General features: G+C 44.7%; 1 protein-coding gene across 1 annotated transcript; it reads left to right on the top strand.

Annotated features, from left to right (window-relative positions):
- The first annotated feature begins 4,166 nt into the window (after window positions 1-4,166).
- LOC144598634 (uncharacterized) lies at window positions 4,167-100,544 on the top strand. Its single transcript, XM_078408844.1, has 4 exons — window positions 4,167-4,221; window positions 6,547-6,724; window positions 7,296-7,367; window positions 100,222-100,544. The coding sequence occupies exons 2-4, from the start codon at window positions 6,709-6,711 to the stop codon at window positions 100,542-100,544; spliced, it is 411 nt and encodes a 136-aa protein (XP_078264970.1). The 5' UTR covers window positions 4,167-4,221; window positions 6,547-6,708.
- The last annotated feature ends 43,635 nt before the right edge of the window (window positions 100,545-144,179 follow it).

Here is a 144,179-nt window from a genome sequence, read left to right on the forward strand (position 1 = left end):
GTCAACACGTTAACACACACCTTGCCCTCTTGTACTAATTGTTGAGCTGTATCGTTTAAATATTAAACTGAGTGTTTATACCACACGTGAACCTATCCACGATCCCGACTCCTGATTTTCATCTCACCCACCATCACATCTCCATCTCTGCTTTGTCTGCTCATTTCACTACCATCCCCTGATCAGGTCACACATGTCCACCACATCCCAGATCCCCCAATCCATCCACACCCCCTCACCCTGTCCCTAACCAACAACCCCAGCTCTGTCCACACCCCCTCACCCTGTCTCTAACCAACAACCCCAGGCTCTGTCCACAGCCCCTGTCCCTAACCAACAACCCCAGTTCAGTCCACACCCCCTCACCCTGTCCCTAACCAACAACCCCAGCTCTGTCCACAGCCCCTCACCCTGTCCCTAACCAACAACCCCAGCTCTGTCTAGTCCACACCACCTCACCCTGTCTCTAACCAACAATCCCCTGCACTGGCCGCACATCTCACTGTTACGCCACACCCGATCACCAACGCTGGCGCCGATTTGACCGTTCCCAATGCCGGCCTCTGTCTGCACCCCACACCACATCCATGCCCCCTGCCCTTCCCTCTCTCTACACACCTTACCATGCCAGTGACTCCTGATCACTGGCCACACACATCACCTTTCAATTTAACCAGCGACCATTTCCAAGATGCACTCAGTCCATTATAGAGGGATCAATATCACTTGCCTTTCCATACCCAGTCTTCTATAACAGGCACTATTCTGAGCAGCAACATACAACGTGATTACTCAAACTGGATAAGGAGCATTCAGAACAGCAGCGTCAACAATGTGGAGGTCTTGGGTATAAAGTGGAAGATGTGGACCAACTCCAAAACTACCCACCCACCCACCATCCCATTGGCCTCCATGGGTTCCTTCTGTGGAGGATATTGTCAGTCCAAAACTGGGTTCTCTCATCACCTCACAGCCCACAAAATCAGAGTGGAAGCAAGTTATCCTTGATCCTGAGAGACTTCCTAGCTGAAGTAATTCTGCATGACCAATGTGCATTGGCATGGCCAATCCACAAGTGTATGGTCCAAGACCTCCATCAACTAATTAACTTGCAGCATGACGCAGTCCCAAAGTCACAGTGTTCTCCCACTCTCCAACTCTGTCAGTCTACAGCAAGCAACAGGATCAATTGTATAGATTAATAATTTTCCACTCTTCCTGATTACACTGCTTGCCATCTACGAAAACTAAGGAGACTCTCGCCGAAATGCTATTGAGCTTTCAGTCTCACAGCCGTGTGCAAGTGATACTCCAGGCTGACAAAAAGCTCTCCCAAGCTTAATCAGGTGAACTGTTATCTGATCATTGCCAAGGTTGTGGTGGGTAACAGTTTCATTTGCCCCTGGAGACACTGGCTGAGGATCATGTTTCTGCTGAAACAGAGTCATGTTTCTGGCAGTTTCAAACACCAGCAGTCAGTTATCACCTGAAAAGCAAGCATCTGGGAGGTTGAAAATTATGAGGGGTGATTGCAATTTGTCATGCATCAAATGTGCATTAATTCAGCTTTCAGGCAGACTTGTAAACAGACATGCAGGACACCTGCCTGATCGGGCTTAAGGCTGCTTAATATTCTGATCGTATCGGCATTTGACTCATCTAACTACCCGACAATGAGACTGCTGGGGGGCATTTAAGATAATTGTCCAGTGATAAAAGCTTTTCCTAAATCGCAGGATGAATTTCATAAAATTGCGGCGTACATGAGCACAAGGTAGGGAGGAAAAGTAATACATTCTTCCCATTAATATTCATGATTTGCAACAGTCAAAAGAGAAGGGAAGCAGGAGCTGTGGGAAGAGCTATGCGAGAGACTGGCAGGTCGGGCACAACAAATGCTTTCTCTTCAAGGTGCTCTGGAGGAACAAGCTTCTACTCGAGCTCCTCCAAAATTTTACTGATGGTGCAAACTGGCTTCCAAAACCCAGATTCATTCTGCTAATTCGCCCTGTGTGAGGACTGGCCCGTTTTATGCCCTTCCACAACTGCTAAGCTGAAAGATGTATCCACCAGGCAGCCATGGCATATAGGCATGGCCGGAAACAGGCATCATCTGATATCTGTGCCTTGGTGCCTAGAGGCAGATTCAGCCCAAAAGATTTTCCCACAGACACTTCAGGTTTGGGGGAAGATGTTGTGTCACTCGGTCAAATTTGGTCCCGCTTTGTGTAAGAATATGGCTTCCCTTTCTGGGTGCCTGGATGGTGAGATACCAATCAAGGCTTGGGCACTGTAAGCCACACCAACAACCGTCTGACAGCGCAACTGCTTACAGACCAGAAACCATCCTTGGGTAGGTTATTAGAGGACAGCTGGTGCTTGCGCAATCGGTTCCTTCCAGAGCCGGCAAAGAAAACCTAATTAGTCCTTGCAAATGATTCAAATTTTGACGTGCCAACACAATGAACTGTGAACACAGTGACAACACAGTACATAATTGGAGAGAGCGTTGCAAGTAAATTACTGCTCGAGTTTTGGCAAGTCACCTGCACAAGGAATGCCCCATGACAAAATAACATTTGTTATGCATCTGGATCGTCAAAGTTTGTAACCTCAATCAGAACAGGTGAACGTCTGCAGCGACAATCCTGATGCACCTCAAAACACTGAACCTCAACTTTAAGAGTGGGCCAGGAATTCTGATGACGCATTACAGAACCAAGAACAGGTTTTCCAGTATTCAGCACATTGGGAACACGATGGCACAGCTGTCAGTGTTGTTATCTCACAGCTTCAGCCTCAATCCAGAATCCCATGAATTCTGCCTGTGTGGAGCAACCCCTGAAACATTAAGAGTTTTCTCCAGATGTCTGGTGTCCTCACACAACCCAAGGAGGTTGACAGGTTAATCTGCAATTATAAACTGCTCCTCCTGTCACGGGATAGTGGAATTGATGGTATTTTGGGGAGAGTGGGTTCCAGGGAAAAATATTGCAGGGGGGAAGGGGGTTTGACTATGGATTGCTCTATGAACCGACATTGACTCATGGGCCAAACTCTTTTACATGAGGAGTTACATACTTCCTCGGAAGAAGCCAACTTTCTTCTGAGGAAATATGAAACATTAAAACAGATTATATCCTCCAATGATCGAGCAAGAGAGAACATTGCTTTGATGGGCCAAAGAGCCTTCTGAGGAAATATGAAACATTAAAACAGATTATATCCCTGGATGTTAAGGCAAGAGTGAACATTGCCTTGATGGCCCAAAGAGCCTTCTTCCTCTGAGGGGAAAATGAAACGTTGAAACAGATTGTATCCCTCGTGAAAGAAAGTCTGCTCCGTTTCAAACTTCTTGCCCACTGAGCCAGACCTCACACCGAGAGGGAGGGATGGATGGAGGGAGGGAGGGAGGGGGTGCTGTGTGAGTGCGTGGGCAGCCGTGCTGAGCGCCAGCATCCAGAGGAGGCCGCAACCCTGGCTGGGCTGGGCTAAGCTGGTCTGGGCTGGGGTTGGGCTGGACTGGGTTGGACTAGGCTGAGCTGGGGCTGGGTTGGGCTAAGCTGGTCTGGGCTGGGGTTGGGCTGGGGCTGGGTGGGGGTTGGGGTTGGACTGGGCTGGGTTGGACTGGGCTAAGCTGGGCTGGTCTGGGGCTGGGGCTGGGCTGGACTGAACTGGGGTTGGGCTGGGTTGGGTTGGGTTGGGGCTGGGCTAAGCCGGGCTGGTCTGGTCTGGGCTGGGGTTGGGTTGGGTTGGGGCTGGGGTTGGGCTAAGCTGGGCTGGGTTGGGGCTGGGCAGGTCTGGGCTGAGTGGGGCTGGGCTGGACTGGGGTTTGGCTGGGCTGGGTTGGGCTGAGGTTGGACTGGGTTGGGGCTAAGCCGGGCTGGGCTGGGGCTGGGGCTGGGCAGGTCTGGACTGGGCTGGGTTGAGCTGGGCTAAGCCGGGCAGGACGCCCCGCACCTCCAATGCTACACCACCACACAGGGGACCGCGGCGCGATATTTACCAACACCCCTGGAGCCTCCACTCACACCCCAGCCGTCCCGCGGGCAGCCGCTCCCCGCCTCCGACACAACATCGTCCCCGCCAACAGTTCACTGCCGGAGCACGGCTGCTCCAACAGCAGAGTGAGCATGTGCAGCAAGAGGAGAGTTTGTGCCGGGCTACAGGTGAATACATCCATCCATCCACACTGCAGACAGAAACATGCTCCTCGCATCGGTATGTATGTAATGTCCCAATAATATACACGTAACAATAATAAGGATAGATGCTTATTCCCCTTTCTGTCTCTCTGTCTGTGATCGTGGGAATTGTATCGGGACAGTAACAAAACGTCACTGCTTCTGCATCAGTGATTGATATAAAACGGGGGGCACTTACTTACAAGGGGCTTGGAGATTGTCGCGTTGTGAGCCCAGTTTGCAGGGTCCCGTTAAACAGTCCACCCAGACCCACCTGGAGCTCAGTAGGTGGAGCTAGACACACACCACCCTCACCCCAGCAAACCACACTTGCACGTTCTGCCCCTCTCTCAAAGCCCACTGTGTGGTAAAGTAAAAGTGATGGTGCACAATACTACCCTATCTATCAGGTTAAGATCATTGTGGTATGATATTGAGTTGAAGCCTGATGCAGATGAAGATAGTTTGAATAGAGACAACAAGGAACTGCAGATGCTGGAAGTGAAATATAAGAAAATAACTGCAGATGCTGGTACAAATCGAAGGTATTTATTCACAAAATGCTGGAGTAACTCAGCGGGTCAGGCAGCATCTCAGGAGAGAAGGAATGGGTGACGTTTTGGGTCGAGACCCTTCTTCAGACTGATGGACTGCTGGAAGTGATGTAGGTGGGAAGGAACTGGACAAATGGGATTGGGACGGAGGGCACAAGATAAAATTTACACAGTTTCGGTTAGGGATACAGCACGGAAACAGGCCCTTCAGCCCACCGAGTCTATGCCAACCATCAATCACTAGTTCACACTAGTTCTATGTTATCCTACTTTCTCATCCACTCCCTTCAAATTCTTTGGGATGTGGGAGGAAACAGGAGCACCCAGAGGAAACCCACGCAATCACAGGGAGAACATGCAAACTCCACACAGACAGCACCCATGCTAAGGATCGAACTCGGGTCTCTGGCCTCATGAGACAGCAGCTCCACCAGCTGTGCCACTGTGCATTTGGAGATGGGTTCAATGGAGCAGGAACAGGCTCAAACAATGTGTCTGCCTGGGCAGTACTGTTTGTTGATTTTGGGAAGGAGGTACAAACTGGCAGTACGGGATTGGAGAACTGAACTGTGTTAGGGGCTGTGGAGGGGAGATGAACATAAGATGGTGGCCTGGTGTTTGTCCATGGGGTCATGACCAAGGGGCAAGTAAAAGGAGAAGTCTGACATTAGCAAATAGAGGTCATCCTTCCCCGGGCTGGCACCTGAAGACAATTTGAATGCCAGACGGATTCCCATACACTGCTGGAATAATTCTCGGCACGTTTATTTCAAATGATGCAAAGCATTGCATGATAACAAAAAAAGCAAAGCTATTAATTTCTAATTAATGCAATGTGGCCCTGCTGTTTGTGCTTCATCTCCTGTTTAAAGTCAAGTCAGTGAGCATTAATCAGGAGCGAAGGCTCATCATTATTTTTCATTATTGTTTCATTGGAGTTTATGCTCAATTAGAAGGGTTGCTGTGTTCAATAATACACAGGTCAGATTGTTTGAGAGCAGAGGTCAGAATTGTTATATGATATCTTTGCTCTGTCAACATTGAAATGTTATTGGCTATGAGGTAGTTATTTTAGGGTACAACTATCACAAAAAGGAAGAAAACTGCATGCAAGTTAAACTCCAGTCCAATAACAATAAAAAATGCTAATTTGTAATTGTGTTACAAACTGCCAATTGAGATCTTTAAAATCAGTGGTTATAATGTGATCCATTTACACATATATTAAGTATAATGCAGGTCCTCTCAGCATGTTATCACATTCCTGTGAGATAATTTGGCAGTTGACTTTTAAAAATAAACAATATATTTTGCATGACGTGTACACATTTATTGCTGTGTAACACTAAGAATGAGTAAACCTTGACATTTCAAACAATGTGCTGCACAATACACCACTATAGGGATGGCACATTGGCTCAGCTGGTGGAGCTGCTGCTGCCTCATAGAGTAGAAACCCGGGTTCGAACCTGACTACGGGTGCTCTCTCTGTGGAGTTTGCACATTCTTCCTGTGACCACATGGGTTTCCTTCACCTGCTCCGGTTTCTTCCAAGATCCCAAAGACGTGTGGGTTTGTAGGTTAATTGGCTTCTGTAAACTTGCCCCTAGTGCATACGGAATGGATGAGAAAGTGAGATAACATAGAACTAGTGTCAATAGGTGCTTGATAGTCAGCATGGACCCAGTGGGCCAAAGGGCCTGTATCCATATTGTATCTCTAAACTAAACTATATCCATTTGGTACAAGAGGAATCCCCAGTGTTCTCAAACATATGGTGCATGTTGTTTGTTTGTTTGTCTTCTCAGAAGAGGAATTCCACGTATATTACAGTCCTCGCTGAAAACAATTGAAAACCATTATGACCCACTCAGCCATTGATCAGGAACGAAGGAGGCTGCACAAAGTGGAGGACATTGCCTGGTCCATCATGCGTACTGACTTCCCACCAACAAAGGGATCAACGGGAGATGCAGCCTCAGAAAGGTAACTAATATCATCAAAGACTCTGGCCACGCTCTCATCTTGTTACTACCATCGGGAAGAAAGTGAAAGAGCCTGAGAACAATGTTGTCCAGATTTAAGAACAGTTACTTCCAAGCAACTATGGGCCTCTTCAACACTGCATAACACTAACCACAACTCAACAACCTCAGCAACTATAATATACTGTGGATTTTGTTTTTGGTTGCACTATGCACTTTAGTTTTGCACTGTTAGGATCCAGTGACCTAATATGACTGGTTAATTTATTGTTTTGCTGATTACTGGATATTTATTTGTGTGTTAGTGGGCTAATGGATGTGTAAAGCAGCAGCAAGCAAGAATTTCATTGATCCGTTGTCGGCACATCCGACCATTAGACAATCTCCCGATTCTTGATAGTATGTACTGTAAGAAATAATGACAATTTCTGACACCGATAATTACTGAGGATCCAGCATCACAAAAGCTCAAAGATATTGTCATATCACAGTTAATAAAACCCTGTAAATTTCATATCATGTTATTTTTTGCTTCTGTATAGGTTTGGAAAATAATGTTTTTGTCCTTACAGTTGAAAAAAAAAGCATGAAGAGCAATCATGAAGATAAAGTGTCCATTGTTACTTGTAGCTGTGTAGGACCAGGTAGGTCTTTTGGAGGTGGAAGGGCTATGTTTTATATGTTGTATGAGGGATAAAAACACATCTACTTTCCAGTGCCATTGCATCAGGAAAAGTCAATGTTCCAACCACGATCAACAGACAACCCATCTCCTTTCTCTTTTAGTCTAAGCCTTTGGGATGAATAAAAATAGAAAGCAGATCGTTAAGTGAATAGGAAAGAAGAAAGTTAGGTGCAACTGTCAATATTCCTTAACTGTACTCATACGTCATTGCATGAAAGAGGTTCCTAATTACATCGTTGGGCATATAATTTGAATTCTTGAGACACATCTGGAAGGATTACTTTTATTTTTAGGTACCATGCAGGTTTTTGACGTGGTGCGGTTGAAGTTCAGGACAGTAATCCTGAATCTCAGCTTTAAATCAAAAAAGGACACAGCATAAATCTTCTAAAGTGATCAACTCGTCTTCGAGGGAGAATAAAGAAATTCAATAATACTGATGGTGAAAAAGTTCAAAGCAGAGAACAAAATGATTCAGAAATACCCTGTATGTCAAAAACAAAACAACGAAAATGAAGTTGAACAATTTTTCAAATAATTAAAGAGTCAAAATGAGGTGTGATGCTATTCGGTAAAATCAGCTGCAAATTTGGTAAGGGTAAATTGGCTATGATCTGTTGCAAAATTTTAAGCATTAACTTTGTTCTGTTGCTAATTTCAGCATTGTTTCTAAACAGCTTATTTCTCTTCAGTTTCATTTCTATTTTTTCTTTGTTTATTGTATTTAAAGCCTCTAATAACGATCAATGACAGCGACCATTAATGTAGCTTCTCAATTGGCAGGAATCAATCAATACATCGTAGTGCCTATAATTTGAATTCATGAGACAAGATTTCAAGTCGGGCACATTTTACGTCTTGGACAAGATCTTGATGCAGCAGGCGAGACAACAGTTTGTGTCTTTTGTAATGGTTGGGGTTCATTAATGTTGATGTGGTGAGTTGCCCGCTTGACGTGAGTATCTGGAGACAACAGTGAGGTTCCGGCTGCAGAGTATCACATTCAGGGCAGTACAATGGAAACTTCTGTAAATTGTCCCTCGTGTGTAGGATAGAACTAGTGATTGCCGGTTGGCGTGGACTCGGTGGGCTGAAGGGCCTGTTTCCATGCTGTATCTCTGAACACTAAAGACCCATTGATGAGAACAGTGTTGTGTTGATTCGCCTGCTTCCTCAGATCAACAACTGACTCTTTTGTCTTGTTGACATTAAGGTCTAGGTTGTTGTCCTGACATAATGACACATGGTTCGCATTTTCTTTCCTGCACCCTATCTCATCCAGCCGACAACCAGTGGTATCATTGGCAAATACCTCATACCTTGATACACGTGACACGAAACTAAACTCAAGCTCAAACTCATTGTACAGAGTCATAGATGTACAGGGAACAGAGAAAAGGACTGACACACAATCCTGAAGAGTTGAAGGTCAGGGTGGAGGAAATATAACGAGCAATTCTAACTCAGTGAAGTCTGCTGGTCAGAATGTCTCGAAACTACTTGCAGATGGAAGCCAAGATCCAGAGTTTTTGGGGTGACCTAACAGGATAAAGACAGCAGATGTGTGAGAACCTCACCAACTGCAGGTTCCTCTCCAGCGTTTTGACAAATCCTAATCTAAAAATTATATACGTTGTTTTCATCACTGACTGAAGAAGGGTCTCGACCCGAAATGTCACCCATTCCTTCTCTCCTGAGATGCTACCTGACCTGCTGAGTTACTCCAGCATTTTGTGAATAAATGTGGATGGATAGATGATGTACTTAATCAACAACAACGTATTTATTCGTTTAATCAGAGTTCAAATTAGCAAGTAACAAGATCCACTGTAAAGAACCCATTGTTAATTATCTGTTGTACTAATCAGTCTATAAAATCTAACAGTTTTAGGACCATTTTATAATTTTCTTCTTTACGTAGAAATAGATGACTTAAGCAGATGAAACAGAGTGTCAGACAACACACAACGCAACAGTGACTGGAACTGAATTGAAGTGATCCTTTCCTCAATTGAACACCACTCGCTTGGGTTTTAATGGAAATAATTGGGGGAATCTTGATGTTTTATTCCGGTCCAAGTCCCAAAGTCAGCATGCACAAAAAATATTAAGTATAAGAAAATAACTGCAGATGCTGGTACAAATCGAAGGTATTTATTCACAAAATGCTAGAGTAACTCAGCAGGTCAGGCAGCATCTCAGGAGAAAAGGAATGGGTGACGTTTCGGGTCGGGACCCTTCTTCAGTCTGATGTCAGGGGGGTGGGTCAGGGGCAGCCCAGTGGTTTGAACATTGACTTCTCCAACTTTAGATAGTTCCTCTGTCCCTCTCTTCCCTTCCCCCTTCCCAGATCTCCCTCTATCTTCCTGTCTCCACCTATATCCTTCCTTTGTCCCGCCCCACTGACATCAGTCTGAAGAAGGGTCTCGACCCGAAACGTCGCCCATTCCTTCTCTCCTGAGATGCTGCCTGACCTGCTGAGTTACTCCAGCATTTTGTGAACAAAAAATATTAATATTTTCTTCAATTAGCCAGCTATTTGGTGTGCTTGTTATATAATAATAGATCAATGTGCTGAAGAATATAAATTGTGCGACCTTTTATAAATGTCCAACACCTCACTAATTAAACATGGTAATGAATAGTAATGAGCTTGCAAGGCAGTCTTTTACCCCTCTCATCTCTTTCTGTGCTGTGTGATTGTTCTTCTGTCACAAATACTCTTATTCAATTCAACTCATCTAAACATTCACCAGACTAAACCTTAATGCAGGCTTCTCCCAAAGGATTTCTGCACAGTAAGATTTCCAGTGACCGGGTGTCTATCATGACAGCACGTTATTAGAATTTAATGTGCCGATACCAGATTGCTTAATATATCACCGGATTGACATTGTAAGGTGTTCAGCTCCAAAGTGTCGTGTAAATTGAGGAGATCCTCTTTTTCAGGCTGCACATCTAATTCTCACAATCGGTGGTAATGTGCAGTAAATAAGCAAGGTGCACGAGGAAAACAAATAATTCAGAGCGAAAACACAGCAACTCTCCGAGAGAATGAGGTTCACAGGTACAGGTCACATCAAGATTGATGCAGAAATCTGGCCTTTGTTTCTTTTCTCCCCTGTGGAATACGAGCCTTTTGATCTTCAGATAAGTGCCATAAACATCAGTGTTGCTGAGGGGCAGGAGAGAGACTGGAATGTTTTTTTGAAAGAAAAACAGCTCTGAAATTCAATACCACAGAGTTTTCCAGTGAAGACCAAAAACAGTTTTTTTTCTACAGTTATGTAGTCAGCTCTGTCCAGGGGACTAAATCACGGTGACATCATTTATTGTATAAGCTGTACAAAGCCTGTAACAAATTAAAATGAGGCTTGAACAGATAAATGAGACTTGCAGATCAAGTGAGCTTATTAAAAATAAACAGCAAATGCTACTTGTAGTGCGATATTAAACAGGTATGGTCGTCGGGCAAACAGGCTACCTTTGCAATGTACAGTGTACATGTGGTGTACCTTCCAATAATCACACCACTGGGCCCTGCTGTCCTTCCCCCTATTCTAACCATGCCACCTCTCCTACCACATCCCCCCCCCCCCCCCTCACCCTTGCATCACCCTCACACCCGCCTCCCCTCCAGCCCCTCCATCATCTCCCCACGGTACCTCCCCCAGGATTGTCTCCACCCCTCTGCCCCCAGCCATTCCCCTTGTAAGGTTATCACCCTTCCCCCTGACCTCTCTCTGGTGCAGAATGGTCAGTCCTCAACAGATGCTTTATCTTTGCACACCCACACATCAACGTGTTCCGAGCTCACCATGAGGTTGAGCTCTTCTTCCACGGCCTCCACCTTCAGGCATTTTCCTCGGGTAAGGAGTCCTCACCACCAGTGATAACCCTTCTGCCATCTCCAACATCCCCCCTCATGGATGCTCGCTGCCAGCTTTCTACCCTCTCTGGACCTTTTTATTTGCAACTGCTGGCAGAACATCAATGACGTCGTCTCGACATCTCCACTTGCCTTACCCACTCCAACCTCGCCCCAACTGACCACACATCCCTCTGCTCAGTCAGCAATACTCCCAACACTGTTATTAAAGGGAGGTACCATTGTCGTCTGGCAGGCTGACCTCCACCGTGCTGAGGCCTGGTTCCAACTCTCAGATACCTCTTCCCTTAACCATGACGCCACAATCAAACACCACTCTATCATCTCCCAGACTGTTTCGGATCTCATCACCTCTGGTGATCTCCCCTCCACAGCCTCCAACCTTAACATAAAATCATAAGACAGGAGCAGAATTAGGCCATTCAGCCCATCGCATTATGGCTGATCTATTTTTCCTTCTCAATCCCATTCTCCTGCCTTTTCCCCATAACCTTTGATGCCCTTACTAATCAACAACCTACCAATCTCGGCTTTAAAAATACCCAATGACTTGGTCTCCACAGCTGTCTAAAGCAATGAATTCCACAGATTCACCGCCCTCTGGTTAAAGAAAGTCCTTCTCATCCCCATTCTCAAGGTGCATCCTTTTGTTCTGAGGCTGTGCTCACTGGTCCTAGTCTCTCCCGCCAGTGGAAACATCCTCTCCACATCCACTCTATCCAGGCCTTTCACTATACGGTAGGTTTCAATGAGATTCCCTCCTCATTCTTCTAAACTCCAGCAAGTACAGGCCCAGAGCCATAAAATGCTCCTCATTTGTTAACCCAATCATTCCAGGATCTTTCTCCCAAACCTCCTCTCAACCCTCTCCAATGCCAGAGCATTCTTCCTCAGATATGAGGCCCAAAACTGTTCACAATATTCCAAATGTGGTCGGCCCAGCACTTTGTAAAGCCTCGGCATTACATCCTTGCTTTTATATTCTAGTCCTCTCAAAATGAACGCGAACATTGTATTTGTCTTCAGTACTACCGACTCAACCTGCAAATTTCCCGCTTGGGAATCTTGCACCAGCGCTCCCAAGTCCCTTTGCACCTCTGATTTCTGAATCCAATCCCCGTTTAGAAAATAGTCTATGCCTCGATTCCATCTACCAAAGTGCATGAACGTACACTTTGCTACACTGTATTCCATCTGCCATTTCTTTGCTCACTCTCACAAACTATCCAAATTCTTCTGCAGAATCCCTGGTTCCTCAACACTACCTGAACCTCCACCTATCCTCGTATCATTGTCATACAATGTGAAAAGTGGCAGACCCAACACTGACCCTCTGTGGAACACCACTAGTCACTGGTGGCCAACCAGAAAAGGCCCCCTTTACTCCCACCCTTTGCCTTCTGCCGGTCAGCGAATCTATCCATGCTAGTACCTTGCCTCTACTACCACTTGCTCCTATCTGTTCTCAATTTTAGCCTGTATAAGGCCAACAATTGAGTGTAAGAAAATAACTGCAGATGCTGGTACAAATCGAAGGTATTTATTCACAAAATGCTGGAGTAACTCAGCAGGTCAGGCAGCATCTCAGGAGAGAAGGAATGGGTGACGTTTCGGGTTGAGACCCTTCTTCAGACTGATGTCAGGTGGGCGGGACAAAGGAAGGATATAGGTGGAGACAGGAAGACAGTTCCTCTGTCCCTCTCTTCCCATCCTCCTTCCCAGTTCTCCCTCTATCTTCCCGTCTCCACCTATATCCTTCCTTTGTCCCGCCCCCCTGACATCAGTCTGAAGAAGGGTCTCGACCCGAAACGTCACCCATTCCTTCTCTCCCGAGATGCTGCCTGACCTGCTGAGTTACTCCAGCATTTTGTGAATAAAGGCCAACAATTGACAACACTGCCTCCGGTTAAGTACTTCTTTCTGAATGATCTCCAGTCTACTTTGATGCTTTCCGCTGCTCAGCTGTTTAACCCTTCAGAGATCATGTCATTGCTGAAAAACATTTCTCATGTATTTAATGATTTATTTATTTTTTATAGCTGAACAGTTCAGTTGCATTTTCTTTTCAGTGATATGTTGTTTAAATCATGGTGGATAATGGATCTAGTTGGTCCACATAGTTGGGAAGGTGGGTAATGAACCATCATAACCCATGAAGTTCATGTGATCAGTGTGCTGCCTTAACACTGCTGTCAGGTTGGGAGCTAAAGATCTTTGATTCTCCCACAATGGAGGAATGGGATGATATGTCCATGCTGAAGTTGGAGAGGTGTGTGATTCGGAATAATAATGTTTTGCATTTGGCATTGTTGCAATATAATCTTTGCCACTTGTTGCTGTGAATCCTGAAGTAAGTATTCCAGCCATTTATCCCCCAGAAAAGAATCCAATCTGCAGGCAATTGTTCTGGACCGGAGCTGGAGTGAGCCAGATAGAGCTCATAAGGATAGCGGAGTCAGGGGGTATGGGGAGAAGGCAGGAACGGGGTACTAATTGAGAATGATCAGCCATGATCACATTGAACGGCGGTGCCATGATCACATGATCACATTGATCGTCTGAAGAAGGGTCTCGACCTGAAACGTCACCCATTCCTTCTCTCCTGAGATGCTGCCTGACCTGCTGAGTTACTCCAGCATTTTGTGAATAAATACCTTTGATTTGTACCAGCATCTGCAGTTATTTTCTTATACTTTATGTCTCCTTTTTCTGATCTCAGTAATTGACCATAGAAACATAGAAAATAGGTGCAGGTATAGGCCATTCAATATGATCATGACCAAAACTGAAACTGGTGGCACAGTGGCGCAGTAGTAGAGTTGCTGCCTTACAGCGCCAGAGACCCAGGTTCCATCCTGACTACGGGTAGGAAAAAAAAACTGCACATGCTGGTTTAAATTGACACAAAATGCTGGAGTAACTCAGCGGGTCAGGCAGCATTTCGGAGAAAAGGAATGGGTGACGTTTCAGGTCGAGACCCTTCTTCAGACTGGGTGCTACGGGTGACTACGGGTGCTGTCTGTATAGAGTTTCTACATTTTCCGTGTGACCGCGTGGGATTTCTCCGAGTGCTCTGGTTTTCTCCCACATTTCAAAGATGTGCTAGTTTGTAGGTTAGAACTAGAACTAATATACAGGTGGTTGGGTCGGCACGGGTTCAGTGACCAAAGGCCTTGTTTCCACGCTGGATCTCTAAATCTTTATCCATAAACTTAAAATTCCCATCAAATGTTTTCTTAATGTCTCTTCAATAGTTGGGCATAAAGTTAACATAGTATTCTCATTGTAGGCAAGCCAAGATTTAACCATATCAAGTTAACCATTAAGCCTTTAGTTTTGAGTTCCATTCATAACATTGATGTGTTTTTTTGCTGCTTTTCCAGCTTTACTATATTACACATTTACTCTGTTTACTCCAAAAGTTCTGTTTTCCTATTCAATTTATGTTCTTAGTTTCTATCTTTTACAAAAGAACAATCCAAAAGAATGCATTCCAAAAATCCACCATCCTACAGCTCTTCACATGAAATAGTTATGTCATATAATTTTAAAGTGTGCCAGTATACCTGAAATATCTGAGTACAGGTATCCTCTTTCCGAAGATATACACAAAAAGCTGAAGTAACTCAGCGGGTCAGACAGCATCTCTGGAGAAAAGGAATAGCTGACGTTTCAGGTGGAGACTTTTTGTGTCTATCTTCAGTTTAAATCAGTTTCTTTCCACACATATCCTCTTTCTGGATATCAGGATAAAAAATGATGTCGCTTTGAATCTCTGTTTCACTACTTTTAACCGTTCTCCAATATGAGCTGTACCCATTTATTCTAACGTACTATTTTCCCATTCATTAATATAACTTCCACTCATGCCATTGGATTACCTCTGCATCATTAACCTGACAATTTCTAACAAACCCTTCTGAAGTATTGTATCTCTTTATCTGTCTGAATTAATCATCTTAAGTAAAATCATTTGTTCAAAAGCCGCAGCTGTTGGAAATGCATTGATGGAGAGACATCTGGAGAGGAATTGAGTTAATATTTCAGTTAGCTGACATTTGATTAGACCTTAACAAAGTTAGAATATCAAAATTGTTTGAGAAAGGAGGTGGCATGTTTGTGAGTTAGCTGAGCCTGAGACAAATATAAACAATGATGGCACAAGTATTGGTGGATCCAGCAAACAATAGAGGATGGTGAAAGCATGATGGTGAAAGGAGATGAATGAAAGTGGAGAGAAAACACTGCCAGTTATTACGAACAAAGGAGACACTGATTACCTTGACATCAATCAGAACCATCAAACGAGGACTCGCGGAAGAAACTGCACAAATGAACAGTGAGGAATCCATGGGCTATAATGCATTTGTGTTTTATAAAAAATCTATGTACAGGATGTGGCCAGGGACAGTATTTATTGTGGAGGAAGGAACTGCAGATGCTGATTTACACCAAAGATAGATGCAAACTGCTGGAATAACTCAGCAGGACAGGTAGCATTTCTGGAGAACATGGGTAGGTGACCTTTCGGGTCGAGACCCTTCTTCAGAGTCGGAAGAAGAGTCTCATTCTGAACCGTCACCCATTCCTTCTCTCCAGAGATGCTGCCTGTCTCGCTGAATTACTCCAGCATTTTGTGTCTACCTGCAGTATTTATTGCCCATCCTCATCTTCCTCTGAGAAGCATCTTTGTGATCCTCTGCAGTCCTTCTGGTGAAGGTAGTGCAAGAGCACTGGTAGGCAAGGTATAGCCAGCAGCATGTTTTCAGATCAGTACTGTGCATGCTGTTCCTGTGCCCACGTTGCCCTGGTCTCTCAGGGTGTTGCGGGAAGGTGCTGTCAAAGAAATGATGTTGCATTGCTGCAGACTCTTTTGTGAATGATACAAAATACACTGCAGAAGACACCAAGTCTTCAAGTAATAATATCATGCTTGGATGCGTTTACTTAGCATTCAGTCACCACGATGGGTTGTAAACAGCATGAGGGTGCACATTTATTTCGGTGGGAGCAGTAATTGAGAAAGAGTTGACAATTTGAATGTTAATCAGATGAAATTTCCCCGATTAAATCTCTTGTTTTTTTTAACACAGAAAGAAACACATGAAGAAACACCCCTTGAATTTCAATGAACAAATCTCATTTATGGGACTATGCAGCTAAACAAATAAACTGTACTTGCGCATCAAAACGTTTTCACAGTAGAAATACACAGTGCAACTTTGCACAGTCAATAACTGTTCTCACCAGCAGCTCATTTGCACAACACGTCTTGTTACTGGGATATTATTTTGAGCTGGGGAACTTCAAGTCGCTCTTTAACATACTGAAATCTGATAACCTTTCGTTGACCTCACTTGGCCCTTATTGTGGCCCAACTATAAAATTACTTCTCTGCCAGTCTAAAATAAAACACGTCAACTATACCAATATTGAAGGAATCTCACAGCTTTGTGGGTGTAATTTGGCATAAGGGGGTTAAATCCCACGTTGTTGAGCTTGATTTACGCGCATAAAACAAGTCCAATGGTCACCAATTTACCATTGGCTTAGTCTGTGCTGAATCCATCAAGAGATCCATCAGCTTTTACAGCAAGCCTTTATCACAGTAAAGTAACACAGGCACAACGCTCCGAGAATGCCTATGGATTTAGTACGACTTCCTGGATAATATTCACTGATCCACTATTGACCATTCCGCATGTCTTTTAAAGTTTTCTCCATTTGTCCTGCCATCTTCAAATATTTTTCCTTGATCCTTGCTTCTGCTAGCCTTTTAATATTGAAACATATTTTCTCACATTTCCTCTCCTCAATTTCCTTATCAAAATATTTCCTTGGGCTTAAATTTTGTTAACAAGTCCCTGGTGCACTTACTGTACCAACCACGCTGCTCTCAGTAGCCATCTCTGAGACTTGGAAGTGTATGACTAAAACATGATTTGCTCTTAATAAGTCCGTACTCCCTTTTTCTTTATTAGTCCACACTTTTCTATATGCTAAATAACTTAGCCTCAATATTGAAAAAAAAAAAATCCCCTTTTGACAATAAGTGGGTGTGCAGAGGTGCAAACCTTATCCCTTAACTTTTTGGTTAATTGGGGTATAATATTAGCAATTCTTGGATTCTTTGCCACTTCCCCTATCCAAGGAGAATTGGAAGACTGTACTCACGGCCTCAATAGGTCAGAATATATCCTTTCTGATGGATATTTTCAGACCCCAGTCTGAAGAAGGGTCCTGACCTGGAACATCGCCTGCCCATTTCCTCCACAGATGCAGCCTGACCTGCTGAGTTCCTCCAGCACTTTGTATTTTGCTTAAGATTCCAGCATTGCCAGTTCCTTGCGTCTGCTTTCTGAAGGTAGACACAAAATGCTGGAGTGAAGCAGCATCTCTGGAGAGAAGGAATGGGTGAAGAAGGGTCTCGACCCGAAATGTCACCCATTCCTTCTCTCCAGAGATGCTGCCTGACCCACTGAGTTACTCCTGCATTTTGTGCCTACCTTCGATTTAAACCAGTACCTGCAGTTGTTTTTTCCCACATGTCTCCTTTCTGAACTGGCTGACTCTCGTTTATGTTGATGAATGTTCATCTTTTTATAGTCCCAAGCCTATTTTTCCCTCTTCAGTACTGCTTTCTCCTGTACTTACGTGTGGGCAGCATTATTAGTGAAGACATGTAATGAGTACTCAATACCTCTTCCTGCACAATGTTGTTTTAAATGTCTCATGATACTACTCTTTGTATCCTCTTATTTAGGAATGACTTTTGGATTCCAGTCCATATTGATTAATTCCCAGGATGTCATATGTTGAACGAATGGAGCGACTAGGCTTGTATACACTGGAATTTAGAAGGATGTGAGGGGATCTTATTGAAACGTATAAGATTATTAAGGGATTGGATATGCTAGAGGCAGGAAACACGTTCCCGATGTTGGGGGAGTCCAGAACCAGGGGCCACTCTCTGGGTGAAAACGTTTTTCCTCATCTCAGTCCTAAATGGCCTTCCCCTTATTCTTAAACTGTGACCCCTTGTTCTGGACTCCCCCAACATCAGGATTTTTTTTCCTGCACCCAGCCTGTCCAATCCCTTAAGAATTTTATATTTTTCTATAAGATCCCCTCTCATCCTTCTAAATTCCAGTGAATACATGCCCAGTCTACCCATTCTTTCATCATATGTCAGTCCCGCCATCCCGGGAATTAACCTGGTGAACCTACTCTGCACTCCCTCAATAGCAAGAATGTCCTTCCTCAAATTAGGAGACCAAAATTGCACACAATATTCCAGGTGTGGTCTCACGAAGATCCTTGAACCTTGATATCCTTGATATCATATCCTTGAACCTTTTCCTTTCTCTGGCTGGTTATATCTCCCTGATATAATCAGGGTCATGATAGACTGCCTGTTTTGGAAATCTGATATTGAGCATGTGATTGCAAATGCATGACACAACCAATTTCTACTCCAATTTCCCTTGATGGAATGCTCACTCAAATTTATTGCTGCGATCTGATTGTAAATTCAATAAAGACGGGGAAATCTCTGGGAAATCTGCCTGATTTATGTATACATTACCCTGGAGTTCAACTGTTTAAGACCACTGATCCAGCAAAGAGGAACGGGGCTTTCCTCAAGATGCATTTAAGCTTTAGCCAGTCACCACATTAACTTCACACTGCAATAATTGAACAGCAGACGTTGTTTTTTTCTTGTTATTTTCAGCATATTGTCTTTTCACCTTTAATTATCTGAAAACTCCTCTTCTTGAACATTCTCCAAATATTTCAAACCCTCAGCTATTTACTTCAAGCACACACTTGTGTTGATTCAAAATATTTAAAGTGGAACACAGCAGTTGAGGTGGAGGAATATAATCAGCTTGCTAATGAGTGATATTTCCAGATAAAATGGGTGAGTTGATTCCATCAGCTGGGGTTCACAGATTTGCCTGCGGAGAACTGGGTTACCGAGATCTGGTGACACAGGGTAGCAGCAAGACGGTGGTTCTCCCCACCATCACACCAAGGATTCAGGGTTCTGGGCTCGGCAGCTGGAAAGTGGGAGGGCATTGAGGCAGGGGAGAGGGCCGGCAAACCAAAAGGGAAAGAAAGACTTCAGTAAGGCATTTGACAAGGTTCCACATGGAAGGTTGATTAAGAAGGTTAAATCGTTGGGTATTAATAGGGAGGTTGCAAGATGGATTCAACAATGGCTGAATGGGAGATACCAGAGGGTAACGGTTGACAATTGTATGTCAGGTTGGAGGCCAGTGTCTAGTGGAGTACCCCAAGGATCTGTGTTGGGTCCACTGTTGTTTGTCATTTACATTAATGATCTGAATGATGGTGTGGCAAATTGGATTAGTAAATATGCAGATGATACTAAGATAGGTGGAGTAGTTGATAGTGAGGTAGATTTTCAAAGTCTACAGAGAGACATGGGCCTTTTGGAAGGGTGGGCTGAAAGATGGCAGATGGAGTTTAATGCTGATAAGTGTGAGGTGCTGCATTTTGGTAGGACAAATCAAAATAGGACGTACAGGGTAAATGGTAGGGAATTGAGTAATGCAGTGGAACAGAGGGATCTGGGAATAACTGTGCATTGTTCCCTGAAGGTGGAATCTCATGTGGATAGGGTGGTGAAGAAGGCGTTTGGTACGCTTGCCTTTATAAATCAGAGCATCGAGTATAGAAGTTGGGATGTAATGTTGAAATTGTACAGGGCATTGGTGAGGCCAAATCTGGAGTATGGTGTGCAGTTCTGGTCGCCAAATTATAGGAAGGATGTCGACAAAATGGAGAGGGTACAGAGGAGATTTACTAGAATGTTGCCTGGGTTTCAGCACTTAGGTTACAGAGAGAGGTTGAACAGGTTGGGTCTTTATTCTTTGGAGCGTAGAAGGTTGAGGGGGGACTTGATAGAGGTTTTTAAAATTTTGAGAGGGACGGATAGAGTTGACGTGGGTAGGCTTTTCCCTTTGAGAGTGGGGAAGATTCCAACAAGGGGACATAGCTTCAGAATTGAGGGACACAGGTTTAGGGGTAACATGAGGGAGAACTTCTTTACTCAGAGGGTGGTGGCTGTATGGAATGGGCTTCCGGTGGAAGTGGTGGAGGCTGGCTCGATTTTATTATTTAAGAGTAAATTGGATAGGTATATGGATAGGAGGGGATTAGAGGGTTATGGTCTGAGTGCAGGTAGATGAGACTAGGTCAGGGAGAATGGTCGGCGTGGACTGGTAGGGCCGGACAGGCCTGTTTCCATGCTGTAGTTGTTATATGTTATATGTTATATGAAACACATGCCTGGAAGGGAAAGCGGTGAGTGAAGGGAAAGAGAACTGAAAGAGAGGAGGAGGTATTAGCCTGTGTAGGAAAATTCGCAACCAAACGCAGGCTCGGCGATCGCTTCGCTCAACACCTTCGCTCAGTCTGCCTCAACCAACCTGATCTCCCGGTGGCTGAGCACTTCAACTCCCCCTCCCATTCCCAGTCTGACCTTTCTGTCATGGGCCTCCTCCAGTGCCATAGTGAGGCCCACCGGAAATTGGAGGAACAGCACCTCATATTTCGCCTGGGCAGCTTGCAGCCCAGCGGGACATTGACTTCTCCAACTTTAGATAATTCCTCTGTCCCTCTCTTCCCCTCCCCCTTCCCAGTTCTCCCTCTATCTTCCTGTCTCCACCTATATCCTTTCTTTGTCCCGCCCCCCTGACATCAGTCTGAAGAACGGTCTCGACCCGAAACGTCACCCATTCCCTCTCTCCTATATGCTGCCTGACCTGCTGAGTCACTCCAGCATTTTGTGATACCTTCGAGGATGTATTAGGCTGGTCATCCTTCTGTGAACGAACTCCCTCCAGCCTCCCATCAACAGAAGCACCCCGAGGGCCAACCCACTGAATCAACACCACTGCCTGGTGTCAGTCCACCCTTCATCCCACCTCTGCCCACTATTGGGGAAATGCTCAGTGTTTGTTCAGGGCTGGAAATTGAGGGAAGGCACAGGGAGGCAGGTGATGAGATGGAGGAAATGAGGGTGTGGGCCATGTGGAACTGAGGGTCAGAGGAAAATCTGGGAGCGAGATGACTGGTGCAGGAAAAGAAGGAGGAGACCAAGAAACAAGATGTGAGCAAGCAGGATGCGGGTGTAAGGGATGGAGGGAGGTATGTGAGGGGGGGGGGGGGGGGTGGGAGGACACTCGGCAGTAGGATAGACTGAAGGAGAAGAGATTCAGGAATAGGGAGGATTGGGCATGAAAAGCATAAAGGGGAGGGTGCGTTAGAAAGGTGGGAAGGAACGACAGGCCATGGATGGAAACAAGATGGAAGGTACATGAGCAAACGGCAAGAACATCACGTACTCAAGAATAAGGTGTTGTTCAACATCCCCTGTGGAAGGTGGCAGATTCATCTCCCTCTGACTCAGTCTAATGTGGAACCGGCGAGCGACAGATGTCACATTGGAAGCAATGGATAAGGTGAAGGAAATACACTTTGACCTTGTAAAAATACTGACCTCTGCACCAGAGGGACACAAATTGTATCCTCTTGGACAACTTTAAGATAGGATGGAAAAAGAAAACACAACCCTCTGGAAAGGTGGGGTCAACAATGAGGCTGTAGGAATATTTAACTCCAAAGGACACCTCCTCCAGACAAAATACTTGGAGCACAGTCTTAGAAACATAGAAAAATAGGTGCAGGAGGAGGCCATTCGGCCCTTCGAGCCAGCACTGCCATTCATTGTGATCATGGTTGATCATCCACAATCAGTAACCTGAGCCTACCTTCTCCCCATATCCCTTGATTCCACTAGCCCCAGAGCTCTCTTTTAAATTCATCCAGTGAATTGGCCTCCACTGCCTTCTGTGGCAGAGAATTCCACAAATTCACAATTCTCTGGGTGAAAAAGTTTCTTCTCACCTCAGTTTTAAATGGCCTCCCCTTTTGGCCCCTGGTTCTGGACTCGCCCAGCATTGGGAACATTTTTCCTGCATATACCTTGTCCAGTCCTTTTATAATTTTATACGTCTCTATAAGATCCCCTCTCATCCTTCTAAACTTGGTTTGGGGAACAGCTCCATCCAAGACTGCAAGAAATTGCAGCGAATTGTGGACGCAGCCCAGACCATCACACAAACCAACCTCCCTTCCATTGACTCCATCGATACCTCAGGCCGCCTCGGCAAGGCCAGCAGCATAATCAAGGACAAGTCGCACCCTGGCCACTCCCTCTTCTCCCCTCTCCCATCAGGCAAAAGGTACAGAAGTGTGAAAACTCACACCTCCAGAATCAGGGACAGTTTCTTCCCAGCTGTTATCAGGTAACTGAACCATCCTACCACAACCAGAGAGCAGTGCTGAACTACTATCTACCTGTTTGGTGGCCCTCATATCTTTGGCAATAAACTAAACTGAAACTGAAACAAAGAAACCATATGCAGAAGACAATTATTTATTCACAAAATGCTGGAGTAACTCAGCAGGTCAGGCAGCATCTCAGGAGAGAAGGAATGGGTGATGTTTCGGGTCGAGACCCTTCAGACTGCTCTCTCGTTGCTCCCCCTCTGTGATTGCTCCTGCCCTCCTGCTCTACGACCACATTTTGACACAGACTCGCTACCACAGCCACGTCTGCTTTCTTGGAACTTGCCTAAGATCAGTCTGAAGAAGGGTCTCGACCCGAAACATCACCCATTCCTTCTCACCTGAGATGCTGCCTGACCCGCTGAGTTACTCCAGCATTTTGTGAATAAATACCTTTCGATTTGTACCAGCATCTGCAGTTATTTTCTTACACTGCCATATGCAGAAGACAATATTGGATTGAAAATTCCAGCACTCTGCAAGGGAAAAGTAATGGCTCCACAGGCTGAGGCCCTGCTGAACACCTGTGACTTAAAATACTGGTCTAAAGAGAAGAAGTGCAGACACTTAATGGTGGCCATAACAGGCGTGGATGGCCTGTATGTTGACTAGCCCACACACTCATTTGTCCTTCCCAATGTGAACCAAGGCATACAGTGCCCACTGGAAGAATTCCTCCTCTATGAATCTGTCCTTTATTCAAGTATCCTCAACTCCATTCCACAACAGGATATACTGTTTAACTTTACTGCCAAGGAGATTAAAAATAAAACTGGTCTACCTGGCCTTGATCTCAAAAGAGGCCTTGCCAATGAAAAGGGCCTGTTTAACTTCTCATATTTGGCTGCCCACATATATTTGTCTCTATCCAATTCTGATGGCATGCAAGCTGTGATCTTCACCAGTAGGTCCACAACTGACCCAATCTCAAAGTCACTCTGCTGCATCTCGACTCCAAAAAGCCACCTGTTGGAAAGGTGCTATTCGATGGGACCAAGGGGAAATTGTTCAATCTATGTCACGTCCAAATCATAACCAGGCTCAACCCAACCTCTGCAGGAGATGGACATTACTTCAGTATGTGAACGCTCAGAGCCCAAACACCAAGTCAATGCCAACCTGTTCATTGAGCACATGGGAGAATAGGCCTTGCACTAAACAACTGCAGGAGCTATCCACAAATCTGCTGATGCAATTTACCATCACTTTCCAGGCATCAGCACAGTTTTTTTGCCTTCTGAGTTAAGAATGTTTGAATATCATCTGCAAACCATGTGGTTAACCAGGCATTAGCGATACCAGCTCTCACAAGCCTCAGCAGGCTTTCCAAAGCCACTCAAATGACCAATGGCGTCAGGATCACGAACTACATCAAATAAGGTGGTTTACAACGGGTTATTTCAATGTACTTTTTAGTTAATGCTGTTGAATGAAACTGAAGACATGCTACCAAAACTGTATGTATAACATTCTCCATGCTGAGTGATTCAATGTCAACAACTTCCATTAGATCAACGTCTCAGCTCCGATTGAACTTATTAGACAAGCCACATCCTTTAGAAGGCCAATACCAGATACCCAGAACTGGCATTTTATTCTGAATTCTATCATGGCAAGAAATTACTTGATGGGCAGAGGAACAATCCAAAGATGGCTCGGTGGCGCAGCGGTAGAGTTGCTGCCTTACAGCGCCAGAGACTCGGGTTCCATCCTGACTACTGGTGCTGTCTGCACAGAGTTTATACGTTCTCGCTGTGACCGTGTGGGTTTTCTTTGGGTGCTCAGGTTTCTTCCCACACCCCAAAGACATATAGGTTTGTAGGTTAATTGGCTTCAGTAAAATTGTAAATTTTAGATTTAGATTTAGAGACACAGCGCGGAAACAGGCCCTTCGGCCCACCGGGTCTGCGCCACCCAGCGATCCCCGCACATTAACACTATCCTACACACACTAGGGACAATTTTTACATTTACCCAGTCAATTAACCTACATACCTGTACGTCTTTGGAGTGTGGGAGGAAACCGAAGATCTCGGAGAAAACCCACGCAGATCACGGGGAGAACGTACAAACTCCGTACAGACGGCGCCCGTAGTCAGGATCGATCCTGAGTCTCCAGCGCCGCATTCGCTGTAAGGCAGCAACTCTACCGCTGCGCCACCGTGACACACAAGTGTGTAGCATTGTGCTAATGTACGGGTTGATCGCTGGCTGGCGACGACTCGGTGGGCGTTTCCACGCTTTATCTCTAAAGTCTAAAGACCTGTTTGAGACAGCATAACACCCCCACTGATTCATGGGTCTTCCAAGCCAAGGGCAGCTCAGAATGGAGCATTTGGGAAGGCATTGAGAATGGAATCCATACATTGGGAGCACACAGGAGGCTAGCGGAGACAGGAGAGGCAGCACACCACCCACACTGACAAGCACCCACTAACAACTGAGACTGTGGCCTTTTTAGCCATCTCAGATGGTGTGATAGTAAATCATCCTCAGCCATGAGGACCTACCTGATAAGACAAAGGGTGAGATGTGATTAACATCACAGCTACAAAAATGACTGCAACAAGTTACATGACCAGACTGAACATCCTAATATCATTTATAATCATCGTATACACCGATCAGCCAAAACATTCCCAGAAGAAATGAAAGAAGATAGGAGCATCATCAATTATAAATATACATACATGAGCCAAAGTATTATGGCCACTGGCAGGTAAAGTGAATAACATTGGTTATCTTGTTCCAATGGCACCTGTCAAGGGGTGGGATATATTAGGCAGCAAGTGAACAGTCAGTTCTTGAAGTTGATGTGTTGGATGCAGGAGAAATGGGCAGGAGTAAAGACCTGAGCGACTTTGACAAGGGCCAAATTGTTATGGCCAGACGACTGGGTCAGAGCATCTCTGAAATGGCAAGGCTTGTGGGGTGCTCCCGGTCAGCAGTGGTGAGTACTGACCGACAGTGGTCCGAGGAGGGACAAACCACAAACCAGCGACAGGGTGTTGGGCGCCCAAGGCTCATCGATGCGCGAGGGCAACGAAGGCTATCCCGTCAGATGGTCTACTGTGGCACAAGTCACAGAAAATGTTAATGGTGGTCACGGGAGGAATGTGTCACAATACACAGTGCATCGCACCCTGCTGCGTATGGGGCTGCACACGGAGAACCAACAGCATATTAGGCAGGTGGTCATAATGTTTTGGCTCATCATGTCATAATTTTTTGCTTGATCAGTGTAATTTCTCCCTAATGACCATCTAGATTTAATCTTAAGAGTTTGAAGGAGGGTCCCAACCCAAAACCTTGCCTATGCATTTCCTCCCCAGAGTTCTTAATTTCCTCCCGCACTTTGTGTTATTGTTCAAGATTCAAGCAACTGCAGTCTGATGTGTCTCTATATTTAACCTTTCCCCTCTTCTACGCTATTTATTATGCCATTTTTACAGGTCTGTATAAATTTGTGAAAGCATAACAATTCATTTGCAACCACAGTCAATTAACTTAACACAAATGTTGAGCTGCAAAAAATAAATCAGAAAACAAATGTAGGAAACATTATAACGAACTGCAGAAAAAGAATAGGTTTCTTCATTTAGAGTCATCCCCGAACAACTACAATTCAAAGAATGAAGTGTTTCATAGCAAAATAGCAATTGCAATCTAAATAACTTCAGATCTCGGGCAACAGAATATAAAGAGAGATTACGTTTCCAAACCTTTTATTACCATCATTCTGTAATCAAACCGTGAGGTTCTTCAGTATGTCTTTCATAATTGCTTACAACCTATACAGCCTTGTCTCAGTTTGACATCTGGCCTTCCTGGTCCCACTTACAGCAGGAGGTGAGTGGATGGATTAGAACTGTTCTGGCCAGGGAAGAGACCCCCATCATCCTGGCAACATTTCATTTCATTGCTGGTCTGTTTGGATTCAATTAAACTTTGATTATGCTTTTCAGCATTTCCAAGTTTACAGCTTAACATTAAAAAGAGACTAATTTACAATGAATAATGCTATTCACAGGTCCAAGTAACCCAAGATAAACGATCGCTTTTCGAGAGTAGGTAAATTCCAAGCATTAACGGTGAACAGAAAGCTTCCGGCACCTTGTGCTCGTTACTGAATAACAAAGTAGGATATCTGCGAAATGCAGTGTCGCCCAAATTTAAAGAAAAAATAGGTTACTGCAAACCAGGACAGGGAATTGCAGTGTGAACTGCCCATCTGTCAATGCTTCAACAAAGCAAAGATAGTTTTATTTCATCTGGAAATCAATATAATGATTCTGAAGAATGATCTTCTTTCTTATGCATGGTATCTGGGCTTTAAGTGAATTAATAGGATTATGGGTACAGATTCCAGACTCACAAAAGTCATACTCTGAGCCAGCGTTACAAAATAAATTTAAAAAAAACTCAACAGAATCTATAAATATAACCACAGAATATTTAAAGAAGCTGGAAGGCTGTGCTTGCTGATTGGTGACACAGATATATTTGACAGGCCCAAATTATGATTGGTTTTGTTTATTCCAAAGCAGAAATGACACGAATTAGGTTATTTCTGGTTAACTAACAATATTTTATCCTAATTCCCCCCCACCCTGCTCCCTTTCTGAGTACATTGAGCCAAGTTCAGTTTAGGTTGGTGCTAGGTAAGAGGTCAAGGAATTAGCAGTGAAGGTAAAGTCCCCTAGCTAGAAGTAAAACCAGCACAGATTATTGTAAACAGATTTGCAGTCTGCACAACACTAGTTGTTGGTGGGGCAAGGTTGGTTCTGCCTGGGTAAGAAGTTAAGGAATGAGCAGTGAAGGTAAGGTCCCATTGCTACAAAAATACAGCCTGCACAGATTATTGTAAACAGATTTGAAGAATGTACAACAATTGGAAGTGGTGGGGCAAGTGGTGTGGGAGATGGGGTTTCGGTGATTTGCAATGTTACCAAATCCAGCTGTAGGTATTGTTGACTGTTTCCTAAAATAAATATCCAGTAAGTGGCCTGTCATCAATTTGTTAAAATGTTTCAGTTCATGCCTCTGTTTCCAGTCCTGGGTTGCTTCTGGGTGACCGTGTTATGTTGGATGAGAAACTGGCAGAAGTGGAATTAACATGGGGTGGGAATGGATTATGGAGAATATCTTTTGAAAGAGAATTGTTAGGGAAATGAATGGCAATCTGGTCATGAATAAGGTTCGGGGAATGGAATAGAGTGCTACATAGGTGACAGAGAGGAGCTGACGATGTGTGAGGCTTGAGTCTCGTTTATGGTTATTTGATGCTCCAGTTGGCTCCATGTTTCATCATGCTTACAGTATGAATTTTGTGAAAGTTTGAGTGCAGAGGGGTAGCTCAGAAATTCTAACCAACATGTAATTGTTCTTTAATTATATAGCTGTATTGCCCTCTACTCCACCCCACCCCACACTACAGTCTACACCCCACACTACAGTCTACTCCCCACACTACAGTCTACACCCCACACTACAGTCTACACCCCACACCCCACACTACAGTCTACACCCCACACTACACCCCACACCCCACACTACAGTCTACACCCCACACTACAGTCTACACCCCACACTACAGTCTCCACCCCACACCCCACACTACAGTCTACACCCCACACTGCAGTCTACACCCCACACTACAGTCTACACCCCACACTACAGTCTACACCCCACACTACAGTCTACACCCCACACCCCACACTACAGTCTACACCCCACACCCCACACTACAGTCTACACCCCACACCCCACACTACAGTCTACACCCCACACTACAGTCTACACCCCACACTACAGTCTATACCCCACACCCCACACTACAGTCTACACCCCACACCCCACACTACAGTCTACACCCCACACTACAGTCTACACCCCACACTACAGTCTACACCCCACACTACAGTCTACACCCCACACCCCACACTACAGTCTACACCCCACACTACACCCCACACTACAGTCTACACCCCACACTACAGTCTACACCCCACACTACAGTCTACACCCCACACTAGTCTACACCCCACACCCCACACTACAGTCTACACCCCACACCCCACACTACAGTCTACACCCCACACCCCACACTACAGTCTACATCCCACACTACAGTCTACACCACCCCACACTACAGTCTACACCCCACACTACAGTCTACACCCCACACTACAGACATATTCCCTAAAAGCTGCTAATTTCTCTGCACTCAAATAAAGATTTAGAAGATCAAGGAGTCCAAACAGAATTAATTAGGCCACATGCTGTCACATTAACATAAAGGTCATTTGTTCTGACTTTTTTTAGTAGACACACATTATTGGTAGGAAGGAGCTGCAGATGCTGGTTTACACTGTAGACCTGTTGGCTCTGAATATTCCATAGTGGGTGTGCTATGTTTATCTTGGTCATTTGGGACAAAGAGGTTGCTAATGGAGGTGTGTGGGGAATGCAGGGTTTGAACAAATCTTGCACTTTGTCTCCCATCTGACAGTGAATCAGATGTTTTTCTTTCCTTCAGCAGTTGAATTGCACTAGAACTTACCTTGAATAAAATAGTCTGCCATTGGGGGAATGCTGGAGTGCGGAAGGCAAGATAACATAACACTGTGTGTGGAGATTCAGTGCAACTGTACACCAGATGACATAACACTGTGTGTGGAGATTCAGTGTGACCATACACCAGATGAGACCCGTTAACTCCATAGATATCATCAGTCTGAAGAAGGGTCTCGACCCGAAACGTCACCCATTCCTTCTCTCCTGAGACGCTGCCTGACCAGCTGAGTTACTCCAGCATTTTGTGTCTAGACAATAGACAATAGACAATAGGTGCAGGAGGAGGCCATTCGGCCCTTTGAGCCAGCACCGCCATTCAATGTGATCATGGCTGATCATTCTCAATCAGTACCCCGTTCCTGCCTTCTCCCCATACCCCCTGACTCCGCTATCCTTAAGAGCTCTATCTAGCTCTCTCTTGAATGTATTCAGAGAATTGGCCTCCACTGCCTTCTGAGGCAGAGAATTCCACAGACTCACAACTCTCTGACTGAAAAAGTTTTTCCTCATCTCAGTTCTAAATGGCCTGCCCCTTATTCTTAAACTGTGGCCCCTTGTTCTGGACTCCCCCAACATTGGAAACATGTTTCCTGCCTCTAACGTGTCCAACCCCTTAATAATCTTATACGTTTCGATAAGATCTCCTCTCATCCTTCTAAATTCCAGTGTATACAAGCCTAGTCGCTCCAGTCTTTCAACATATGATAGTCCCGCCATTCTGGGAATTAACCTAGTAAACCTACGCTGCACGCCCTCAATAGCAAGAATATCCTTCCTCAAATTTGAAGACCAAAACTGCACACAGTACTCCAGGTGCGGTCTCACTAGGGCCCTGTACAACTGCAGAAGGACCTCTTTGCTCCTATACTCAACTCCTCTTGTTATGAAGGCCAACATTCCATTGGCTTTCTTCACTGCCTGCTGTACCTGCATGCTTCCTTTCAGTGACTGATGCACTAGGACACCCAGATCTCGTTGTACGTCCCCTGTTCCTAACTCACACTTATCCACATTAAACTGCATCTGCCATGCATCCGCCCACTCACACAACCTGTCCAAGTCACCCTGCAACCTCATAGCGTCTTCCTCACAGTTCACACTACCACCCAGCTTTGTATTATCTGCAAATTTGCTAATGGTACTTTTAATCCCTTCATCCAAGTCATTAATGTATATTGTCAATAGCTGCGGTCCCAGCACCGAGCCTTGCGGTACCCCACTAGTTACTGCCTGCCATTCTGAAAGGGACCCATTTATCCCCACTCTTTGCTTTCTGTCTGTCAACCAATTTTCTATCCATGTCAGTACCCTACCTCCAATACCATGTACTCTAATTTTGCCCACTAATCTCCTATGTGGAACCTATGTCTACCTTCACTTTGAACCAGCATCTGCAGTTATTTTCGTACACATCCATAGATACATATACTTATGGCTTCCAGAGTTCAACATATTCTAACCACCTATCCAGATTTAATTACTGTAATCAGAAATCAATGATCAACAGAAGTCTTACGCTAATCACACAGATTATCAAAAACCAATATTTCAGATAGACACAGAATGCTGGAGTAACTCAGAGGGACAGGCAGCATCTCTGGTGAGAAGGAATGGGTGACGTTTTGGGTCTGAAGACAGCACTTCAGTCCACTGCTTTTCTTTCACTGACACCAATCTCATCACCATCTTTCTGCAAAATGAATAGGGACCTCTGCAGGCTCACCATACCACATCACATCCGACACACTGAGTAACCACAAATCAGTGCACTTCAGAAAATAATGGGTGCAATAATGTAAAAATTGTCCCTAGTGTGTGTAGGTTAGTGTTAATGTGCGGGGATCGCTGGGCGGCGCGGACTTGGTGGGCCGAAAAGGCCTGTTTCCGCGCTGTATCTGAAATATGAAATAATAATTACCTCCGTGAAAAAAAAAGCGAGTATTTCCATCGTCTTCTGTTTTTATTTTATAATTTTATAATTAACCCAGAAATATCTGCATGGACCTGTGAAATATGAAACATGTCAACTTCGGCGAAGTTTATTCAGGGCTGGGTGAAGAGTTGTGGATCGTTGAGCTTGATTAGCCAAAAGAGTTTGTTTCCCTCATTGTGTAACCTGCTGGCAATTCCTTCCAATAAAACTAGCAGAAGTGGTTCAGGTGCTTCAAAGGGAGCAATACTAACTCGTAAAACTCAAGGATACTTGATAACAGATCCATGACATTCACAAAAGATGAAATTTAAACTCAGCAAATTAAGAGGTAAAAGTTCACCTGCCTGGTACACCCATTTCCATCTTCTAATATTTCCTTTATTGTATAACAGGCAGGAGATCAGTTTCCTCCATATTTGCAATTGCATTTAATTTCTTCATTTGAATTTCACTTGGGAGATACACTGGAAGGAACATTAGACACAGAACTCTTCATCACTTAAGTTGCACATCCACACAACCTTACTTCACAATGAGGAAAGATTGGAAAGACTGGGCTTGTATTCACTGGAGATTAGAAGGATGAAAGGGGATCTTATAGAGATGTATAACATTTTAAAAGGACTGGACAAGCTAGATGCAGGAAAAATGTTCCCAGTGTTGGGGGAGTCCAGAACCAGGGGCCACAGTCTAAGAATAAAGGGGAGGCCATTTGAAACTGAGGTGAGAAGAAACTTTTTCACCCAGAGAGTTGTGAATTTGTGGAATTCTCTGCCACATAAGGCAGTGGAGGCCAATTCACTGGATGGATTTAAAAGATACTCTAGGGGCTAGTGGAATCAAGGGATATGGGGAGAGGGCAGGCACAGGTTACTTATTGTGGATGATCATCCATGATCACAATGAATGGTGGTGATGGCTCGAAGGGCCTAATGGCCTCCTCCTGCACCTATTTTCAGTTTTTATGTTTCTATGGTTCAAGGGACTATTAATACCTTTAAATTTGGCTGTAGACAGGTATTGATGCTGTCATTACTAACTTGCTTTAATACTGTCCGTGTGCTTGTGACAGTGGCACGAACATACTTGTGTGCCGCTTCTATAACTTCAACAGTTCTACCACTTCACCTAACCAGTTGTTCCTCATCCTCATTACTCAGTTCCTGTTGATAAGGTTTATTGTCTTCCGCATAGTTCCGCATAAACCATACTGTTTAGTTTAGTTTATTGTCACGTGTACCGAGGTACAGTGAAAAGCTGTTTTGTTGCGTGAGGCCCAGTCAGCGGAAAGTCTATACATGATCGCAATCGAGCCGTTCACTGTGTACAGATGCAGGATAAAGTTAATAATGTTTAGTGCAAGATAAAGTCCAGTAAAGTCCAATTAAAGATAGTCCGAGGATCTCTAATGAGGTAGATGGTAGCTCAAGACCGCTTTCTAGTTGGTGATAGGATGGTTCAGTTGCCTGATATCAGCTGGGAAGAAACTGGTTCACTTCATCACCCCTACTGCTACTTGATCATTCCCAACTCTCTCTCTCTACTCCTACTTGATCATCCCCAACTCTCTCTCTCTACCCACTATTCTATTATCCCAGGCAGCCCATTCTGAAGAAGGGTCTTGACCCAAACGTCAGGGATTCCTTCTCTCCAGAGATGCTGCCAGAGTTACTCTCCTGTGTTACTCCAGCTTTCTGAGCCCATTTACAAGCTGCTTTATTTTCCTTTCCTATGTTTCACAGCAGCACTCTACCCACCTTTCCATCCTACTGACCTCATACTATAACTCTCACAACATCCCACATGCAGATATCTGACCCTCACATTGGTACTCTTCTCCCCCTCGCTGGTTCACTCCTTTCCCTCCACCTCCACATCCAGCTGTTGTTTCGCTCTTATACTGATACGCACATGTCTCCAAAGTCCCATAGTTCGTGCTGGCATTTTGACCCACATCCACTCTGCCTCAAGCTAATCTTCCTGCTTTTGAAGTACGGACTGCCACTTATTCCCTCAGTCCCATCTCAGTTTCTTCAACTTCTTTCCCTTCACAAGTTTTGCTCATGACGGCATTTTGCTCTGATCCTTTCCCAGAGCACCAGTATCAACTTCACTTACAGTCTGACCAACACTCATTTCCTTCCTCAACTTAGTTGCTCGTCCTCTTCTTCCTCTTGTCCCCTTGGTCCACCCAGTTTCGTCCCCACGACAGCACGTATTGGCTTTCTACAGTACGCCACAAAATTCTAACCTGCGAGACTTCCACAAATTGGCCCCAGTTGCACACTATTGGTCTGAAATCCTGATCTCAACAAAGCATGATGAAATCTTGCATCCACACTGAGCAACTGAATTTCATATCCTACGACAGAAAGTAAGAGGAGAGTGAAAGGAGAGTGAAAGGCTTGGATAGAGTGGATATGGAGAGGATGTTTCCACTAGTGGGAGAATCTAGGTCTAGAGGTCATAGCCTCAGAATTAAAGGGTGTTCTGTTAGGAAGAAGACGAAGGTGGTGAATCTGTGGAATTCTTTGCCACAGCAGGCTGTGGAGGTCGTCAGTGGATATATTTAAGGCAAAGATAGATATATTCTTGATTAGTACAGGTGTCAGAGATTATTGGGGAGAAGGCAGGAGAATGGGGTTAGGAGGGAGAGATAGATCAGCCATGATTGAATGGCGGAGTAGACTTGATGGGCCGAATGGCCTAATTCTGCTCCCATCACTTCTGAGAGGGCAAGCTGGAGGAGAAGGATAATGGTAGGAGGTGGTTGTGAGGTTAGAAGCTGCTCCAGATGAGTTTCGAACAACAATGTGGTATGTCATGTTGTTCAACTTGAAGTGTTCACTGTTCAAGTGTTCACATGAAACATGCACCTACTCAGACCAGCAAGAGTCTCATTGCCTCTCAGTGTAAAACTCCATGACATGTCAGTACAACCTCTGCGTAACTTCCATTCCGTGGTGCCACCTTTGAACATGTGCATTGTCATTAAAAAGGCATACAGCAATAAATAAGCAATACAGCAAGAATATCACTACATTAGTAAACTCCCCCATTTTTGGTCAAAAATGAAACATTCTCCCTAGCAAAATTTTTCAATCTTTTAACGAAATTGAACAATTAAAAATCCAGCATGGATCCACTTGATTATCTTTTGCAAGGTAAAATTGCTGGAGGGCTTTTCTTTTGGGTCCTCTTCAATAATCACCTTGAACTAGCAAGCCAAGGCAACTTTGATGAGTTTTTAAACTGAACTTTGAGATAAGTATCCTGCCATCCTGTGGTTTTTTGGTAATATTTCAGATGCTTTGCATTGAATACTAATGCACATTTTACAGAAGGGAAAATTGCTTCCTTTTCAACTGCACGGCATCTGATACCACTAAATATCCAATCTTACTGCTTTTATAAAGCACTCCTCAGGGAAAGCTACAAAAGATATTTCACACTTTGCTCACACCTGGAATGATGCTCAACAATGGCACGACATTTACAGAAATTGTCATAAAGATGACACAAATCTAATCAAAGGATTATGTGGCTTATGGCCACTGATTCAGCTGATGAAAGAAACATGAAGCATTTAAATTTGTTGCTGGAAAGATCTTGTCAATGATGAGACTAAAAATGGAGATATAACCAAGAAAATCATAACCCAGTGATAATATAATAGAGTACAAGAATTAATAGATGTGAGGAAAGCCTAAAATAGTGATGTGGTGCCCAAGAGACTATCACAGTTTCTAAATATAATTGATAGATTGAAAATACCTGCTGTAAAAATGATAGAATTTCTTCAGCAGTTTCAAGATGTAAAACTGAAATTGCTCAATATTTTCCACTGAGAGACAATGATTTATCTGAATGCTTCATTACAAGGTCTTCATGTTTAGGACAAAAACTGCAGATGCCAGTTTAAATCAAAGGTAGACACAAAATGCTGGAGTAACCCAGTGGGTCAGGCAGCATCTCTGGAGAGAAGGAGTGGGTGACGTTTCGGGTCGAGATCCTTCTACAGACTGATGTCAGGGGAGAGGGCGGGACAAAGATAGAATGTAGTCGGAGACAGGAAGACCAATGGGAGAACTGGGAATGGGGAACTGGGAACTGTCCTGGGCCTCCTCCATTGTCAGAGTGAGGCCCAGCACAAATTGGAGGAACAGCACCTCATATTTCGCTTGGGCAGTTTACACCCCAGCGGTATGAACATTGACTTCTCTAACTTCAGATAGTCCCTGCTTTCCCTCTCTATTGCCTCCCCTTTCCCAGTTCTCCCACTGTCTTCCTGTCTCCGACTACATTCTATCTTTGTCCCGCCCCCTCCCCTTACATCAGTCTGAAGAAGGGTCTCGACCCGAAACATTACCCATTCCTTCTCTCCATTGATGCTGCCCGACCCTCTGAGTTCCTCCAGCATTTTGTGTCTACCTAAGGTCTTCATGGTGTCAGGCAAAGCACATTGCTGCCATCTGACCTTCTGTTTGGATCTTGCACGCAGCTCAAGAGTATTAACTCTTCAACGATCCAATTTCCATAGTGAAAGAAAAAAACTATTTGGAGACACTAGTATCCTTTTCATAGTTTAATGATATTACAATATATCAATTCTAATTAAGCTTTTATTTTTCTTAATAATTTTTATAGTTGGATAAATTAATCGGGCTTGATATTGGGATTGGTAATGTTTGGCTGCAATTGCCACCAAAATGACATCCATTGAAAACATGCATCAATGAAAACCACTGCATCAAACAATGCCAAACACTGACATTCTTTTCGTCTGGCCTTTTCTTACTTCCTGCTTTGTTCTGGGCTTTTCTTACCTCCATCCATTCTACTTTCAGTCTGAGGAAGGGTCCTGACCCTGAACGTCACCCATCCTTTTTCTCCAGAGATGCTGCCTAACCCCGATGAGTAACTCCAGCACTTTGTGTCCAACGTTGGTATAATCAGTACAAACCCACATCTACAGTTCCTTTCTCCACATGCTAAGCACAGTGTTTGTTGAAGATGTATGTGTGGGCACAGTTCGGATCCACTTGAAGTACCTGGTTCAGGCAACTCAGGATCGTAGTCAGGGTGTAACATCAAGCTGACTCCTGCTGGTGGCATTTTGATGCTCTACAATCCAGGTCTTTCCAGTAAACCCTCTTCAAAGGGAGCATCTGCTACATGCTGGTGAATGTTTTAAGCCTGTCACTACAAATTTTACATAACTTTGATACTTTTATAGCCCTTTACGTTTGGAAAGAAATGTACGAATGCCATGGCTGCTGACATATTGTGTTCACGTTTCAAACATTTCACAGCAGTCGGGTGCGTCCAAACATGATTCATCTTTGCACGCAGTGTGGCTATATTTCATTCAATAGATATAGTTTGGAATTTGTATTTTGTGCTGGCTGTTGTTTTAGCACTGTGGCCAAGTGGATGAAGTGATCATGAGCAAAGGGCAGAGGTTTCTACTGCACTGAGACGGTGTCAGTCTTGTAGAGAAGTACCGGTACATTTGTTGAGGGTCAGATTCCTGTCCAGCACTGACATTGTGAAGGACATTGCACTACATATTACGTTCAAAGACTCAAATTCTGCCACTGACCTCCAAGGTAAGCTTTTCGTCATATATGTGGACAGTGGCCAATTGTTAAGTATAATGCCCATGAGTGCTAGCATCTGCAAACATGGGCAGCATGGTGGCGCAGCGGTAGAGTTACTGCCTTGCAGCACCAGAGACCCAGGTTCAATCCCGACTACGAGTGCTGTCTGTACGGAGTTTGTACGTTCTCCCCGTGACCGCGTGGGTTTTCTCTGAGATCTTTGGTTTCCTCCGACACTCCAAAGACGTACAGGCTGGTGGGTTAATTGGCTTGGTGTATGTGTAAATTGTCCCTAGTGTGTGTGTAGGATAGTGTTAATATGCGGGGATCGCTGGGCGGTGCGGACTCGGTGGGCAGTTTCCACGCTGTGTCTCTAAACTAAACGAAAAAGTGAACTACAAGCCCTCAATGCTCCAACCTTGAACTCAAAGATTTTGATTGACTGCTTTAATTAGAGACCACAAAGTTGACCAATAAAGGCACGGCATGTTGTCATCGATAAATAATTTATCAACCAGCAGCCAATATGTTTGTGAATGTGGAATGCTTTTGCTGACCATGTGCATCTCTTCTGACTGACCTTAATTCCAATCTTCCAGGTTCCCTCGATGTCTATCTACTTACTCTCTGCCCTTGCAATCTCCGGGCTCTCCTGTGGACCTCCCTACCTGCATCTCAGATAATCTTGGGTAGTTCACCAGTCTTCAGAAAATCTTGCCCATTCAACGAAAGCCTCAAATGCCTTCTCACGTGGACAAATAGGTCACGTCGGCACAATTATCAATCATAAGGGAGTAAGGGGTATTCTCCCAATATTCTAGCCTGTACTTTTCTGGGAAGAAACATCACCGGGCCAATGTTCTGAAGGCTGATAGATTGCCATACTTTCTCCACTGCTTGTGATGTATTTTTATTGATTCCAAAATGTTTCATAACATCCCGAGATTGTGAAAGGTATTCTATATAAGACAGAATTTCCTTTCTGTTTAAATAGAGTTCCAAAAATAGACTAATAGTGCCTGCAGCATTCTCAGCATTCGATGACCTACACATTCAGATTAGTCACATGCAGGACAAGAAATGGGACATAGCTCATATCCTGGCATAATGCCTCCTCCCACCCCCATCTCACAGGTAACTGGCTGTGGAGTCAGACCTTGTTTAGATTTTTAGATTTAGATTTAGATTTAGAGATACAGTGCGGAAACAGGCCCTTCGGCCCACTGGGTCCGCGCCGCCCAGCGATCCCCGCACATTAACACTATCCTACACACACTAGGGACAATTTTTACATTTACCCAGTCAATTAACCTACATACCTGTGCGTCTTTGGAGTGTGGGAGGAAACTGAATATCTCGGAGAAAACCCACGCAGGTCACGAGGAGAACGTACAAACTCCATACAGACGGCGCCCGTAGTCAGGATCGAACCTGAGTCTCCGGCGCTGCTTTCGCTGTAAGGCAGCAACTCTACCGCTGCGCCACAGATGATTGTGCTCTTTCACAGTGATGGCACAGGACATGCTCTGCCACCAACACGCTGATACTTGATTATAAACAAGGCCTAGAAGAACTGGCGATGCTAGAAATTTAGTTTGAGTTTTTTTAGTTTTAGGGATACAGTGCGAAAACAGGCCCTTCAGCTCACCAAGTCAACGCCAACCAGCAATCCCTATCCACTAGCACTATCCTACACACTGGGGACAATTTACAATCTTTACCAAAGCCAGCCAATTAACTTACAAACCTGTGCGTGTTTAGAGTGTAGGAGGAAACCAGAGCACCTGGGGATAACCCACGCGGTCACGGGGAGAACGTACAAACTCCGTACAGACAGCACCCATTGTCAGGATTAAACCTGGGTCTCTGGCGCTGTGAGGCAGCAACTCTACTGCTGCGCCACCGTGCCACACAATCTGTAAACAAAAACATAAAGAGTCTTCAACCTAAAACATGGACCGTTTCTCTTTCCGCAGATACTGACAGACCTGGTGAGTGTTTCCAGTATTCTCTAGTTTTACTGTATGTAAGGAGATCTGGCCATTCAGCAGAACTGCAGGTGCACACAGATGCAGGTCCTTAGCATGATGTTGTCACGTCCGATTCTACCTCTGGTCCAGCACTGAATGAGGTAAAAATAAACATGTGTGCACACATTGTGTGTGTTTAGTGCAAGTCCTCTGTTGTGAAAAATTAAAGTCATTAGATTAGTAAGTGTTTGAAACAGTAAATGATCTTGTTCCACTGAAGTCAGACAACAAGGGCAGTCACTGGCATGCAATCCTTGTCGGGTCACGACCCACACCTGGAGTTGTAAACTTTGGGTTATTAATAAATTTAAGAGACAGAAATGTCACAGTAGTTATAACATTTCATCTTGGGATGGATGGTCACGGTCATACTTTTATAAGAAGGTATAGAGTGAACCTTTGTATGTTGTGCAGGGAAGAAGGAGCTGTAGATATTAATGTTTTGTTCTTGCCCTCTGCGAGAATGTAAAAGATTGGCTGATCATTCAATGTACCAGTGACACAACCATTATACTCTTGATATGACTTGCTCATCATGAGAAAGCCTGAGAGCAGACTGCACTGATGAGCAGACGATGGCTTGGGAGGGAACCTCCATCTAGTTTAATTGTTCAGACTTTTGCTGCTTTGTTGATTGGAACAGAAATGAGCATTGCATGAATATCAACATAGATTTGTGCTAATCTGACTCGTGAGAATTGTCACATGTGTGCAGACGTATTATGCACAATGGGTCCAGTCCAACATATTTTGTAGTCAACATATTTTCAGCGGGATCTGAATGCCAGCTTGATCACTTGTATGCATCAATTATACATAAAAATTAGCCGGATTGGTATAATTCCCTGGTCAATGTTTCAGTTCCAAATTATCAATTTGAAGTGCTAATTGTTGTTTCAGATTGATGATCAGAAAACACTGCAGCTGCCGAAAATCTAAAATAATACATGTTGGAATATTCAGCAGGTCAGGCCACATTATGTGGGAAGAGAAATCAACTTTTCAGGTCAAGGGCCATTGTCGTAGCAAAATATTTCCAACATTTTCTCTTTTCATTTCAAATTAATAATCTCTGTGCGAGCTATTTCCCTGTCTGTAGACCTGGTTTATTGATAGTTCACTATATTTACTTCAGGTTTGCAACCTGCATGTTACTTTGTTTTCGTTTTTTCACTTCATGAATCTGTAAAAATTCGTCGCCAATTATCTTGTGCATGGAAATAGCTTTTTGCCCTATTTGCTCCATTGTATCAGCGTTATTGTGTGCATCCAGCACATTGGTCACACGATCAATCGCTCAGGGGCATCAGTGTACAATTCCCTCCAGTCTGAAGAAACAACTGTTCGCTCGCCCTCTCTGCTTTTTGTTGTTTAGAGTTTAGTTTAGAATTTAGATTTAAGAGATACAGCGCGGAAACAGGCCCTTCGGTCCACCGAATCCACGCCGACCAGCGATCCCACACATTAACACTACCCTAAACACTGGGGACTAGTTACCATTTTTGTTACTGAACCCAATTAACATACAAAACCTGTACGTCTTTGGAATGTGGGAGGAAACCGGAGTTCCCGGAGAAAACCCACGCAGGTCACGGGGAGAACGTACAAACTCCGTACAGACAGCACCCATAGTCAGGATCGAACCCGGGTCTCTGGCGCTGTAAGGCAGCAACTCTATTGCTACGTCTCCGTGCCACCCAACTAACTGTTGTCTCGTGGTAAAAGTAAAAATTCTGTCTCTCACCCTTGAAAATAGATCACAAAATGAAATCTTATTATCACTCCATTGAACTGTTATTGCTCGAGCAGACCTATCTTTTCTTACAAAGATCGACACAAAAAACTGGAGGAACTCAACAGGTCAGGCAATATCTCTGGAGAAAAGGAATAGGTGACGTTTCGAGTCAAGACCCTTCTTCAGACCTGTTTCATGAACATTTCCTACCTTCTCTTTGGCTCTGCATGTTTGCAAATAGAAAGCCTTTTCTGGGTTTTAGATTTTTGTCCTGTTCATCACTAATTTATTTTTAAAGGCTTTTTCACAGACTCTACTGGAATTAAAAACAGAACAAATCGGGGTTGTAGTTTGCAAGAAACTGCCATTCTTCAGTGATAGCTAATCTTCTACCTCAAGTGCCATATTCCAGCATAGACTCAATTTCCTGATTTCCCTTCATATCCAGTAATCGAGAGATCCATGTAATTGACTGACTGTGGGATGCTTAAGGCTGGTGGGGTGGGACTGGGTAGTCCTGTTGCATGCTGGCTCGGTGCACGACACTGGCAGTGAGATTGGATTCCTGGTGGTCAGCCAACAGCTTGCTTTCAGCTGACCAGCTGGGCACTGCAGCAACTAACCAAGGAAGATCAGGCACCTACCCAAACAGATTGGCATCCCAGGTTGGCGTTGTGGGCTGAAGGGTCTGTTCCTGTGCTGTACTGTTCAAAGCTTGGGCCGAGGCAGGGTGGATGTGGCCTCTGTCTCCACTTCTCCAGCTTCAATATTGTCGTACAGTCATTCCGCATTGTAACTGGGAACAAATTAGGGAGAAGACATCCTCTGACTTGTCTATCAGATGGATGGTGAGGTGGGACATTTGGAGGGAACACGAGGATGAGGGCAGAAAACTAGCAGTTGATTCCTTCAGGGACAGGGAGGCAATGGAACTGGACAAGACCGGAGCTGCTGAATGTGCAGGACTTTGAGTGAATGAGTTACAACGATGTTCAGTTGCAGTTGGAGGTCATGGAAAAAGTCTCATTGAGAAATAAATCCTAAATATGCTTAAGCAAATTCTTTGTCTGCTGCAAAAGATGAGCATTGAACAGAAAGGCAGTGCTTCATTCTTGAAAAAATGCACCCTCAGTAACTAGGCGCTTAAAGCCCAGATGTGATAGATTGCTAAGAAGACAAGTGAGTGGTGATCAGGACTGTGAGGTAACACACTACTTAGTTGAACTTGAATGAGCAGGTGAGGAGATTAATGCAGCAGGACAGAGAAACAATAATTGCTCAGAGGAAACAGAATGAACTGTTTGATTTTCTGGACAATGAAACCATGGAACCATCAGCTTATTGGAAATGTGATTTTTTACAGATATTCAGATGGAATAACAATGGAGTTTCATTTGGTTTACTTCAGAGTGAGTCCATACAAATAAAACACTTTTATTAGGTTGTTATTGTGACCTACAATATAGTCAATAGTCTTTGATCCAGAGACGTGTGGAAACCTGCAGTGAATTTTGCCACATCGCAAAATGTCATAGCACTCTCTTTAAAACCTGGCTATAGAATTTCTCTGTTCATCTAAATGTCTGTCCCGTTTTCCTTCCTGGACTTCTGAGGTGACTGTTAGCCTTGTGTTTAAGCTCGGAAAATGTTTGCTGCCAGAAGCTGTTCAATAAATTGGCAGACAACCTGTAGTGAAGCCCTACCGAAACTGTGTGGCTTAATAGAATCCCCATGACAGCATGAACTACTGTTTAATGAGGGCTCAGGAGACTGCAGATGCCGGAATCGAGAAGCAGTGCAAGGGCTTGATGTCGCAGGTCTAGACTGCAAGCACAGAGGGAGGACGGTCAGCATACTGAAGTGAGAGGGGGGTGATGGACAGATGGATCTGGGGAGATGGGAAGGAGAGGTGGTGGTGGGGTGGGGGGTGCTGAGACTGGTTAGCGATAGGTGGAAACACACCAGGAAGAAAAAGGTTATTGGGTAGATGGGGCAGAGTTTGGGGGGAGGGGGAGGAATGGGAAGGGTGGAGATAGAGGAACAAATGTGAAGTAGATATAAAACACCCTGACCCTGTAATTCAGGTCTTACTTATTTAAGGAAGCTCATTAAAATGAAAAGTTACTGATTTGTGAAAATATTTGGTTTAAAAGCCACGTGTCTTCGGAATAATAAAATATTCACTGACATTTGCTCACAGGTACCTCTTTTTTCCAATAAATAGCAGCCTAACAACATTAAAGATTCATTAACCACTGTGATAGAGTCATTGAGAATGTTAAGGGCACTGGAGCATTGTACCACATGAAACTGACCTGCTCAAATTTCAAGAACGCATGCTGCAATTCACTAAGGAATAATAGAGTGTAAATTAAATTGGTCCAAGGTAATTCTTCTTGCACTCAATTATAATATACACACACAAGGTTAATAAAAAGACAAAGATACCGAATAGTACATATTTCTCATATTTCTCAATATTTAACTTGAGTCTACATGCAGCACTAATGTTGTTTATCCATCACGTTGAAATGGTGACTTCTGTCAAAGGGACTGAATAAATTTGCAATGAAACGATAACCTTTTTAGATTTATAATGGTTGAGGTAAAGATTGAATTTATAAACAACTACATGTTTGAATTTGATGGATTAGATACCCACAATCAGAGTGCCAACGATAAAGCTGGGGGAATAAGTCTGCTATCTGTTTCCATATTACAAATGTTCCTGTCTGTGGGGAAAAGAAGGACAGAGGTGAGCCAATACCAATTATTTAACATGAAAAACTGGCACTGCTAACATGGGGGCTAACATTGAGGCAGCACAGTGGAGCAGCTGGTAGAGAGCTATTGCCTCACAGAGTCAAGAACAGGTTTGATCCTGACCTCGGGTGCTGTCTGTGTGGAGTTTGCATGTTCTCCTTGTGACCATGTGGGGATGTGCAGGTTTCCTCCCACATCCCAAAGACGTGCTGGTTTGCAGGTTAATTGGCCTCTTTAAATTGTCCCTATCGTGTAGGGAGTAGATAAGTAAAGTACAACACAGAACTGGCATGAACGGGTGAGTTAGATAGAGCTCTAGGGGCTAGCGGAATCAAAGGATATGGGGAGAAGGCAGGCACGGGTTATGGGATTGTGGATGATCAGGCATGATCACAATGAACGGCGGTGCTGGCTCAAAGGGCCAAATGGCCTCCTCCTGCACCTATTTTCTATGTATCTATGAATGGTTGTCATGGACTTGGTGTGTCTGATTCCATGCTGCATCCCTAAACTAAACATGTTGCTGAAGTCAACCCGAAGAGCCTTAATAGTTGGTGAGTAAATGCCATCAGTTATCAGCTTGAGGATTTCTCCGTAAAGAAGCAGCTCCCAAAGCTGCTGTCAGCTCTCTGTGATACTTTTGCCATTGCATTTTGGAGATCAGTATGGAAGGACGAGGTTGCAAAAACTCCCCATTATTTATTGAAAATCCCACCTAAACAACATTGGACTTAGCACAGGGAGATCAGGTCTGCTGATTACAATGACATGCCAGTAATGAATAAGTTGATTTATTCACAAAATGCTGGAGTAACTCAGCAGGTCAGGCAGCATCTCGGGAGAGAAGGAATGGGTGACGTTTCGGGTCGAGACCCTTCTTCAGACTGAATAAGTTGCCTCTGTCCAACTATTACCTGCCATGCTTTATCTTGCCTCTCCTCTCTCCCAGCTTTCTTTCCACTCTCTGCCATGATCAGTCCGAAGAAGGGGGTCGCGACCCAAAACGTCACCTATCCATGTTCTCCAGAGATGTTGCCTGACAAACTGAGTTACTCCAATACCTTGTGTCCTTTTTTTTTTTCAACCAGCATCTGCAGTTCCTTGTTTCTCCCTTCTGAGTTTCCAGTTGCTTGCAACTTTAATTGTCCTCTGCAGCTCCCTTCCCGACTTGCATATCTAGCGAATGAAAACTGGAGAAGCACTATCTCATCTTCCATCTCGGCCTTTGGGTTTGAAATTGAATTCAACATATTCTGGTTCCTTAGTTTATCTGTCGCATCACAACTGGCCAGTCCGCCTGACGGGTGACCATTTATAACAAGGAGTATTTTTTCTCTCTGCACTGTTTGGCCTTGTCTCCTAGCATTTTCACCATTCTCCTTCTGCTTGAAGGTTTCAACAACAGTACTGACCTGTAGTTCACAGCTTTAACATGTTTATATAATCTAAAAGTTGATCTGTTTTCTCACTTCTTCAGGTCTAATCATGAGGAAATGTTAACTTTAGTGCTTCTTTGCACAGATCTTAATGAGTGCTTCCAGCATTTTCAGCTATTATTTAAGGTTAAGAGCCACTAATTTTATACTTAAACAAATATATCGTTTGAGTTTCTCCCAATCAAAGAATTTTAAACATGTTTTAAATGTAACATTATTTTTACAATATATAACAACTCAAATGATTAATAGTTGTCTTAAAGTGTAGATCAGGCGTGTGGCTGTCAGCATCTTTTTCAGCCATTTCATGGGCAGGGCAACTCTGCAAGTTGAGTATAAAGAGTTTATTTGGGCAACCACATCACAAAATGTGCCATGGGAGAATCACACTCAAATGAACTGGTGACTTCAGCAGCATTGTTGCATTTTATCACTTTTCAGATCTAACAATGGAAAATACTTGAAACACATGCGCTGGAAAATATGAGGGCAAAAAGTGGTTTAAGAATCCTAAATTCAATTAAGATGTAAAAAATGATAAGGCAGAGAAAGAAACATTAAAAAGAGGACAAGAAAGGGTAAGAGCCTGCAGAAATTGCAGAAGACAGCATATTAAAAAGGTTGAATTAACATCTCTTCTTGTCGGAGATGATAGTACAGAAATGGAATCCCACTTCCCTCCATGCACAAGAATGATTGGTTGTGAGATGTTGTATGATTCCTGTTATGGAATAAGCCGACTATTCCTTAATTCACCCTTGCAAATTCATTCTGTCTTCTGTGAAATTGAACCAGATGTTCAATTTTCTAACTGTTTCCATGCCAACCAAGGTTGCAAAAAAAGGCAGTTACCTGCCCATTAAAATTTACAAAGCATTTTCTTCATTGAATTAAATACCAATTAAAATCACTGTAAAATTCCAAAGAGGTGATTGGACTGTGGTACAATTGGCTCTTCGGATGGCAAACTTCGCATGGAAATTCATCAAATCTTTACCCATAAAATAAACAACCAAAGATCCTTATATACTATCCTGCAAATGTGCTACTCAATATCTTGGTAAAGGTTCCACCATAGGAATTAGATCTCAAAGGTGAAATTTGTATTCTTCCCAGTCTACCACAACCAGAGAGCAGTGCTGAACTACTATCTACCTCTGATGTCCCTTGGACTATCCTTGACCGGACTTTGCTGGCTTTACCTTGCACTAAACGCTATTCCCTTATCATGTACCTATACACTGTAAATGGATTGATTGTATTCACTGTACCTCGGCACATGTGGCAATAAACTAAACAAACTGAATTTCAATGTTCTGGTCTAGGTGCATCTGACAATTCAACAGTCTTGACTCAAACTAATTTGATCAGTGTATTCTTGTACACGCAAAGATACAAGTTCAATAAATAAAAGACCGAACAGAGTGCAAAAACAAAACAAAGCACACAGTCCCTCGTGCAATGCAAGCAGTCCGGAGTTCAGAGTTTAGTTGGAGTTTGTTGTGTTCAATGTGATGGTTGTTGAGAAGAATCAGAATGCAAAGCATTTCTTACCTTGACAAAGGATGCAGGATGTACTCAGCTAGGAGCAAACAGTGGGGCTCAAACATACCTTCCTTTGCCAGAGATCTCAATTTACATTTACTGTTGATCGGAGCCACCATCTGGGGCTCTCTGGAATCCAAGATTCATTTAGTTATCTTTAAATAAATGAGTCACAGGTTACCCCAAAAACCCCCCAAGGAGTGACCCCATTTACTAACAGATGGTTCTGAGGATTCCTGCATTGGAGTCAAATCAACCAGCAATGCAACAGCGGACAGTATCTCCGGGCCACGTCTGTGCTGAACACGATGGCAAACTCACAATGTCCAAGCTAGTTTCACTGTTAGAATGGACTTCTTGGAATTCAAAGCAGCCCTGTGCCTTGATGATTGTGGATTTTCAGGCTCAAGCTCCTGCTTGCTTGCAGTTTGTGGAAATGGTCCAAATGCCTCGTTTCAGCTCCTAGACTGCAAGGGGTGCCCACACTTGGTGTGCTAGCAGAGGGAAGATGAAGGATATTGAGTGGAGTCCTAAGCTAGGGGTGGAATAAAGTCAGATCATAACTGGAAACATTCCCTGATAGCATGTCAAAGATGAAGGAGCCTTGCCGACTTCTGTGTCCACAGAAGAAAGTTGGGCCTCCACCTGTCCTCCACCACCACCCTCAGTACTGGCACACCACAGGGTTGTGTATTGAGCACAATCCTCTACTCCCTCTTCACACATGACTGTGTCCCTGCATTCACCACCAACACCATCGGCAAATTTGCGGATGACACAACGGTGATCGGGCTGATCTCCGACGGCGATGAATCAGCCTACAGAGCGGAGGTGCAGAACCTGGCGAGCTGGTGCTCAGAGAACAACCTGTCCCTCAACACATCAAAAACCAAGGAGCTGATTATCAACTTTAGAAGGTCACAGAATGCGGAATACGCTCCAGTCCTCATCAACAGGGACGAAGTGGAGAGAGTGTCCAGCTTCAGGTTTCTGGGCACTCACATTACGGAGGACCTCACATGGTCCACTAACACCACTGCGCTAGTCAAGAAAGCACAGCAACGGCTGTTTTTCCTGAGAACGCTGAAAAAGGTCGGTCTGCCCCAACAGCTTCTGACGACCTTCTACCGCTGCACCACAGCTTTTATTCTGACTTACCAGTCTCATTTCACAATGTATCCAAGCAGAATTGTGTTCTCAAATGTGTGGTATCTCAGCTGTACGGCAGCGGATAGGAAAGCTCTTCAGCGGGTCGTCTGCAGAGTGCAGAGGACCTTTGGGACACAGCTACCAGCCCTGGAGGACATCTTCAAGGCACGCTGCCTCAGGAAAGCCACCAGCATCTACAAGGACTCCACACACCCATGCCACAGTCTGTTTGAACCACTTCCATCTGGCAGCCGGTACAAGGCCTTCTACGCCCGCACCTCCAGACTAAGAGACAGCTTCATCCCTAGAGCTATAGCTGCTCTGAATCGGACCTGCTGAGAGCCCGCCATGATCTGTCTCTGCCCCCAGGGTCATCTGGCACAACTGACCCCTGCATGAACCTTTTTTTGCACTTTACCTTGTTCCCCTTTCCCCCCCCCCCTTTCTTGTTTTCGTTTTCGCCATGATTTATTTATATATTTTATAGCATCGATATGGAAGTGGCATTCTTAATCTCGTTGTACTTGTACAATGACAATAAAGATATTGTATTGTATTGTATTCATGGATCAATCAGGAACCTCAACAAAGTTCAACAATCCCTGAGAAATCTCTGAACACAAATGTTGAATTTTGTTGAGGTTTGATGTTTTGAGGTGCAAGCTCTTGACATTGGTCTGATACCATGCCATGTAGCTTACGTTTTGAGCTGACTGATTTCCAGTTCCGACAGCCACCAGTCCTTGGAAGTCCTTTATTGTTATTTTCATTAAGCATGCAGCGTTCGTTGCAACGAGACCATTGGTGCTTGTTTGGTTTTCATGGTAAAACAGGCTGATTGGTTCAGTCACTGCAGAGCAGGAGATACACTTCTTCTCCAGACCCAAGTATGAAAGTGGCTCCAGTTGTTCCATTTTTCCCAACGTGATGCCAGCACAATTAAAGCTAACAATTACACGCAGTGAATAAACTGTACCCTCAGCAAATCCAAACACCTGATGTTACTAGTTGTGAAGGATGGAACTGCAGATGCTGGTTTACACCGAAGATAGACACAAAATGCTGGAATTACTCAGCATCTCTGGATAGAAAGAATCAGTGACGTTTTGGGTCGAGACCCTTCTTCAGACTGAGATTCAGTCTGAAGAAGGGTCTCAACCTGAAACGTCATTGAAAAGAGTCAAGAGTCTACTCCTTCTCTCCAGAGATGCTGCCTGTCCCGCTGAGTTATTCCAGCATTTTGTGTCTAACCTGATGTTACTATTTGAGGGCAAAGAGGTTTTTAGCAGCAGGTTCTTTTATTCTGACTTACCAGTCTCATTTCACAATGTATCCAAGCAGAATTGTGTTCTCAAATGTTGGTCTTAAAATTTTAACAGAGTATTTTTATTAGATTCAAAACATATTACAGTGGAAAACTGTATTTAGGATTTGAAAGAACACTACTTGAAGTCTGGTGATAATGTGAAATCACCATGGAGATTTCTAAAAGATACACAAATGTTCTTGGAATAATATTGGAAAGCATGAAATGTACTTACTTCTAAACTTCTCAGATGACTTCAGGCAAAGCATTAAATCGATGAGCAGTATATACTGACTTTCCTTGTCTCTTTAGCCCCTTGCAGGTAAATACTTAGAAGATATCAAAACCAAGTTTTCTACAACATTCAATGTCTTGTATTAAATAGGATGGTTCGTAGATGCTGCCTAATTAGTTCTCCAACAGGGTCAGCAATCTGTCCTTCCGTTATTCTAATCATTATTCCTATTTGACAAAGTAGTTGATGCACAGAAACAGGTCATTAGGTCCAAATAGTCCAGGTGATGTTTCTACTCCATCTTTCTTCCCAATACCCCACAGGTTTCCCCCTCCTGTCTTTATCCCGCTTTCTCTTACATACATCTCAAACTACCCTTCAGCAAATTCGACATTCTCATCACTCTTGGGAAATCATGTTCCCTTTGATTCTCCATTAAATTGATTGGCGACTATATTTTATTTATGGGCTCAAGTCCAGTTTTTGCCACAGGAGGAATGATCTTGTGTGGCCACCCCATCAAACCCTGTCATTATCTAAAAGGTCTCTATAAAACTTATAAAGTAGTTATTCTTCGCCCTCTGATCTCAGGCAGCAGAGGGGCAGAAAACAGTCAAAAAAGATAATAATAATAATGATGATAATGAAAAGCGAGTTCAAAACTACCTAGAGTTTGGAACCAAAAATAGTTACCAAAGAAAATATTTTCTGAGTATTACAACTCAGAAATTTTAGCTTTAAAATTAGGATTAGATCTCAATTGCTATTTCCCCCAATTATATTGCAAGTTTTCAAGACTCCAGAACTTCATTTTAGTTAGTTTGGAAGTTGGGTTCTATAATTTCAATGGTACAAAAAGAAAGAAATTCGTAAACAAAGCCAGTTTTAGTTTTGGGTTACAAGCGTATTCAGAAATTGGATGCAAGGAGGCTTTGTGTGATCTGGTTTAGCACCTTTCAATCAAGCGTTGTACAAGATTTGGAATTCAGCTGAAAATGAATGTCTGTTATTGTAATGGGACCCTGAGAAGTGAGGTTCACCTGATCAAACAAGTCCAAAATGACCATGAGTTAACGACATGGTACAAAAACGTTCATCTCTGAAGAATATCTTGTGACCTTGGGTTGTCCACAGCATTTAAAATGGACTTAAATATAGTTGCAAAGGTAATCTAGGAAACAGTACAACTTGGTTCATCGTTCAGCTTGAATCAGCAATATTAGCATCCGCCAAATAACATATTTGAACACGATCGGTGGGCATGTATTGGGGGGGGGGGGGGGAAGGGAGGGGGGGGGGGGTAGAGGTTGGAAGTGGGTTAAGACGTTTAATTGAAGAAAAAGGGTTGGTGTACTCCGATATCACAAATGTATCAACATGTCCAAACTTAATGATCAATCAATGTAACCAGAACCTGGAGTAATTGTAAACTGTTTGATAATCAGTCAAAATAAAAAAGTGCTGAGCGTTGCAAATTTATCCATGGAAGTTAAAGAACCGAGACAAGAGTGAATCGGAAAACTATTTTACCCTCAGGTTTTCATTTTTGCAAAGTCACATTAGCAATCCATGAACTTTCATCACACCCTGTATACAACTTCCCATTTCCAATTGGGAAGCCTCATAGTCAGCAAGACGAAGTTTTGTTGAACTGATATATTACCCAGTGAAAAGTATCAATGGCCACTTTGGGATGGACCACCAACGATTTCCTAAGAGTCAGTAATCTAAATAATTGCAGCTGAACACAGAGAGAAAAAAAAAATCAGGAATGTGCTTAAACTCTCCTTTCAGCATGCAACACCTGCAACGATTCCTGGGCACCTCTGGCCCATAAGCACTGAGGATGGAGGAGGAGCAATCAGGATGGCACAAGGAACTTAACATTCATGCATCAGGACCACACCGACTGCAAATGTGGGTGCACCCATCCGTGCCACCTGCCAACCACTATCTGCGGTCCCCACTTTGATTTTATTAACCACCACAGAACCCACAAATGCCAAAACAATCTCCAATCCTGCTGAAGAAGATCACAAAAATAATTCAGAAAACATTGTCTTCTCTAGCCAGTTAGTGAGACCGAAAACCAGAATTTACAAAACGGTCATATTTATCAGAAACAAACTTAATAAAGCTAATATCCTAAAATAGAAATGTCTTCAGAGTTTAGATACTTATATGTTAATTTGCCTTCAGTACCAATTTGCTGAATTCTTTATTTACTTCAATGTCTCTGAATTAATTTTAAACAAAAAGGGGGAAAGCAAAGGTCAGACAGAAACTCAACAAGAATGCCTCATGGTTCCATGTAAGACTGATCAACTCCATCCAGGGTCAACATCTGTCCTTATAGTTTTTCCCTCGTTTCCATCCAGGATCCCCCACAGTCCTTTCAGGTGAGGTAGATGTTCACTTGCACCTCCTCCAATGTCATCTACCTGTTCTCGGTGTGGGTTTCTATATATCGGCGAGGCCAAGCGCAGACTGGGCCATTGTCTCGCCGAACACTTTGCTCAGTCCCGCCTTTGCCTGCACCATCTCCCAGTTGCCCAAACACTTTAACTCCCCTTCCCATTCCAATACCGACCTTTCTGTCCGGGGCCTCCTCCATTGTCAGAGCGAGGCCAGATGGAAATTGGAGGAATGGCGCTTCAATTTCGCTTGGGCAGCTTTCAATCCAGTGGTTTGAACATTAATTTTTCCAATTTCAAGCAACCCCAGCGTTCCCACCCCCCCCCCCCCCCCCCAACCACCCACCCTAATCGTACTACTAGTTCCACTTTTTGCATCCTTGTATCCCTTTGTTATCAACTCTTCCCCAACCAACAATGGGCCATTGTGGGCTCTACCCTTCCTCGGTCACCTGTTGCCAGTCCTGCTTTGTTCTGGTCTTTATTTACCGACAGTTCCCTCTCCTCTACTTTCAGTCTGTAGAAGGGTCCCGACCCAAAATGTCACCCATCCTTTTTCTCCAGAGATGCTGCCTGACCCACTGAGTTACTCCAGCACTCTGAAATGATTTTTGTTTATCACAAAATAAGTAACATGATGTCGTTTTTTCAATTAAATCTGTGGAAACTGTATGTAAATTTTCTTTCCCCCAAAAATAAATGAACCTGCTTTATCAGCAAATCATTTGTGTTAGGTTTGGGTGACTATATTGAAATTGTATGACTGTGGTCCTGAGAGGAGAAGCATGTATAATGACAGGATCAGTCTTGGCTCAAATAAAAATTGATAATCTGAAGTAATTGCTTTCCTTCCCAAATCCAAATATCGTTTTCCTTTTACTCTTCAATCTTTGGACTTACAGCACTTGAAAGTGAGAACAGTAATGCATCAACTAAAATCAGATTGTCAGTAAAAGGTATTGGTGTCTCCATTAGTTGAGTCATGCAATGACATATTTCTTTGAATTAGAACGAAGAATCGCCCTTCCAAAAACAAACCAGATAATAAATGAAGCCAAATAACACAATTAGGCACAAAGCAATAGGAGCCTGAAGATCAAATTACTTTTGAGAGAAGAGAAATAACTTTGCAGAGCCAAAGCATAACACAAAGTGCTGGTGGAACTCAGAGATTCAGTTAGCACCTGGTGACGGAATGGACAGGCGACATTTTGGGCCAGGATTCTTTCGCAGACCGATGAGAATTGGGGGAAGAAAACTGGAAAAGAAAGGTGGGGGCAGGACAAAGCAAGTGATAGATGGTCGTAGGTGAGGGCGGATGGGATTGTTTGGCAGATGGGTGGAGAAAGTGACAAAGGCTAAAGTGAAAAGGAGGCAACAGGATGTCAGATAAGGAGAAGCGAGGAGGAGTGAAGTTTAAAGCCGGAGGGCGGGATGTTGGTGATAATGACAGGGAAGAGGGTAAAAGAGGGGGGAGAAATGAGAAATGGGGGAGCCAAGGATGGGAGGTGTGTACAAAAGTGGGGAAAGGAGCAGGGTGACTGGGTGGTGGTGATGTGGCAGATGGTGGGAGTGATGGGAACACGCCATGGTGAGGGAGTAGGGAGCAGGGGAAAGAGAAAGGAGATACGCGGTGGATGTGGGGGGTGTTACTTGCAGTTGAAGTATTCACTGCTCCTACCATTGAGTTGTAAGCTGGCTACCCAAGCGGAATATGAGATGCTGTTCCTACAGTTTGCGTGTGGCCTCACTCTGGAAATAGACGAGGCCAAGGACAGAAAGATCATCATGCGATTGGGAGGGGGAGTTAAAATGGTTCGCGATGGGAGGTCCAGCAGGCCTTGGCGGTGGAGAAACATTCACCTAGTTTACGCTTGGCCTTACCAATACAAAGACAGAGGCCAGTCTACTTGTCCAAGATGCAACACCAGTGTGACCATGAATTGAAGTGGACGACAGATTAACATTAAATGCTGGTGAATGTTTTTCAAAGCGTATCTGAAACAACAGACTGGGTTTAATTTTATAATAAATGAATCTTCGAGTTGGTCTGAACTCTCTTCAGTTCCTGTGAGTAACTTTAGTCAAATGATCAGGAACCAGCATACATAATATCACAAATGTGCTTTGAAGCAACACTGATAGCTAAACTGCTAATGGTATTTATCGTGGAAATGAGTCATCCAGAACTTGGATGTTAAGGTCCGTGTCTCATGAGATGGTTGAGTGGCAATAAATGTATTATATTTTACCTCAGACAGAGAGAGAAACACAATCATCCCTGTTCTTGACCACTTAGCCAATCACCATTACTGCACAGAGTAGACGTTTGATGAGCTTTGAAGGTCTTATCTCTCACAGTCATTATGATTCGACAGCTTCCCACAGTTAGAGCCCAAGTGTACATGTGACAAATGACAAGTCGGACAATGTACCATGGGGCAGGTGGCAGCTTTGGAAGATTACTAACACTGAAGGAAAAAAATTGGAGAGAGAAGACATACGTTGCTCCCTTCAATGAATTGGCAAATTGAAGAACCTGGAATTTGTTTAAATGATGTAATTATATGTTAACCCAAGCAGAAAACACAAACGCAAGCAGCGAATAATGTAACAGTTTGCAGAAATAACTTTTTAAAGGGCTAAACTGGGTGGTGTCCAAAAAAGCATCTTGCACTAAACGAGGTGTGGGCCTTGGATAAACAACACTGCCCACGGGGTTGCAGAGCAAGGAGGCATGAGGGAGGCGAGTGGAAGTTGTTGATGATATGGGGGTGCATTTATTTGGACATGGAGACAGAAGGGCCAGAAGCTGTTCAATGCAACATGAAGTTGGACTCAATGCGATACTGCCCCCTTCCATAACTGTGGCACAAAATATGTCAATGTTCCACAAGTGACTTAAAATACACAGCATTCTTCAGTCTGTACGGCCCTTGTAGAATAAGAAGATAACTGCAGATGCTGGTACAAATCGAAGGTATTTATTCACAAAATGCTGGAGTAACTCAGCAGGTCAGGCAGCATCTCGGGAGAGAAGGAATGGGTGACGTTTCGGGTCGAGACCCTTCTTCAGGAATGGGTGACGCTTCGGGTCGAGACCCTTCTTCTGAAGAAGGGTCTCGACCCGAAACGTCACCCATTCCTTCTCTCCCGAGATGCTGCCTGACCTGCTGAGTTACTCCAGCATTTTGTGAATAAACGCCCCTTGTAGAGTTTGCTTTTCTCTGTCTGAACTCTGATCTTTCTTCCCTTCATGTTCAATACACACATTCAGACAGAAGATAACAAATGTATCTGGTCTGTCACAGAAGCACTATTCCATTACCTACTGAAGAACAGCTGGCTTTCTCGACCTGAAGTGGCGAAGAGCAATTGTATCTATAAAGGTCTGCTCCGTAGAGGTCATGTAATTTTTTACAAGTGCATTCATCACATATCTTCAGACGATGGCATTCCATCTAAATAAGAACCCCTTAAAAGTACAGTGTGCTTTATATTACAGTCAATAATGACCTCACTGCATTAGATGGCACTTAATGTTGAATAAGATATGACAACCAAATTCCAGTGATCTTTTTAAAAATGGAGATTAAAACTAGCTCTCACAAATTCAAATAATGCTCGTAAATGAATGGAAAATCAAAGATGCTTTTTCAAAGTAATCTGCGTATCACCGGAAATAAAATGATACTTAATCACAAGTATATTTACTTCAAAGCTCAGCCTTCTGTCTTTTTTTAAGTGTCTTTCCATCTCGTTCAACGGGAAATAGAAAAGTATCAGAGGTTGGCTGACAACCTTTACAATTTAAGTAACAACAGGGTGACAATGAGTTTGTTGATAGAATGCTGTCCCATGCTAAGATATTGACTCGAAATATTAATGTGTCTGTTTCTACTGATGATATCTGTTGTTGTGAGTGAACCCTGCATTTTCTGTTTTCATTTAAGTCTGTGTGCATGTTATATTGTTTAGATTGCTTGTGGCTCGTCCACAGATGTCATTCTCTAGTGCCTAATGTTCCTTTTCAAGCTACTTCTTCCTTGTCAGTCCTCAGTCTTGTGACCCCCCCCCCCCCCCCCCCCCCCCCCCCCCGCCCATCCAGTCAGCTACAACTCACAGCGGTGCCAGCTTGGTCAGGGAAGACCAGATGCTTTGGTCAGGTAAATTGAATACGATGTTCATGAAAATTGTTTGAGATTCCCCCACCCATATAGATACAAAGTTGTGTGTCGACCATAATAGCACAGAAACAAGGCTCTTTGGCCCACCACGTCTCTGCTGACCATCATGCCAATCTATACTAACCCAATACCGGCTCGGTGGCATAGCGGTAGAGTTGCTGCCTTACAGCCAATGCAGCGTCGGAGACTCAGGTTCGATCCTGACTACGGGCGCCGTCTGTACGGAGTTTGTACGTTCTCCCCGTGACCTGCGTGAGTTTTCTCCGAGATCTTCGGTTTCCTCCCGCATTCCAAAGACGTACAGGTATGTAGGTTAATTGACTGGGTAATATGTAAAAATTGTCCCTAGTGTGTGTAGGATAGGGAATCGCTGGGCGGCGTGGACTCGGTGGGCCGAAGGGCCTGTTTCCGCGCTGTATCTCTAAATCTAAATCTAAAATCTAAAATCACCTCCCTCTTTGCCTTGCTCATTCAAGTACATGCCCGGATATCACTTCCATGTTGTTGCTGTTTGTACCTCCCCCACCTCCTCTTTTGTTATCATTCCTGATACCAGCTACTCTATATGTGCAAAACATTATCTTTCAGATCCATTTAAACCACCTCCCTCTCAGCAGAAACCACGTTTTTTTTGCGAATTGCATTTATTTTTTTGAAGGGCAGCATGGTGGCGCAGCAGTAGGGTTGCTGCCTTACAGCGCCAGAGACTGGGTTCGATCCTGGCCATGGGTGCTGTCTATACGGAGTTTGTACGTTCTCCCCTACGTGGGTTTTCTCTGGGATCTCCAGTTTCCTCCCACACTCCAAAGACGTACAGGTTTGTAGGCTGATTGGCTTTGATAAAATTGTAAATTGTCCCTCGTGTGTGTGTAGAATAGTGTTAGTGTGTGGGGATCGGGTGGTGAAGAAGGCATTTGGTATGCTTGCCTTTATAAATCAGAGCATCGAGTATAGAAGTTGGGATGTGATGTTAAAATTGTACAGGGCATTGGTGAGACCGAATCTGGAGTATGGTGTGCAGTTCTGGTCGCCAAATTCTAGGAAAGATGTCGACAAAATGGAGAGGGTACAGAGGAGATTTACTAGAATGTTGCCTGGGTTTCAGCACTTAAGCTACAGAGAGAGGTTGAACAGGTTGGGTCTTTATTCTTTGGAGCGTAGAAGGTTGAGGGGGGACTTGATAGAGGTTTTTAAAATTTTGAGAGGGACGGACAGAGTTGACGTGGGTAGGCTTTTCCCTTTGAGAGTGGGGAAGATTCCAACAAGGGGACATAGCTTCAGAATTGAGGGACAAAAGTTTAGGGGTAACATGAGGGGTAACTTCTTTACTCAGAGGGTGGTGGCTGTATGGAATGGGCTTCCGGTGGAAGTGGTGGAGGCAGGCTCGATTTTATTATTTAAGAGTAAATTGGATAGGTATATGGATAGGAGGGGATTAGAGGGTTATGGTCTGAGTGCAGGTAGATGAGACTAGGCCAGGGAGAGTGGTCGGCGTGGACTGGAAGGGCCGAACGGGCCTGTTTCCGTGCTGTAGTTGTTATATGGTTATTTATATGGATTGTTGGTTAGTGTGCACTCAGTGGGCCGAAGGGCCCGTTTCCGCACTGTATCTCTAAAACTAAAACAAAAAGTAACCATGAAAGTCAATGAAGGAACAGCCACAGATGTCGACCATGGGCTCTGCAGACGTAAGAGTAAACAGCACACTGGGCTCCAAATCATTTGCATGTTACAGACATCCACCCAAGTGGAAGATCTAGTTTGGTTTATTCGGCTTCATTGTTCAGTGTGAAACATGTGGAAGCAAGCGCCCATGCCTGCTATCTCAGGCGGCATGTCTGGAGAGAAGGAATGGGTGACCTTTCAAGTCGAGGCCCTTCTTCAGACGCCATTGTGCAAAATACTCAACATGTGGTCTGACCAGAACATAGCAGCGCAACACCACCCATCATGGGCACAGCCCTCCCCACCATCGATAGCAGCCACACGAGATACTGCCTCACGAAGGTGGCATCTGTCATGAAGGATGCACACCCTGCAGGCCATGCCCTCTTCTCACTGCTGCCAACAGGCAGGAGGTACAGAAGCCTGAAGTCCCACACCACCAGGTTCAGGAACAACTACTTTCCTCCAGCTATCAGGTTCTTGAACTGACCGACACTATCCTAATTCTACCTCAACAATAGAACACTGTGGTCTACCTGTTGAACAGCCATGGTCTTTTTTACTAATTGTGATTTTGCACTAATGTTTTTTTTTGTTGCAGTTTTTTTCTATTTACTGTCTTGCAGAATTTTGACGTAATTTATGTTTTTATGTGGAATCTGAGTCTAGGAGCATGCAATGTTGCTGCAAGTAAGATTGTCAATGCAGCTGCATCTCACCATAATTGTGCATTTGACAATAAACTCGACTTGACTCAGATTTGATAGTACTTATTCCTGACATGTTGAATACCGAACATACTAACTCTTGGATCTCTGTCAAAATATATACAGCTACTAGACCAAGTAACCCGTTGGGCCCAAACCTCTCCTGCATTGGTGCAGTATCCTCTTCTCCCCCACTACTCTTCTCCCCCACTCCCCTCTTCTCCCCCACTTCTCCCCCTCCCCTCCCCCACTTCTCCCCCTCTTCTCCCCTCCCCTCCCCTCCCCTCCCCCACTTCTCCCCCTCTCCCCCCCTACTCCACCCCTCTCCCTCCCCCCCTCTCCCTCCCCCCTCTCCACCCCCTCAATCCTCTTATCCCTCTCCTCCCTCCCCTTCCCCCCACCCCCACTCTATCCCCTTCAACCCCTCCTCTTCCCCCCTCCCTCTCTCTCCAGGAGATAAATTTAAACTTTAAAATGTGAATAACTTATAAAATATAACACCAATTTCAATGAAACTTCTTCCATTAGCACCAAAGGGGCAACGGTGAGTAAGTTGGGCATGAAATAGTCGCGCTATCATGTACCTTTTTGGCTGTAGTTCAAGAACAAACAAACAAGAGTTTTAGTATATAGATTTCACTGATATAATTTCTGACCTGACGTCATTTGCCCATATTAGAGTTCATCGGTATTGCTCTGTCCGTTTGCATGTTTTGTTCTGCTTATTCTACCCCCTTCCACGTTGGCAGATGTTACCAATTAACTTGTTAAATCCCAGCACATTGATAGTAATTTGAAACAGCAGTGGCTCAATTAGCAATCCTTGGGGTATCTGCCTCTCCTGTCCCACCATCCTGAACAGTTTTGCAGTTTCCTCATCAACTATTTCTAATCTGCATTCTTGAATTGGCACGCTTTGAAGCTTTGTACTGGACAAATAATCCTCCTGTGGGAGATGCAACTTAGATACTGAAGATATTAGGTAATATGAACTGATTGAAAGTGTGTCAATAAAGCACAAAGATTTGAAAATAACTTCTGTCCAACAGCAGGCTCGTCTATTTTAGTGTCTGGACAATGCAGAGAGACAATTTAACAATCTAATCGAATGCTGGGATCTATAGATGGAACAGGAATATAAAGGTCTCTTGGCACCCTGCTGCAATTTAACAAAATGTAGCTCTGGCTACATCTTGAGTCTGTGTTTAGCTCAGGCCACATGCTGAAAAAGTGACATTGGAAAGGCCGAGGAAAGAACTACAGAATTGTGAATCAGCTGCAGGGTTTAGGAAAATATTCCCCACTGAATAACAACCAAAAGATGAGAAAACAATGCTGAAGTCACTATGACAAAACCATATAGTAATTGCTCAAAGTTCTTTCAAGAGGGTTAAATCATTGTTCAACACCCTGCCAACAGCTTCTGTTGAAGCTGGACTAGGAGAGGCATAGAAAGAAAATACATATCCCCCTCTGATTTTCTCAGAAGGGGGCTCAGTCTAATTTGGCTTTGTAAGCTACAAAACACCCTGTGCCAGGAACACTTTGCTTTGCCCCCTTCTGCACTACTTCCTTTATTCAGTTTGCTAGTCCACAAAGGGTATGTTGGTTCACCTGCCAGCTGTTTGCAAGCATTCAAGTTTAACAGATGAGAAAATCAGGATATGGTGTACTAATACCCACCCCCCCTGTGAGAAACCCTGAGGTGCAATATTTTAACTTGCACTCTCGTGCAAATATAGTAGAATATGGTAATATGTAATAATATAATTTCAACAGAGCCAATTGGGTCAGCCCAGCTGCAGTGGGCTGGACTCTGCAAAGCATTGAGGTGAAGGCTTCCCTGCCCTGAGCAAACGTTTCTTTCTTAAATCTCCCACAGAGAGCAGTGGGAGGGCAACCGTGTGGTGAAGTCCAGTCATTAGCACTGGGGGGTATTGGTGGTGGGAGGGGAGGCACCCGCGGGCAAGTTAGGCAATGTAGAACTCGAGCCATTTCAGCGCAAATAAATCCTTAAGCAAACACCAGACAGTTCCCACAGAATTAACGCCCATTGCTACACATTGGAGCTCATTCCAGCACTAAACCAACTGGAGGTTTTGTGTACAGAATACTGCATTCCTTCGTGGCAACCTGGAATGGCTCCATGGCATTGAGCAACATTGCAGGCATGCTGGTACCATGCAATGAATACCAAGCCAGTAACTAATCCCAATTGAGGCCAGAACATATTGAACAAATTAAAACACGGGAACATATAATTTCACAAGTTCAATAATGACCAGCGATGCTGCGGGCAATTTGAGAGGGAATTCATTTATTCGGCACTGTCCATTTGTTCCTTCATGTGATTGTTTATTTTTTGGAATTCTTTTGGAAATCCCCATTTTTGATGCTGTGCCACATTTTCACATGTCATTGCAAGGAACAACATGGGCAGAAAGGGAAAGAAATATTTTAATGCAAAGAGGAAATTAAAAAAAGGACTAACAACAGACGCAGTGCTGAAGGTAGAAAACCTTCAGTACCCTTTATCTCTCTTCAGAGGCACATATAAAGGTTTTGCATGGTTTCTGCAGGAGAAGCCTCTTACAGAGAGTCTGCAGCTGACAATATAAAGAGTTGTGTAGGAAGGAACTGCAGATGCTGGTTTAAACCGAAGATAGACACAAAGTGCTGGAGTAACTCAGCGGGACAGGCGGCATCTCTGGAGACAAGGAATGGGTGACGTTTTTCGGGTCGAGACCCTTCTTCAGTCTGACCGAGATGCTGCCTGTGTTACTGAGTTACTCCAGCATTTTGTGTCAATCTTCCATATAAAGAGTCCGCTGTTGAAGGAAAGGGATTTCATTTTCTGGGATTATATTTCTCACTCTCTCAACATTACTGAATAGATCCCTGGGTCATTAGTCTCATTAGTGTTGTCCCTTTTAAAATCCACCATCCCTCCCTGCCTGAAGTCCGCCATAATCATCCCACTGCCGAAAAAGTCTGTCATCAGCAGTCTTAACGACTACCGTCCGGTAGCACTCACACCGGTCATCACAAAGTGCTTCGAGAGACTGGTCCTGCAGCACATCAAAGCCAGCCTCCCACCCACCTTCGACCCACACCAGTTTGCCTACAGAGCAAATAGGTCTACAGGGGATGCCATCGACACTGCTCTTCACACTGCACTGACCCACCTTGAACACCAGGGGAGCTATGTGAGGATGCTCTTCCTCGACTTCAGCTCTGCCTTTAACACGGTCATCCCGAGCAGACTGGTCACCAAACTTTCCGACCTTGGATTTTCCCAAACCATCTGCAAATGGATCAAGGACTTTCTGACCAACCGCCCCCAGACAGTCAAAATAGGCCCTCACCTCTCCTCCACCATTACACTGAGCACCGGCTCACCACAGGGCTGTGTGTTGAGCCCCATCCTTTACTCCCTCTACACTCACGACTGCGCCCCCACCCATCCCACCAACACCATCATCAAGTTCGCGGATGACACGACTGTGGTTGGACTCATCTCAGAAGGAGATGAGACAGCCTATAGGGATGAAATCCAAAGGCTGGCAGCATGGTGTTCAGTGAACAATCTGGTCCTGAACTCCTCCAAAACAAAGGAACTTATAATTGACTTTAGGAAAACCAGTGGAGATTACGACCCACTCTACATCAATGGGGTCTGTGTGGAAAGGGTACCAGCTTTCAGGTTCCTGGGTACGCACATCGCAGAGGATCTCACCTGGTCTACCAACACCATCACCACAGTAAAGAAGGCACAGCAGAGACTCCACTTCCTGAGGATCCTCAGGAAAACCAACCTGCAGGAGAAGCTCATGTTGTCCTTCTATCGCTGCTCCATCGAGAGTGTGCTGGCATACTGTATAACCACATGGTATGCCAGCTGCTCAGAAAAGGACAGGAAGGCCCTTCAGAGGGTCATCACGACGGCCCAGAAAATCATCGGCTGCTCACTGCCCTCCCTGGAGCACCTGTTCAGCCTACGCTGCCTCAGTAGAGCAGGCAAAATAATAAAAGATCCATCCCACCCCGGCCACCGTCTGTTTGTTCATCTGCCCTCTGGTCGACGTTTCAGGTCGATAAAATCCCGAACAAACAGACTTAAGAACAGTTTTTACCCCAGGGCCATACGAGAACTGAACACTACCTTTGCACTAGGCAACACTAAAAAATCTTTGTACTTAACATAATTGTATTTAATTGTATTTATGTATTTATTTGTTTTTGCATTTATTGCATATATGTTTGTACGCACCGTCAGGATTGGCTATTTTTTAATTTCGTTGTACTCGTTGCAATGACAATAAATGAATATTATTATTATTATTATTTGTGAGGTTTTGGTTTTGGTAGCCATATTTTTCCACCATGAAATAAAAATGATATCTTGAACCTGCCAAATGAATAAAAGAACAATGTAAATGAGATTGGTATACATGCTAAAATATTTACTCACCCTATCTTCAATACCTATACTAATTTATAAAGGACACTGCCTATTTCTTTGTTTAAATTTATTTAGAGTTAAAATCCACAAAAAAATTAACATAGAACCAATGCAAACTAAACAAAAGTTTTGGGTTCTGACCCTTTAAATTATTCCAGACTACCAGATGCATGGGCTGTCTTGTTGATTTGATGTCTCCATGCATCAACGATCAAGCTTGTTTTTATGCATAATCTAAGGAGCATGCAATAACTTGGTATTCTTGGAGATACTTTTTCTCCTTTTTGGGTCAAATATTTCTGCAGTGGCAATACAAACAGGATTCAAGTGGTCAGTGAAACTCATTATCACGCACTGAAACTTACAGCTCAATCTTCCCAAGTAATCCAAAGATCCAAAGTGAACTGTCCATGCAGTCCATCACTTTGCATCAAAAACCATCCTTGTCTTTTTCTTTGCCGCCCCATTCAACCGATGTAAGCCATCTCTTTGGAAACCTACTGCTACTACTTTGACAGTTTACAGTTTCCCAGCACAAACTCTTCACCCTAATCGCTCCCTGACCTCTCCACCCCAGGGTATTGTCCCCAATAAAGCACCAATGATAAACTGCATCTAATCTTTTAGAAACCTCCAAATTCAACAGAGACACAATGAACTGCACATGCCGGTTTACTAAAAAAGACACAAGGTGCTGAAGTATCTCAGCCTGTCAGGCAACGTCTCAGCAGAGCATGGTTAGTTCAGAATCTGAAGAAGGGTCCTGACCCGAAACATCACCCATTCATGTTCTCCAGAAATGCTGAGTAACTCCAGCACTTTGTGTAGTTCAGTTTGGTTTAGTTTAGTTTAGTTTAGTTTAGTTTAGTGATACAGTGTGGAAACAGGCCCTTGGGCCTACCGAGTCTATGCCGACCATCAACCTCCTGTGCACTAGTTCTATGTCCTATGGACTAGGGACAATTTGCAGAAACCAGTTAACCTACAATCCTTCACTTCTTTGGAATGTGGGAGGAAACCAGAGCACCCGGAGAAAACCCACATGGCCAAAGGGAGAACATGCAAACACCACGCTAACACTGGTCAGGATCAAATCCAGGTCTCTGGCACTGTGAGGCAGCAGCTGTTTTTTTCTTCCAAATTCAATACTGAGTTCAATAAATTCAGATCGTATCAACTGCTCCCAAATTGATAAAAACAACTTTGGCAATGACCACCCTTACACCCATATTTTATATCTTTATTCAACTTATCATGTCAAAATTAGATTACTCCTGGGAGCTTGCTGTGCCTACACTAGCAATCATATTTTCAACATTACACTTAAAAAGTAGGCCATGGACTATTCTGAGACTACAAAGCAAGCTGTATAAAATTGTGCCTCTGCTTAATCAATACCCGGTTATTCTAGGATAAAAGTCGGATTGCAGAAAATCGTCTGTATAAAAAGGACTGGAGGCCTTGTTATGTTCAATCCCTCAGCAAAGCCACTGAAGACAGATTAATATCAAACTGTGGGGTTATCTTTTTCTACCTGGAGGTGCTGAGAGCTGAAACCTATTTACTGACATTAATATTGTATGTGTGGTGCTGTATCTCGAGAAGTGTCAAGTTAACTGGATGCAAACCATTAATTATAAATAAGAACAGGGAGAAATACCTAATGTACAGTTCATTTATGAGCTTGATTCACTGGGCTATTGATTTTATTTCAATTGACTAAACAGCCAAGCATTTTTTTCGCTCCATCTACTTATAAATAAACCTGGGACCAGCTTTTCACACTGGGGGCCATTAATGCATTGAAAAAGCCAAGGGTTTCTCTTGTGACATTGACTAACGAGTTAGCCAAAGAGCTTGTGTTGATTCAAACTGGGCCAATATGGAAAACCATTACTAGGCAAGGCAAAGCAAGTTTTTTTTTATGGCACATTTCAGCAACAAGGCAATTCAAAGTGCTTTACATAAAACATTAAAGAGCAGTTAAAAGCAATTAAAAAGTGTCATTAAAGGGAATAGAAAATAAAAACAAGCTAAAATAGAATAAGACAGGTATAAAATACAAAATTAAAACTTACAGTGCAGTGTAGGAAATGAATAATTATTTGATTTAATTAAAGGCAGTGTCAAACAGAATAGTCTTCAGCCTCGATTTAAAATAACTGAGAGTTGCAGTGGACTTGCAGTTTCTGGGAGTTTGTTCCATATATGTGGTGCTTCTCCAGGTTTAGTTCTGACTCTGGGGACAGAAAGCAGACGTGTCCCAGACGACCTGAGAGGTCTGGATGGTTCATAATGTAGCAGAATATAGGAAATGTATCTTGCCCCTAAACCATTCAGTGCTTTAAAAACCAACAGTAGTATTTTGAAATCAATTCTTTGACAGGCTGGAAGCCAGTGTAAAGACCTCAGAACTGGAGTGATGTGATCGACTGTCTTGGTCTTAGTGAGGACTCGAGCAGCAGCATTGTGAATCAGCTGCAGCTGTCTAATCGATTTTTTAAAGACAGCATTACAGTAGTCAAGTCTGCTGAAGATAAATGCATGGACAAGTTTTTCCAAATCCTGCTGAGCCATAAGTCCTTTAACCCTTGATATATTCTTAAGGTGATAGTAGGCTGATTTTGTAATTGTCTTTAATGTGGCTGTTGACTCCACCAAGATTTCTGGCTTTGTCCTTGGTTTTTAACATTGCCGATTGAAGCTGAGCGCTGACTTTAAATCGTTCCTCTTTGGCTCCAAAAACAACAAGCTCAGTTTTGTCTTCGTTTAATTGAAGAAAGTTTTGGCACATCCAATCGCTGATTTGTTCGATGCACTTTCTCAGTGTTTGTATTGGACCACAGTCCCCTGGTGATATGGTTTATGTAAATTTGTGTGTCGTCTGCATAATTATGGTAACTTATTTTGTTGTTTTCCATAATCTGAGCCAGTGGAAGCAGAAGAGGCCCCAGAATGGAGCCCTGCGGAACTCCGCATGTCATATTTGTCTGCTCCGATGTGTAATTACCTATAGACACAAAATAGTCCCTGTTCTTTAAAGTAGGATTCAAACCAGTTTAGTACTGTGCCTGAAAGTCCAACCCAGTTTTCCAATTGGACTAGTAATATGGTGCGGTCGACTGTGTCAAACGCAGCACTGAGATCCAGTAATACTAAGACTGAGATGTTGCCACTGTCTGTATTTAAGTGGATGTCATTGAAGACCTTAACAAGAGCAGTCTCAGTGCTGTGGTGTGGTCGAACACCAGACTGGAAGACATCAAAACATTTGATTAGTGACAAGAAGTTGTTGAGTTGTTGAAAAACTGCTTTTTCAATAATTTTACTTAAAAATGGAAGGTTTGATCTGTGCCTGTAATTGCTCGTTGGTCACATGTCTAGATTGTTCTTTTTCAAGAGTGTCTTGATGACTGCAGTTTTCAGGGCCTGTGGGAAGACACCTGAGAGAAGAGACGTGTTTACAATTTGTAGAAGATCTGAGGCCAAATAATTTGAAACATTTTTGAAAAAGCCTATTGGCAGAATATCAAGGCAGCAAGAGGAGGATTTCAGATGTTGTATAATGTCCTCCCGGTTTTTACGGTTGATCGCACAAAATAGTGTCATGGCATTTGAATTGGTTTTACATGGACACACGGGCGACACACATCTTGTACCTGATATGGAGGCACTGATTGCATGTCTAATAGGTCAATAACTGTCATTTTTATCATCTCCACTAACTTCTAGTTCCTGTCAACAACAGCTCTGTATATGTACAAAGTATGCTGGTTACAACAGCTGAATGGTAGTGCCCACTTGAGCAGATAGTATTGAAATGCACTGCCAACAGCCATCCAGCACATCACCAAACATGCCTTCTCTTATCTTTGTGCTCACCGCACATGTGAGTAGAAATAAAGATCAGGGAAGCAACACAGATGAAACCAACTTCAGTGTGCCATGTGTGTACCCTTCTGAAGAAGGGTCTCAACCCGAAACATCACTTGTCCAGGTTCTCCAGCGATACGGCCTGACCTGCTGAGTTAATCCAGCATTTTGTGTCCTAGTTCAACCATTGATCAGGAGTTGAATCCACAAATAAATCCAAGGGGAATAGTTTAGTTTAATTTAGTTTAGTTTAGAGACACAGCATGGAAACAGGCCCATTGGCACGCCAAGTCCCTTTGGCACAATGACCAACAATCACCTGCTCATACTAGTTCTCCCACTTTCTCATCCACTCCCTGCACCTAAGGTGCAATATTACAGAGGCTAATTAACCTACAAGCCCACACATCTTTGGGATGAGGAAGGAAACTGGAGCTCGTCGAGGAAACCCATGCAGTCACAGGGAGAATGTGCAAATTCCACACAGCCAGCACCCGAGGTCGGAATCGAACCTGGATTCCTGGTGCTGTGAGGCAGCAGCTCTACCGCTGCGCCACCCAGTGGAGGTAATCAGGAGTAACAACTTGACAAATGTTAAAGAAACATGAAACCCACTGAGGCAATTCTGTTTTTGTCTGTATTGTGATTGATCTAACGATTCAATCTATCCACAGCCTCGGCTCCATGGTCTGGAATACTCCTGCCGTGCAAAGATCTAGCAGTGTATGTTTCGAAACATCTTTCACCTTGGCTCAAAACCATTCTGGAAGAAGAGAGTGAGATTTGTGCCATTCTATGTGTGAGGGACTTCATTGCCCCTAATCATAAAACCAGGCCCACTCTTGTCAACACTCACCTACCCACTGATCATCTCCATGTGGATCACTTTCCATACCTTGGAAGTCACCTCTCCTCCAATGTCGGCCTTGATGACGAGATCCAACATCGTCTTAAGTGTGCTGGAACAGCTTTTTGACGTCTTCGAACGTGAGTCTTTTAAAATCGTGACATCCAAAATGACACCAAAATGTTGGTGTACAAAGCAGTGGTGATTCCAACGCTCCTGTGTGCATCAGAAACCTAGACCACATAGTTCCATCAACAATGTCTTCGAGGCAGCTTAAATATCAGTTGGGAAGACAGAAGAACCAACCTCAGCGTGCTGAATGAAGCAAAAACATCAAGCATCGAAGCCTTCGTCATCATGAACCAACTAAGATGGAGCGGTCATGGTATTTGGATGGAAGACGAGCGTCTACCAAAGCAAGCCCTCTACTCCCAGCTTACAGAAAGCAAACGTAAAAGAGGCGGACAAAAGAAGAGATTCAAAGATGCCTCAAAGATGCCATGAAGAAATGTGAAATGGACATCGACAACTGGGAAACCAGTGCCAAGGACAGGAAACTCTGGCCAACCATCATCCTAAAAGGACCAGCGACCCTCGAAGCCCACAGATGCGCAGAATTAGAAGAAAAGAGAAGTAAACGGAAAGTGAGGCAGCAACAACCAAAGCCCGATCTGACATCTGGAATTACCTGCCCTGAACGCCGAAGAACTTCCAAAGATAGGATTGGACTCATAAGAGTTCATAAAAATGACAGAACGTAGACCATCATCCTCGACCTCGAGGGATAGCCATGACGACGATGACTTTGACCATTTTGGTTTAATTGCAGTGACTTTCCCCCAAAGCCATTACATTGTCAGCATGGATTTACGAAGGGGAAATCATGCTTGACAAATCTACTGGAATTTTTTGAGGATGTAACTAGGAAAATTGACAGGGGAGAGTCAGTGGATGTGGTGTACCTCGACTTTCAGAAAGCCTTCGACAAGGTCCCACATAGGAGATTAGTGGGCAAAATTAGAGCACATGGTATTGGGGTAGGGTACTGACATGGATAGAAAATTGGTTGACAGACAGAAAGCAAAGAGTGGGGATAAATGGGTCCCTTTCGGAATGGCAGGCAGTGACCAGTGGGGTACCGCAAGGTTCGGTGCTGGGACACCAGCTATTTACAATATACATTAATGACTTAGATGAAGGGATTAAAAGTACCATTAGCAAATTTGCAGATGATACTAAGCTGGGGGGTAGTGTGAATTGTGAGGAAGATGCAATAAGGCTGCAGGGTGACTTGGACAGGTTGTGTGAGTGGGCGGATACATGGCAGATGCAGTTTAATGTAGATAAGTGTGAGGTTATTCACTTTGGAAGTAAGAATAGAAAGGCAGATTATTATCTGAATTGTGTCAAGTTAGGAAGAGGGGATGTTCAACGAGATCTGGGTGTCCTAGTGCATCAGTCACTGAAAGGAATCATGCAGGTACAGCAGGCAGTGAAGAAAGCCAATGGAATGTTGGCCTTCATAACAAGAGGAGTTGAGTATAGGAGCAAAGAGGTCCTTCTACAGTTGTACCGGGCCCTGGTGAGACCGCACCTGGAGTACTGTGTGCAGTTTTGGTCTCCAAATTTGAGGAAGGATATTCTTGCTATTGAGGGCGTGCAGCGTAGGTTCACTAGGTTAATTCCCGGAATGGCGGGACTGTTGTATGTTGAAAGGTTGGAGCAATTAGGCTTGTACACACTGGAATTTAGAAGGATGAGGGGGGATCTTATTGAAACATATAAGATAATTAGGGGATTGGACACATTAGAGGCAGGAAACATGTTCCCAATGTTGGGGGAGTCCAGAACAAGGGGCCACAGTTTAAGAATAAGGGGTAGGCCATTTAGAACGGAGATGAGGAAGAACTTTTTCAGTCAGAGAGTGGTGAAGGTGTGGAATTCTCTGCCTCAGAAGGCAGTGGAGGCCAGTTCGTTGGATGCTTTCAAGAGAGAGCTGGATAGAGCTCTTAAGGATAGCGGAGTGAGGGGGTATGGGGAGAAGGCAGGAACGGGGTACTGATTGAGAGTGATCAGCCATGATCGCATTGAATGGCGGTGCTGATCGAAGGGCTGAATGGCCTCCTCCTGCACCTAGTGTCTATTGTCTATTGTCTATTGTTTGGGAGTTAGTGTCCGGAACCCAGGGCAGAACTCCAGATCTCTGTGGTGGTTGTAACTTAACCCATATTCCTTTGTATTCCAGCTTCCTCGAGACAAAGGCGAACCTCCCATCAATGTTTCATTCATTATTAAGTTTATTTATCCCTGGAATGGAAATGTTCATCTACTTGATGCATTTAATTTCATGCCAGAGTGGTCAATGTAAACTCTGCCACAAGAGAGGATTCATAGTAAGCAGATTTCTTTCGTGAAAAAAAGCTAATGAATTGACAAGACACCTTACCACTCAGCTAAATTGTAGTCATAACAGCACACTGCTATTGTAGTAGTTGTCTAAAAATTAAATTATAAACTGTCAAAACTTTCATCTCATTCTCACTATTTGCAATGTTGTGAACTAGAAAAATGGATGTGTTTATATGTAATTACTCATGATTCACGATGAGCCAGGCACAATGTATAACTTGTACTGTTAATATACACGGAAACCTCTGGAATTACTTGAAGCAATAGGAAGAAAATTCTTCCAAATCTTGTATGTAAAATTATCGGACGCATAGACAGGTTGGACAGTCCAAACCTTATTCCCAGGATGAAAATATCAGTCTTGAAGGATAGCTTTAAGGTGAAAGAAGCAAGGTTTTAAGGACGGAATCAGTCTGAAGAAGGGTCTCGACCCGAAACGTCACCCATTCCCTCTCTCCTAGATGCTGCCTGACCTGCTGAGTTACTCCAGCATTTTGTGATACCTTCGATTTGTACCAGCATCTGCAGTTATTTTCCTACAAGGTTTTAAGGAGATGTGCTGATCTAGTTTTCTTTTACACATAGGGGGATGGGTGCCTGATACATGCTGCCAGGAGTGGTGGTGGAGGTACATGGATACGCAGAGAATGGAGTGATATGGATCACGAGCAGGACAGGAGATTAGTTATCCAGAGACGTTGCCTGTCCCGCTGAGTTACTCCTGCATTTTGTGTCCATCTTCAGTGTAAACCAGCATCTGCAGTTCCTTCCTACACAAGATTAGTTTAATTTGGCATTACTTTCAGCACAGATATTGTGGCCTGTTCCTGTACTGCACATGTTCTACAGTCTATGTGTTTACTAATATTTGAAGCTGTTTTTCATCCATTGCATGATGCACTGGGAGTCATAGTCATAGAGTGATACAGTGTGGAAACCAGCCCCTCGGCCCAACTTGCCCACACCGGCCAACATGTCCCAGCTACACTAGTCCCACCTGCCAGCATTTGGTCCATAGCCCTCCAAACCTGTCCCATCCATGTACCTATCTAACTGTTTCTTAAATGTTGAGATAGTCCCTGCCTCAACTACCTCCTCTGGCAGCTTGTTCCATTCACCCACCACCTTTAGTGTGAAAAAGTTACCCCTCAGATTCTTATTCAATGTTTTCTCCTTCACCATAATCTCATTTCCTCTGGTCCTCGATTCACCTACTCTGTGCAAGAGACTCTGTACATCTACCACTGAAGAAGGGTCTCGACCCGAAACGTCACCCATTCTTTCTCTCCCGAGATGCTGCCTGACCTGCTGAGTTACTCCAGCATTTTGTGAATAAATACCTTCGATTTATACCAGCATCTGCAGTTATTTTCTTATACTGTACATCTACCCGATCTATTCCTCTCATGATCTTATACACCTCATATATACACAGGGCGGCACGGTAGCGCAGCGGTAGAGTTGCTGCTTTACAGCGAATGCAGCGCCGGAGACTCAGGTTCGATCCTGACTACGGGTGCTGCACTGTAAGGAGTTTGTACGTTCTCCCCGTGACCTGCGTGGGTTTTCTCCGAGATCTTCGGTTTCCTCCCACACTCCAAAGACGTACAGGTATGTAGGTTAATTGGCTGGGTAAATGTAAAAATTGTCCCTAGTGGGTGTAGGATAGTGTTAATGTACGGGGATCGCTGGGCGGCACGGACTTGGTGGGCCGAAAAGGCCTGTTTCCGGTTGTATATATATGATATGATATGATGATAGTCTCTGAACAAGGTGAAGCAGAACGTGGAGACTACAGGTTTATTTTCATTGAACTCAATGATAACAGCCATTTGAGATATTTTAACAGTTCCTTGTTGGTTATTTCGCACTTGCCCAACTCTGAATGCACAAAATCCATCAAAAAGGAAATGGACTCTTGATTTTCTTGAAATTAAAAATAAATAATGTATTACATACATTGAAGCAAATAATTCAGTCATACTAAAAAAAATCAAAAGTAAAACTGCAGGCACTGGAATTGCGAAGCAAAATTTGAAAATGCGCCTACATTTTTATTTTCATTTCCTCTTATGTAGTGACCCAGCTCCACATCAGTTACAAAGCTGGACAGGTGGATAATATCCCTATCATCAACACCATTTTTTAATGGTGGTTTTTCAGACCTTGAAAAACTCAAAAAAGTTAAAGTAGAATGGAACTTCACAGCACCTATTATTGCTGACAAAAAAAGAGGCCTCTCTTCAAAGGATAATTTCAGAGTTTAATTCTCTATTTCCCCCGGTTATCAGGAGATATTTGGAACAGCACCTCATATTTTGCTCAGGCACCTGACAACCCAGTGTTATGAATATTGATTTCTCTCATTTCAAGTAACCCTTGCAATCTTCGCTCTCCTTCCCTCCCCCACCCTAGTCATCCTGCTAGTTTTACTGTTTGTACCCCTTTATTATCACCCCCTCCACAACCAACAATGCACCATTGTGGGCTCCTTGGCCATCGGTGTTGGCTCTGATCGGTTCTGTACCTTTTCATATCCATTGTTTCCCTCTCCACTGACTCTCAGTCTGAAGAAGGGTCTGGACCCAAAACGTCACCTATTCCTTTTCTCCAGAGATGCTGCCTGACCCGCTGAGTTACTCCAGCATCTTGTGTCGATGGTCATTGTTATCTCAACCTGCTGCCAATGGCTGAGGTGACAAGAGTGAGAAATGGGAAGGAGGGCCTGCACACATAGAAATAACTATCATCCAGCTTGTGTACACACTGCACTTAAAAAGGCACTTCACCTGGAAAGAAACAACAAAGGTACATGTCACTCCCCAAAGAGACACGCTCTACCTATGGTTTATGCAATAAACTGCAATTCGCGCACAATCTAGAAGGTCATCAATCATTTTATCATAATAACGCCCAAATTTCATTTCTGGATCCTGTGGCTAAATTGGTACATAAAAAGGTTTAATTCACATGCCACTTAAGCTTCAATCAACTAGTCAACTAATTTTGACCAAGTGGGACTTCAAAGGACCACAAACAACCTGTATATTTTCAACTGTCAACCTTATAGCAATGAGGAACCAGGAAGAAACAAAACAACTCATTAAACCCTCAGAGACTTAATATCGAGACCATTAACTTCACAGACACGCACAATGACAAGCGAGGAAATTAATTATTTCAAGCAGGGGGCTGTCCACTGGACATTATTCAATTTGCACACAACCTTGTGTGTTTCAAGCACAGTGTTTACATGAGAGGTGTGCACGTCCCCGCAATCCTCTTTTAACTATATTTCCACTGCAATAACAAAAATAATTGGGGTGGAATTGAAAAGAAGGGAACAATAATGAAGGGGAGATCAAAAATCTGCGTAGGAATCTTATTTGCAGTTAATGCCCTCAGCAGCTGTGACTTGGCATGTATATTCTTACTTACACATGGAAACCTCTGCAAGTAATCACAGAGATGAATGTCTGTTCGCGGACTCTCTTGTTCAGATGACAGAAAGCCGTTGATTAAATTAATGATTTGATTACTGATTCCTGGTAACAGGGGACCAATCTTGGTTTGATGAAACAAAACACTGGTGGGTTTTTTCATCTCAGGAGCCCTCATCAGCCACTGTCCATGACCTCCAACCACTCAGATATATCCCTGAAGAGGTAGTGCGAGCAAACTTTCAAATTACTTGGCAAAGAATATTTCTTTCAGTTTAGTTTCGAGATAGAGTGCAAAAACAGCGTTTTTGTTTGGAGTGTTTCATTTTGTTATAGATACAACGCAGCCCATCGAGTCCTCGCCGATCTGCAATCCCCACACACTAACACTATCCTGCACACACCAGGGACAATTTATAATTATACCAAGCGAATTAGCCTACAAACCAGTACGTCTTTGGAGTGTGGGAAGAAAGCCGAGCACCTGGAGAAAGCCCACGCAGGTCATGGGGAGAACGTACAAACTCCTTACAGTCTGAAGAAGGGTCTTGACCCGAAACGTCACCCATTCCTTCTCTCCTGAGATGCTGCCTGACCTGCTGAGTTACTCCAGCATTGTGTGAAGAAGCATTGAGTGATTAGATAAGATTTGTGGAGGGAGAATATTGAGATTATTAAAAAGGATCATTCAAAAAAACAATTGGCATCGGCTTTCCAATGACAAGATGGCAGCATCAGCATGCCATAAGTGACACGTCAGAAATAATTGCTTTAATGTAATGTAAATGGTGCTGATCTCCTGGGAAAGTTAAAGGAAGGGAACCTGATCTAATCTCTTGCTGACAAAACTCAAATCCCAGCCTGAAGAATTTATTTGTGTAGGAAGGAACTGCAGATGCTGGTTTAAACTGAAAATAGACACAAAATGCTGGAATAACTCAGCAGGACAGTCTGAAGGGTCTCGACCCGTCACCCAATCCTTCTCTCCAGAGATGCTGCCTGTCCTGCTGAGTTACACCTGCATTTTGTGTCTACAGAAGAATGTATTTAATTACTAGACCAAGTTAGGCCCAAACTTCTCCTGCATTGGTGCAGCACCCCCTCCTCCCCCCCTCCCCCCCCTCCCCCCCCTTACAGGCAGCACCCTTAGTCAGGATTGAACCCGGGTCTCGGGGGGGGGGGGGGGGGGGGGGGGGTGAGGCAGCAACTCTATCGCTGCGCCACCGTGTTTGAGCACAGTCAAGATTGGCTGAAACATGCCTTCTGGAAGCTGCAATGCACAGTGTGGCAATGAGCTGGGCCGATAGGAAACGCTCATGGTTGAGGCAACAGATGTGAACATACAACGGTAGACAAGGACGAGAAAGGAGCAAAAATCACATATTATAATAAATTGTCCACTATATCGTCTGCATATCTGTATGTTTATAGCCCTAAAAATCAATCCAGGTGATAAATGTTAACATTTACATTATTGCAGTACATTAAATTGCAGCGTGCCTTTAATATTTACATTATTGTAAAACAATGAAGGTACTAATGTCAAGGGTATGCTGCTGGCTGTGGGCACAGTTTCAACAAATTGCACGTGTAACATCAAACTGATCATATGGGAATAATACACTTCAGTTATTATATATTATAGATGAACTGCAGATGTCCCAGAGCATTTGTTGAGGTTTGAAACATATTCTGTTTTATAGGAACCATATACCATGGACTGCATATTGGTTATATGACTGCAGCCAAGTTAAATCAACCCAGATCCCCATTTAAAATTATCCTTTCAAGGTTCCAAGATCGGGAGGATCCTCTTTAAACATTATGGTCTTTTTGAACCATAAAAATACTCCTTTAAACCTAGCTTCCTTGGGCAAGCATTTTAACACCATGCCACATGTTGCTAGTTAACATTCCTGTAACGTGTCCGACTACATCTTGCTATGTAGAAACAGTGGTCACAGTCAAGCAAAGTAGAATGGTTCTATTTTACACGTTCACAGATTGAATTCCCATCCAGTGGGCATGCTGCTCTGATGGTTCCATTAGGACCAGAAATGTTAGCTGCAAAATTACAAAATCCTGAAGCCAGGAAGTCAATGCTTTTGATGAGGGAAGCTTCTTAGCTGGAAAACCCCTTGCAAATTTCTCTGATGTAGGAAAGAACTGCAAATGCTGGTTTAAATCGAAGGTAGACATAAAATGCTGGAGTAACTCAGCAGGACAGGCAGCATCTCTGGAGAGCCTTTTCTCCAGAGATGCTGCCTGTCCCGTTGAGGTACTCCAGCATAATTTTGTCTACCATGTCAGAAAACAAGACTTGCACAAAATAATGTCCCTCCTCTAAAACCTTGTGGTGCGATACAGTGGTCGAGTTGCCAGAGGCCCAGTTTGACCCTGACTCCTGGTGCTGTCTGCACAGAGTTTGTATGTTCTCCTTGTGACCATATGGGTTTTCTCAGGGGGCTCTGGTTTCCTCCCACACTCCAAAGATGTACAGGTTTGTAGGTTAATTGGCGTTGGTAAAATTGTATGATTGTATGTACGATTGTGCTAATATGGTCGTTGTGAACTCGTCAGACCAAAGGGCCTGTTTTCACACTGTATCTCTATAGTCTTAAGTCTAAGGACCAACCTGCAATGTTTACATAATAAATTCCTCCTCCTGCAGCTCTATACTTGGAAAGTGGTGACCAGGTCCATATCAGGCCAGGTTAGAGGTTGGAATAACAGTGTGATGCGGAGGAAAGCTTGGAAATGGGGAAGGGTGAATGCGGATAAAGAGGTAAGAGGATGGAACGAATAAATGGGAGAAGGACGAAAGGAAGATTGGAGCGAGGAAGTGAATAAACATGACCATCAGAAAGTAGCAGTGGTGGAAGATGGAGTTGGGAGAGATGAAATAAATGACCAGGCTGGGAGGAACAGGTTTGGAGTCTGAGTGGGAGAGAATTGGTTGGAAAACGGGACTGGCAGAGGGGCGTGTATAAAGCAAGTCTGTAATTGAGTTATTCCGTCAGGGCACAAGGAGCGCTGCTGTAGAACAATGGATTGAAGTTTAATTCTCGCTACTGGGGTGAGATGGTAATCTGTGAGCCGTTGAAATAGAGCGATTCAGTCTTGCATGTTGTCTGACTTGACCAGCACCAGGTGGAACACCAATATTGGCGTTATGATGTTGAGGCATCCTTGATGACAAGTTAGTGGCATTTTCACAGGCTGAAGCTGATCGGCAACTTTGGCAAGGACAGGGACCCCTCAGCACAACCCCTGTGCACTGCGGCATTACTTGCTCTGCACTTGCTCCATATTGTTCCTGTGAGAGCTGTCTAAACAGATCTCCCTTCTACCTACCTGGAAATCAGTGGACAGTCAAGGGATGGCATATGTTTTGCTGCTGTCACCTATACTGTCCCTTCTCTTGTCCACTTACAGTGGGAAGTAACTGTAGCTGGGGAGATGAAATACCAGGTGATGGGTCGACCAGGGACTCCATGTCTTCCTCCCTTCTCCACCAAAAGATGACCCTTGTGTCTTGAAATGAATATGCAACTAATGGAAAAACTGCATCTCGGTGAAGAGTGGAAGTGGGGCCAAGTCCAGCAGCAGCCTACCATTAACTAACAAGGGGATGGACAGAACAACATTCTAACCCCAGCAAGGAATTCAGCAAGGTCTTGACTTGAGCTGAAAATTTGCTGCTGAGTTTAAGAATTGCAATGTTTGGGGATAGGCAGCAGGCAGATGAATTTATGTCTCCAGAAAATACAAGAGGAAAGGATCACTAAGAGCTTAGCGCGGGATTGGAGTTCCTGACTTTCAACATTTGTCTGTTAGTCAGCGGTGTTGACTGCCACAGTCCAAGCTGCAGGAGGAGTACGTGCTGAGCAGCGCAGTGAAGCTCGATGCAGTCTTTGCAAAGAAAGGACCATTGTCTAAGGCCCTACCACCACTGGACACTGAGGAACTGGGTCCATGGCTGTTCACGTATTTCAACCACTTCACGGTGTATTGTTGGAAGAGGAAACGTGAGTGGCATTGGATGCATTAGAAATAGAATGCAATGATTTAATAGCACCATAAAAAAAAGGATACACACTGTGCCATCAACAAATTTTATTTATAAAAATAATGAATAAAATTATTTTGTAAAAAAAGTCTTCAAACAGTCTTTTCTCTAGACACCAAAGGCTTGCTGGCATTCTTAATGCAATGATGAATTTTACTCTACCTGTCTGCCTTTGCTGACAAGTGGCTCTTGAAATATGGAGTGCGTTTCGTGATTTCCGTAGTTTCATCATGGACTTTTATTGTTGGGGGTGTTTTTGTGAAGCTGGGCCATGCTGCTGGAGAACCTTTTAGTTTCCAGATGTTTTGTTCAAAAGGCAATAAGATTTCATGATGATAAATTATAAAATCCAAGTCACTGCACAGCCATCCAGTGGTCAGGACATGAAATGCAGACAGATTGGGTACTGTTCCTCGGTTTCAACACGGGACGTTAAATGTACCAATTAATAAGGTCTTGTTTTTAAAAGAAAATCTCATTCCAAAGAGCAAATCATGCTTAAAAAAAGATTCTAGCAAATTGTCCATTGTGGTTGCTAGCGAAAGTTGGTTTCTGGAAAGTCCAAGTGTTTTTTCAGAATCTAATTCATCGGATTGAGGCCGAGAGGCAGCTGTGAATTATTTAAAGGTACTGCCTTGAATGTGAGCTTTACCTCTACTTGGCCCGGCATGTTAAAAGGACTTATCTGTCAGGAATTTGAGCAGAGCCCTGATCATCTCCTGCCAATTGAAGGCGTTCAGATATGCACCAATGTTGAAATTAGCCTTCACAAAATAGCCCCTGTCAAACCTCGGCTTTCATTAATTAGAACACAGAGAATTGATAGACACTTTCTAAGTGGGGGAGGAGTGCCAATGCTCCTGATTCAGCTCATTAAATAAAACTTGTTATCTCAAAAGTCACTCACTGACTGCATACAAATCTTATTCCCCATGCATCACCTGCAACAGATTTTCAACTCAAAATGCTTGCCTTTAACTCAATTATTCAAGATCTGTGTTAAATTTCCCAGCCACGGCATATTCAGGGATTAATCCATAATCGACAATAATCGCGTCTGTTTGAATTCTGGGGTTTGCTCAAGGCCTATGAGCCGCGCGCAGGGCAGTGCTGCCGGACGGAGTTCACCGGAGTGCTGCCCCAGCACCTCTGTAGAAAAGCAAAAATAAACAGTGGGGTATGTTAACAGCAGCCACTCTGGCACCAGTGACAGCTCCGGCACCTAAACATTAGCACTGCAACACTGCAATACTGCCTATGAGAAAGCTTCACTGAAAGTTTCACAGATCGACCCATCTGTTGCCACCTGGCAATACCGTGCCCAAAACAGCACCTTGCGCGTGGGCGGAGCGCATGGCGGACAGAGCCCGCGGCTGGGGCCGGGGTCGGGGTCGGCGCGCGGAGGTGTCAGAAGGGGACCCGGTGGTGCCGTCTGTGCGGTGGTCGATAAGGGCGCCAGTCGCGGAGGTCGATCGTTGAGGGCGCTGGTGGTCAGAGGACACGCCGTCAGGAACATTGGAGGGAGGGGGGTGGAGGAAAACAAAGGAGGACCCGGCGTGGGGGGGGGGGCGGAGGACCCGGTGGTGGGAGGACCGCCGTGATGGGGGGGGGGGGGGGGAGGAGGAAGAACAAGGAGGACCCGGTGGTGGGAGGACTGCCATGGGGGGGGGGGGGGGGGGGGGGGAGGAAGAACAAGGAGGACCTGGTGGTGGGAGGACCGCCGTGGGGGGGGGGGGCGGAGGAGGAAGAACAAGGATCCAGTGGTGGGAGGATGGCCGTGGGAGGGGGGGAAGGAAGAACAAGGAGGATCCGGTGGTGGGAGGACCGCCGTGGGGGGGGGGGGAAACAAGGGTGGACCTGGCGCGGATACTTTGCAACATTATCGGTGCCCTTTATGTGGCGATTATTGCAAGCAAAGAATTTCACTGTGACTTATAAAGTATTCAATTCAATCTCTGTGATAAGACCACATTTCAGACGTCCAACGCCCATGCATTTGGATAATTGAGGTAACTGAGACAACAAATTATTTAATGTGTCAGAACTCAAACGAAATAATCAATTGTTCAACAATCAATTTACTCAGGAAACCAGCGCCTATTTTTAGAACAAAAGTGACAAATTGCAGCAGGTTCCCTCAGTTAAACACTGAAGAAGAGAAGCAGTGTGCCAGGGACATATAAATATCAAGTCTGCGCATTTAATCAAACTCAGTCATCTACAGCAACGTTTACACCACGCTAGATCGACAGGGGAATTATCCAATTATCTCTGCAGTGCCGACTACAGCTTTGTCATGTAGGAAAATAACTGCAGATGCTGGTACAAATTGAAGCGATCACAAATTGAAGAAGGGTCTCGACCCGAGACGTCACCCATTCCCTGCCTGACCTGCTGAGTCACTCCAGCATTTTGTGACAGCTTTGTCATTGCACACAGCCTTCTCATCAGAAGTTTGCCGCGGATAAGCTGATGTGCATATTGTTCAACTAGTTGCTTGGTCCAGATACTCATCCAGTCTCTCAGCATTGTTCCTTCTGTAATGCATCTCAAGGGATTACTGTAAGGCGACAATGTACTCAATAGGAACTAAGTGCCAATGTAATTATCGATAGGCACTAACATACTTTCTCATGAAAGACTTAAAGTGTCCACCCTGTCACTCCACAGATGGTGACTGACCTGCTGATACTTTCAGTTTCATTTCACTGTGATGCTTTGTGTCATCAGAATTCTACTAATTACTCAGACAATCACATTACTTGCCAACTTCCACTGTGCTAACTATTGATATGGCAATGGAAATATTTACAATGGTACAGAACTTGCCATCTTTTATGAGGTAAAATGCACTAATGTGGAAGCAAGGAGGGAAACCTGGGCCAGTCAAACCTTGACTTTTATTCTGACATTGTCAAAGCAGAAAATTATTCATTTTATGAAAAAATATTTCCATGGTAACTGGGCTATTGGAATTTATTTCAAGGGAGATGGATATTAAAAGTAAGTAAAAAATGCCCCAGGTGGACAGAGTTTGTCAGACTCCAGGAAAAATGCATTCAGCCTGGATATCACTCACCTTTCCACCAAATCATCACACCATCCACATTAAAATGTGTGTTTAGTTTAGTTTCGTTTAGAGATACAGTGCAGAAACAGGCCCTTTGGCCCACCGAGTCCGCGCCGACCAGTGATCCCCGCACACTAACACTATCCTACACACACTAGGGACAATTTACAATTATACTAAGCCAATTAACCTACAAACCTGCACGTCTTTGGAGTGTGGGATGAAACCGGAGCATGTGGAAAAAACCCACGCAGGTCTCGGGGAGAACATACAAACTCCGTACAGATAGCACCCGTGGTCAGGATCGAACCCGTGTCTCTGGCGCTGTGAGGTGAGGTAGCAACTCTACCGCTGCACCACCATGCTGCCCGCTGTATTACAGTGCAACAATACAAATTTGAGTTGAACATGAATAAGAGAAATAATTTCTCAGCAGGAGGGACTGGTGAATCTATTGGTAATTCTGGCCTGGGGTCAGACAACGAGTATGAATTGATTTTACCTTGGATTACTTAGAAATGCAAATATGAATATCGGGTAATTTAACCATATAACCATATAACCATATAACATTTACAGCATGGAAACAGGCCCGTTCGGCCCTTCCAGTCCACGCCGACCACTCTCCCTGACCTAGTCTCATCTACCTGCACTCAGACCATAACCCTCTAATCCCCTTTTATCCATATACCTATCCAATTTACTCTTAAATAATAAAATTGAGCCAGCCTCCACCACTTCCACCGGAAGCCCATTCCATACAGTCACCACCCTCTGAGTAAAGAAGTTACCCCTCATGTTACCCCTAAACCTTTGTCCCTCAATTCTGAAGCTATGTCCCCTTGTTGGAATCTTCCCCACTCTCAAAGGGAAAAGCCTACCCACGTCAACTCTGTCCGTCCCTCTCAAAATTTTAAAAACCTCTATCAAGTCCCCCCTCAACCTTCTACGCTCCAAAGAATAAAGACCCAACCTGTTCAACCTCTCTCTGTAGCTTAAGTGCTGAAACCCAGGCAACATTCTAGTAAATCTCCTCTGTACCCTCTCCATTTTGTCGACATATTTCCTATAATTTGGCGACCAGAACTGCACACCATACTCCAGATTCGGCCTCACCAATGCCCTGTACAATTTCAACATCACATCCCAACTTCTATACTCGATGCTCTGATTTATAAAGGCAAGCATACCAAATGCCTTCTTCACCACCCTATCCACATGAGATTCCACCTTCAGGGAACAATGCACAGTTATTCCCAGATCCCTCTGTTCCACTGCATTCCTCAATTCCCTACCATTTACCCAGTACGTCCTATTTTGATTTGTCCTACCAAAATGCAGCACCTCACACTTATCAGCATTAAACTCCATCTGCCATCTTTCAGCCCACCCTTCCAAAAGGCCCAAGTCTCTCTGTAGACTTTGAAACTCTACTTCATTATTAACTACACCACCTATCTTAGTATCATCTGGATACTTACTAATCCAATTTGCCACACCATCATCCAGATCATTAATGTAAATGACAAACAACAGTGGACCCAACACAGATCCCTGGGGCACTCCACTAGACACTGGCCTCCAACCTGACATACAATTGTCAACCATTACCCTCTGGTATCTCCCATTCAGCCATTGTTGAATCCATCTTGCAACCTCACTATTAATACCCAACGATTTAACCTTCTTAATCAACCTTCCATGTGGAACCTTGTCAAATGCCTTACTGAAGTCCATATAGACAACATCCACAGCCTTGCCCTTATCAATTTCCCTGGTAACCTCTTCAAAAAATTCAAGAAGATTAGTCAAACATGACCTTCCAGGCACAAATCCATGTTGACTGTTTCTAATCAGGCCTTGTTTGTTCAAATAATTATATATATTGTCCCTAAGTATCTTTTCCATTAATTTTCCCACCACAGACGTCAAACTAATAGGTCTATAATTGCTAGGTTTACTTTTAGAACCTTTTTTAAACAAAGGCACAACATGCGCAATGCGCCAATCTTCCGGCACCATCCCCGTTTCTAATGACGTTTGAAATATTTCCGTCATAGCCCCTGCTATTTCTGCACTAACTTCCCTCAATGTCCTAGGGAATATCCTATCAGGACCTGGAGACTTATCCACTTTTATATTTTTCAAAAGTGTCCGTACCTCCTCTTCTTTAATCCTCATAATTTCCATCACTACTCTACTTGTTTCGCTTACCTCACATAATTCAATATCCTTCTCCTCGGTGAATACCGAAGAAAAGAAATTGTTTAATAACTCCCCCATTTCTTCCGGCTCAGCACATAGCTGTCCACTCTGACTCTCTAATGGACCAATTTTATCCCTCACTATCCTTTTGCTATTGACATATCTGTAGAACCCCTTGGGGTTTACTTTTACATTACTTGCCAAAGCAGCCTCATATCTTTTTTTCGCTTTTCTAATTTCCTTCTTAAGATTCCTTTTACATTCTTTATATTCTTCAAGAACCTTATTTACTCCCTGCCGCTTATATTTATTGTATATCTCCCTCTTTTACCGAACCAAGTGTCCAATTTCCCTGGAAAACCATGGCTCTTTCAAATTATTATTCTTTCCTTTCCACCGAACAGGGACATAAAGACTGTACTCTCAAAATTTCACCTTTAAATATCCTCCATTTCTCTATTATATCCTTTTCATAAAACAAAAAGTTCCATTTAACCCCTTTTAAATCCTTTCTCATCTCCTCAAAATTAACCTTTCTCCAATCCAAAATCTCAGCCCTTCGTCCAGATTTGACCTTCTCCATAATGATATTGAAACTAATGGCATTGTGATCACTAGACCCAAAGTGCTCCTCAACACATACCTCCGTCACCTGACCCGTCTCATTTCCTAACAGGAGGTCCAACACTGCCCCTTCTCTGGTAGGTACCTCTACGTATTGCTGCAAAAAACTATCCTGCACACATTTTACAAACTCCAAACCATCCAGCCCTTTAACAGAATGTGATTCCCAGTCTATATACGGAAAATTGAAATCACCCACAATCACTACTCTATGCTTACTACTAATATCTGCTATCTCCTTACATATTTGCTCTTCCAATTCTCGTTCCCTATTTGGCGGTCTATAATACACTTCTATAAGTGTTGCTAAACCTTTCTCATTTCTGAGTTCCACCCAAACAGCCTCCCTAATCGAGCCTTCTAGTCTGTCCTGCCAAAGCACTGCTGTGATATCCTCCCTGACAAGCAATGCAACACCTCCACCTCTTGCCCCTCCGATTCTATCACATCTGAAACAATGAAATCCTGGAATATTTAATTGCCAATCGCAACCCTCCTGCAACCATGTTTCACTGATCGCCACAACATCATACTTCCAGATGTCAATCCAGGCTCTAAGCTCATCCACCTTTCTTACAATGCTCCTAGCATTAAAATATACACATTTAAGGGACCCATCATTTCTTATTCTCAGTTTATTTCTTTTCCCTTCTTTCTCTCCTACATATTGGGTCTGAGTGTTTCCCTTTTCTGCCTCCTGCCTCACACACTGCCTATTAGCTATCTGTGTTTGAGTCCCTCCCCCCAACCGTACTAGTTTAAAGTCTCCGCAATTACCTTAGCAAATCTCCCCGCCAGGATATTGGTTCCTCTCAGGTTCAGATGCAACCCGTCCTTTTTGTACAGGTCATACTTCCCCCAGAAGAGGTCCCAATGATCCAGAAACTTGAATCCCTGCTCCTTGCACCAGTTCCTCAGCCACGTATTTATCCTCCACCTCACTCCATTCCTATTCTCACTATCGCGTGGCACAGGCAGTAAGATTATTGCTTTGGAAGTCCTTTTTTTTAACTCTCTTCCTAGCCCCCTAAATTCTCCTTTCAGGACCTCTTCCCTTATCCTACCTATATTGTTGGTACCTATATGTACCACGACCTCTGGCTCATCTCCCTCCCCTTTCAGGATATCCTGGACACGCTCAGACACATCCCGGACACCGGCACCAGGGAGGCAAACCACCATCCGGGTCTCCCGACTGCATCCACAGAAACGCCTATCTGACCCCCTCACTATAGAGTACCCTATTACTATCGCTCTCCTCTTCCTTTCCCTACCCTTCTGAGCAACAGGGCCGGACTCCTTGCCAGAGGCCCGGGCACCGTCGCTGCCCCCAGGTAGGCTGTCCCCCCCAACAGTACTTAAACAGGAGTATTTATTGCCAAGGGGTACAGCCACCGGGGTACTCTCTAGTCCCTGCCTCTGCTCCTTGCCCTCCCTAACCGTGACCCACTTGTCTACCTCCCGTGGTCTTGGAGTGACCACCTCCCTGTAACTCCTATCTATAACCTCCTCACTCTCCCTGATCAGACGGAGGTCATCAATCTGCCGCTCCAGGTTCCTAATACGGTCCCTTAGGAGCCCCATCTCGTCGCACCTGGCGCAGATGTGGATGTCTGGAAGACTATCAGACTCCCAGATTCCCCACATCCGACACCCAGAACAATAAACTGCCCTGGCACTCATACTCCCCAAACAAAGCCCCGTGCTCGGTTTCTAAACCTACCGCCCGGCCGCTGCTCCAACCGCTCCAACCGCCCACCCAAAAGAACTGAGTGATCTCCTGGGAGAGGCGAAAAACCAGATAAAAAACCCAGGCCAATTTGGGAAAAACAATTCCGGGAAATTCCTCTCCGACCCCAAGCTAGGCGATCGAAACTTGTCCGGGAGATCACACAGGTCTTACTCCTTACTATCCCCACACAATACTTTCCAAGCAACACAGCTTGATTTCATAAATGTCTTTTCCTAAAGGTAAGCAACAAAAAGTTGCTCTATTGCCTTTGCTATGTAAACTGGATTCCTCACCATGTAACCACAGGTATATATTTCAGATTCTAGAATTGGACTAAATAATCATCAAACATTTTACCTTGCTGTGGAAAATCTGGCACCTCCCTCTCCACACCTCCCACAGCCTGACCGCGAGAGAAGACGGCAGGGGAAGAGAAAAGACATTGTGGCCTTCCATCTCAGTGAGGAGGGACTGGAGGAGACTCACTGTGATGGATGTTTCTTTTGTTTGGTGTTAGTTTATGATTGGATGTGTTATTGCATTTTTATTGATTATTCTTATTGGTCTTAGTGTTTCAACTGCGGGTAATGTTTCATTTCACTACACATTTATGTGTATGTGACAAATAAACGACTATTGACTATTGATTGACTATTGACTCCAGAAGAGTTGGCACATTGGGTGAACGAAAAGTCCAAAGGCAGATTGTTATTTAATAAGTGCATCAAGGCAGTAAAATGTATTTAGGTTTCAGATCAAATAAAAAGGCAAAACATGGGGTCCGCAGACTGTGAGAAAGGCTGTCAAGAGAAAACAGCAGGATATTGATCAGCTGCAGAAGTGGGGGGAGAAATAGCAGCTGAGGTTTAATCCGAGCAAGTGTGAGGTGTTGCAGTTTGAGAGGTCAAATGTAACAGGAAAATATACAATTAGCAGCATGACCCTGGACAGTATTGATGTACAGACTGATCGTGGGCCCATAACTTCTTGAAAGTGGCAACACAAGTAGATGGAGTGCTAAAGAAGACAGCGGGTTTGCTTGCTTTCATCGGTTGGATCACTGTTATGGAGGTCTCACGTCATTTTATTGCTGATCAATTTGTATTTTCACATAACCATCATTTCAGATCTATCTGCTTTTGATTTCAGTCTGAGTCATATCTCAAACTTGAGACCGTGACTCTTGTACAAGTTTTGCACAGTTTAAAAGAAAGCAAAGTAAACTTCACACTTTTCACTCAATATAATTGCCCTTCTGAAGCTGAATCGTATCACATTCCAATCCCATTATTGGTCATTGTGATATTCAACAATCAGCAGAATATATGAGAGGGCGATTTAAACATAAAATCCTCAGGGACACACAATCCCTTTCCACATCCTAAAATAGAGGATGTAAGGGATAGAGCCTTTGCCTATTCTCCAGCTACCCTTCATGTATCAGGGCATGGTGGCGCAGCTGTAGAGTTGCTGCCTTACAGCGCCAGAGTTCAATCCCGACTACGGGTGCTGCCTGTATGGAGTTACTACGCTCTCCCCGTGACCTGTGTAGGTTTTCTCCGTGAGCTCCGGTTTCCTCCCACACTCCAAAGACGTGCAGGTTTATAGGTTAATCGGCTTGGTAAACTTGTAAATCGTCGCTAGAGCGTAGGATAGTGTTAATGCGCGGGGAACGCTGGTCAGCAACGGACTCAGTGGGCCAAAGGGTCTGTGTCCATGCTGTTTCTCTAAACTAAAACCTGTTATAAATGTACTGAACTTTATCTCCAGCGTGGCGTGAGACTGAGAAAGAAGATGCCAGTTTAGAAATGAGTGCCAGACTCTAACCTCACCAAGTGTTCCAGCTTGCTGCAGCATAACCCAGCATATTCAGTCCACATACCTGACAAAGGTATTAGGCCTCTGGGTCCTAATCACCCAGTTTTATTTTTCCGTGGAACGGAAGCAAAATACCCATTAAACCTCACCAGCACGTGGTGGATTTTAAATAAGAACCATATGATTTTCTATCTGGCTGCTCCAAGAGTCAACCGATTGTTTCATTGCCAGTCCACAGTTGGCCCAAGAGATTGAATCGAGGCTTAAAATCATTTCTTTTAAATTAGTTTTGTAGTGCAGGTATGGTGCAGGACATTGACGGAATTTTGACAGAAAACATGGAGGTAGACACAAAATGCTGGAGTAAATCAGTGGGTCGGGCAGCATCTCTGGAGAGAAGGAATGGGCGATGCTTCGGGTCGAGACCCTTCCTCGACCCATTCCTTCTCTCCAGAGATGTTGCCTGACCTACTGAGTCACTCCAGCATTTTGTGTCTACCTTCGATTTAAACCAGCATCTGCAGTTATTTTTCCTACACATTAGAAACATAGAAACATAGGAAATAGGTGCAGGAGTAGGCCATTCGGCCCTTCGAGCCTGCACCGCCATTCAATATGATCATGGCTGATCATCCAGCTCAGTAACCTGTACCTGCCTTCTCTCCATACCCCCTGATCCCTTTAGCAAAAAGGGCCACATCTAACTCCCTCTTAAATATAGCCAATGAACTGGCCTCAACTACCTTCTGTGGCAGAGAATTCCACAGACTCACCACTCTCTGTGTGAAGAAATGTTTTCTCATCTCGGTCCTAAAAGACTTCCCCCTTATCCTTAAGCTGTGACCCCTGGTTCTGGACTCCCCCAACATCGGGAACAATCTTCCCGCATCTAGCCTCTCCAACCCCTTAAGAATTTTATACGTTTCTATAAGATCCCCCCTCAGTCTTCTAAATTCCAGCGAGTACAAGCCTAGTCTATCCAGTCTTTCTTCATATGAAAGTAACATGGTAACATGGAGATTGTATTTTGAGCTATTTAGCCTCTTGAACCTGCTCTGGCTTTCAATAGATCATATACACACATCATTTCATATGTTCAATGAAGAAAAATTAACCCCAGATTTAAAGTTTCCAATTGGCCTACCATCGATTGCCAGTTGTAGCCCAGAATTTCTGCCATTTCTGTCTGTGTGTAAAAATGTTTCAAAAAATGACTCTTTAAATGCTCCAATTCTAATTTTGAAGCAAGTCTTCCGGTGAATTCACAACCAGCAAAAATATTTTGTTTCTGTCAATCTTATTAGTTTCCCTTGATGGGCAGGGTTATGATTCTCTTCAGTCAATTATTCCAGAGAAAACTGCTGGCTCAATGCACTAAGTCAGGTCCTTCCTGAATTCCGAGCCTGCAAATGCAACATTGAAGTCAAGGAGACACAGAATGCTGGAGTAACTCAGCAGGATAAGCAGCATCACTGGATAGAAGGAATGGGTGATGTTTTGGGTTGAGTCCCTTCTTCGTGTGAAGAATGATCTCGACCCGAAATGTCACCCATTCCTTCTATCCAATAAATCAGAAATATTCTGAAGAGTAAATCTGATATTTTTAATACAAATAAGTAAATGAACTGATGTTCAAATCACTTTGCCAATGCAATGGTCTTAGCCTGGAAGCTCAAAGGTGACGAGTTCAAATCCCAAAAAGGGATCACCACTTTACAGGAAGAAAATGGTTTGGAGAGGGTGCAGAAGATATTCTCCAGGATGTTGCCTAGATGAGAGGGCATTAGCTATTAGGAGAGGTTTGTCAAACTTGGATTATTCTCTCTGGAAGGCTCAAGAAACCCTGATAATAGTGTGGCACAGGTTTAAGGTGAGAGGGGGGAAGTTTAAAAGTGGAATGCCATACAAGTTCTGTTTTACACAGAGTAGTAGATGCCTGGAACACGCTGCCAGGGAAGGTAGTGAAAGCTGACGTGACAGCAAAGTTTAATGCGTATTTAAAGAGGCACATGAAAATGTAGGGAATGGTGGGATATGTATCATGTGCAGGAAGATGCACCTTTTAAATTGGTGTCACCACAAATTGTAGGTGAAAGGCATGTTCCTACACAATATTGTTCGATATTCTATCGTCTTTGATTAAACTGGAAGATTAATCCAAAGACGTACAGGTATGTAGGTTAATTGGCTGGGTAAATGTAAAAATTGTCCCTAGTGGGTGTAGGATAGTGTTAATGTACGGGGATCACTGGGCGGCACGGACTTGGAGGGCCGAAAAGGCCTGTTTCCGGCTGTATATATATGATATGATATGATAAATATGGACATTGGTGAGCCCATCCGTACCTTCACAGAGAAGCATGCGATAACAATAGGATTGTGAAAGTCCACACGCCTCAAATACGCACATGTCTCATGGTAAGTGAGAGAAAAGGGACTGCACAGTGGCTGAGCTGCTGCCTGGCAGCACCAGAGTTGCGGGTTCGATCCTGACCTTGGGTGCTGCCTGTACGTTCTCCTTGTGATCACATGGGTTTCCTCTGGGTGCTCCGATTTCTTCCCACGTCTCAGTGTTGCGTGGGTTTGTTGGTTAATTTGGCACTATATTAAAAACAATGCCCCCAATGGCGGCACGGTAGCGCAGCGGTAGAGTTGCTGCTTTACAGCGAATGCAGCGCCGGAGACTCAGGTTCGATCCTGACTACGGGTGCTGCACTGTAAGGAGTTTGTACGTTCTCCCCGTGACCTGCGTGGGTTTTCTCCGAGATCTTCGGTTTCCTCCCACACTCCAAAGACGTACAGGTATGTAGGTTAATTGGCTGGGTAAATGTAAAAAAATTGTCCCTAGTGGGTGTAGGATAGTGTTAATGTACGGGGATCGCTGGGCGGCACGGACTTGGAGGGCCGAAAAGGCCTGTTTCCGGCTGTATATATATGATGATATGATGATAATGTGTCAGGAGTGATAGAAAGTGGGATAACATAAAAGCAGTGTGAATGGACGATCGATGGTTGGCATGGGCTGGATGGGCTGAAGGGCCTCTTTCCGTGCTTTATCCCTAAACTGAACAAAACTAAAAAAGCCAGCTTTTGGTACAATGTGTTTCATAGACAAAACAAACAGATTGTTCCATTCAGTACTTTATAATAATGAGACTGCCAACACCAGCTGAAGGGCACTCTATCAAGGGTCATGGAATTAAACTTCCGGAGCTGAGAAGAGATAAAAACCTTCAATGAAGTGGAGTGTAGTCCTCTTGTCTGCGAGTCTTAACTTTCAGGGATCAAGACCTGCTCAAGAGCAGAAAAGGCCATCAGACCAACTCAACACCCGAGGAAGGTTGGGCTGTCCGACATGTCTCTTTCAGCTGAAACATTGAGTCAATCTCATCAACCAGGCCAATAATAATTATCCAATGGAGCTATTTTACTTAGCCAATATTTATTCCTCAATGAACAGAACTGAAAAAGAAACAGATTATCTGGTCATTATCACATAGCTGTGTACAAAATTGGCTGCCAGATTGCCTACATTAAAAAAGTCATTGCACTTTATACACACAACATCTACTGCTACAGCACCTTGGCATGTCCTGAACTTGTGAAAGGTGCAATATAAATGCAAGTGTTTGTAACACCAGCAATTAATCATGCATTGTCTATATCTGGAGAACAAGTTAAGTTAAAGCTCCTGCAACCTCAACCGGTGCTGCCAGACATGATTATTTTGCAAAGGTAATAAATTTCATTTCCGCACTTCTTAATAGTTTTCATGTATTTTTCTAGTCACGGAGTTATACAGTACAGAAACAGGCCATTCAGCCCAGCCCGTGCAGACAAGCAGTGACACAGTGCTTGTGGCTGTGACTCACCTGCAGTCTGTCTGTCTCTCTCCCTTCGTTGTCTTATCGCTAATATTAGATGGTCTATTTTTAGTTGTGTATTATGTGGGGAGTGGTGGGGGGGAGGGGGAAACTTTTTTAAATCTCTTCAACGGAGATGCAACTTTTTTCCGTGTCGTATCTCCGTTTCGCACTGCGGCCTAACATCGGGTAGCTGCGACACACCTTGGGGGCTCTGTCCGCCGAGCCCGTGGTCACCATCGCGGAGATGGCTGACTTTCGGAGGCTGTGGTGGCGCTGCGACTGCAGCTGCGACTCGACTTTTGCATGCTTTGCAGGCATCGGGAGCGTGCAGGTCCATGGTTGGCGGCTGACTTTTCAGGAGCTCCAGCCATGGCAGCTTCGTCCACCCCGAATTGTAAGGCTTGTATCGGCCCGTTCACAGGACCTTTCATCGCCCGGCATGGCTCGGCCACGAGATCTCCCATCGCCCGGCACGGCTCAGCCCCGGGATCTTCCATCGCCCGGCGGGGGCTTCAATATCAGGAGCCTCGATCAACTCGATGCAGCAGTTTGACTGCGTGACCGCGGCGGAAAAAGCAAGGAAGAGATAAGACTTTTTTTACCTTCCATCACAGTGAGGAGGTGCCTGGAGGAGAGTCACTGTGAAGGATGTTTATGTTAAATTTATGTAATTTTGTGTTTTGTTTGCTTTTTATTTTTATGACTGTATGGTAACGACATTTCATTCAAATTTTGTGTTTTGAATGACAAATAAATTCAATTCAATTCAAGATGTCTACCTGAGCGAATACCATTTGCTTGCATTTTACCACATTCTTCTAAAACTGTTCATGTATCGGTCTCATTTTATTTTAAATGTTGTAATTGTACCCACCTTAGCAGGTTCCGCTGACGACTTGTTTTATCTACCCACCACTCTGTGTGTGAAAGGTTGCCCCTCAGGCCACTTTTAAATCTTTGCCCTGTCATCTGAAATCTATGCCCTTTATACGGTATCCTGGGAAAAAGACTGACCATTTTTTTAATCTATGCCTGTCATGTTTTTACATGGTCACTCCTCAATCTCCAGGAAAGAACCACCCAGCCGATCAAGTCTCTCCAGATATTTCAAGCCCTTCAGTCTTGGTAACACATCGTTGTGAATCTCTTCTACAATCTTTTCACTTTAATGACATACTTCTGATAAGTTAAGTGACCAGAACTGCACTCAACACTCGACCTGTGGTCTCACCAATGAGTTTTACAGCTGGAACATGACATCCTGCTCCTACACTCAATGCCCTGACCAATGACCCATGACCAATGCATGTTAAAAGCCTTCTTCACCATTGTGTCTACCTCTGCCTCCATTTTCAGGAATAATGTATCTGTACCGCTCAGCGCTCTCCAGGGCGTCTAAGTTCTGAGTTCTGTCTACGTTCTGCTCTAGTTTTTACTTCCAAAATACAACAGCTCATATATGTTAAATTCCATCTGCCATGCCTTCTCTCCAGAGATGCTGCCTGTCCCCCGCTGAGTTACTCCAGCTTTTTGTGTCGAACTTCGGTTTAAACCAGCACCCACAGTTCCTTCCTACACCTTAGTCCACTTCCCCAGTTCAGCAAGCCCCTTGAAATCTAAAATAACCTTCTTCACTGTCAGCATAAAGCCAATTTTGGTGTCATCCTCAAACTTACAAACGAAACATCCTCAACTAATGTAGATGACCAAGAACTGTAGCCCCAGCCACATTCCCTCGTCAATCCACTTGTCACATGGTTCCAATCTGATTAACAACCCTGCACTTTATTGCAAAGAGTATTGCAGCCCAGTGGTATGAACATTGACTTCTCCAACTTTAGATAGTTCCGCTGTCCCTCTCTTCCCCTCCTCCTTCCCAGATCTCCCTCTATCTTCCTGTCTCCACCTATATCCTTCCTTTGTCCCGCCCCCCTGACATCAGTCTGAAGAAGGGTCTCGACCCAAAACGTCGCCCATTCCTTCTCTCCCGAGATGCTGCCTGACCTGCTGAGTTACTCCAGCATTTTGTGAATAAATACTTTCGATTTGTACCAGTATCTGCAGTTATCAGCCTATTGCTGAAATATGTTTCGGGTCCACTTTGCACCACTCTGACTGAACTGCATGGGGTTTTAAAGGACCATACTTTCCCAAAGTCATCCTCAACAGCATACTGTGAAAACTCTGAACTCATATTTGAACAAAGGCCAAAATTTGATTGCAGAATCCCAGTGCCTACATGCGTGGCATTAGCATTGCTTATGGCCAGGCTGCATGACCTGACAACGACACTGCCAAGATTGTTCCAATGCTGTAGTACTGAAAAAGTTCAATTTGACACCAATTACAAAGTGATATCGTTTCACATAATGTCAATGCACAAGTTACCAAACCCTCCAATGTTAACATGTGACATATACTGTATTCTCCCACTATTTCCCAACCCCCCTCACCCTTATTGTTTACGTTCCTTCGAACACTCATCTCCCATCCCTGAATCCCACATTACCCTTTTGTCCCCCTTCTTTCCCTTCCCCCTCTCTTCTTCCTCCTATATCCCTCCCTCTGGCATTACATTTCATTGCTCTTCTCTCCACATCTGACAACCTGTTGTTGCCTTTTCACCTCTAGCCTTTGTCACTTATTCCACCCATTTACCAATCAAACCCGTCTCAGTTATATCCACATATCACGAGCCAGGCTTTGTCCAACACCCACCTCTCTTTTCCAGCTTTTCACCCCTATTACAATCAGTCTGAAGAATAGCCCTGACTCGAAACGTTGCCTATCCATTCCTTCCGCAGATGGATCCTGACCCATTGAGTCACTCCAACGTTTTGTGTTGGCACTGGATTCCAGCATCTGCAGTTCCTTGTGTTTCTGTCTTAATATATGTCTTCTGTTTCCTAGCAAGCCATAAATTCTGGAGAATTCCAGGTAGAATTCTGTTGTCTCACTTCTGTGCTACACAAATTAAGTACAGTCATGTACATCAGTGACGTATACTGTTGTAATCTATCAGCTCCAATTTTAAAACTTACCTCATCATTCAACTCATGAGAACTCAGCCTGGGAGGCTGGCTGGACTACAGGAAGCAACTATAGCCAGGAGCGTAAGGGAGAGAGAGGATGGGATTAAGCTGGAGACCTTCAGGAATGGGAAGTGCAGGGAAGCGGGAGTTTCTCTTTAATCTGCTGAGTGACTACTTGAAAATGCAACTTGAAAGCTGATCTTTGTCATTTGAGGAGGGCAGTTGTCTAAGCCACATGACCACAGTAAATAGCACAGCCCAGAATAAACTGCATTGTAAATGCTGCAGAGTGGAGGGTTCAGGTGAAGTTGAATCGATCTTTGGACGGGGGTGGGATTTGTGGGAAGCTGAGCGGGAGAGGCACAATCTTGGGACAGTATTCCCACTCCCATGCTGACCTGTCTGTCCTGGGCGTCTCCACTGTCAGAGTGAGCCCACATGCAAAGTGGAGGAGCAGTGCCTCATATTTCGCTTGGACAGCTCACACCCCAGTGGCATGGATATCGATTTCTCTAACTTCAACCCTTACATTCCCTCTCTCTCCACCCCTCCTCCACACTAGTCCCCGTGCTGATTTTACCATTTGTATTCCATCGTTATCACCTCGTCCCCAACCAACAATGGACCATTGTGGGCTCCACCTTTCCTGAGTCAACTCTGTTTTGTTCTGTACCTTCAGTCTGGTGAAGGGTCTCGATCAGAAACGTCATCTATTCTGTTTCTTCAGGGATGCTGCTTGACCTGTTGAGTTACTCCAGCACACTGTGTCTATCTTGATCTTGGGATAAGTGTTCCTTCTACTTCTGACTCATGTGCAGAGCCTGGGAGGCATTTACCTGATAGACTCCACTCCTCTTTTTCAAAGGGTGGTGGGTGTATGGAACAAGCTGCCAGAGGAGGTAGTTGAGGCTGGGACTATCCCAACGTTTAAGAAGCAGTTAGACAGGTACAGGTTTGGAGGGATATGGACCAAATGCAGGCTAGTTTAGCTGGGACATGTTGGCCGGTGTGGGCAAGTTGGACCAAAGAGCCTGTTTCCACACTGTATCACTCGATGACTCTACTCTCCTCACAGCTGCTGTGTTTCTCCACTCCTGGAGAAATGAAAATGAAGCATTGAAACATGAGCAGCACTACCTCAGTGCCTAAAGTAAATTGGGAAGAGTTGGTTGGTGATCACATGCTACTTTCCACTCATCTCCCCGTTGTTAAAACATGAAATGAGTTCTTTAGGAGTAGGTTTACAATTCTTACTTTCAGCAGCCCATCATTAACAGTGTTTGCTTAAACACAAGGTGCTGGAGGAACTCAGTGGGTCAGACAGCATCTGTGGAAGGAATGGACAGGCAGGGTTTCAGGTCAGGATGCTTCCTCGGGCTGACAGTCTGATAGTGGTGTTTCTTGTGAGCAATCTTCATCTCTCACATCCTTCAGATCTAAGGACCAGTATTAGGTCAATGTAGAACAAAGGTAAAGGAGAGGTTGGTGGGCTTGTAGCCAACACGTTTAAAGGGGTTTGAGTTGTGAAAGGGCATTAGTCAAGAGTCAAGAGGGTTTTAATCATGTCCAAAACAGAACAATGAAATTCTTACTTGTGGCAGCACAACAGGTATGTAAATACAGCACTTCATAAACACCACAATAAATAACAAAAAGGTGGTCACGAAATTAAAAGGAAAACAGTCTCGTGCAAACCTGAAGGTTGTTGGGAAGATGCTGCTCCTGAACCTGGAAGTTAACAGTTTCAGATTCCTATACCTTCTTCCCAATGGCAGGAGTGAACTGAGCGTGTGGCCAGGATGATAATACTACCTGCCTTTGTAAGGCAGCTGCTCCTATAGATCCCTTCTCAGTACCCATGATGGACTGGGTAGTGTTCATTACTTCTTGTAATCTCCTTCGATCCTGAGCTTCATGAGTGATAAAAGATGTGACAGCTGAAATAACTCAAAGCAGATTGCCTTGTTTCCTTTGTATGCTTGATTCCCTCATCAATAGTTTAAAATGAAGTTCAAATACAATTATTCTGGTTGTTTTCTCAGGTTGGAAAGTGTTCGGAAATAAGTCAAAGTGACTTCCCGTTCAAACATATTCATGAAAAACTGCTGTCACCACATTACTATATTTTTTCTAGATAGAAGAAAATGCCTCTTGGCATATTACTGCCTTAATCCTTCTCAAAACCTTTCCTGACTTAGTGAGATCATCTCTTATTTTTATAAACTTTAGCGCGTTTAGGGCAGTAAAGTTTAGAAGAATGATTGTACATCACATTGGACTGCCCAGGATTCTGAGATGGGATTGACAGGGCAGAAGCCAAGAGATGCTTCCTCAGGCTGGAGAAACAAAATACAGAACACCAGAATGAACAGAGAGTTGGACCATTATTCTAGTCCTTGCCACTCGCACAAGCATGAGAAATAATTACATTTTAGACAGTTCCAGTCCTGGAGCAAATAACTTGTCAGCCAAGAACTGCACCATATTTTACAATTCTGAGTTTAAGTAGGATTTTTTTTTTTACAGTCCCAGCTCTCATGACAACAGTCAAAAGTATAAATATGCGAATTCTGCCCAGGTTTCTGCACGACCATTACTTTAGATTAGTTCTGACACAGATTCCTGGTACAACCAACTAAGCAGGAGTTGGACATAATAACAGAAATTCAATTGCAACTTCAACTTGAACAGAACACATTCTGATCCAACTGCTGTGTGTTTTGAATCTGTATACTAAATCATGATCACATTGAATGGTGGTGCTGGCTCGAAGGGCCGAAGGGCCTCCTCCTGCACCTATTGTCTATTGTCTATTGACAGAATTAAGAATTGTGGGCTGGTGGAAAAAGTATCACAGCTGCCCCGGTCAAGGCCCTGAGCCTCTGAGAATGCAGCATGCACATCACTGCAAAGTTATACACGTGGCCATTTCACAGGTCATGGATGGAATACTGTTTAAAAAACACATGAAAACATTAACGATTTTTAAAGCAGGAATCTATCCTACCAAGGAAGAAACGTACTTAACCAAATTGATTCACGTAATGCAATATTATGACAGGGAGAGAAATAAAAGCTTGTATAGCCTCTCCTGAAGGAACTGGGGAAGGGTTTGTGGATAGGTTATTGAATTAATCAGCACGGTTTGCGACTGCAGTGAAATCAAGGAAGGAACTTGTACTTAAACAGATTGATTCAGGTAACAGAGTGTGAAGCAGGGCAAATGTGAGGTACATTAAACATGGAAACAAAGTGATCACCATGGTAACCCTGAAGGTTATTCCACCAACAGTTGCAGAGAATGCTACACTAACTTTAAACTGAGATTCCGACCCAAACATTCAACTTGTTAAATTTGTCAAGCCACAAGTGGCCAGAGTACATCACAGAAATATTCATATCCCACTTTGGATATTTAAAAAAAAATTTGGCCACAATACCATGAGAAAGATATCCAAACACATGAAAAGGCGTTCCTAATAACTATTAAACTTAGGGATTAAGCTGCATTATCAGCATTATAAATTGCTGATAGACTGCACTATCTATGCAAGTTTGCATTGGAAATATAATTGATCAAAAGTGATTTCATTTATGCAATATAATTTCAAAGGGTACATCAAGGCAAGAGTGAAAAGTGCTTAATTGTCTTGCATACCAGGACTAAAACAATGAAATACTTACTTGCGGCAAATGTACAGGCATATTAAATGCAATAACACAGCAAATAAATATACAATAAATGATCAATTAATCGAGGTGACAGATCTTAATATAATTTACTTGCACTTCTGTCACATAATAACAGCTTCAAATTTCAAATGTACGGATTGAAGGATAATTCCAATTTGACCACTTTATAGTGGTGGTTTTTTATTTTTTTACAATCGGTAAATTTTGGAATTGGACTTTCATGGAAGGTTAAAAGCATTAAATGCATCAGCAAATTTGTGAGTGAAAATATTTCTGGATAAAAGTTTTTCAAAAGCAGAACATTGACTAAGTCAAAGATAGACACAAAATGCTGGAGTAACTCAGCGGGACAGACAGCATCTCTGGAGAGAAGGAATGGGTGACGTTTCGGGTCAAGACCCTTCTTCAGATTTGTGCCTATCTCTGGTTTAAACCAGCATCTGCAGTTTTTTAGATTTTTTAGATTTAGAGATACAGCGCAGAAACAGGACCTTTCGGCCCACCGGGTCCGCGCACATTATGATCCCCGCACATTAACACTATCCTACACCCACTAGGGACAATTTTTACATTTGCCCAGCCAATTAACCTACATACCTGTACGTCTTTGGAGTGTGGGAGGAAACCAAAGATCTCGGAGAAAACCCACGCAAGTCACGGGGAGAACGTACAAACTCCGTACAGACGGCGCCCGTAGTCAGGTTCGAACCTGAACCTCCGGCGCTGCATTCGCTGTAAGGCAGCAACTCTACCGCTGCGCCACCATGCCTTCCTACACATTGGCTAAGTAATCTTTTTCACACTGGTCATATCAACCACTCTGAGAATTTTCAGCCCGATATGTTCCTGTGCTCTTGTGAAATAAGTTCATGTTTGGAACCATTGTGTTAACTTTGTAGCAAATCAACAAGTTTTAAATGTAACCTGCATTTCTAGTCACGGCATTGAATGAGTTCTTAGAACAGGCCAAGTGCCTTTGATCTTGTATCAATGCATGCAGTAAATGTAATTTTGGAATCGAAGTATCATGAAAAATATAAAAATACACGGCTAAGATGGGTGCAGCAAAGACAGACATTTGTACAATCTGAATCATGTCTCTATTTTATCCTGTGAGATCGTTCATGAGAATGTAATCTGCGCTGTAACAATCTCTGTTAGTGAACGAGTCTGCTTAAAGGCAACATTTTATTCTTGTTCATCAACAACATTATTTATATCGTATTTATTAAATTATGCTGTGAATATGCATTTCATTAAGGCCTTAATTAAATATAAAATCATCAAGGACAGTTGAGAGCAACCAGTAAAAATAACTATTAGCCAGAAGCTAAAATCTGGCGACTGTTATTAAAACATTAACAGTATTCATTATCCCTTCCACTTATTTGTTAGTTCAATTTGGAAAAAAAATCATCATCAATGGATCAGATATTCAGTACCATTGCCAATAGTAAATCAAACACTCCAATAACCTGGTTGGGATCTTGGATGCCGAGATTCTACCCTTTCCACGACAACATGAATAGCTTTCTCAATATGCATGCTTCACTGAACAATCTGCCATGATGGTTGACTGTGTGAACATTATGAATAAATAAACTCTTATTTTAAAAGAATTATTTTTCATTTCCTAGTTCACAGTGCCTTGAATTATACATAGGTGCATCGGAGGTCGAGGAGAGACTTGGTAGAAGTGTATAAAATTATGAAAGGCTTGGATAGTGTAGACAGTCAGAACTGTGTCCCCTGGGTGGAAATTGAAACATAGAAAATAGGTGCAGGAGGAGGCCATTTGGCCCTTTGAGCCAGCACCACCATTCTTTGTGATCATGGCTGATCATCTACAATCAGTAATCTGTGCCTGCCTTCTCCCCATATTCCTTGATTCCACTAGCCCCAAGAGCTCTATCTAACTCTCTTTTAAATTCATCCAGTGAATTGGCCTCCACTACCTTCTGTGGCAGAGAATTCCACAAATTCACAACTCTCTGGGTGAAAAAGTTTCTTCTCACCTCAGTTTTAAATGGCCTCCCCTTTATTCTTAGACTGTGGCCCCTGGTTCTGGACTCCCCAACATTGGGAACATTTTTCCTGCAATTAGCTTGTCCAGTCCTTTTATAATTTCTATACGTCTCTATAAGATCCCCTCTCATCCTTCTAAACTCCAGTGAATACAAGCCTAGTCTTTCCAATCTTTCCTCATACGACAGTCCCGCCATCCCAGGGATTAACCTCGTGAACCTACGCTGCACTGCCTCATTAGCAAGGACGTCCTTCCTCAAATTAAGTGACCAAAACAGCTCACAAAACTCCAGATGTGGCCTCAATAGGGCTCTATGTCCAATGTCAGATGGTGAGAGGGGGAAGGTTTAATGGGGATGTGCACAGCAAGCTTTCGTTCATAGAGTAATGAGGGGATGGAGCGCCATGGCAGGGGTGGTGGTGGAGGTAGATACCATGGAGGCATTTCAGAGGCTTGTAGAGATGGAAGTGCAGGGAATAGGGGGCAGTGGACCATGTGCAGGCAGATGAGATCAGTGTAGTTTAGCATCATGTTTGGCACAAACATTGTGGGCTGATGGGCCCTTTCCTGTGACTTACTGTTGAAAGGGTCTCGACCCGAAATGGCACCCATTCCTTCTCTCCTGAGATGCTGCCTGACTGATTTGAACCAGCATCTGCAGTTTTTGTTCCTACACTTACTGTTCTATGTACATGGAGAAAAAACATAGGAACAAAAGAAGCAGGAACAGGAGTAGGTCAGTCAGCCACCCCCATTCTGCTCTGCAGTTCAATAATCCAAACATGACCTCTTCATTCACTTTCCTGCTCTCTCCATGTGTCTCTGTAATCGCCGGCTGTTGAGCTCTATTTTCTGTTTACAACTCCCAATTGCTTACACAGAATGTAAAGATAAGCAGATCTTGATTTATTTAAATATTGTTGAAAGTACAGTATATTACTACTTGGTTGTGTATTAGATAAAAGAGCAAGTGTACAAATTTAATTCACTGTCAGGGTCAATAATTTAGCTTGCAACCTGATAACTATATCTTCAAACCAAGCCTTTGGGTTTCATTTATACTGATGGTGATTTGATGTTTCTTCATTGCCTTGACAGTTCAGCAGAACATTTGCCTCAGGAAGATCAAAGCAGAAGCTTTTCTCAGACAGCACCTTGCTGGCAACGCGTCAACTCACAGATTACAGGGAGTCACAGAATGTCCAAGGTGTTTGGGCAATGCTAATCGTACAACAATAGTCACCAATGAGGACATTCATCGGGATTGGTATGATGAGCCTGGCCAGCAGATTGAGGGGATAATTAGCCACAAACGTAAGGCGTGTGTGGATCAGAAGCTCTCACCATCCATGCCTCAAAGGAAAATAAACTACTCTTCAAGTCTCCACAGGCCAGGGTCCAACAGAAGTCCTGTGACCTAAACAATCAGAAGGTTAACTGATCATCTTGGAGAAGGGAGAGGTCCAACTATAGAGCGATTATCCTGCTGTACATCCCAATGAGTCCACACAAGGGAACTCCTCAACTATCTCCTCCGTGCTGGAAGAGCTGCCCCCTGCACTGCAATGCTGATCCTGACAATTAGAGGCATGATGAACTTGCTCTTCAACATGCGACAACACCAGGATAAATGTGAGAAACAGTGCCAACATGGCCTTTTTGAGTTTACTAATTGGGATTGAGTGTAGCATATCCTCCTCAAATTCAGCTGCCCAAACAAATTTGCCACAGTCTTGTGCTTGCTCCACGATTAGCATTTGGCTCACTAATATGCAGCAGCTACCTTCCAGGACCAATGTCAACTGATCCTCCCTCATTCAATGAGCTGCAATGTACAAACATCTGCCTGTGATTGTAGGCCAAGCTCCAAGCCACCACCAGCTTGCTCAACTGAAACATTCAAGAGGAAAGGCCTTATGTTCAACATTCATAAGTCAAAGTCCTCTTGCAATATGCCATCAGTGAACTACATTGACTACCAACAGTAAATATTCGAAGTGAGATACTACAAAAATAAAAAGATAATTTCCCATGACTTGCAAACCATCTCTGGAATGATTAAAATCACATTGCCTTCAATGCACTAGGATAGACGTTGGTGGTTTGAGGAACAGGGTATTTTCAAATTAAGTCACAAAACCCCGTCGTCAGAGCAACAGTGAATCCTGCCTTCAAATAGGGCTTCTGAGATCTAAAGTTCTACAGCAGGCACCTCAATGACTAAAAGTGTCTCCGAAAAATCCTCCAAATTCACTGGAAGAATAAACAAGTCAGGTGTCCTCTTCCAGGTCAACATTCCCAATATTGAGGCCCTAGAAACAGTCAGCTGGCTCCAGCTGACAGACCATGTTCAAATGTCCTTCCCTAAACTCCCAATACAGACATTCTCCTCTGTGCTCAGCCTTGGTAAGAGAGTATCAGGCAGACAGAGCAATATATTTAAGGATGTACCCAAAGCCTCCATGAACAACATAAAAAGAGCATTTGGAAAGGTATTGAGAACTTCAGATGATGTAATAGGAGCACACTTCAGTCCTGTCTAAACAGTAAAAGGAATGCATATCATAAACTATCTACCTGCGCATCCCATTGGCCACCGCGTGCCCCATCAGTCTACAATTCCCACTCTGACCTCATCAGCAACCTCAGAAACATCAAGGACTGAGTGGAAGCAAGGCATCGTTAATCCTATGGGATTGCCCAAGAGGAATTGCTCAGAAGTTCTGAGATAGGATATTGAATATTTTGGGGCAGGCAGGAAGATCAAGAAGGTCTTGGCTAAGACCAAGAAGAATGGGCTAGATCATAAGGGTGTTTCCACTTGGAGTGCCAGATTACTCAGCCCATGAGTAGCAGGGTGGAAGCATGGAATGCGTTGAAAGTGAGATGCAGCTGCAACTCATCTCCGGCTCCACTCTAAACCCAGTATTAAGCCCAGGGGTGGCTTGCTGAATGTACAGACCATGAGCAGTTGGAATCATGTTACGCCTTAACCGGCATATCTACCTCCCCCCACCACCCCCCCCCCCCATTTATTTGCACCAGATCACTGCCCTTCAATAAAACGCCAAGTGTTTTTTCACTTTATTTTAATCGATATTTTGAATTAATTTACAAAAGGTGAATGGGCTTAAATTTTGATTTTGTTAAGTTTTTAGATTTTTTTTAGATTTTTAGATTTTAGATTTAGAGATACAGCGCAGAAACAGGCCCTTCGGCCCACCGAGTCCGCGCCGCCCAGCGATCCCTGCACATTAAAACTATCCTACACACACTAGGGACAATTTTTACATTTACCCAGCCAATTAACCTACAAACCTGTGCATCTTTGGAGTGTGGGGAGAAACCGAAGATCTGAGAAAACCCACGCAGGTCACGGGGAGAACGTACAAACTCCGTACCGACGGCGCCCGTAGTCAGGATCGAACCCGGGTCTCAGGCGCTGCATTCGCTGTAAGGCAGCAACTCTACCGCTGCGCCACCGTGCCGCCCTAGTTGTCATGTATTTAATTATTTGCGTTTCAACTGTCTACATTTTTTCCCGATCATCACTGCGTTAGGCGAAGTGTTTGATCACAGTACGTAACATGTGCAGTTATTCACTCTTTGGCTGCTGTTCAGACGTCCCATTTCAAACAAGCCATTTTTCTTCTCAGCGATCAAATGAGACAATATTTTGTAAAATTTAATGCAGGATCACATTTAATCTAAGACATTACGCTCATGTGACATTTAAACCACAGTTTGTGATTCTGCTTTAAGTTTACAAGATATTTTCTCATTCGATAGCTGAGCAATTTAAAAAAAATCATCACAGTACATCACTCCAATATCTACATACCAAAACTCTTGTTTGTTTGTTTGTTTGTTTGTTTGTTTGTTTGTTTGTTTGTTTGTTTGTTTGTTTGTTTGTTTGTTTGTTCCTGAACTACAGCCCAAACGGTAAACGATAGCACGGCAATTTTAGGCCCACCGTACTCACCGTCTAATTGGTGCTAATGGAAGAAGTTTCATTGAAATTGGTGTTATATTTTTTAAGTTATTCACATTTTAAAGTTTAAATCTATCTCCAAGGGAGGGAGGGGGAGGAGGGAGGATAAGGGGGGTTGAGGGGGATGGAGTGGGGGGAAGGGGGAGGGGGGAGGGGAAGGGAGGAGGGGGAGAGGTGAGAAGAGAGGGGGAGAGGGGGAGAGGGGAGGGAGAGGGGGCAGGGGGAGGGGGAGGAAGGGGGGGAGAGGAGGGAGTGGGGGAGAGAAGGGAGTGGGGGAGAGAAGGGAGTGGGGGAGAGAAGGGAGTGGGGGAGAGAAGGGAGTGGGGGAGAGCAGGGAGTGGGGGAGAGCAGGGAGTGGGGGAGAGCAGGGAGTGGGGGAGAGTGGAGGGGGGGGGGGGGGGGGAGGAGAGGGTGCTGCACCAATGCAGGTTTGGGCCAAACGGGTCTACTTGGTCTAGTAACATTTAAAACACTGTATTGTATCACTGAACACCTAAACCTCAGCCTGCATTAGTGAAAGCATTGTATTCTGTCAAATAGGAAAATATTCCTCAGTATATCATGCTAGCATATTAGTCATTTGCCAATTCATTGAAATGGGGCTTTCTATCTCGAGTACCACTTTCCAACAGCTGCTTCTGAACTCACTAACAAAATAACTACTGTGCCAGATGGCAGAACTTGCAAGTACAGCAAGGCAGAGTTTATATTTGCTTATTATTTTGTGGGGAATGATGCAGTATAATTAGGAGGAATGCTCTTACTTGGGGGATAGAGCAGAATCTTGGCTGCATAATCAAGAAGGGGTGAGAGCAAAAGGCATGCTCCTGCCAGTGGAGGCGGGAGAGCACTGCAAGATGTCCTGACCTGTGTGCTAGCAGATCACTGAGATCCTGCAATTGCAAGTGCCAGTGGAGCACATATTTGCATCAAATTTCTGTCTTCATCAACAAGCTTCATTGGCTTCAGGAACATGCAAAAATAAAAAGCATTAATTATGAAGGAGTTCAAATACATTCAAAGTCTAATATTAACATATTTCTCAGCAGATTATTCACATTATATTTTTTTAAGTTTTTCAGTGCTGGAAACAAGCACATTCCTTCCAGCTTGATCACTGTGTTTGTGAAGAGGGGCAGGTAGCCAAGAAGTTACTATTTCCCTTTACCATGATCAGATGCCCAATGAGTACCAGATGGTGGCACAGTCAGAGAAAGCGCTTCTTACAGTAATACACAGGAACTGTACATGTTGAGACCTTCATCTTCCATGTCATCATCATCCACCTTTTATGCCGGAATCCAGCAACATGTCCCCAACCTGCTGACTGCTTGATGCTGGAGAAATCCCACCTTTGCTCTGACTTACATCAGAGGAGATGCCCATTGCACCTATGGGACTGGTGTGGGACCTATGGACCCATTCACTTCAATGGAGAAACACATGACAATAAACTAAACTCAGCTGAACTGAGCTAATTGTTTCAGCCATTCTTAAATTACATGTTTTAATTGATATTAAATACTTTCGACTATTGGGTTTGTCCAAAGATGGCACTAAATGACAGCAAAATTCAGATTCTAAAAAAAATAAAAAAAATTAAAAGACAATTGAGAAGCATTTAACATCAAGTCTCATGGCCAGTTGTCTCGTTTCTTTCCAGTGGTTTTGTGGAAGTTGTTCTGGGCATATGCTGACCAAGGTTCTGCCACCACCCAAGACCTTACCAATTTGGAATTGGACAGCTTAATACTCCATGTTGACACCAGCAGACAGCAGCAAGATTTGCCTCCTTAATTCAAAATGTTTACAAAATATACAATTTGTACTAAAAGAATCTAGGAGTCCTCCGTGGCGCAGTGGTAGAGCTGCTGCCTTACAGCGCCAGAGACCCGGGTTTGATCCTGGCTACAGATGCTGCCTGTATGGAGTTTGTATGCTCTGCCCATAACAGCATGGGTTTTCTCCGGGTGCTCCCACACTCCAAAGACATACAAGTTTGTCGGCTAATTGGCTTCGGTAAGAAATTGTTCCTTGTGTGTAGGATAGTTAGTGTATGGGCTGATCGCTGGTCGACATGGACTTGGTGGGCCGAAGGGCCTGTTTCTGCACTGTATCTCTAATGTCTAAAGTCTGAATCCAAACTCAGTACAATTTATCTACCTGCCTAATGCTGAAGTGAAATCATGTCAATGCAGTATTTATCTACCTGTCTTATGCTATTATGAAATGCTGTCAACACAGAATAAAAACAATAAGATGAACACTTTCACTGCATTTGGTTCCTCTGTCTGAAAAAGTAGATGACTAGCACAGTTATATTTGTTGCTCTATAGAACATCTATGAAATTGTTGCTTATTCATGCTGTCGAAGGGGTTTTTTTTTGTTGCCACTTGTGACAACTTCCTTTGAAAGACAATCGCAAAAGTTATCAATCCGATGACCTAAACTCTCAAACTACACAATGGAGCAAAGACTTAAATAAGCCGGTATAATACATAGGCGTTCCCAATCTGGAAAAGATGTGGAATGCTAGGGGAATACACTGGAGAAAATTATATTAAAAAACGCGAATCTCTCATTTGATATCTTTTGCTTATGTTTTTATTTCCCCTCCTGCACGGAGCTACATGAAAACGAAACCATGAGCTGGAGTTATGATTAAATCACTGTTCCACCGATTCATCAAACTGTATGGTGTTTAGATAAGGCTCCCTGTTGACAGCAAAAGATAAATTAATTACACATCATTGAAACATAACATTTTCACACCACAGGTCGAATCCATCCCACTCATGATGCCTGTGATGGATCTTTGAAGTTGAAATCTACTTAGTTCCATTTCACATAGTTGCCCCGTGTCTTTCGAATGTTTTAATCTTCAAATAATTTACTTTTTACAAACTAGGATAATGGATTCAGGTGCACCATGTTACCTGGAGGGTATGCCATGTTTTAACAACATCCCTTAAACAAAACACAAAAATCACCATTCAGTCTTTTAGTGATGACTGTCCTCAAAACTTTTTTTAGCAAATCTTGCTTTCTGCCTCTTCGAGCATTTCATACATCAGTAGAAAATCTTTTATTTCACCTATTCCACTGGAGAGCTTCAGTTAGACTGATCTCTTCCCAAAACCAGGCTACTCAGTAAATGCCCCCCCTGCAGTTTCTGCACACATAATATCCCTGCAAAGATACCCACTGTGTCCATGTGGACATAGCAATGATGATGGTGAGCTGCCTGCATGCAAACTACAAGAACAACATGTCATATTCCACCTGTGTAGTCTACAATCCAATGGCTCTTCTTTTTCTTCTTCTTAAGCCCTTGGCTCCTCCAGGGAACATAGGCCACTGACAAATGTCCTCCACCTCACTCGGTTGTTGGCGGTTTTTTTTAAACCTCCCCAGTTGAGCCCACTCCCAGACTCTTCTGCCTGGACACCTCTTCTCCAGCTGTTCCTGGGGCCACCTCTTTTCCTTTTTCCTTGGGGGTTCTATTTCAGGGCTTGCCGGGTGATGTTTGTGGCAGGTTTTCCGAGGGTGTATCCAATCCAACTCGATTTTCTCTTTCGAATTTGTAAGTCAATGGAATCCTGGCTTGTTCTGTTCCACAGGTCCACACTGCTTACTTTGACTCTCCTCCAGATGTATGATCATTGAATTTTCCAAATTTAGGTAGTCCTTACCTCCTGTGTTCCTCTCACTCTCTCCACCAACTCCAGTTCCCCCATCACCCATTTTCATTTTCACCCCCTCCTTTTCACCCCCAGACTCTGTCGCAACTTTCACCCTCCCCTCCACACACCAAACTCCATCTGCCTCCTTTTTTCCTTGCCCACTTTCACCTACCACTGATCTCCCATTTCAACCCCTCCCTTGCCTGGTTCCTTCTGCCCTTATCCTTCACACTTCCTCAGTCCATCTGTCACCTACTGGCCCATCACACCTCTTCCCCTCTTTGCGCCCGCTATTTTTGTTCTCCGCTCTGGGTTCTGATGCAGGGTTTTGACACTAAATGGCACAATTCCTCCTCTCCCGACCCACATTGCTACTTAACCCACCGAGTTCCTGCAACAATTTATTTTTCACTTCCAGATTGCAGTATCTGCAGTCTTCTGTGTCTCCATGGAAATGGGCTCTTTGGCCGAGCCAGCTTGTGCCCACTGTCAACCAACTATTAATATCCATCTGCATTATCATTAACGTCCCCTCCTCAGATTTCACCCCTCACCTACACATTACAATTTACAAGAGGAATTACCCCACTGACATGACAACACTGGATCACCCAGAGTAAACCCGTGCAGTCACAGAGAGAATGTGCAAACTCCACACACAAGACACAAGAGGCCAGGATTGAACCCAGGTCTCAGGCACTCTGAGGCAGCAACTCTACTAGCAACACCACTGTGCTGCCTCTATCTGGCTACTTAGAAATCTTTGAAGGCTTCAGTGTCCTTGACATTCAGAAATATCCAAAATCTATTAACGAAACAATTAAAACTTAAATAAAAATAAACAAAACACATTTAAAATTAAATGCATATAAGCAAACTTAATTAATCACAAACACTACATATCTACCTTGGTCCCTTTTCTGCTGTTCCTCTGTACAGTGAATCACTCACGTGCTACGTTGAGGAACCAGGGAGGTAACAGAATAATTTAGATCTAGTGATGTGAATATTCTTGAAGTCAAGAATGCCATAATATAGAATTCACCATTAAATCCAAATGTTACAGAGTCTGTGCCAGCCATCAACTACATCTCTGCATTAATCCCATTTTCCAGCACACAGTCCAGAGCCTTCTCTGCCAAGGGATTTCAAACGCTCATCAAAATGCTTCAGTGTTATGAAAGTACCTGCCTCTTTCTCTGAGAATTTGCATTTCCAGGTTTCAACCACCTTCTTCATGACAAAAATGTTCCCCCAACTCCCCAAAGTCTCCTACTTCTCACCTCCAATTTATGAAAGTTCAATCCAAAGGCGGTTTTAAACCTAAAGCATACGACAAAGGGATAAGGTGCAGGGTGAGAGTGGTAGATTAGAATACAATGGGAATGTGTACCAAAAAAGATAAACAATTGAAGGACTGATGCACGATTGACCACAACTATACATTATTGTGAGCAGGAAAAGTGCTCTGGCTGTGAATTTAGAATTCAGCAAAGGTAGACTGAACCATTGATGGGGACAGGGAATCATTTAACCCCAGAAACATACAAAGAATAACCAGAAACATATAAAAATCTCTAAATGTCTGTAGAAATATGAAAATGAAAGGATTAACAAAAATTCAAGTGGATCCTTTGCAATCTGTTGTAAAGTAAGTGGAAGAAGGGCTTTCAGAAAATAATTTTAGGATGAACAGCGTCAAGCATGGATTAATGCAAAGCAAATCATGTCTAACAAATTTTATTTGAATGTTTTAGATTGTAACTAACAAACAATGTAAATTGAACGAGTGGATTTTCAGAAGTCCTTTGATAAGGTGTCACAAAGGAAGTCATTAAACAAAATTGGAGCACGTTGTGCAGAGTATATTGTGTTGCTGGGAGTGGCACCATCATTGAATTAGTAAGTGGGGTCGTTTTGGGCTTCAAGGCCATGAACAGTGGGATACTGCAAAGATTGGCACTGAGGCATGGCTGAAATGCAAATCAATGTTTGGGATTAGAGGTCAAGTATAATATATCCAAGTTTGCGGATTTTTCAAAGCTGGAGAGCAGTACGAGTTGTGGGAGGATGAAAGAGATGCTTCAAGAGATAAAGATCGGCTTGTCTGAGGTACTGCAATATAGAAACATAGACATAGAAAATAGGTGCAGGAGTAGGCCATTCGGCCCTTCGAGCCTGTACGCACCGCCATTCAATATGATCATGGCTGATCATCCAACTCAGTATCCTGTACCTGCCTTCTCTCCATACCCCCTGCTCCCTTTAGCCACAAGGGCCACATCTAACTCCCTCTTAAATATAGCCAATGAACTGGCCTCAACTACCTTCTGTGGCAGAGAATTCCACAGATTCACCACTCTCTGTGTGAAAAAATACTTTCTCGTCTCGGTCCTAAAAGACTTCCCCCTTATCCTTAAACTGTGACCCCTTGTTCTGGACTTCCCCAACATCGGGAACAATCTTCCTGCATCTAGCCTGTCCAACCCCTTAAGAATTTTGCAAGTTTCTATAAGATCCCCCCTCAATCTTCTAAATTCCAGCGAGTACTGAAAGATTCCAGCGAGTATGGATTTCTTTCCCGGATTGCAAGACAGAGGTTTTCATGAACAACCAGAAAAATGCTGACCACAAATTTCTAACAAACATGGGTTGTGTCCAATGAGCTTCTGGCACAAAATAGTGATTGGGGAGAATCCAGGAATATAAAGTGGATACATGTGAAATCACCTGTACTGATAAAGCAAATAGAAAATGGGATTATTCTTTAAATAGCAAGAGACTATGAAGTGGTGTTTGGAAGGATCTGGGCGTCATTGGACATGATTCACTAAAAGTTGATACGCGAGTCTATCAAGCAAATTAGAAATCAAGTGATTAACTGGCTATTGCAAAATGCTCGAGTGCAATATTAAAGACAGGTACATGGATAGGAAAGGTTTAGAAGGATATGGGCCAAACACGGACAAGTAGGTCTAGCTTAGATGGAACACCTTGGTCTGCATGGATGAGTTATGCTGAAGGGCCTATTTCAGTGCTGTATGACACTATAACTCCTTAAGATTATATAGGGAGTGCAGCAAGAGTAATGTATCTCCCCTCCAAAGATAGATAAAATGCAATGGGGAGAATGCAATGAAGGTTTGCCAGGGATTGCTTGCTGAAGTGGGTGATTTTGTAAATGAAGAGAGATTAAGCAGACATAACCTGGGCACTTTCTACTTTTAAGATTGATTTGCGAGTTAACAGGAACTGATAGATTATACGCTTCCTCTAGTAGCTTTGCAAAGGGTTCAGTCTCGAGGTAAAGGAGTCGTCATTTATGTGCGCAAGCAGAGGACATTTTGTTCATCCAGAAGACAGTGAGTCTTTGTAATTCACTGCCCGAGAGTGTTGTGAATGATCCGTCACTGAATGCATTCAAGATCAGTAGATTGTTGGGTATTAAGTGTATCGATGAACATGTGGTAAGTCTGGGCATGTTTCTATTTCCGTTTGGCAGGCACCTACACACATACCTATCCCAAGTGAACCCTGCAAAAGCCTGATGGTTAGTAAGGATGGGAGGAATTCATCTTTTCTTCAGCCTGATTGAATTAATTGTACTTGCACTCAATATCACTGATGTCTGAAGTCCCAGACACAAAGAGGCAGTTTGACAATTCATTCTTTCAACTCCTCTCTTACCTCACCTTCAAAAATAAATAAATGTTTTATGCAGCGTTGAGCCAAGAAACTTTCTGGACACTACCCCGGCTCATTGGAAATTTGTGCTCAGCATGCTTCTGATTTTCTGGTCGTGCATGAAGACCTGCATTGCAATCGGGAAACAGAAAATAAATCCTTATTGCAGTACTTCACACTATCCAGAAAGGAACCATCTTCTGCTGGTACTATTCTACTAAAGGAGTCTTTTCTGCCAAACATGAAAAATAAATAAACTTCATTCTGCCTACCATTTTCTTCTCACATTTCCATATTATGTTATTCCTGGCCTTGTATCCCCTGGCTTTTAAATGTTGATTTGTGTTTTTTTTTCCTCTGGGATTTTCTCTTCCAATTTTGTTACTGTCGTGGCCATTTGTTTCACAGTTTACTCAATTTATTTTCCCAATTTCTTCCTCCTGCAACCTCTTGATCCATTTTCACTCAACTATCAGTTTTCGGACTTTGCTACAGTGTTTTACCGTGCAGTCAGCAGGCACTAACTTTATATTCTATTCCAGCATGACAATGCAGCAACAATAAATTGGTGCTTTATTGAACAAGACAGTGGTTTAGTGGTTGGATTAAAAGCAGATTGCTGCCGTCAACACCTTCCCAGTCCTTAATGTGAATGAAATTTCCTATTCCAGTTGACCAAAGAAAATGAAATCAATGGTTTCAGCGATCTGCACGAAAAAAAGAAATACGAGACCCTTGTGCATTAACCATGATGGAAATGAACCTTGTGCGTTAAGCATGATGGAAATAAACTGTACTGGGATTTGATGTATGCAGAATTTATGAGGAGCTCAATAAATCGAGTCTTTGAATGGTCTCCCAGGAAAGCTTAAAGGATGGGTGAGTAAAAAAATATGGTAATAATAATTCGAAAAGAGTCTCAAGGCGGGCATCACGCTGGTGGACCTCACCGCCGCCTATGATACAGTGTGGCACCAGGGCTTGATCTTGAAGCTCCTCCGAACCATCCCTCACCGTCATTTAGTGCGGCTCCTTGCCAACATCCTTGCCAACCGCAGTTTTGTACTCAAGACCAGCGACGGACAATCTAGCCGACTGCGACGCCTAAGAAACGGAGTTCCCCAAGGCTCGGTACTGGCCCCCATGCTCTTCAATCTCTATATCAGCGATCTGCCACACACGACCTCGCGCCAGTATGGATATGCAGATGACTTGGCCCTACTGCACTCGGACAGGAGCTGGTCAAATGTTGAGGATGTGCTCTCGGCGGACATGGAACTTGTCGCGGGCTACCTTAAGACCTGGGGACTAAACCAGAGTATGGCAAAAACCACCACACTGGCCTTTCACCTGAACAATAAGGAAGCTCAACGCCAGCTAACCGTCACCCTCAATGGGTCACTCCTACCCTACAACCCATTTCCTACATACCTCGGGGTGAAACTAGATGGGCAGCTGACCTACAAGCAACACCTTGAAGCTCTCTGTGCTAAAGTCTCGGCACGGAACAACCTCCTGCGTTGCTTGGCCGGATCGTCATGGGGCGCCAGGACATCTACTCTTCGAACCAGTGCTCTTGCACTCGTGTACAGCGCCGCTGAGTACGCCGCCCCAGCATGGTGCCGCAGCGCTCATACCAGCAAGCTAGACGCCACCCTCAACGACACCATGCGGATCATCACCGGCTGCCTACGCCCTACTCCGACGGATCTCCTGCTGGTGCTCGCAGGTATCGCACCCGCCAAGCTTCGCAGAGAGTTCTTCACTCATAGGCTGGTGTGCAAGGCCCCATCGGAGGCCAAACATCCTTTGCACCACCTCGCCCAGGATTCACAGCAACTGGGACCTCAACGCCTGTCATCTCGTCGCCCTTTCTCCCGTCATGCAGCGACCCTCTGTGGCTCCGGTTTCAACATACTAGGAGCATGGAGAACCAGCTGGGAACAGACATCGCCACCTCCTCAATTCACTGTCGCACCGAACACCACAGCCCCACCCGGCTCGGACACGCCCCGCAAAGAGTGGGTCGCCCTGAACCGGCTCCGCACAGGGGTCGGCCGGTTCAACGCCAACATGCATTGTTGGGGGTTGCGTCCATCAGCAGCCTGCGTGTGTGGAGCAGACTAGCAAACAGCGCAGCATGGCATGTCCGACTGCACTGTCCTCCGTCCCCCTGGTGGAGGGGCAGACCTCACGACCCTCGACAACAGCACATTGCACTGGCTACTGCGTCTGGAGGGCATTACGTAATTTCTGCTGCCTCAAACGCAAGAAGAAGAAGTAATAATAAAACTCAAGTGTTGAAGTGTTAAGGCCCAGAAGATCCCAGAACTAATGCATGGTCTTTATTTGAGTCAGCCAACCTGGTGCAATATTGAGCCTCTGCATGCTATATCTTCAAAAGGGTATTTCTAGTCAAGATCATATATTCTCCCACTAGTCCATTCCTAGTTGATTCTGAACTAATGAGGTAGTTAAGGGTCAACAATGTTGGTGGTTTTGGAATCACATCTGTGCCAGATCATGATTGCACCACGACAGAGATTCACAGAATGCCAATGATCATAAAAAGATTACAATCCTTCTAGCCCCTTCCATTTTCAGTTGGGCAGGTGGGCTAACGGATGGTTGATAGAATTTAATAATAGAAATAAATAATAGAATTCTATTAGAATTAGAATTTAATAGAATTAAATTCAATAGAATTTAATAAATTAAACTGAACGGAACTGAACAGAAATGTGCTGTATTGCCTTTTGGGAGTACTAACATGGGCAGGACCTACATAGTGAACCGTTGGGCGACAGGGAGTGTTGTAGAGCAGAGGGATCTAGGAGTACAAATACATAGTTTGGGGAAAGTGGCAGCACAGGGTGGTGAACAAGGCTTTTGGCACATTGGCCTTCATCAGTCAGAGTATTGAGTGTAACATTTGGGAATTCATGTTGCAGTTGAAGAAGACTTGTGAGGCCGCATGTAATAGGAGAAATGTTGTCAAGCTGGAAAGGGCGCAGAGGAGATTTACAAGGACATTGCCAGGATTCGAGGGCCTGAGCTACAGGGAGAGGTTGAGCTCTAATCCTTGGAGCAAAGGAGGATGAGGGGTGATCTTATTGAGGTGTACAAAATCATAAGAGGAATAGATCAGGTGGACACACAGAGTCTCTTGCCCAGAGTAGGGGAATCGAGAGCCAGTGGACATAGGTTAAGGTGAGGAGGGAAAGATTTAATAGAAAACTGAGGGGTAACTTTTTCACGCAAAGGGTGATGGGTGTATGGAACTAGCTGCCAGAGGAGGTATTTGAGGCAGGAACTATTGCAATGTTTAAGAAGCATTTACACTGGAACATGGATAGAACAGGTTTAGGGGAATGGAGGCAGGTGGGGCTAGTGTAGATGGGACAAGTGTGGGCAAGTTGGGCCGAAGGACGATTTGCATGCTGTATAACTCCATGACTCTATAATGGAGTGAGTGTTATGTTTGAGGACAGGTCTGGAGGGTTATGGACCAAGCGCAGGCAAGTGGACTCGGGTAGCTGGAACATTGTTGGCCGGTGTGGGCGAGTTGGGCCGAAGGGCCTGTTTCCACACTGTATCAATCTATGACTCTGTCTATGACTCCATGGCAGACCAGCCAGCTTATGAATTTCGTCAGTCAGAAACATATTGATTAGCCAAGTCAGAACTGAGGACCTACTACAGTTTTGTACATCACCCTTCGTGCCTTGTTTGAATCCATGGTCAAACTTTATCTCATCAAATGTATAACAGAAACATTGGTGGACTCCATTTGCCCATGGTGGCTAAACCTGGTAATGAGAATTTCAAGGCTGAGTAGCACTGTTACTAGGATTTGGTCAGAAATAGAAATGAGATAAGGACCTGTTTAAGTACAATACCCACTCCTGAACACAACATCACCGTTTTACCAGTGAAAATAAGCCTTTTTTTCATACAAAGCCTCTGCTATCTTAGATAATCCAGTTCTATTCAGGTCTGCAGGAGAAGGTAACGAGCCACAGATTAATTTTGTCCTAATGATATCCATAACATGGGGCTGATAATATTCAATGGTCTCAAATTAGCCTTGCACAATATCAATTTGCAGGTCAAAGCAGCTTTTAATCTCCTGCAGCAGAAAGGCTACAGCAGAATATTTTTTATCATATTAGTACTCTTTTTCACAGCAGTTGTTCTGCTATTATTCAGCAGTATGTCATTGAATATGCTAAAATGGACAATTTGTTTCTTGCCCAATTAGTTTTATTAGATTTAATTTGGAAAACTATCCATTAAATTCTACGTGACTTCTATCTGACAGCAAGAATATTTGAAAGCAACAAAACTGGGAAATACCAGAACCTTCCCACCATCTGCATGAGTGATACACAACACCATAAACACAGATGGGCTTCATTGTTAAACCTGCTTTAAAGATTCAAAACACATATTCAGAATTTTAAGTACAATTGCCAAACAGGAATTCTCATTGACAACGTTGCCATGGGAACATAATTAAAATGTGTTTATATGACAGACTACCATGCAGTACAAGCTATTAAAGTTAATTACTTGATGACTTAAGTTTCGTATGAAAGATATTATTGTCTTGCTGAGATGCACAGAAAACAACATTTTTAACATTGTTTTACTTTTTTTTCATTCCATACAAATTCCTACAAATGACGGCATATTTTTCTTTGTGCCTCAGACAGTAAATCATTGATCTTTTTTCTCCTCTCTCTACATAGCAAAGTTTCAGCTGTTAACTTCAGCTTCAAGCTGCTAAATGCTAATGTGGTTTCGGTAGTGCTGACCTAGACTTTTAACAATACAGCACAGATATCTTCATGTTTCAAGATTTAATACAAAAGTTGCTACTTCGTGAAGTTTCAAAGTTCCTTTGGTGTTGAGGTAAAGAGTCACTTTGCATCCAAAATCGTAACAACGTTTATCATATGCTTTCACATTGCATGGTGAACTCTTTACATCTGCCAGAAACGTGGTTTTAGTTGTACAACAACTTCACCATCAAAATATTTTTTGTTCTATTCAACTAGTGCTACAATTATGCAAAATATTGCCAATCTATTGCTGATAGTTCGGGCACCTGTCATAATCGAGCACAGCACAAGCCTTTTGACTGGTTTTGCACCCACCAGCTTGAGCATTTTCTTGCTCCAGCACAGTACACCAGGTGAAAATCTGCACCTTTTTGCAAAAGACACTGCACAGACTCACAATGGATAAAAAGCAACAATCAAACTGCTGGAGAAATTCAACAGGTCAGGCAGCACCTGAGTGAGGAAATGGACAGACAATGTTTCAGGTCAGGAAGGACCCTTATTCAAGACTGAAGTGGAGGGGAAATAGCTGGTAGTAAGAGGTGAGGGGAAGGAGTAGGGCAGGTGATATGTGGATCCAGGTAAGACGGGGCTGAGGGGTCAGGTGAGGGAAAGAGGGCGAAGATAGCTACAAAAGCTGCAGGTAATGTGGATGAGAAAAGGCTGCAGATGATGGAATCTGACAATGGAGCAGGCCAAAGACAGGCACGATACACCTCCTCCCTCATCAGGGACCTAAACAACACTGCCATGTGAGACAGAGGTTTACATGAACCTTGTCTACTGTACGTGTGGCCTCCACACATTGACTAAGTGCAGACTAGATGACAGCTTTGTGGATAACTTGCATTCTGTCTGCCTGACCCACTGGAATTCCCCTACCATTCCTATATAACTGTCTCAGCCTCCTCCACAGCCAGAGTGAGACCACATGCAGACTTGGTGAATCAACAACACCTCATATTCTACGGGTAGTTTTCAACCTAACACCACAAAAATTGAATTCTCCAATTTTAAGTTTGACCCTCTCCCCGCCCTGTCTCTCCTTCTCATCCACCCAGGTTCTCCAGCTCTCACCATTTATTTCCATCCCCCCTGCCCCCCACCACCCAGTTCCTTTCCCCTCCTTCACTGTGTCCTTCTGAACATCAAGGGTCCCGACCCAAAACGTCACCTGTTCCTTCTCTCCAGAGATGCTGTCTGACCCGCTGAGTTACTCCAGCTTTGTGTCTATCTTCAACCCACCCCACCGGGTCCACTATTTATCCAACCCCTTTCTTCCCACCTATCATCATCCTTTCCTCTGGTTCTCCATTTCCTCTTCACATTCCTTTCTGAGAGGATTCCACTGTCTGCAACCCTGCCAACCAACCCATCTGCACATCAACCCTGCCACCCAACCCATCTGCACATCTACCCTGCCACCCAACCCATCTGTACATCAACCCTGCCACCCAACCCATCTGCACATCTACCCTGCCACCCAACCCATCTGTACATCAACCCTGCCACCCAACCCATCTGCACATCTACCCTGCCACCCAACCCATCTGTACATCAACCCTGCCACCCAACCCATCTGCACATCAACCCTGCCAACCAACCCATCTGCACATCAACCCTGCCACCCAACCCATCTGCACATCAACCCTGCCACCCAACCCATCTGCACATCAACCCTGCCACCCAACCCATCTGCATATCAACCCTGGATCTACCTATTGCGTACCAGTTCTTGCCTCACCTCCTCTCACCTCTTTCTAACAGCTTTCGCCCATCAGTCTGAAGAAGGGTCCTGGCCCAAAACATCACGTGTCTATTTCCCTCCACAGATGCTGCCTGGCTCGCTGTTTGTTTCTTTTTGCAGTTTGTTTCTTTTTGCTATGGATTGCAGCATCTGCAATCTCTCGTGTCTCCGCGCAGCGAGGGTACACTGACAACACCTCGCAACCTGGAAATCTTGCCCACCGACATGAACAAAGGAAGCAGTTGTAAAGGAGTGCCGCTCTCTGAAAGCTGTCTATGCAGTCACACACCATCCACATCTGTACATGTATTGCCTTTCCGCATCATGGCTGAGTCTATATATTTGAAACTCCTCATCTAAAAGCTCTATGAGAATTACATGCCCAGAGCAATTGCAGTGGTTCATGGCATAGAACCATAGAAACATAGAAATTAGGTGCAGGAATAGGCCATTCGGCCCTTCGAGCCTGCACCGCCATTCAATATGATCATGGCTGATCATCCAACTCAGTATCCCGTACCTGCCTTTTCTCCATACCCCCTGATCCCTTTAGCCACAAGGGCCACATCTAACTCCCTCTTAAATATAGCCAATGAACTGGCCAATGAACTGGCCTCAACTACCTTCTGCGGCAGAGAATTCCACAGATTCACCACTCTCTGTGTGAAAAAAAACTTTCTCATCTCGGTCCAAAAAGACTTCTCCCTTATCCTTAAACTGTGACCCCTTGTTCTGGACTTCCCCAACATCGGGAACAATCTTCCTGCATCTAGCCTGTCCAACCCCTTAAGATGGCAGCAGCTCATCTTTACTTTCTCAAGGCAATTAGGGATAGGTGGCGGCATGCACACATGTTTTGGAAAGGCTCACGCATATCCTTAACAGTGTGGGACAAATAAGTCGATACACATCCACAACCAAGTTTCCCATCCGGTTTGGGTGATTGAGGTAGGGAGGGGGGAGGGGGGGGAGGTCCTCTTTTTGTGTGACCATGTGGATGGGTAATAAATCGTAGCTTTGCAAACACTGCCTTCATCATGTAAATTAATTTTAAAGATCCCATCGGGTGTTTTGCTAACATCTGCAGATTCCTCCCTGCTGTTAAAAGTACTTAACAGTCTTCAAGTCTTAAAAAATGCATTTTACAAAACTATTAAACCATGAGTTTCCAGATGTGTGTTATCAATTACACTTAGCAGCCAGTTGATTTTTTTTGAAATGTTAAATGCATCCCATAATACTGTGACTAAAACAGAGAGTGCAATATGAAAAGACTCTTTGAGGCAATGTTCTCGCACAGTTTACCTACATACCTGAAACTGGACCTTGCATATTTGATTATTTTTAAAAAAAAGAGTGGAGTGCTTTGTGTGTACATCTTTTTAACCCAAGGGGCATTGAGAAGAAGAAGAGAGAGGAGGTCATGATCAAGATACCCATCTCACCCACCTCAGCTAATCTGATTCATCAGTGTTTCACCAGGTACAGCGCGGACATAATATTCCTATTCCTGATGTTACCAGGGAACCAAAACGTCACCTATCCATGTTCTCCAGAGCTGCTGCCTGACCCACTGAGTTACTCGAATATATAAGAAAATAACTGCAGATGCTGGTACAAATCGATTTATTCACAAAATGCTGGAGTAACTCAGCAGGTCAGGCAGCATCTCGGGAGAGAATGAATGGGTGACGTTTCGGGTCGAGACCCTTCTTCAGTCTGAAGAAGGGTCTCGACCCGAAACGTCACCCATTCCTTCTCTCCAAGATGCTGCATGACCTGTTCAGTTACTCCGGCATTTTGTGAATAAATCGAGTTACTCGAATACTTTGTGAACTGTTTTGTAAACTAGCAGGTGCAGTTCCTTGCATCTCTCCATGTTCTATATTGTTGGAATGCAAATGATCTTGAAATTTACTTTGTCCCTGATGTGCAATTAATAATAGACTAGATTAGTTTAGTTTAGTTTAGAGATACAGTGCGGAAACAGACTCTTCGGCCACCGAGTCCACACCGACCAGCGATCCCCACACTTTAACACTATCCTACACACATTAGGGACAATTTACATTTTTACCAAGCCAATTAACCTACAAACCTGTAGGTCTTTGGAATGTGGGAGAAAACCTACGTGGTCACGGGGAGAACATACAAACTCCATACAGACAGCACCCGTAGTGGGGATCGAACCCGGTGTCTCTGGCTCTGTGAGCACTGGAAGGCAGCAACTCTACCGCTGCGCCACCGTGCCACCATGGAGGATTCAATGGGTTCTAAATAGCCTTGTGTTCTTTAGTTTAGTTTGGAGATACAGCACGGAAACAGGCCCTTCAGCCCACAGAGCCAGTGCTGACCAGTGATCCCCGCACAATAACACTATCCTACACACACTAGGGACAATTTATAATTTTACCAAGCCAATTAGCCTACAAACCTGTACATCTTTGGACCAACTGCTAGAACATGTAATGAAATTGCTTGTTCCTTTCTCATTCAGTGAGACCAAACTCCTAACTTCATGTTCTCCTTTTATCACAACATCTGACCTTGAAGGAGAGACCACAAACTTTAGGTGTTGAAATTATTTAAGAAAATCATTTGGAGCTGCAAAGAAAATAAATGTACTCTATTAATTAAAAATAAGTACAAGGTCTGGCTTTCCTTTAAGTCAGTGAGGTTATTAAACGGAACTACTTGGTGGCACAGTGAGACAGCTGGTGGGGCTGCTGCCTCACAGGACTAGAGACCCAGGTTTGATCCTAACCTCAGGTGCTGTCTGTGTGGAGTTTGCACGTTTCCCCTGTGACCTCGCGGGTTTCCTTCGGTGTTTTGGTTTCTTCCCATGTCCCAAAGACATGTAGGTTTGGAGGTTAATTGGCCTCTGTAAATTGCCCCTAGTGTGGAGGAGTGGATGAGAAACCGGGATAATACAGAACTGGTGTTAACAGATGATCGATGGTTAGCGGGGACTGGGTGGGCCAAAGGGCCTGTTTCCACGCTGTATCTTTAAACTAAACTAAAGTAATTAAGCTACTGCCAGTGACGCAAGCATTTATTGTGTATTGTGAAAGAAATACTGGAAATATTCAAGATTCACTGTGTACTAACGTGGGAGACACAGAGCACGACATGATGATGCTCCTGGGACACAATACCAAGTGGGCGATTTTGAAAATATCCCTGCGACTAACTCAGCTGATTTTCATTTTGTTAAAAATAACCGGAAAGAGAAGAAATATAATCCTACTGAGTTCAACAGCAGCCACTGGGCTTGGGGAAAGTCAGCACAGAAAATAACGCGAGGACCAGCACCTTTTAAAGTTTGCCCCCTCTGTCTTGTGCAAGTCAACAAGGAGAATGTGACTCAAGGCTGTTACACTCTGGCATTCACATTTCAACAGCGCTGTAGGGGAGGATTCCTCATGGTTCACCAGCTTATAGTACCCAGATGTACACTTTGGCATTCACTGTACCACTGCTGGAAGCAGTCACAGTTCGGTTAATATTAAAGTCAATCCAAACTAACTGAGTTGCAAGACGAGAGGTTGCCTGCAAATCTCACCTTTGCAGCATAAATGAGAATCAAACCAACATGTCAGCAGTGTAGCACTGAACACGCATTCAATGCTCTTTGACCTGAATTCTACAGAACACAGGCAATTCATCTTGAACAACAGAACCCCCTTCATCCTGTTCCCACAGTGTATTTCAACAAGAAACCCAGACACTCTTGACTGAAATATTTTATATAAACAGATAGATCCACAGAGCAATGAAACTAGATTTGTAATAAGTTACAAGAGGAAAAAGAAGCACATAAGCAGACACTGCTGCAATGAAAGGAAATGCACAGAATGTCTCACTCAACATTTAGCATAAATAGAAAATAGGCAGGTAGAAATTCACAAAAACTCAAATCTACAAACTTTAAACGGATGAGTTTTTTTGTGGTCCCACTTACGTGAGAATCTGTTAAAGGAAGAATATCATGGAGTACCATTTATATTACAATAATGTATTACTATAATATATTATAGTACAATAATGGAATACCATTTATTCCAAATGCTCAGCATCCTACACTTTACCTTCTACCGCTGCACCATAGAGAGCATCCTAACGCATGGCATCCCTGTGTGGTACCTCAGCTGCACGGAGGCAGAAAGGAAAGCTCTACAGCGGGTAGTCCATAGAGCTCAGAGAGCCATCGGAACACAGCTACCAGACTTGGAGGGCATCTACAACACACGATGCCTCAGAAAAGCCACCAGCATCCACAAAGACTCTTCACACCCCTGCAACAGTCTGTTCGAACTCCTTCCATCGGGCAGACGATACAAGGCCTTCTACGCCCGCACCTCCAGACTCAGGAACAGCTTCATCCCCAGGGCCATAGCTGCTATGAACCGGTCCTGCTGAGCCGGATGGTCACAACGCATAGATCAACTTGCACTTTACCCTGTCTAAAACTGTTACAATTGTTTCGTTGGGTTGCTGTTGTCTAAATTACTTAAATTATTGCATCGTATGGGAGGCGCATTCCCAATCTCGTTGTACCCCTGGGTACAATGACAATAAAGATATATTGTATTGTATTGTATTATGTTTTATATTTAAATCTTCAAGAAGCAACAGAAATATCTACAAAGAACAAATCATAAAACTTCCAACAAAATGATGCTAGAATGAGTCATTTGCTATAAACGCAAACGTTTTCAGTAGTAATTGTATTATTGCTGACCCTCAAGCATTTGATTTCATTATCAATGTCATCAATATCGTCACAAATATGATAGAGAGGCTGTAATAATAGAATCAGAGTGCTCAGCTCCAAATCTAATCATGTACATTATATGTTATGGTAGATAAATATTCTCTCACACGTTACAAGAGAGATTGTTCATAATAATGGCTTCAGTTTGAAGCTTTTTACTAAAGGATCACCGTATCAGAATGGTAATTGTAGCCAATATCTGCTTATTCCTGCACAACGTCTGAATATCACGTGACGATAGCTGAATAAATGATTGCTTTGTGGTGTTTATATTGCAGATCAAATTGCACTTTTGAGTCCACATTCTCACTTGACCAAGGCTTCTTTCCACTATTTTTCAGTTGCTAAAATAACAAGCTCAATACTTGAATGTTTCAAGGTCTCGTTTACAATGCCTTAGGCATGATTTATCAAAATATCAGCTACTTTTTCTTTTAAGTAGCACATTTTTCCAAACCACTTTCTTTCAACTCCACCCTTCCTCAGTGGCAAGAAAAATATGAGCCTCAGCTTTAGCCACAGACAACCTTGTTGCCAGCTTTAGTCAGATGATATACATGGTGTGTGGTAAAATGGGAGATCGCAACTTTCAATTCCATTACCACCGACGATGGAACATTCCACCTTAACATGTACTTTCTGTATGAAAGCCTGGTGCAACATTGTGAAGGGCAGCTTATGGTCTGCTACACAGGAATTCCAAAGTGAAAGCATTGGAGCTAGAAGGTTATTTATATACCTTTTACATACACCAGTTTGAGCATGTAACACAGCATGGTGGGAAGGTTTAGACAACCGATTACAGAAATCACTGTGGGGAGCAAACTGGATGTGTGACTGTGAACTTTTCAAATCAGTTAATCATTTCTGCTCCCGCCTCACCCAACCCTGTCCCCACAAATCATGCAAACATACAATTCAGGACCAGGAGTAGCTCAGCCATTCTCTGTCATTCAGTATGATCGCAGACGATCTTCAACTTCAGATGCCCATTCTCCTCCAGTAATCATGTTTAGCAAGTATCCATCTACCCTTGCCTTAAAAATATTGTAAGATTCTGCATCCACTGCTCTTTTGAGGAAGAGCATTCTGAAGACCCGGGAGAAAATGTTTTCCTCATCTTTGCCTTAAATGGGTGACCTCCTATTTTTAAAGCGTAACTACTTTAGTTCCACATTCTCCTCCAAGAAACATCCTCGCCGCAACCAGCTCGTCAGCTCCACTCTGGATCTTGTATGTTCTCTCATTATTTTAAACTCCAGTGGGCCCAAGTCCAGTCTGCCCAAAATCTCCTTCAAAATCAACACACTGATTCCAAATATTAAGACACAGGGAACTGCAGATGCTGGAATCTTGAACAAAACACAAAGTAACTCAGCAGGCCAAGCAGCAGCTCTGGAGGGAATGAATAGGCAACATTTCAGATGGGACCCTTCGGATTTCCAGTCTGAAGAAGGGTCCCAATCCAAAACGTCACCTTTCAATTTCCCCGCATCGATGCTGCCTGACCTATGGAGTTACTCCAGTATTTTGTGTTTTGCTCATTCCAAATGTTAGTCTAGCAAACCTCTGAGCTACTTCCAATGCATTATCATTCTTTAAATAAAGAGACCAATTATGTACACTGTACTTCAGATGTGGTCTCGCCAATATGTTGCACGACTGAAACTTAACCTCCATACTTTTGTATTAAATAAACAAGTTAAATGGTTGAAACTAAAATTAAAAGGTTGAAATTCTGCTAAAACAACCCAGGTCCCCACCCTCTGCTTCGGTTTACGATGTATACTGATGCAGAACATTTGCTGTTTGTAACCACTGTAAAAATATCTATGCACCCCTTATACAGTTACCATAACACTGAACTCCTGAATGAAATGCAAAACCAGTTTCAATGGCAGTCGTTGCTCAAAATAGTTCTGTAATTCACGAAGAACAGGTGGTTGTCTCCACTGAACTATGTCTGGCCTTAACTATAAAATTAAAATAAACCATGACCTTTCCTTACACATAGTTCGTAATGCTGTCCCTGGGATCCATCCAATGGTTGCCATTTGGCACCAGCTGTCCTGGAAAGTAACGGGAAAGATTTGCCCAGTGGATGGGAGTTCCCAACGGCCACAATATTGTCCCTGGGGAACGAGTATGAAGACTTCCCGAAGTGTTCGGTGATGCATTACAAGAGTTGCACAGCCTCTTGTCTTGAGGCAACCCATTATACATCAAGTGTATGCAATCCTCTGTGTGTAGTCATATCAAACTCCAGAGTCCCAAACAATTTAAAGTGCATTTTATGATCAAGCTTGCTCAAAGACATTTTGCATTAATATTCATGACCAATTGAGGATAGACATGTGGCTGAAATAATAAAATCGCCAACAGCATCACTGGTACTTTGTGTTGCAAAAAAATTAGATACTGAATGTGGATGATCAGCCATGATCACGGTGAATGGCGGTGCTGGCACGAAAGGCCGAGTGGCCTTCTCCTGCCCTATCGTCTATTGACCAATGCAGGCCCTCAAGCACGGTGTCAGTGAAACACTCTGCCCACAGTTACTGGACGTGCCAGAACCTGAGCACTGACAGGACAGACAAGTCGCTCCAGGGCAACTCCACCCAAGATCACCACTGGTTTCCTGCACAGATAATTTTCCAAAAAATATATATTCGCTGCCAATCCTGCCCCCCATCATCCAAACTTGAAACCTGCGGGGTCAGAAACCAACCACCGGGTAGTCCTGACCCATTGTGTGCACCTCGACCAAAGATCTTCAGGTGCCTATGGTTCCACAAGGTCATGACAGAAGTGATAGGAGCAGAAGTAGGCCATTCGGCCCATCAAGTCTACTCCGCCATTCAATCATGGCTGATCTATCTCTCCCTCCTAACCCCATTCTCCTGCCTTCTCCCCATAACCTCTGAAACCCGCACTAATCAAGAATCTATCTATCTCTGCCTCACAAATATCCACTGATGGCCTCCACAACCCACTGTGGCAAAGAATTCCACAGATTCATCACCCTCTGACTAAATAAATTCATCCTCCTCTCCTTCTTAAAAGAACGCCCTTTAATTCTGAAGCTTTGACCTCTAGTCCTAGACTCTCCCACTAGTGGAAACATCCTCTCCACATCCACTCTGTCCAAGCCTTTCACTATTCTGTACGTTTCAACAAGGGTCCCCCTCATTCATCTAAACGATGGAGTTTACTTTGGCTGTTGAACCTCAATCCCCAGTCATACTGGTTCCCTCTGGTTGCAAGATCCCCTGTAAACGTGCCAGCCGGCAATACAATATTCGGGGAATCGGTCGGGGGCAGGTGGCTTCTATGTTTAACCTCAACTTAAAAACGATGGGAGGGGCAAAGACAGCAACAAATGGATCAGGATGTGTGTAGCCAGCGAGCGGAGGGAGGTCCCAGCGCCAGCTTGCACCAGATACAACCACAGTCTCAGCACAGTCTCACCCCTGCCCGCTTCACCCCCACCCCCTGCCTCTCCCCCACCCCCACCCTCTCCCCCACCCCCTGCCTCTCCCCCACCCCCACCCTCTCCCCCACCCCCTGCCTCTCCCCCACCCCCACCCTCTCCCCCAACCCCTGCCTCTCCCCCACCCCCTCCCCCACCCCCTGCTCCTCCCTCTCCCCCACCCCCTGCCCGCTTCACCCCCACCCCCTGCCTCTCCCCCACCCCCTGCCCGCTTCACCCCCACCCCCACCCCCACCCTCTCCCCCACCCCCACCCTCTCCCCCACCCCCAGCCTCTCCCCCACCCCCAGCCTCTCCCCCACCCCCAGCCTCTCCCCCACCCCCAGCCTCTCCCCCACCCCCAGCCTCTCCCCCACCCCCAGCCTCTCCCCCACCCCCACCCTCTCCCCCACCCCCACCCTCTCCCCCACCCCCAGCCTCTCCCCCACCCCCAGCCTCTCCCCCACCCCCAGCCTCTCCCCCACCCCCAGCCTCTCCCCCACCCCCAGCCTCTCCCCCACCCCCAGCCTCTCCCCCACCCCCACCCTCTCCCCCATCCCCAGCCTCTCTCCCACCCCCTGCCTCTCCCCCACCCCCTGCCTGTCCCCCACCCCCAGCCTCTCCCCCACCCCCTGCCTGTCCCCCACCCCCACCCCCTGCCTCTCCCCCACCCCCTGCCTCTCTCCCACCCCCTGCTCCTCCCCCACCCCCTGCCTCTCCCCCACCCTCTCCCCCACCCTCTCCCCCACCCTCTCCCCCACCCTCTCCCCCACCCTCTCCCCCACCCTCTCCCCCACCCCCTGATCCACTCTGTACACAACGCAAAGAGGGAGCGTGAAGTTTTCATTCTAAATGTCTTGTCGCCCATCGCGCCACACTGCGCGCAGTCCTGCAACACAACCCGGCGTGGGATGCCGCTGCAATCAACTATACAGCTATACAACTGTACAACTGTACACCTATACACCTATACAACTGTACACCTATACACCTATACAACTGTACACCTATACAACTGTACAACTGTACATCTATACACCTATACAACTGTACAACTGTACACCTATACACCTATACAACTGTACACCAATACAACTGTACACCTATACACCTATACACCTATACAGCTATACAACTGTACACCTATACACCTATACAACTGTACACCTATACACCTATACAACTGTACACCTATACAACTGTACAACTGTACAGCTATACAGCTGTACAACTGTACACCTATACACTTGTACAACTGTACACCTATACACCTATACAGCTATACAACTGTACAACTGTACAGCTATACACCTGTACAACTGTACACCTACACAACTGTACACCTATACAACTGTACAACTGTACACCTATACAACTGTACAACTGTACACCTATACACCTGTACATCTGTACAACTGTACACTGACAGCCCCAGCTCCTCTCGCTGCCAGCCGGGCCGGGCCGGGCCGGTCTACATGTCTCGCTGTAGGTTGAGCCGGTGTCCCTGGAGCCGCTCCGTGTCCCGTGTCCCGTGTGCCAGCCCCAGCCCATCACTGCCGGCCCCCTGTCAGTGCCAAGTGCTCAAAGTTGCCTGTCCCTCGCCACACAGCAGCGCCTTGGGTAAAGTTTCGGTGGGTGAGACAACACCAGCCACATGTCCAAGCGCAGCCCCGACTCTGTCTGTCTCTGTCTCTCGCATTATTCATCACAGCCACTTACCCGTCCGAGTTTTTATAATCTCCTTAAACTGGTCTCCGACCGCCGCCTCCTCGTCCCTGGCCCCTTCTGCCATGGTATCTGTCTGTGTGTCTGTGTGGGGGGCTGCCCAGGTCCCGGCCGCCGCTCCCCGAGGTGGTGGAGATGCTCAGACTGTGGACTCCAGCGCCTCACCGCTCCAGCCCGCACACACACACACACACACAGAGAGAGAGAGAGAGAGAGAGAGAGAGAGATTCCCCGGACACCCACTCTCTCACACACACACTCACACACACAGCACAGCTGTCACAACCCGCGGCAGAGCCCGCTCAACAGGTGCACATCCCAATCCCATCCCCACCCCTCCGGTTCCCAAATAGATCCTCTCCATAAAAGAGCCAAGCGCAGGGCGAGTGGAGGAAACCCGACACCACACAAGCCAGCCAGCCAGCCAGGCGCGACTGCACCGACCGACCGACCGACCGGCCGGCCGGCATCTACACATCTGCGTCTTACACCGGCCCCTGCATCAAGAGACCACATCTCTCACCCAAATAATCACAGGAAGCTTCTGTTTGCTTCAAGTCGCTTCAAGTACAAGTATACAACTATACAACTATACAACTATACAGTATACAACTATACAACTATACAACTATACAGTATACAACTATACAGTATACAACTATACAGTATACAACTATACAGTATACAACTATACAGTATACAACTATACAACTATACAACTATACAGTATACAACTATACAGTCTACAACTATACAGTATACAACTATACAGTATACAACTATACAGTATACAACTATACAGTATACAACTATACAGTATACAACTATACAACTATACAACTATACAGTATACAACTATACAGTCTACAACTATACAGTATACAACTATACACTATACAACTATACAGTATACAACTATACAGTATACAACTATACAACTATACAACTATACAGTATACAACTATACAGTATACAACTATACAGTATACAACTATACAGTATACAACTATACAGTATACAACTATACAGTATACAACTATACAGTATACAACTATACAAGTATACAACAATACAAGTATAGTTGTATACAAATATACAACTATACAAATATACAACTGTACAAATATACAACAGTACAAGTATACAATGATACAACTATACAAGTATACAAGTGTACAAGTGTACAAGTGTACAAGTGTACAAGTGTACAAGTGTACAAGTGTACAAGTGTACAAGTATACAACGATACAATGATACAACTATACAACTATACAAATATACCACTATACACCTATACAAATATACTATACACAAATACAACTACACAAACATACAAGTATACAAATATACAGGTATACAAATATACAAGTATACAAGTATACAAGTATACAAGTATACAAATATACAAGTATGCAAATATACAACTATACAAATATACAAGTATACAAATATACAAGTATAGACAATAGACAATAGACAATAGACAATAGGTGCAGGAGTAGGCCATTCAGCCCTTCGAGCCAGCACCGCCATTCAATGCGATCATGGCTGATCACTCAATCAGTACCCCGTTCCTGCCTTCTCCCCATACCCCCTCACTCCGCTATCCTCAAGAGCTCTATCCAGCTCTCTCTTGAAAGCATCCAACGAACTGGCCTCCACTGCCTTCTGAGGCAGAGAATTCCACACCTTCACCACCCTCTGACTGAAAAAGTTCTTCCTCATCTCCGTTCTAAATGGCCTACCCCTTATTCTCAAACTGTGGCCCCTTGTTCTGGACTCCCCTAACATACAAGTATGCAAATATACAACTATACAAATATACAAGTATACAAATATACAAAGACGAAGGATGTCTACCTAACTTTTGTAGTGACATCATTTCTATTTGAGGGTCACTTTTGTTTTTTTTATATCAAACAAAAATATCAAACTTCTCCCCCCCCCCCACCCCCCCACATTTCTTCAGTTCCTTCAAACCCTTCAGTCCCACAATTTCCCACAGAACTCTTTCTCCAACCCCGATCTGCCTTCTTCCAGAAGGTCGACACAAAATGCTGGAGTAATTCAGTGGGACAGGCAGCATCTCTGGAGAGAAGGAATGGGCGACGTTTCTGGGTCGAGACCCTTCTTCAGAGTGGCTGTCACCTTGCGGTCACTTCCAGAGATGCTGTCTGTCCCGCTGAGTTACTCCAGCATTTTGTGTCTGTCGTCGGTGTAAACCAGCTTCTGCAGTTCCTTCCTACACAATTCGACGGCAATATTCCAGATTCCCTTCGCCCCCCATAACTGGCGACCGCCTGCTTTACACTGGAATATGATCATCTATTCCCAAGACGAGAAATCATGGTTTAAAAATCATGGTTTAAAATCATCTATCCCAAGACAAGAAACTGAAGAAATGTGTGGTGGGGGGGGGGAGAAGTTTGATATTTTTGTTTGATATAAAAAAAAACAAAAGTGACCCTCAAATAGAAATTATGTCACTACACAAGTTAGGTAGACATCCTTCGTCTTTGTATATTTGTATACTTGTATATTTGTATACTTGTATGGTTGTATATTTGTATACTTGTATATTTGCATATTTGTATACTTGTATAGTTGTATATTCGGAGTTGTATATTGTCCATTCGGAGCACCGCAACACACAACACACAACACACAACACACCACAACACACAACACACCACAACACACAACACACAACACACAACACACAACACACAACACACAACACACAACACACCACAACACACAACACACAACATACAACACACAACACACAACACACAACACACAACACACAACACACCACAACACACAACACACAACACACAACACACCACAACACACAACACACAACACACAACACACAACACACCACACACAACACACCACAACACACAACACACAACACACAACACACCACAACACACAACACACAACACACAACACACCACAACACACAACACACAACACACAACACACCACAACACACAACACACAACACACAACACACAACACACCACAACACACAACACACAACACACCACAACACACAACACACAACACACAACACACCACAACACACCACAACACACAACACACCACAACACACAACACACAACACACAACACACCACAACACACAACACACCACAACACACAACACACAACACACCACAACACACAACACACAACACACAACACACCACAACACACAACACACAACACACAACACACAACACACCACAACACACAACACACAACACACAACACACAACACACCACACACAACACACCACAACACACAACACACAACACACAACACACCACAACACACAACACACAACACACAACACACCACAACACACAACACACAACACACAACACACCACAACACACAACACACAACACACAACACACAACACACCACAACACACAACACACAACACACAACACACAACACACAACACACAACACACCACACAACACACAACACACAACACACAACACACCACAACACACAACACACAACACACAACACACAACACACAACACACCACAACACACAACACACCACAACACACAACACACAACACACAACACACAACACACAACACACAACACACAACACACCACACAACACACAACACACAACACACAACACACAACACACAACACACCACAACACACAACACACAACACACAACACACCACAACACACAACACACAACACACAACACACAACACACAACACACAACACACAACACACCACAACACACAACACACAACACACAACACACAACACACAACACACAACACACAACACACAACACACAACACACCACAACACACAACACACAACACACAACACACCACAACACACAACACACAACACACAACACACCACACACCACAACACACAACACACAACACACAACACACAACACACCACAACACACAACACACAACACACAACACACCACAACACACAACACACAACACACAACACACCACAACACACAACACACAACACACAACACACAACACACAACACACAACACACAACACACAACACACAACACACAACACACCACAACACACATATTGACAAACCTTGTGTTCGGAGTTTAAACTGCATTGTGAAGAATATTGCGCTGATTTTTTTCCTTTGCTTTAGTGTTGATATTGCACGTGAGGAGATTCATCAGAAGTGGATAGAAAGTAGGATTTATAACTAAATAATTCTACATTGGGATTGAGAATCGACCAGCCCGCCTGCACCTGCCGTTTATTTAGCGAATAAAAACTTTGGAAAAAGGCGTCGGACCCTTCTTTGAATATATGGATCAGGACACAGCTCAGTCCCTCACGGGCACTGTCCGCACTACATCATGGGCACAGCCCTCATTACACAGGCACTGCCCTCATTACATGGGCACTGCCCTCATTACATGGGCACTGCCCTCATTACATGGGCACTGTCCTCATTACATGGGTACTGCCTCATTACACAGGCACTGCCCTCATTACATGGGCACAGATCTCATTACATGGGCACTGCCCTCATTACATGGACACTGCCCTCATTACATGGGCACTGCCCTCATTACATGGGCACAGTCCTCATTACATGGGCACTACCCTCATTACATGGGCACTGCCTCATTACATGGGTACTGCCTCATTACATGGGCACTGCCCTCATTACATGGGCACTGCCTCATTACATGGGCACTACCCTCATTACATGGGCACTGCCTCATTACATGGGCACTACCCTCATTACATGGGCACTGCCTCATTACATGGGTACTGCCTCATTACATGGGCACTGCCCTCATTACATGGGCACTGCCTCATTACATGGGCACTGCCCTCATTACACCATGGGCACTGCCCCCATTATATGGGCACTGCCCTCATTACATGGGCACTGACCTCATTACATGGGCACTGTCCTCATTACACCATGGGCACTGTCCTCATTACACCATGGGCACTGTCCTCATTACACCATGGGCACTGTCCTCATTACATGGGCACTGTCCTCATTACATGGGCACTGTCCTCATTACACCATGGGCACTGTCCTCATTACATGGGCACTGTCCTCAATACACCATGGGCACTGTCCTCATTACATGGGCACTGCCCTCATTACATGGGCACTGTCCTCATTACATGGGCACTGTCCTCATTACATGGGCACTGTCCTCATTACATGGGCACTGCCCTCATTACAAGGGCACTGTCCTCATTACATGGGCACTGTCCTCATTACACCAAGGGCACTGTCCTCATTACACCATGGGCACTGTCCTCATTACATGGGCACTGTCCTCATTACATGGGCACTGTCCTCATTACACCATGGGCACTGTCCTCATTACACCATGGGCACTGTCCTCATTACATGGGCACTGTCCTCATTACACCATGGGCACTGTCCTCATTACATGGGCACTGTCCTCATTACACCATGGGCAATGTCCTCATTACACCATGGGCACTGTCCTCATTACACCATGGGCACTGTCCTCATTACATGGGCACAGTCTTCATTACATGGGCACTGTCCTCATTACACCATGGGCACTGCCCTCATTACATGGGCACTGCCCTCATTACATGGGCACTGTCCTCATTACACCATGGGCACTGTCCTCATTACATGGGCACTGTCCTCATTACATGGGCACTGTCCTCATTACAAGGGCACTGTTCTCATTCCAAGGGCACTGTCCTCATTACATGGGCACTGTCCTCATTACATGGGCACTGTCCTCATTACATGGGCACTGTCCTCATTACATGGGCACTGCCCTCATTACACCGTGGGCACTGTCCTCATTACACCATGGGCACTGCCCTCATTACATGGGCACTGTCCTCATTACATCATGGGCACTGCCCTCATTACATGGGCACTGTCCTCATTACATGGGCACTCTCCTCATTACATGGGCACTGCCCTCATTACACCATGGACACTGTCCTCATTACACCATGGGCACTGCCCTCATTACATGGGCACTGTCCTCATTACATGGGCACTCTCCTCATTACATGGGCACTGTCCTCATTACACCATGGGCACTGTCCTCATTACATGGGCACTCTCCTCATTACATGGGCACTGTCCTCATTACATGGGCACTGTCCTCATTACACCATGGGCACTATCCTCATTACACCATGGGCACTGTCCTCATTACATGGGCACTGTCCTCATTACATGGGCACTGCCCTCATTACATGGGCACTGTCCTCATTACATGGGCACTGCCCTCATTACATGGGCACTGTCCTCATTACATGGGCACTGCCCTCATTACACCATGGGCACTGTTCTCATTACATGGGCACTGCCCTCATTACACCATGGGCACTGTCCACATTACATGGGCACTGTCCTCATTACATGGGCACTGTCCTCATTACATGGACACTGCCCTCATTACACCGTGGGCACTGTCCTCATTACACCATGGGCACTGCCCTCATTACATGGGCACTGTCCTCTTTACACCATGGGCACTGCCTCATTACATGGGCACTGCCCTCATTACACCATGGGCACTGCCCTCATTACATGGGCACTGCCCTCATTACATGGGCACTGACCTCATTACATGGGCACTGTCCTCATTACACCATGGGCACTGTCCTCATTACACCATGGGCACTGTCCTCATTACATGGGCACTGTCCTCATTACATGGGCACTGTCCTCATTACACCATGGGCACTGTCCTCATTACATGGGCACTGTCCTCAATACACCATGGGCACTGTCCTCATTACATGGGCACTGCCCTCATTACATGGGCACTGTCCTCATTACATGGGCACTGTCCTCATTACATGGGCACTGTCCTCATTACATGGGCACTGCCCTCATTACAAGGGCACTGTCCTCATTACATGGGCACTGTCCTCATTACACCATGGGCACTGTCCTCATTACACCATGGGCACTGTCCTCATTACATGGGCACTGTCCTCATTACATGGGCACTGTCCTCATTACACCATGGGCACTGTCCTCATTACACCATGGGCACTGTCCTCATTACATGGGCACTGTCCTCATCACACCATGGGCACTGTCCTCATTACATGGGCACTGTCCTCATTACACCATGGGCACTGTCCTCATTACACCATGGGCACTGTCCACATTACACCATGGGCACTGTCCTCATGACATGGGCACTGTCTTCATTACATGGGCACTGTCCTCATTACACCATGGGCACTGCCCTCATTACATGGGCACTGCCCTCATTACATGGGCACTGTCCTCATTACACCATGGGCACTGTCCTCATTACATGGGCACTGTCCTCATTACATGGGCACTGTCCTCATTACAAGGGCACTGTTCTCATTCCAAGGGCACTGTCCTCATTACATGGGCACTGTCCTCATTACATGGGCACTGTCCTCATTACATGGGCACTGCCCTCATTACACCGTGGGCACTGTCCTCATTACACCATGGGCACTGCCCTCATTACATGGGCACTGTCCGCATTACATCATGGGCACTGCCCTCATTACATGGGCACTGTCCTCATTACATGGACACTCTCCTCATTACATGGGCACTGCCCTCATTACACCATGGACACTGTCCTCATTACACCATGGGCACTGCCCTCATTACATGGGCACTGTCCTCATTACATGGGCACTCTCCTCATTACATGGGCACTGTCCTCATTACACCATGGGCACTGTCCTCATTACATGGGCACTCTCCTCATTACATGGGCACTGTCCTCATTACATGGGCACTGTCCTCATTACACCATGGGCACTATCCTCATTACACCATGGGCACTGTCCTCATTACATGGGCACTGTCCTCATTACATGGGCACTGCCCTCATTACATGGGCACTGTCCTCATTACATGGGCACTGCCCTCATTACATGGGCACTGTCCTCATTACATGGGCACTGCCCTCATTACACCATGGGCACTGTTCTCATTACATGGGCACTGCCCTCATTACACCATGGGCACTGTCCACATTACATGGGCACTGTCCTCATTACATGGGCACTGTCCTCATTACATGGGCACTGCCCTCATTACACCGTGGGCACTGTCCTCATTACACCATGGGCACTGCCCTCATTACATGGGCACTCTCCTCTTTACACCCTGGGCACTGTCCTCATTACATGGGCACTGTCCTCATTACATCATGGGCACTGCCCTCATTACATGGGCACTGTCCTCATTACATGGGCACTCTCCTCATTACATGGGCACTGCCCTCATTACACCATGGGCACTGTCCTCATTACACCATGGGCACTGCCCTCATTACATGGGCACTGTCCTCATTACATGGGCACTGTCCTCATTACATGGGCACTGTCCTCATTACATGGGCACTGTCCTCATTACATGGGCACTGCCCTCATTACACCGTGGGCACTGTCCTCATTACACCATGGGCACTGCCCTCATTACATGGGCACTGTCCTCATTACATCATGGGCACTGCCCTCATTACATGGGCACTGTCCTCATTACATGGGCACTCTCCTCATTACATGGGCACTGCCCTCATTACACCATGGACACTGTCCTCATTACACCATGGGCACTGCCCTCATTACATGGGCACTGTCCTCATTACATGGGCACTCTCCTCATTACATGGGCACTGTCCTCATTACACCATGGGCACTGTCCTCATTACATGGGCACTCTCCACATTACATGGGCACTGTCCTCATTACATGGGCACTGTCCTCATTACACCATGGGCACTATCCTCATTACACCATGGGCACTGTCCTCATTACATGGGCACTGTCCTCATTACATGGGCACTGCCCTCATTACATGGGCACTGTCCTCATTACATGGGCACTGCCCTCATTACATGGGCACTGTCCTCATTACATGGGCACTGCCCTCATTACACCATGGGCACTGTTCTCATTACATGGGCACTGCCCTCATTACACCATGGGCACTGTCCACATTACATGGGCACTGTCCTCATTACATGGGCACTGTCCTCATTACATGGACACTGCCCTCATTACACCGTGGGCACTGTCCTCATTACACCATGGGCACTGCCCTCATTACATGGGCACTGTCCTCTTTACACCATGGGCACTGCCTCATTACATGGGCACTGCCCTCATTACACCATGGGCACTGCCCTCATTACATGGGCACTGCCCTCATTACATGGGCACTGACCTCATTACATGGGCACTGTCCTCATTACACCATGGGCACTGTCCTCATTACACCATGGGCACTGTCCTCATTACATGGGCACTGTCCTCATTACATGGGCACTGTCCTCATTACACCATGGGCACTGTCCTCATTACATGGGCACTGTCCTCAATACACCATGGGCACTGTCCTCATTACATGGGCACTGCCCTCATTACATGGGCACTGTCCTCATTACATGGGCACTGTCCTCATTACATGGGCACTGTCCTCATTACATGGGCACTGCCCTCATTACAAGGGCACTGTCCTCATTACATGGGCACTGTCCTCATTACACCATGGGCACTGTCCTCATTACACCATGGGCACTGTCCTCATTACATGGGCACTGTCCTCATTACATGGGCACTGTCCTCATTACACCATGGGCACTGTCCTCATTACACCATGGGCACTGTCCTCATTACATGGGCACTGTCCTCATTACACCATGGGCACTGTCCTCATTACATGGGCACTGTCCTCATTACACCATGGGCACTGTCCTCATTACACCATGGGCACTGTCCTCATTACATGGGCACTGTCCTCATTACATGGGCACTGTCCTCATTACAAGGGCACTGTTCTCATTCCAAGGGCACTGTCCTCATTACATGGGCACTGTCCTCATTACATGGGCACTGTCCTCATTACATGGGCACTGCCCTCATTACACCGTGGGCACTGTCCTCATTACACCATGGGCACTGCCCTCATTACATGGGCACTGTCCGCATTACATCATGGGCACTGCCCTCATTACATGGGCACTGTCCTCATTACATGGACACTCTCCTCATTACATGGGCACTGCCCTCATTACACCATGGACACTGTCCTCATTACACCATGGGCACTGCCCTCATTACATGGGCACTGTCCTCATTACATGGGCACTCTCCTCATTACATGGGCACTGTCCTCATTACACCATGGGCACTGTCCTCATTACATGGGCACTCTCCTCATTACATGGGCACTGTCCTCATTACATGGGCACTGTCCTCATTACACCATGGGCACTATCCTCATTACACCATGGGCACTGTCCTCATTACATGGGCACTGTCCTCATTACATGGGCACTGCCCTCATTACATGGGCACTGTCCTCATTACATGGGCACTGCCCTCATTACATGGGCACTGTCCTCATTACATGGGCACTGCCCTCATTACACCATGGGCACTGTTCTCATTACATGGGCACTGCCCTCATTACACCATGGGCACTGTCCACATTACATGGGCACTGTCCTCATTACATGGGCACTGTCCTCATTACATGGGCACTGCCCTCATTACACCGTGGGCACTGTCCTCATTACACCATGGGCACTGCCCTCATTACATGGGCACTGTCCTCTTTACACCCTGGGCACTGTCCTCATTACATGGGCACTGTCCTCATTACATCATGGGCACTGCCCTCATTACATGGGCACTGTCCTCATTACATGGGCACTCTCCTCATTACATGGGCACTGCCCTCATTACACCATGGGCACTGTCCTCATTACACCATGGGCACTGCCCTCATTACATGGGCACTGTCCTCATTACATGGGCACTGTCCTCATTACATGGGCACTGTCCTCATTACATGGGCACTGTCCTCATTACATGGGCACTGCCCTCATTACACCGTGGGCACTGTCCTCATTACACCATGGGCACTGCCCTCATTACATGGGCACTGTCCTCATTACATCATGGGCACTGCCCTCATTACATGGGCACTGTCCTCATTACATGGGCACTCTCCTCATTACATGGGCACTGCCCTCATTACACCATGGACACTGTCCTCATTACACCATGGGCACTGCCCTCATTACATGGGCACTGTCCTCATTACATGGGCACTCTCCTCATTACATGGGCACTGTCCTCATTACACCATGGGCACTGTCCTCATTACATGGGCACTCTCCTCATTACATGGGCACTGTCCTCATTACATGGGCACTGTCCTCATTACACCATGGGCACTATCCTCATTACACCATGGGCACTGTCCTCATTACATGGGCACTGTCCTCATTACATGGGCACTGCCCTCATTACATGGGCACTGTCCTCATTACATGGGCACTGCCCTCATTACATGGGCACTGTCCTCATTACATGGGCACTGCCCTCATTACACCATGGGCACTGTTCTCATTACATGGGCACTGCCCTCATTACACCATGGGCACTGTCCACATTACATGGGCACTGCCCTCATTACTCCATGGGCACTGTTCTCATTACATGGGCACTGCCCTCATTACACCATGGGCACTGTCCTCATTACATGGGCACTGTCCTCATTACATGGGCACTGTCCTCATTACATGGGCACTGCCCTCATTACACCGTGGGCACTGTCCTCATTACACCATGGGCACTGCCCTCATTACATGGGCACTGTCCTCATTACACCATGGGCACTGTCCTCATTACATGGGCACTGTCCTCATTACATCATGGGCACTGCCCTCATTACATGGGCACTGTCCTCATTACATGGGCACTGCCCTCATTACACCATGGGCACTGTCCTCATTACATGGGCACTGTCCTCATTACATGGGCACTGCCCTCATTACACCATGGGCACTGTCCTCATTACACCATGGGCACTGCCCTCATTACATGGGCACTGTCCTCATTACACCATGGGCACTGTCCTCATTATATGGGCACTGTCCTCATTACACCATGGGCACTGCCCTCATTACATGGGCACTGCCCTCATTACACCATTGGCACTGCCCTCATTACATGGGCACAGTTCTCAGTATATCATGGGCACTGCCTCATTACATCATGGGCACTGCCCATCCCATCATGGGTACAGCGATCACCATATCATGGGCACTGCCCTCATTACATGGGTACAGCCATAACCATATCATGGGCACTGCCCTCATTACATGGGCACTGTCCTCATTACACCATGGGCACTGCCCTCATTACATGGGCACTGCCCTCATTACATGGGCACTGTCCTCATTACATGGGCACTGTCATCATTACATGGGCACTGCCCTCATTACACCATGGGCACTGTCCTCATTACATGGGCACTGTCCTCATTACATGGGCACTGTCCTCGTTACACCATGGGCACTGTCCTCATTACATGGGCACAGCCCTCGTTACATGGGCACTGCCCTCATTACATGGGCACAGCCCTCATTACATGGGCACTGCCCTCATTACATGGGCATTGTCCTCATTACATGGGCACTGTCCTCATTACACCATGGGCACAGCCCAGATTACATGGGCACTGTCCTCATTACATGGGCACTGCCTCATTATATCATGGGCACTGTCCTCATTACATGGGCACTGTCCTCATTACATGGGCACTGTCCTCATTACATGGGCACAGCCCAGATTACATGGGCACTGTCCTCATTACATGGGCACAGCCCTCATTACATCATGGGCACTACCCTCATTACATGGGCACTGTCCTCATTACATGGGCACTGCCTCATTATATCATGGGCACTGTCCTCATTACATGGGCACTGTCCTCATTACATGGGCACTGTCCTCATTACATGGGCACTGCCCTCATGACACCATGGGCACAGCCCTCATTACATGGGCACTGTCCTCATTACATGGGCACTGTCCTCATTACATGGGCACTGTCCTCATTACATGGGCACTGTCCTCATTACATGAGCACTGTCCTCATTACATGGGCACTGCCCTCACTACATCATGGGCACAGCCCTCATTACATGGGCACTGTCCTCATTACATGGGCACTGTCCTCATTACATGGGCACTGTCCTCATTACATGGGCACTGTCCTCATTACATGGGCACTGTCCTCATTACATGGGCACTGTCCTCATTACATGGGCACTGTCCTCATTACATGGGCACTGCCCTCACTACATCATGGGCACAGCCCTCATTACATGGGCACTGTCCTCATTACATGGGCACTGTTCTCATTACATGGGCACTGTCCTCATTACATGGGCACTCTCCTCATTACATGGGCACTGCCCTCACTACATCATGGGCACAGCCCTCATTACATGGGCACTGCCCTCATTACATGGGCACTGCCTCATTATATCATGGGCACTGTCCTCATTACATGGGCACTGTCCTCATTACATGGGCACAGCCCTCATTACATCATGGGCACTACCCTCATTACATGGCACTGTTCTCATTACCTGGGCACTGCCCTCATTACATGGGCACTGTCCTCATTACATGGGCACTGCCCTCACTACATCATGGGCACAGCCCTCATTACATGGGCACTGTCCTCATTACATGGGCACTGTCCTCATTACATGGGCACTGTCCTCATTACATGGGCACTCTCCTCATTACATGGGCACTGCCCTCACTACATCATGGGCACAGCCCTCATTACATGGGCACTGCCCTCATTACATGGGCACAGCCCTCATTACATGGGCACTGCCCTCATACATGGGCATTGTCCTCATTACATGGGCACTGTCCTCATTACACCATGGGCACAGCCCAGATTACATGGGCACTCTCCTCATTACATGGGCACTGCCTCATTATATCATGGGCACTGTCCTCATTACATGGGCACTGTCCTCATTACATGGGCACTGTCCTCATTACATGGGCACAGCCCAGATTACATGGGCACTGTCCTCATTACATGGGCACAGCCCTCATTACATCATGGGCACTACCCTCATTACATGGGCACTGTCCTCATTACATGGGCACTGCCTCATTATATCATGGGCACTGTCCTCATTACATGGGCACTGTCCTCATTACATGGGCACTGTCCTCATTACATGGGCACTGCCCTCATTACACCATGGGCACAGCCCTCATTACACGGGCACTGTCCTCATTACATGGGCACTGTCCTCATTACATGGGCACTGTCCTCATTACATGGGCACTGTCCTCATTACATGGGCACTGTCCTCATTACATGGGCACTGCCCTCATTACATCATGGGCACAGCCCTCATTACATGGGCACTGTCCTCATTACATGGGCACTGTCCTCATTACATGGGCACTGTCCTCATTACATGGGCACTGTCCTCATTACATCATGGGCACTGCCCTCATTACATGGGCACTGTCCTCATTACATGGGCACTGCCCTCATTACACCATGGGCACTGTCCTCATTACATGGGCACTGTCCTCATTACATGGGCACTGCCCTCATTACACCATGGGCACTGTCCTCATTACACCATGGGCACTGCCCTCATTACATGGGCACTGTCCTCATTACACCATGGGCACTGTCCTCATTATATGGGCACTGTCCTCATTACACCATGGGCACTGCCCTCATTACATGGGCACTGCCCTCATTACACCATTGGCACTGCCCTCATTACATGGGCACAGTTCTCAGTATATCATGGGCACTGCCTCATTACATCATGGGCACTGCCCATCCCATCATGGGTACAGCGATCACCATATCATGGGCACTGCCCTCATTACATGGGTACAGCCATCACCATATCATGGGCACTGCCCTCATTACATGGGCACTGTCCTCATTACACCATGGGCACTGCCCTCATTACATGGGCACTGCCCTCATTACATGGGCACTGTCCTCATTACATGGGCACTGTCATCATTACATGGGCACTGCCCTCATTACACCATGGGCACTGTCCTCATTACATGGGCACTGTCCTCATTACATGGGCACGGTCCTCGTTACACCATGGGCACTGTCCTCATTACATGGGCACAGCCCTCGTTACATGGGCACTGCCCTCATTACATGGGCACAGCCCTCATTACATGGGCACTGCCCTCATTACATGGGCATTGTCCTCATTACATGGGCACTGTCCTCATTACACCATGGGCACAGCCCAGATTACATGGGCACTGTCCTCATTACATGGGCACTGCCTCATTATATCATGGGCACTGTCCTCATTACATGGGCACTGTCCTCATTACATGGGCACTGTCCTCATTACATGGGCACTGTCCTCATTACATGGGCACAGCCCAGATTACATGGGCACTGTCCTCATTACATGGGCACAGCCCTCATTACATCATGGGCACTACCCTCATTACATGGGCACTGTCCTCATTACATGGGCACTGCCTCATTATATCATGGGCACTGTCCTCATTACATGGGCACTGTCCTCATTACATGGGCACTGTCCTCATTACATGGGCACTGCCCTCATGACACCATGGGCACAGCCCTCATTACATGGGCACTGTCCTCATTACATGGGCACTGTCCTCATTACATGGGCACTGTCCTCATTACATGGGCACTGTCCTCATTACATGAGCACTGTCCTCATTACATGGGCACTGCCCTCACTACATCATGGGCACAGCCCTCATTACATGGGCACTGTCCTCATTACATGGGCACTGTCCTCATTACATGGGCACTGTCCTCATTACATGGGCACTGTCCTCATTACATGGGCACTGTCCTCATTACATGGGCACTGTCCTCATTACATGGGCACTGTCCTCATTACATGGGCACTGCCCTCACTACATCATGGGCACAGCCCTCATTACATGGGCACTGTCCTCATTACATGGGCACTGTTCTCATTACATGGGCACTGTCCTCATTACATGGGCACTCTCCTCATTACATGGGCACTGCCCTCACTACATCATGGGCACAGCCCTCATTACATGGGCACTGCCCTCATTACATGGGCACTGCCTCATTATATCATGGGCACTGTCCTCATTACATGGGCACTGTCCTCATTACATGGGCACAGCCCTCATTACATCATGGGCACTACCCTCATTACATGGGCACTGTTCTCATTACATGGGCACTGCCCTCATTACATGGGCACTGTCCTCATTACATGGGCACTGCCCTCACTACATCATGGGCACAGCCCTCATTACATGGGCACTGTCCTCATTACATGGGCACTGTCCTCATTACATGGGCACTGTCCTCATTACATGGGCACTCTCCTCATTACATGGGCACTGCCCTCACTACATCATGGGCACAGCCCTCATTACATGGGCACTGCCCTCATTACATGGGCACAGCCCTCATTACATGGGCACTGCCCTCATACATGGGCATTGTCCTCATTACATGGGCACTGTCCTCATTACACCATGGGCACAGCCCAGATTACATGGGCACTGTCCTCATTACATGGGCACTGCCTCATTATATCATGGGCACTGTCCTCATTACATGGGCACTGTCCTCATTACATGGGCACTGTCCTCATTACATGGGCACAGCCCAGATTACATGGGCACTGTCCTCATTACATGGGCACAGCCCTCATTACATCATGGGCACTACCCTCATTACATGGGCACTGTCCTCATTACATGGGCACTGCCTCATTATATCATGGGCACTGTCCTCATTACATGGGCACTGTCCTCATTACATGGGCACTGTCCTCATTACATGGGCACTGCCCTCATTACACCATGGGCACAGCCCTCATTACACGGGCACTGTCCTCATTACATGGGCACTGTCCTCATTACATGGGCACTGTCCTCATTACATGGGCACTGTCCTCATTACATGGGCACTGTCCTCATTACATGGGCACTGCCCTCATTACATCATGGGCACAGCCCTCATTACATGGGCACTGTCCTCATTACATGGGCACTGTCCTCATTACATGGGCACTGTCCTCATTACATGGGCACTGTCCTCATTACATGGGCACTGTCCTCATTACATGGGCACTGTCCTCATTACATGGGCACTGTCCTCATTACATGGGCACTGTCCTCATTACATGGGCACTGTCCTCATTACATGGGCACTGCCCTCACTACATCATGGGCACAGCCCTCATTACATGGGCACTGTCCTCATTA

The sequence above is a fragment of the Rhinoraja longicauda genome, chromosome 12 (assembly GCF_053455715.1).
Source record: "Rhinoraja longicauda isolate Sanriku21f chromosome 12, sRhiLon1.1, whole genome shotgun sequence".
NCBI lineage: Eukaryota > Metazoa > Chordata > Chondrichthyes > Rajiformes > Arhynchobatidae > Rhinoraja > Rhinoraja longicauda.

Excerpts from the sequence above, each read along its gene's own strand:
- LOC144598634 (XM_078408844.1), top strand. Across the intron at positions 7,368-100,221 it reads TTGTAGCTGTGTAGGACCAG|TTCAGCAGAACATTTGCCTC; the intron begins GTAGGTCTTTTG and ends TTGCCTTGACAG.